This window comes from Blennius ocellaris, assembly GCF_963422515.1.
Source record: "Blennius ocellaris genome assembly, chromosome: 15".
Classification (NCBI taxonomy): Eukaryota; Metazoa; Chordata; class Actinopteri; order Blenniiformes; family Blenniidae; genus Blennius; species Blennius ocellaris.
This window is the reverse complement of record NC_137664.1, coordinates 11,082,693-11,226,871: the sequence shown is the minus strand read 5'-3', so window position 1 is coordinate 11,226,871 and position 144,179 is coordinate 11,082,693. Positions and strand designations below refer to the sequence as shown.

General features: G+C 41.2%; 7 protein-coding genes across 8 annotated transcripts; 3 read left to right on the top strand and 4 right to left on the bottom strand.

The window, feature by feature from the left end:
• Positions 1-24,677: 24,677 nt before the first annotated feature.
• On the bottom strand, positions 24,678-63,338 carry rai14 (retinoic acid induced 14). The gene is made up of 21 exons (XM_080510431.1): positions 62,984-63,338; positions 60,875-60,956; positions 42,099-42,229; positions 40,382-40,470; positions 40,095-40,159; positions 39,550-39,607; positions 39,240-39,310; positions 35,059-35,165; positions 34,792-34,976; positions 34,200-34,225; positions 33,700-33,786; positions 33,253-33,342; positions 32,937-33,071; positions 32,314-32,415; positions 30,480-31,193; positions 28,677-29,143; positions 28,343-28,511; positions 28,074-28,241; positions 27,785-27,943; positions 27,439-27,504; positions 24,678-26,948 (listed from the first exon to the last, which is right to left on the bottom strand). The coding sequence occupies exons 2-21, from the start codon at positions 60,908-60,910 to the stop codon at positions 26,862-26,864; spliced, it is 3,012 nt and encodes a 1,003-aa protein (XP_080366557.1). The 5' UTR covers positions 60,911-60,956; positions 62,984-63,338; the 3' UTR covers positions 24,678-26,861.
• Positions 63,339-66,267: 2,929 nt separating this feature from the next.
• Positions 66,268-75,540, top strand: scarb2c (scavenger receptor class B, member 2c). Of its 2 annotated transcripts, XM_080510687.1 has the most exons (12): positions 66,268-66,461; positions 66,955-67,112; positions 67,903-68,047; positions 68,459-68,650; positions 68,833-68,924; positions 69,092-69,211; positions 69,784-69,962; positions 70,141-70,259; positions 71,288-71,361; positions 72,335-72,386; positions 73,047-73,199; positions 73,523-75,540. In XM_080510687.1, exons 1-12 carry the CDS (start codon positions 66,339-66,341, stop codon positions 73,559-73,561), a joined length of 1,446 nt encoding a protein of 481 aa, XP_080366813.1. In that variant the 5' UTR covers positions 66,268-66,338; the 3' UTR covers positions 73,562-75,540. The 2 variants fall into 2 exon arrangements, with proteins under 2 accessions (XP_080366813.1, XP_080366814.1); XM_080510688.1 differs by lacking the exons at positions 71,288-71,361; positions 72,335-72,386; positions 73,047-73,199; positions 73,523-75,540 and adding an exon at positions 70,440-71,281.
• Positions 75,541-83,696: 8,156 nt separating this feature from the next.
• LOC308140227 (AP-4 complex accessory subunit RUSC2) lies at positions 83,697-92,399 on the top strand (the record flags this gene model as incomplete). Its single annotated transcript, XM_080509912.1, has 9 exons — positions 83,697-84,980; positions 85,568-85,862; positions 86,813-87,811; positions 89,500-89,576; positions 89,714-89,927; positions 90,051-90,156; positions 90,246-90,292; positions 91,512-92,181; positions 92,282-92,399. The coding sequence occupies 9 exons, from the start codon at positions 83,697-83,699 to the stop codon at positions 92,397-92,399; spliced, it is 3,810 nt and encodes a 1,269-aa protein (XP_080366038.1).
• A 1,704-nt stretch (positions 92,400-94,103) lies between these two features.
• cimip2b (ciliary microtubule inner protein 2B) lies at positions 94,104-101,162 on the bottom strand (the record flags this gene model as incomplete). The annotated part of the gene is made up of 4 exons (XM_080509911.1): positions 94,104-94,279; positions 94,478-94,604; positions 100,752-100,785; positions 101,098-101,162. The coding sequence occupies 4 exons, from the start codon at positions 101,160-101,162 to the stop codon at positions 94,104-94,106; spliced, it is 402 nt and encodes a 133-aa protein (XP_080366037.1).
• Positions 101,163-103,811: 2,649 nt separating this feature from the next.
• Positions 103,812-107,820, top strand: LOC308140756 (uncharacterized protein). Its single transcript, XM_080510671.1, has 6 exons — positions 103,812-104,484; positions 106,093-106,245; positions 106,379-106,541; positions 106,689-106,771; positions 106,929-107,026; positions 107,308-107,820. Exons 1-6 carry the CDS (start codon positions 103,864-103,866, stop codon positions 107,393-107,395), a joined length of 1,206 nt encoding a protein of 401 aa, XP_080366797.1. The 5' UTR covers positions 103,812-103,863; the 3' UTR covers positions 107,396-107,820.
• Positions 107,821-109,431: 1,611 nt separating this feature from the next.
• On the bottom strand, positions 109,432-110,208 carry rnf208 (ring finger protein 208; the record flags this gene model as incomplete). Its single annotated transcript, XM_080510463.1, has 1 exon — positions 109,432-110,208. The coding sequence occupies one exon, from the start codon at positions 110,206-110,208 to the stop codon at positions 109,432-109,434; it is 777 nt and encodes a 258-aa protein (XP_080366589.1).
• A 15,062-nt stretch (positions 110,209-125,270) lies between these two features.
• slc5a1 (solute carrier family 5 member 1) lies at positions 125,271-133,670 on the bottom strand (the record flags this gene model as incomplete). Its single annotated transcript, XM_080509729.1, has 15 exons — positions 133,605-133,670; positions 132,799-132,870; positions 132,352-132,456; positions 132,086-132,145; positions 131,033-131,137; positions 130,133-130,238; positions 129,606-129,686; positions 129,309-129,517; positions 128,599-128,734; positions 128,338-128,445; positions 128,084-128,234; positions 127,335-127,503; positions 126,919-127,134; positions 125,569-125,674; positions 125,271-125,485 (listed from the first exon to the last, which is right to left on the bottom strand). The coding sequence occupies exons 2-15, from the start codon at positions 132,865-132,867 to the stop codon at positions 125,271-125,273; spliced, it is 1,836 nt and encodes a 611-aa protein (XP_080365855.1). The 5' UTR covers positions 132,868-132,870; positions 133,605-133,670.
• Between the last annotated feature and the right edge of the window lie 10,509 nt (positions 133,671-144,179).

The following is a 144,179-nucleotide window of genomic DNA, read 5'->3' as shown; positions in this document are numbered from 1 at the left end:
ATCAAGTAAATGGTGATAAAGTGGTCTCAATGCAGGTGTCAAAAAAACAGAAAGAAAAAAATATTAGGAAGTCATGAGCACAGTAACTATTGTGGATCAGGCAGTCAGTGCTCCAAGAAAATCTGCTAACACAATTATCTGACACAAATGTGTTAAACAGCAGTAAAGTACTTTTTTAAAAGATGAAAAAAGACGCAAAAGAGCAGCAGGCCATGTTGATTCAGCTAAGAATGATATTTTGATTTTTTTTTTTTGGTTGGACAAAATCCCTTCATGCAAATGCTGTAAAACCATCTGTCCAACAGGAAAATAATCAGTTTCAGGTGAAATAACACGAACGGACTATGAATCACTGGAAAAATCCCAAAGTAGATTGAAAATCTGTATTGGAAATTTCAGGCAAGTCTTTGGACAGTTCCTATGGAGTTTTCTGCTTGTTTTTATGGATTTCACCATCACGTTTTTCTCTCTGGTGTTACTCTGTCTATTCCCCACCTGTCACCATGTGCCATTTTCTGCAGGGCATGACAGTTCAAACACCTGGAGTTACTTGAGCCCACGTTTTCTACCTCAGTGTACTTTCAATTTATGACGAGCACCAAGTCACAAAGGTTTTCGTATTTATCCACGGGCATAAATCTCACCTTTCGTTGTCAAACTGTAAATTATAAACTGTAGCTATGTGCACTTTCATACTGTCTGCATTGCTTGTGTGGTTTCAAAGTAACTTTAAGCACGAGAGAAACACAAAATGCTGTTTGATTGATTTTTGTCAGACAGGTAATTGTTTTGGGATACATTAGCGTTTTGTTATTAATGAAGGCAGTCATGTGCAGCACTTTTTCTTGTGGACTCTTCTGGAGTGAGTGAGTTGTAATCTGGCCCAGTGCATTTGTGTGTTCTAACAGAGTGAGTTTGAATGAAAACCTGAAGGAATAGGGTGGAATTTTCTTCCTTTGGACACTTTAAACATCTCCTCCACTCAAGCTGTGTTCTCGAATGTGACCTGCTGTTACTTCAGCAGACATTGATATTCCATTCTTCATTGAAGACCGGCTGTGAGATGGATCAAGATTTGGTTGAAAACCTAAGTGTTTTAGTTAGATTGAACTGCTTTATGATTATCAATTTCTGCAACTGCTTGATGAAGCAACTTCCACAACTTCTGTATTGGTTTCATTAACTTTCAGGATACTAACAAATTCAGCATTCGCTTTAGCAAGCCTCGTCACTCTTATTTATTTCACCGTGCCCCGACAAAAACTTCAGAACTCTTCGTTTATATGGATTCAAAACCATGAAGTCAAATCATGAGGTGGGACGTTGGCTAATTACACAGGCTACAATTCTAAAATACACAAAGCCTTCGACTCCCTCTACTCCGCCAATCAAATATAGGCATGGTTTTCATCCTATCAATGGAGTGAGTGCTTCATCGGTTATCCGCCCTGGTTCAATTCACAAATGGTATCCACCCTCCGAAAAACGAATAATCCAGAGAGTTGCACAAGTCGTCACTGCCAATAGAGTGAATTCCCAAAAAACAGGACGTCAATCGGAGTATTTCGAGTTCAAGGTAACAGACAAACCAAAAAAGTAGGTCTGCGAGACTTGTTGTGAAGTTGTTGTGAGGTATTTGGGTGGTCCGATTTGAATTTTTGGTCTGTGTGCAGTGCTTTTTTGGTGTGTACCCAAAACTAAAGTCTGCTTGACGAGGTGGTCTTGAAGTAATTGCAGTCCAAGTCATACAGGCTGAACCTGGTGTGAGAGCAATTGCAGTTGACAGTGGATCAAACGCCCCGGGCTGAGAAGGCTCCCATAGTCCAATGAGCAAAGATTAATGAGAACAGTGATTAGTGTGCTGTGTTCAGTAAACACTTCACAGAGAAGAGCTTCAGTCGCTCAATGATCAAACAATGATCACAACACTCCCCGAGTTGCCATGCTCCGTCCTGTTAGACCCTTCACTGCTCATTTAATGTGCAGAATATTTATTGGTGTCTTTGAGTGTTTTTTTTATTTGTCGGATGTCTAATCAGAGCAACGATAATGTTCAGTTATGTATTCTACATTAAACTATCTTCTTACATCAAACTATCAGTGGGTCAGAGTGTGCAAACTCTTACCACTCAATCCAATTGAGTGGCGTCTTTAGTTACTGTAAGACTTGCAGCACAACGTGCTTTTCATAAATTGGCCTGTAGGAGGCTATCAAAAGTTGTATGCTGTTTTTTTGTTTTGTTTTGTCTTTTTAGATTTAATATTTCTGGTTATTGAATTACTGTTCATGGATTTAAGCACATTTTGCCAGAAAAAGAAGAATACGTGTTTTCTTGACACACGTCAGCTATCTGGAAGTCATTCTGCTTTCATAACAGTTGCCAATAGTTATCAGTTATTATCTCTAAAAAATAACATGGTTAAACCGGCGGCGTCATTATAAATGACCCAGGTCAGGATTCAGCTTGTATCTTAGTTTTGAGTCAGACACTAAATTCAGTCAATATAAAACACAAATAATTTAATTTGTATTTTGAAACAGAATCAAGAAGTAATGACTTTCAACCACCGTTGATGTAACTTGATCATTCTTGAATTGGTTCGCTCCCGCAACTTCACCTGCTTTGGTTCTTTCACTGTAACTTTGAATCTTTACCCATAGAGTCTGAAACAGGTAATGGGTAAGTTTATATAATATAAGTAGAAAATACAGATTTTGGTGGACAAATATGTCGAGTGACAAAAACTCAATTACAGAAGAAAGAGTTGAGCTGTTTCCAAAAATCTAATGAATTCAACACTAAAGCTCAATCTGAAACAGAATATTGGAAAATATGTGCGGAACCACCTGTGCCACATTATCCTTTAACCATATCAGATAAGTCGTTGGCGAATGCAAGATTTTACTTTTCCCCTTGTCCTGTTTGGCAGATAAAGCATACAATATCATACGATTGAAAATAACTCAGCTATCTTTGAGCAACACTTGCCGTATATGAATATAAACATAAAGCAACCAAGACAGATACACAAGTTAATAAGTTCCACATTTTGGTGAATTGTAGCAGAGATGAAAACAAGCAGAAACACATCTTGACATATGGATAAGGGTGCATGTGTGCGTTTTAGGTTTTTTTTCTCATTGTCATTGTTTTTCTGAAGTGATTACTGAGTGACATACTTTGTCTGACATTTAAAATGTAATAAAAAAAAACAAACAAACATGTTTGATATAGTTCCAGGAAAACAAAAACAAAGTTCTTAAGATTAAGAAGGAAATAAGAAAAAGAAGGTTTCCGTTTTACAACTATGACTTAGAATTCCAACTTGTGTTTTCGAAATTGTATTTGAAACTCACATTTCTGATCCCTAAATGTTGCCAGTGTACAAAGATCTTTAATTTTTTTTCCCCTCAGTGCATTTTAGAACGATTCCTATGGGGACAAAAGTACCTTCTCCTCAGTCTTTCCTTTACTATGCGTGCTCCCAACATAAGTTACAGTATCTTATTTTCCTCCTCCTCCTCCGCTTCATCCTCTCTCGCTCCCATGCCCCTCAGCCCTGACACCAGTCTCCCTTTGAAGTCCTCTTTTAAGAGCACAATTAACCCCGTCCTCCAGACACTGCACTCACTTCTCACCTTTTTAATAAGGCATTCATAGACAAGTGTCAGGCCTTTTTTTTTTTTTCTTTCATTCTCTGGCCCGCTCTGACACACACACACACACACACACACACACACACACACACACACACACACACACACACACACACACACACACACACACACACACACATACACACACGCTCAGATCTGCATGCAGGGTCCTTACAACACGCCCGTAAATACTTTGTCACTTGGCTGCAAACTTGAAGACCCCCTTCCTTTGTATATGCTGTGGTACTGTAAGTGTGTGTGTGTGTGTGTGTGTGTGTGTGTGTGTGTGTGTGTGTGTGTGTGTGTGTGTGTGTGTGTGTGTGTGTGTGTGTGTGTGTGTGTGTGTGTGTGTGTGTGTGTGTGTGTGTGTGTGTGTGTGTGTGTGTGTGTGTGTGTGTGTGTGTGTCACAGCAAATGAAAGAGAGACGGGTGGTTTCTGCTGGTTTGACTCAGTGTTAATGTAGCTTCCGGTGCTTTGGTACAAAGTGAATCAGTGGTGACTGGGGGTGAAAGAATCCATTAAACCAGTAGACCACCTAATTGTCGCTCGGTATGGGGGGGTGTTTCTTTTTTTTTCTTTTCTTTTTTGCCTGGTGCACCATATCTGCGCACTTCCGAAATGTGTTTATCAAAATGTATACAGAAAAGTATGTAGGTACCTAAACCTTCCTTCAAATCCATGTTCACTAATGTGCTGCAGTACCAACCTCCGCTCGGCTGCGGCGGCTTTGCACAACCTGAACTTTTCAGCTCGGCATTTTGAGAAGGAACAGGTCGCACACACTCTCCTTGTGATTCGCCCCCATACCGCACCAACCCTTACATGCTCAGCGCTTCCTGCGCGGGCAGGATACATGGCTGGTTAATTCGGTGCAGGTGAATCTGGCCTTTGTGACTCAGCCTGTAGTACAAGCTTGTTTCCTAAGCAATCTGGCATCAGAACACAGATGCGATGCACAGCACATCTTTCCACACCAGCTCAGCCATGTCTAATCTGTAAGGGTTTTTCTGTAATTACTGAACCATTGAAAGCCTTATTTTTCAAAGCAGGAGTGTCAAACATGCTGAAGAGCAGAGTGTTAAAATGGCTGAGTGAAGCTCGTGTTCTTATAATACGGTCAGCAGGCATACAACCAGATGCAGCAAAAGAAAGCCAAGGTGGATGTTTGCTCACATGTTTACCCTGTGTCAGAAATGTGATCATTTTTAATGATAGAAACCCTCTTTTACATGTTTCAGTCTATCATCTGGACTTCTTTCAGAGAATCACCCATTAACCCTCGACTCACACTTGAATTCAGTTTCAAATCATCTGGGTTGTTTTGTTTAACATGGTTACACCTGTGGTCACAGTGTTAGCTGGTTGGTCTCATTTTTACCCCAAAAGTGAAGAGGAGAAGGATTTTGTCAACTTTGTGCGGGTGCATGTCATGCTTGTCGTCTTTTTCTCTTGCTCCTGTTGTGAGGACATGATTTATTTTTTACTAAGTTTTCTTGTTGTTGTTATTGTTTATTTTTCCACGTACGTATGTCAGCCCACGAACATTGGAGGATTGAGGAAATAAGTTGTTGATCCTTTTTCTCATAGTCAGATATTCAGCATTATGGTCTTCACATGATCACTCTAATAAACTGATAACAGAAATCAGATGATAATCACATTAAGAGAGCACATTTAAGTTCATAGATTCCTTCTCGCAAAGGCAAATTTTTGTTTGCAATTTTAAAAAGAAACCAGATATTATTAGTTATTTCTTATAGATGATTCATTATATTTCGATTGGTTTGGGTTGTATGAGATCAAACAGGTCTCTAAAGTAGTCTCATTTTACTTGTGTCAGATGTTGTTGTGCTTCTTCATCTCGTTAGGTTTTTTTTGGGGGGGGGTTTGCACTAAATAAATTCAATATTCTGTCAATGGTTGCTTATTGCAAATGAAACTGGAGACTGTTCACACCATATAGCTGTCACTAAAGCGTGACCTTACCCGGAGCTTTTCTTCAGGTACAGATAAGCCGCTCCCCATTTGGTGAGTCACACACACTTAAGGCCTTTTTAACTGGCACTCCATCAGTCGCACATTCATCCATCTTTAAATCCTCTTAATTCTCTGTCTTCTCCTCTTATTAGCGAGTGCTGTTTGAATGACTTGTCGTAATTGTACTCTGGAGCTAATCCTTTACATATTACCACCTGCGATACTGGGTGGACAATTTAGCATATCTAATTGGAGCAAATGTGTCATATTGGGTTAAAATACAACGATAATGGCGAAACCTTTCAGTCAGAAGACATTTAAAATGAAGCAAATCATGTTTGATTGGATGTCCGACTTTATGTCTCGTCGACAGTTACCAACAAAGATTCTTAAAATATTTATAATCGGGTTTGAGATGAATTCATTAATTAGCTTTGGTCAGCATTTTCATTTATAACAGTGAACTGAACACAGAGGTGGACCCGAACAATTTTCCTCCAGAGCAAAGACCATGGACGAAAAAAAAGGGAGAACATGCAAACCCAACACAGAGAGCCTTTCATCCAGGGATGTTCTGTAAGGCAGAAATACGAACCACCATGCTACCAGCACCGAAGAAGTGACCGAGCAAAGTGAACATAGGCCAATAGTATATTGAAGGAAAGTCCACTGAAAGTTTACACAGCAGAGGCTGCTGCTGTTTGCTTACTTTACCACATCAGCTCGAGGTCCTGCAAATACAGATGACGTCACATGCTGTATTATGATTGGCTGGCTGGACGCTGGAAATTATTTATTATGGTTGGCTGAGATGAAAATCCCAAAACAAATAAAGGTATGTGTTTAGTTTAGATGTGTCATATAAATGTTTTTACACTTACCAATATAAACAGCTAATCACCTGACGTATAATCACTCTGTTTCCATTATGTAACTCCAAACTACGAGAATTTTCTTTGGCTAACGCATCTGAAATATGAAAAGTAATTATTTCTTTGGGAGCAAGGTAATCCAGCTAATGGTTTATTTCTGAAGACAAAGATGAAGAAGATGCAAGTCCAGTTATAATGTGTGATATAAACTGTCATCACTGAAGAGAAAAAAAAACAAGTCAACTTTGGAATGGTCATGTGGGAAGATATGAAGTGACATGACCGACTTTAAAGGGTTGCGCCACCACCAACATTGCAACGCACTCGAGTCCTCGTTCACGACACTCAAGTGTTTCCACCCGTCCAGCGTGTGCAGAGGGGTCCAGAGTTCAGCAGCTTTCAGAGGAGTGACATGAGGCTAATCCTCCCGCGTACTGAGTTAGATGGAGAGGATATTCCATATGCAAACACAGACGTGCTGTTTTCCTTTAATAACTTCCTCAGAAGCAACAGCAGCTCAGTGCTGAGCTATTTAAGACCAGCAATCCTTTGAGGAGGGAGGATTTTCCTTCACCCCCACCCTTCCGCCCCCGTCCTCTCTCTTTCTGTCATTAATAATATGATATTGTCCCATCTGTCGGGGGAGCCAGCGTGGAGCACGTGTTTCCAGTTAGGCTCATCAGAACCTGATGTGGGGAGGCCGGAGCGAACGAAAGGGACCGAGACTGGAAAGCCTGGTCCTGGAGTAGGAACGGCAGCACAGGGCAGGATAATTAAATCACAGGGTCCCCTCATTTTTGGTGCATACACTTCAGTGGAAATTTACCAAGTCTGTTTGAAATATAAAGCACCTGTGGGAAAGATGGTGTGAGCTGAAGAATAGGATTCAACAAAAAGGTTGTTTTTTGTTATGTTTTTTTTTTTTTTTTTTTACCACATTCACATTATTTAATATCAACATATGGTCCAAAATGTTGTTTTTTTTCTTTCACAGTGTCCCTCTCAGATGTTTACTGGGTTATGCACACAATATACAAATTATCACATAACAACATTGTCTTTTATGATTGGTTCAATCTGAATAATCAGGTGCCCTGCAGGGAAAAGTTAATTGACAGCCCCATTAACATATTTGTAAGATGCTTTAATGTAAAACATTAACAGGAAAATAGCCTGATCAAAGGCCTTGTTCTGCCCACTGCTATTACTCCACCTCCAGACTGTATTGGAGCAATCATTCTGTGCTAAATCAGATGCAGAAATAAACATCTCTAGGGTTTGAGTCTGGAGCCAGAACTCCCTCAGATCAGGGATCTCCTCCAACTATCCCACATCTATTACTGAGCAAAACAACATGTTTGATGTATGATCCAGCATATTAACTGTGAGCTGAATGTTACCAACATTTTCATGTCCTACATTCACAAGCTGCTGTTTAAAGAGTTGCGGCGTCTTGAGTCCCACGTAGTTCCTATTGGACATCAGCAAAGACAGACACATTATTACCAATTATAAGTTATATGAACATAACCATGACTTTTATGACCGCTCCCCATCCACCGCCTGCAGTATTTCAGTGGAGGACTTTGCCACTCTCTGTGGTCTGTGGTCTTCCTGAGCCGTGAGTGTAACTGTATCTCAGTGACCTGGGTTACCGCCGCAGCCAGCGCTATGATGTCAGGCAATATCATCAGCGTGCCGAGAGATGGTGTAGTGGTTGTAGTGGAATACCACTCAATTTAAGAATTCACATCTGCTATCATCACAGCATAGCATCGGATCTTTAATGGTAGTTGTTCTTCCAAAATGAGCTGACGTATGTGATGTCATGTTAGGGTTCTGCCTCATGTGACACTCAAAATAAGGCCAAAAGTTGTGAATTTAGGAAAAGAAGAAAAAAAAGTAATAAATGCACATTTTTCCCACAGGAAGGAAGCATGCTGCTTCTCCAACATGTCCAATTGAAGCTCGATGAAGCTGCTCCCTGCTCAGAGATGCTTATGACTGTGAGGGATGCTAGTTAACATTTGCATACTGTATATGGATTCAGCAGTGCCGAGAATTGTATATTTTAATGGTGTAATTCAGAGGAGCTCCCTGTGGTTTTCAGGATATTTCTCATAATAGAGGTCGAATCAGACTCTGCCAGCCCTCTCATGATTTCTCCTTGACGTATGCTTCACGGGCTTTGACCTCAAGCCAATTGGAAATTACTCAAAAGAATCTTTGCATTAATATAATCTGTAATCCATTAAACCTTCATTCAAAGGCCATTGTGGGATGCCTCGAGGAAAGACGGCATGTAGATTTTGAATAAGTTTGATTCCATTTGGTTTGCTTCACAGAGAAGCACTGTTCAATGTCCTCCATCAAAGGACAGCCAGAGGAATAAAAACCTTGTTTTTCACCATTCAAACAACCAAAAAAATGCATTTATGAAAAAAAAAACCAAAACACTAGCCATGTTGTAATTTAGCAACACACTTAGAAAGTTTTGTGTTTTCTTTACTATGTATACCATGTCTATTGTGCGTATTTGTGTGTGTGCGCACAAGTGTGTTTGTGGGCCACAGTAGGCTGCAGGCAAGGTTACATCTTGCAGCAATTAAGCTGCATGCGTCTCTTACGCCCCTCCATTCGTCTGCTGCGGGGTCTTATTTCAAGGACAGCCTGCATTAGACAAGCTGAGAACATTTGATGACTTGGTGGCTGAGGCTCAACAACTAACGCAACATGCTGGTCACATCAGTTAATTACCCAACAGTGAAATGTGGTCGTATTAGATTGGAACGTGAGCGTGTTAACAATGCCGATCAGCCAGAGCGATGTGCAGCGGCAAGGAGGATGACAGAGAGGAGAAAGAAGAACAGAGCATGGAGTGAATGTGAAGACAGCTGCTGAGAAATAAGATCTGGGAACACAAAGATGAATCATTAAACTAAAAGCCTTATGAACGTCCCTTATAGTCTCTGCACCAAAAAGACAGGAATTGTCTGTCTGCCGAGTTTACTGACAACAACAAGACTGGGAAACATGGGACTTGTTATCACCGCAGAGATTACTGACATACCGAAACTTTTAACTGTTGACAGAAGCCTGGGCGCTAAAAGCCAAGTGTCTCCAGTATTGTTGAAGCCCTGAACACAACTAAATGTCTCAACAGATTTACTTTCAACTGAACTCAAGAGGAGGGGGCTGAACGGCAGTGTTTTGGTTGGAAAATGTGCCCTCTTGGATACTTGGGTGAAGTTTGCAAGAGTTCTCTGTCCAAACCCCTAGTCCATACAACATGGACATGATTATTTGGTGTTTTTAATAAGCGTGTATAGCTTTGGTTGGAGTGTGTGTGTGGTGGGGGGTCTACCCTGCCTTCGATCAGTCAGCTGTGATCAGCTCGGGCACTCTGTGCACCCAGTTAGCATTTTATCCTCACTGAAAGTTATCAGTTTTACACTGCTGTCGACTCATTTCACTTATCTTTCTGTGTGGAGTTTGCATATTCTATTTGCAACTGGATTGGGAGTAGAAAGCCAAGCTGCACTAAAAAAAAAAATATATATATATATATAATATAAGGAGGCTCTTTGTGGCTCCTGATTTTACTTCAGGGGCCACATAGAGCCCCAGTAAATCTCAAAATTGTAGTGTGATAGCCTATCAGAAAAACCAACTAATTGATTTTTCTTGATTCGTTGTCTCAATGAAATTAATTTTGAACAAAACAACACTGTAATGAACATGCTGAAATTTCCTTACCAAAAAGAAAAAGAAAAGACTTTCAAATGATATTTGGCACACTGTTTATCTTGCACTTGTTTCTTCTATCCATCTTTCTGAAATGATCACACAGTGGACATATAAGGAATATCAGGTACTTTTGTTGGAAAAGTTCAGGTAATATATTTGTAATTTTTGTACTCTGAATCTGTTAAGCTAGATCCTCCAGTGGGCTGCTTTTGGCCCCTGGGCAGTAAATGATATCCTTCCTCTAAGTTGTATGTAGGTGTTAGTAAATGTGTTTGTGGGGAGTATCCCAGATGTACTGTGCTTTTGGTTTGTGCTGGCTTGGATAGACTGCAGTCCTCCGGGTCCCTATACTGGATAAAGCAGGTATAAAAGATGGATAGATGGACGATGCCAGCAGATAATCAAATCAATCATCTGTTGTTAATAGCGTTGTTTTGCTATTATTTCATCTGCTGAAATTAATCCGTGTTTTGTTTTGTACTTCGATGTGGAGACTAGTTTGTATCCAGCGCAACAATATTGTATAATTTCTACTGTAGATTTATGAGGCCTGCAGGCTGATATTGTTAGTGTTTAATACATTTTCAGGTGGAGAGCCCATTATCTGTCAGTCTTGAGTCTGGTGTTACATTAAATCTCCAGAGGAGTTGTGAAAAGGAAACCGTGTGTTCTGCATCTTTAGCCCAATTGTATAGCATTGAGCTAAAGATGCACATAATGTTTACCTAATAGGACAGTACGTGTTTAATGTCTTCGTTTCAGCAGGTCAGCTGATGTCTGTGGGAAAGAGTTTTAATGTTAGGCAGTGATGGATATCCCTTTGGGCTGTTCTCCCAATTTATCTATCTTTTTTCTTGTTTGGTTAGTGTCATTACTCATGATTGTGGTTGTACAATTTTGCAGTAAACATAAATATACAGGACATATTTAGGCAAAGGAATGAAAGAGGCCTCCTAAAACAGATCACTCTGAGGATGCAACGTGATTAAAAACCAAAGACATGTAAGGGTTCAAACACAATGTGACAGACGTCACATCTGTCCTCTCTGTAAAGCAGTGTGCGCAATAGAAAAATGTATGGCTGTTTTAACTTGTTCTTTTTTTAAGCTGCTCTGGAGTTCTCCCATGGTAACAATCCTGCCACGATAATCCCACTTTTGGGTTTAGTACAAGTACTAAGGCAATAAAAAGCAAAGCTAAGAGGACTTGTTAGTTGCTTCAAATCTAATCTTCATCTTATTGTCTGCAACTGTCATAAACGTTAAGTTTGGTTTTTGTTGTCAACATATTTTATAGCTCAAACTCTTCTCCATTCGACTGATTCCATTGATTTAGTTCTCAAACTCTGTTTCAATATAATTATATTAAACTTTTTCATTGACGTGCTTCAAAAATAAGAATAAAAAAAAAAGATATGCTGAGAAAAAGACATTTCCCTCAACTCCTCCATATTTCCTGGTGCAGCGCCTCTTTCTGACGTTCTCTGGCTCCCCTCACCAAAGATGTCCTTCACTCACTTTGACACCGCTACTCAAAAAAGCTGCGAAATGTTTTGAAGAGAACTTCACCCCTGCTGCCCGATACGCCTGCACTGGAGCCCAGAGTCTCACTTCATCACAGTCAAAATGTTTGTGTTTAAAATCACTTTTCCTGTGGTGTACAAACGGAACTCCCCATGGCAGGTTGTCTTCATAGTTGCAGGTGCGACGACAGTAACCCAATGGAGGCAGTAACAAAACAGAGAAGCCAGACAGGATTTTTACTGCACGTCACACTTGTGGATTACAGTGTGTGATGGAGTTGAGGTGGTTTTTGCAGGCCATTTATTTTTTTTATTATCCACACACAAAAAAAAAATGAAATACGCAAACGACATGCAGTTGTGTCCTCATGCTTTTAACCAGACTGGGGGATTTAGATTAATTGGATCCAACAGTGTAATTTAATCAATGCAAGATTTTTTTTTTCCTTTATGCTTCAAACACGATCCCGCTTTTGAAAGATGAGTGGAACCAAGAAGCTGTGAATTGTTGTCACGTATCTCCTAACGTGGCATCAGGCGATCAATCTTCACTTCGTCCGCCTGTTACTTGTGATGACATGCTTTGCCAAGTTTCCCACAATGGTGAACTCATCTTCCTTCCCACTGGAGGAAAATGTTTCGAGTATAATAAAATTAGAGACACCAAGCACTGCGGCACATGTGCTGCTGTGTGCGCACATCTTTTCATCTACAGATGACAATCTGTGTGTTTCCCATGGTGGGTGGAAAAGAGGAACCACAGCCGAGGGATGTTCAGTTTTTATGATACTACATTTTATTTTGAGACCGTGCTAACCACAGTGTAATCTGTTGCAGTGCTCAGCTGCAGCACAAACATGTTGGAGGTTTGACAGCATGCAAGAAGAAACTCAACATTGAAGCTCTGAGTTGAGCCGGAGACTTACTAGCAGCTCGGTGCCACACCAGAGAAACCCACACAATATTGTTTCATCGACGTTGGTGAAACCTGAACTCGTCCCCGTGCAGCTGTCTGCAGCCCCCGGCCAAACATATTCAGGAATAATTAAATGTGTGCACACGACTGGCTGATAAAGTACCGACACTTGAATAAAACTCAGGGCAGCTGACAACCAGCACACTTCCATGACGCACATCAGCGAAACGGCCCGTCAACAATATTTACCAAGCACACAATATTAGTCACAATCATGCAGAGTCCAAACAAACAGGCACCACACATGCGTAGAAATTCTACTTTTTAGAAGAAGTTCCAAGAGTGCTAACTAACTGCTGCCATTTTTAATCACTGGAGAGCTACTGTTTGTCAAGAAAACTAACTGGAGGACCGAGTTCTTCATTAGCAGCTTCCTCTCTCCCCTCTCGCTTCTGGCAGCTCATTCAAGCTTTTATGCTCCTTCAGTGAAGTGTCTCAGTGGCAGATTAGTCATCCCTCTGATTCAACTTGTACACTTGTCCCTCTCTTTTCATCTGCTGCTCCTGCTTCTGCCGTGTACCCCCCCCCCCCCCCCCCTTCACCACAGCTTCCTTTCATTTCATCTCCAAATGGTTTCCTCAGCTGCAGCCTTTCTCTGCCAGGCTTTTTACCTTCTGTTGCAACCTATGTACCTTGTTCAAACTCTCTTTCGATCACCCAAGGGTTCGGTGGAGACAAAAATAATTAACACGCACTGCTACATTTTTAACCTACAAACATTCTCTGACCTCACTTTGTTCCTCAAAGATCCCCTCACATTTTGCTGTCTTGTGATATTTCATGAGAATAATCATCGACTTCTTAAATAGCATTGTCACTGTTGACTTTTTGCCGCACATGTTTCATTTTAATGCAGTTTTCCAAGGACATAGACAGAAGTGTCAAACTAAAGAAACAGTAAAACCATCCATTCGTATACATTCACCATCGATGTCTGCAAACAGTCACACATGAACTCATATTGATTTGCAATGCCGTTTTGTGGTCACCTCTTCTTCTCACTCTTGAAGTAAGCATGATGCAGTCAAACCTAAACCCAGGGCCACACTGTGAGCAAGTAATGAGGTGTTGACCGTTAAAGCTGAGTAGTCCGACAGTTGTCAAGGGAAGCCTCAGTGCCCGATAAGAGAATCCAGCCAGGCACAGCAAGAACATGAAAACACCACATAGAAGCCCCAACCAGAAAGCAAAACTGCAGCCACCTTGCTTTGAGGCTACGCCACTTAAAAACAGTGAATTAGCCTTTTTCTCGAGACGAAAAACTTGTTATTTCTCACTCAAAAAGTGATACCGTTTTGTTTTCATTGTTATATGTCACTAATGGCGCTTTTCCTCCCGTACCTACTTGGCCCAACTCGACCCTGTTCGCCTCACATCACCTCTACTCGACTCAGTTTCGTTCGTTTTGCATTACAATGTAGTTCCGACGCAGCGTGGGCGGAATCATCAGAGCTTTTCCCTGTTGTGCATAATCAATCACCCCAGATAGAAACTGTAGCTCCCGATGTGGAGCTCAAATATTAATCACAGCTCAAATAATAAATTAAATAGTGTATATATGTATTAATTTCAAGTGGACTGTTGTGGTCGTGTAAAGATGTGCTTCACTGTCTGGTGTTTCTCTCCAGTAGTCTGTGCTCTCTTCTCTTCCTGTTAAATGGCAGTTTTGAATTTCCACCACCATCGATGCTTGCTCATGTGTAATTGTTGGGTTTTTGTCCGTTTAGCTGCCTTAAAATGTAATTGTTTTAGTGTTTAGAAAAAAAAGATCCATCGGGGTGACATCCGTTGAGATTTGAAGAACCGAAACCAACTCCTACTGTACCCACATTTGTGGTCGTGTATCTGAGCTTCCTAAGGAACAGCGCTTATTGTAAACAGTGAACTCACTTTGATCATCGTCAAATACTCAAAGACAAATGCAGAATCACCAAAACAGAAACATGTTTAAAATATTGTCACGAGAGAAGGCTTCAGCTGAATTGAGTTGAGTTCTTCCCGACACTTAACGGACTCCGGCCTGAGACTCCTGACAAATACAGACCTGAACTGGATTAGGATCACACTGCTTCATGTTTCTCCTCTGACCCCCGGAGCTGGAGGGCAGAACGTGTGGGAAAGCAAAATGGACAGGAAGCTGTCGTGTAAAAGCAGAGGTGTGTGTGTGTGTATTTTCTCATGTGCACGTGTGTGTGTGTGTGTGTGTGTGTGTGTTTGCCCAGTGGGCAGTGTATGGGGTTCAGGCAGGAAACGAAGTGGTTGTGCCACCGGTTAAAGGAAACAGAGCAACAGATAAATTACTCGGTCTGGACTGGCAGGACTTCAGACGACTCGGGCTGAGTGGACATCGAGGGAGGACAGAGTGTTGACACGGAGGACGGTGCACCTTACCTAACAAACAACCAATCTGTTTTACATTATTCATCGCTTATTTCCAACACTGAAGTCCACTTCTTTTCTTTCCCCTCATTTTGGATGATAATGAGGGAGGGAAATGTAAAAATGTGCTTAACTCTAAATACAAAAAATTGACAAAAAGAGTGTTTTATAACAGCAGCTCCTCTTGATGAATCTGAATTTGGGTGTCAGGTTCTTGGTTTTGATACAGCATGTTGTTGTTTACAGCATAGCTACAGTAACTTTTATTATAATCAAATGTCCTGTTTTAGGTTTCATTATGCTTTTTTTAGTCTTTTTTTGGAGGGAGTTTGTACAACATGTCAGCGAGGCTCCTTTATAGTGATGTACGGTTAACAGAGACTGCCATCTAGTGGTTTATTGTCGCCTGTCCAATCTGGCTGAGGTACAATTTTTGGTGATTTTGAAAGCTGGGGACATACTCTGTTGAAACAGGAAACCATGAATTAAGTCAGAATTATTTGTTTAACATCTGTGAAGACCTCCCAGAGTCACATGTTGAATGAAAAAAACTGTTGAGAGAGTATAATAGTATTACTTGTGATCATATACCGTTTGGTCTTTTATCCACTAGAGCAGTGTTTTTCAACCTTTTTTGAGCCAAGGCACACTTTTTTCTTTGGAAAAATCTCGAGGCACACCACCACCCGAAAATGTTAAAATTTTAAACTCTGTAGCCTATATTAACAATATAAAGTCATTCTCATGAATGCTTTATCAACAGGAATCAAATAAATACAGAAAAAAAGTATTTCCCAATTTCTTTTTTTTAATTTTTACTCACTCAGTGTGAAACCTGGACCTGATGGATGAACACAGAGCTGAGATCCTGGTTAGATTCTTCCTTTTCAAAAACTTCTCCATCACTGTCACTGACACAGTACTTTGATACAAGATGGGAGCAGCCGCACTGAGCACAGAGCTGACGTCTGTTAAGTTTCGATTTCAACGGCAACGTTCTGTGCTGCCATCTATTGGCGAAGAGTATTAATACATGATTACTCTGCAACACAAATGTTTTTTTTTGAAAAAAAATGTGAAATTGGATAATTTCCCACGGCACACCTGACTATATCTCGCGGAACGCCAGTGTGCTGCGACACAGTGGTTGAAAAACACTGTCCTAGAGAAACACATCAGGGGTGGGGGGATATTGGATGTGTTTAACAGCCATACCACAGCAAGAGTCACATCACATTTGAAACACACACAACACGGCCACCCCCCCGGGTCAAAATGTGTATAAATGTGAATAATGAAGCAGAGGGAAGCTGAAAATATCTCCCAAAGGCATCAAATTACAAATGAGACATTCCCATGTTGTTAAACAAAATTGGGTTTTATTTACATGCTTGAGTAACAGAAAACAAACAACAGGCTCCCAGAAAATGGCATCTCTGGTTCACCATCGTGAAGCTCTTCTCTTCTTCTGTTGTTTTGCTTTCTTCTCTTGTCTTCTGGTCACAAACTTCTTTCCTTGCCCCAAATCTGAAAAACAAAATGTGTTTTGTGTTAAACAATGCTGGTTAAACAGCCTATCAAACAAGGTTAGTGCAGCTCTCCAATTAACTGGATATAAAATAAAGCCCATCCAACCGATCCAGTCACTTTTCAATGATGAATAACAGCTTGTCTTGTCATTGAGGTGCTTACTTGGATTATTGTTGGGCTGGTTCATTTCTGTCGGGTTGGAGGAGCAGTCAGAAGTGGTGACCTTTGTCTCCTCTTTATTAGGCTGTGGTGATCTTTAATAAGCAAGGAGGAAAATTGTTAGTTTCAGTTCAGTTAGTCTTTTTTCTTAAAATACTAAAACTCCTCAGAGCTGTAGAGTTTGGACAAATACCTGTTGACAGAGGCTGAAGGTTGTTGTGAGACATCTTGTGCCGGGGCCTGGTCCTGCTTGTTCAGGTCAGACGGACTATATTTGGACCAATATTTGCATCCGGGCCAGGTGATGCTGGCAAGAAGGGGCTCAATATAGTCATATTCATAAGAACTGCAGCTGTCGCACTCCTCCAGGGGTTTGCTGTAAGATTTCACATTGGGAGATTAACAATCATTACATTGAACAGCTTGCAAAAGTACAATGATGTTGAATATTTGTAACACTTTGCAGCTATTTCATTGGTCTGTTTGTTTAAAAAGACTCAAAATCATCAGAGATAAAGTTTGGACAAAATACCTGTTGAGAGTCTCTGCAATGTCCAACTCCTCCAGGTGCTTTTCGTCGCTTGACGACTTTTCTTCAGTGAAGGTGATGCTGGAGAAAAGAGGCTGAACATAGTCATATTCGTAAGAGCTGCAATTGTTGCACTCCACCACCTGGTTGCTGTTGGACCTGGTGATGCTGGCAAGAAGTGGCTCAATATCTTCATCCTCCTCAGAGCTGCAATCATCAGAAAGATAAACATTACAGGTCATTACACTCAACAGCTTGCAAAAGCACAATGATGTTAAATATGTGTAACACTTAGCATCCAACTCATCATTGGGTCTGTTAAGACCAAATAATCAGAAAAAGGGAGTTGTGACAAATACCTGTTGACAGTCTCTGCAATGTCCAACTCCTCCAGGTGCTTTTCGTCGTTTGAAGTCTTTTCTTCAGTGAAGGTGATGCTGGCAAAAAGAGGCTGAATATATTCCTCTTCCTCAGAGCTGCAATCGTCACACTCCACCACATGGTTGCTGTAAGAGTTCACAGTGGAAGATAAACAATCATTACACTGAACAGCTTGCAAAAGCACAATTTTGTTAAATACGTGCAACATTGAGCAGTTATTTCATTTGGTGGTGTGTTTAAAAAGACTAAAAATCATCAGAGATAAAGTTTGGACAAAATACCTGTTGACAGTCTCTGCATGGTCCAACTCCTCCAGGTGCTTTTCATTGGTTAAAGGCTTTTCTTCACTGAAGGTGATGCTGGAGAAAAGAGGCTGAACATAGTCATATTCGTAAGAGCTGCAATTCTCGTACTCCACCACCTGGTTGCTGTTGGACCTGGTGATGCTGGCAAGAAGTGGTTCAATATCTTCATCCTCCTCAGAGCTGCAATCATCAGATAGATAAACATTACAGGTCATTACACTCAACAGCTTGTAAAAGCACAATGATGTTGAATATTTGTAACACTCAGCAGCTACTGTATTGGTCTGTTTGTTTTAAAAGACCAAATCATCAGAGAAAGGAAGTTTTGACAAGTACCTGTTGACAGACCCTGCAAGGTCCGACTCCTCCAGGTGCTTTTCGTTGGTTGACGACTTTTCTTTAGTGAAGGTGATGCTGGAGAAAAGTGGCTGAATATATTCCTCTTCATCAGAGCTGCAATCATCACACTCCACCACGTGTTTGCTGCAGAGTTCACAGTGGAAGATAAACAATCATTACACTCAACAGCTTGCAAAAGCACAATTATGTTAAATATGTTAAACATTGAGTAGCTATTTCATTGGTTTGCTTGTTTGTTTGTTTGTTTGTTTAAAAGACACAAAATCATCAGAGAGAGAAAGTTGTGACAAATACCTGTTGACAGTCTCTGAATGGTCCAACTCCTCCAGGTGGTTTTCGTCATTTGAAGTCTTTTTGTCACTGAAGATGATGCTGGCGAAAAGCGGTTGAATATATTCATCTTCCTCAGAGCTGCAACCGTCACACTCCACCACGCGTTTGCTGCAAGAGTTCACAATGGACGATAAACAATCATTACACAGCTTGCAAAAGCACAATGATGTTGAACATTTGTAACACTTAGCATCTATTGTATTGGTCTGTTTGTTTAAAAGACTCAAAATCATCAGAGAGATGACATGAGGACAAATACCTGTTGACAGACTCTGCAAGGTCCAACTCCTCCAGGTGGTTTTCTTCAGGTGAAGCCTTCACTTCTGGAAAGAAATCTTCTTGCACCGAGGGAAACTCATGGCTTGTTCTTTCCTTGCCATTTTCCACCTCTTCATGCAGGTCCTTCAGCTCTTTTTCCATAGCATCGATTTTCTCCTGCTCGTCATTCAGATTTTTCAAGAACATCGCTGCAACTTCCATCACCTCTGCCGCGAGGGTCTGTCTGTTAATAGTGGGAGCGCCACTAATGTACTGTAAAACACAAGCAAAGACCATCATTAGACCTGCTCAATTTATTTTTTGCCTCAGTTACCGTAGAAAACGTTATTATGGTCTTCAATCTTCCTCTCATTTCATTTACATCCAAAATTACGTGGTTCTACTAGAATTACTCGTATTTAGCAACAACTTACATTCAAAATCTGGACCACTCCGTGAAGCACATTCCCCTCTCCGGTCTCCATCTCTGGAAGCTGTGGTGGGACCGTCAAGTTGTTCATCGTGTTCTCACGACAATCTGCAGCAAATATTTAGAATAAAATATTGTCAATTTTTCACACAAAATTGGTAAGGTCACCAAATGTACTTTTTTGCATTCAACTCACAGTTTTGACGGAAATAGAGAATGTTGTCTGAAATCAAATCCTTGAGAAGAATCTCGCAGTGGATGAAGTCTTTCAGAGAATCGCTGTCGCGTGTGTCACAATCGCTGGAGGGTGAAGAACTGGAAATCGAACTGGAACCTGGAGAGAAACAAGTGACTGCCAACGCTGAACGAAGCTGATCCGGACTGAAAGGAAAAGGCCAAATGGGTTCTATCTGCTGTCTGTCCTTTGATGTGTCATAAATGGCTCTTTAAAAAATTGGAGAAGATCAAAGTGATAAAAGGTCCTTTGATATCCTCCACGAGGCTCCTCCCCCACGAGGCCCCGCCCCTTGAGGCCCTCAAAGGACACATCAAAGGACAGACAGCAGATAAATAGAACCCATTTGGCCTTTTCCTTTCAGTCCGGATCAGCTTCGTTCAGCGTTGGCAGTCACTTGTTTCTCTCCAGGTTCCAGTTCGATTTCCAGTTCTTCACCCTCCAGCGATTGTGACACACGCGACAGCGATTCTCTGAAAGACTTCATCCACTGCGAGATTCTTCTCAAGGATTTGATTTCAGACAACATTCTCTATTTCCGTCAAAACTGTGAGTTGAATGCAAAAAAGTACATTTGGTGACCTTACCAATTTTGTGTGAAAAATTGACAATATTTTATTCTAAATATTTGCTGCAGATTGTCGTGAGAACACGATGAACAACTTGACGGTCCCACCACAGCTTCCAGAGATGGAGACCGGAGAGGGGAATGTGCTTCACGGAGTGGTCCAGATTTTGAATGTAAGTTGTTGCTAAATACGAGTAATTCTAGTAGAACCACGTAATTTTGGATGTAAATGAAATGAGAGGAAGATTGAAGACCATAATAACGTTTTCTACGGTAACTGAGGCAAAAAATAAATTGAGCAGGTCTAATGATGGTCTTTGCTTGTGTTTTACAGTACATTAGTGGCGCTCCCACTATTAACAGACAGACCCTCGCGGCAGAGGTGATGGAAGTTGCAGCGATGTTCTTGAAAAATCTGAATGACGAGCAGGAGAAAATCGATGCTATGGAAAAAGAGCTGAAGGACCTGCATGAAGAGGTGGAAAATGGCAAGGAAAGAACAAGCCATGAGTTTCCCTCGGTGCAAGAAGATTTCTTTCCAGAAGTGAAGGCTTCACCTGAAGAAAACCACCTGGAGGAGTTGGACCTTGCAGAGTCTGTCAACAGGTATTTGTCCTCACGTCATCTCTCTGATGATTTTGAGTCTTTAAACAAACAGACCAATACAATAGATGCTAAGTGTTACAAATGTTCAACATCATTGTGCTTTTGCAAGCTGTGTAATGATTGTTTATCTTCCATTGTGAACTCTTGCAGCAAATGCGTGGTGGAGTGTGATGGTTGCAGCTCTGAGGAAGATGAATATATTCAACCACTTTTCGCCAGCATCATCTTCAGTGACAAAAAGACTTCAAACGACGAAAACCACCTGGAGGAGTTGGACCATTCAGAGACTGTCAACAGGTATTTGTCACAACTTTCTCTCTCTGATGATTTTGTTTCTTTTAAACAAACAAACAAACAAGCAAACCAATGAAATAGCTACTCAATGTTAAACATATTTAACATAATTGTGCTTTTGCAAGCTGTTGAATGTAATGATTGTTTATCTTCCACTGTGAACTCTGCAGCAAACACGTGGTGGAGTGTGATGATTGCAGCTCTGATGAAGAGGAATATATTCAGCCACTTTTCTCCAGCATCACCTTCACTAAAGAAAAGTCGTCAACCAACGAAAAGCACCTGGAGGAGTCGGACCTTGCAGGGTCTGTCAACAGGTACTTGTCAAAACTTCCTTTCTCTGATAATTTGGTCTTTTAAAACAAACAGACCAATACAGTAGCTGCTGAGTGTTACAAATATTCAACATCATTGTGCTTTTACAAGCTGTTGAGTGTAATGACCTGTAATGTTTATCTATCTGATGATTGCAGCTCTGAGGAGGATGAAGATATTGAGCCACTTCTTGCCAGCATCACCAGGTCCAACAGCAACCAGGTGGTGGAGTACGAGAATTGCAGCTCTTACGAATATGACTATGTTCAGCCTCTTTTCTCCAGCATCACCTTCAGTGAAGAAAAGCCTTTAACCAATGAAAAGCACCTGGAGGAGTTGGACCATGCAGAGACTGTCAACAGGTATTTTGTCCAAACTTTATCTCTGATGATTTTGAGTCTTTTTAAACACACCACCAAATGAAATAACTGCTCAATGTTGCACGTATTTAACAAAATTGTGCTTTTGTAAGCTGTTCAGTGTAATGATTGTTTATCTTCCACTGTGAACTCTGCAGCAAACACGTGGTGGAGTGTGATGATTGCAGCTCTGAGGAAGAGGAATATATTCAGCCTCTTTTTGCCAGCATCACCTTCACTGAAGAAAAGACTTCAAACGACGAAAAGCACCTGGAGGAGTTGGACATTGCAGAGACTGTCAACAGGTATTTGTCACAACTCCCTTTTTCTGATTATTTGGTCTTAACAGACCCAATGATGAGTTGGATGCTAAGTGTTACACATATTTAACATCATTGTGCTTTTGCAAGCTGTTGAGTGTAATGACCTGTAATGTTTATCTTTCTGATGATTGCAGCTCTGAGGAGGATGAAGATATTGAGCCACTTCTTGCCAGCATCACCAGGTCCAACAGCAACCAGGTGGTGGAGTGCAACAATTGCAGCTCTTACGAATATGACTATGTTCAGCCACTTTTCTCCAGCATCACCTTCACTGAAGAAAAGTCGTCAAGCGACGAAAAGCACCTGGAGGAGTTGGACATTGCAGAGACTGTCAACAGGTATTTTGTCCAAACTTTATCTCTGATGATTTTGAGTCTTTTTAAACAAACAGACCAATGAAATAGCTGCAAAGTGTTACAAATATTCAACATCATTGTACTTTTGCAAGCTGTTCAGTGTAATGATTGTTAATCTCCCAATGTGAAATCTTACAGCAAACCCCTGGAGGAGTGCGACAGCTGCAGTTCTTATGAATATGACTATATTGAGCCACTTCTTGCCAGCATCACCTGGCCCGGATGCAAATATTGGTCCAAATATAGTCCGTCTGACCTGAACAAGCAGGACCAGGCCCCGGCACAAGATGTCTCACAACAACCTTCAGCCTCTGTCAACAGGTATTTGTCCAAACTCTACAGCTCTGAGGAGTTTTAGTATTTTAAGAAAAAAGACTAACTGAACTGAAACTAACAATTTTCCTCCTTGCTTATTAAAGATCACCACAACCTAATAAAGAGGAGACAAAGGTCACCACTTCTGACTGCTCCTCCAACCCGACAGAAATGAACCAGCCCAACAATAATCCAAGTAAGCACCTCAATGACAAGACAAGCTGTTATTCATCATTGAAAAGTGACTGGATCGGTTGGATGGGCTTTATTTTATATCCAGTTAATTGGAGAGCTGCACTAACCTTGGTTGATAGGCTGTTTAACCAGCATTGTTTAACACAAAACACATTTTGTTTTTCAGATTTGGGGCAAGGAAAGAAGTTTGTGACCAGAAGACAAGAGAAGAAAGCAAAACAACAGAAGAAGAGAAGAGCTTCACGATGGTGAACCAGAGACGCCATTTTCTGGGAGCCTGTTGTTTGTTTTCTGTTACTCAAGCATGTAAATAAAACCCAATTTTGTTTAACAACATGGAAATGTCTCATTTGTAATTTGATGCCTTTGGGAGATATTTTCAGCTTCCCTCTGCTTCATTATTCACATTTATACATATTTTGACCCGGGGGGGTGGCCGTGTTGTGTGTGTTTCAAATGTGATGTGACTCTTGCTGTGGTATGGCTGTTAAACACATCCAATATCCCCCCACCCCTGATGTGTTTCTCTGGGACAGTATTTTTCAACCACTGTGTCGCAGCACACTGGCGTTCCGCGAGATATAGTCAGGTGTGCCGTTGGAAATTATCCATTTTCACATTTTATTTCTAAAAAAAACATTTGTGTTGCAGAGTAATCATGTATTAATACTCTTCGCCAATAGATGGCAGCACAGAACGTTGCCGTTGAAATCGAAACTGAAAGAGTCAGTCTTGTTTAGAATCTAGAGCAGTGTTTTTCAACATTTTTGAGCCAAGGCACACTTTTTTCTTTGGAAAAATCGGGAGGCACACCACCACCCGAATATGTTCAAATGTGAAACTCTGTGGCCTATATTAACAATATAAAGTCATTCTCATCAAAGTTTTATCAACAGGAATCAATTAATTACAGAAAAAAGTATTTCCCAATTTCTTTTTTTTATTTTTACTCACTCAGTGTGAAACCTGGACCTGATGGATGAAGAGCTGAGATCCTGGTTAACATTCTTCCTTTTCAAAAACTTCTCCATCACTGTCACTGACACAGTACTTTGATACAAGATGGGAGCAGCAGGTGGAGATTAACCAGACTGACGTCTGTTAAGTTTCGATTTTACCGGCAACGTTCTGTGCTGCCATCTAGTGGTGAAGAGTATTTATACATGATTACACACTACTCTCACAGCTGACAGCGGCTGTGAGAGCAAATGATTTTTAGAAAAAAATTTGAAATTGGACAATTTCCCACGGCACACCTGACTATATCTCGCGGAACACCAGTGTGCAGTGGTTGAAAAACACTGCACTAGAGGACCTTTCAAGGTCAACTTCTACCACATCAGATACGAGCATTCGAGATTGTTGACATACATTTTTATGACTTGAAAGAAAAGTGTGATTGAAAGGCAATTAATTGACAAAAAGGTAAAGTAGCACCCAGAAATAGAAATATGAAATCCTTGAAGGTTTCACTGTCTAAATTAAATCTGTGAGAAATGGACATTTCTAATGTATTATTATTTCATTAGATACACTTGTAAGTTCTTTCAAAATAAAGGTGACCGTGCTCCATGAACAGACGTAGGCGCTGCATCTCTTTCTCGATGACAGAGTGGGAAAGAAAACACAATACGGTGCTACAGTATCATGAAAATTTATTAAAGTTGGCAAACAAGCTTCTTTCTTTCCTCCTCACTACAAAACCATAAAGAAACAACAGACAGAAGATCTGTTCCTTTGTTTTCCCTTTCCTGGTACAAAACATTTCAGTCAAGGCCGAGAGAGACAAAAGAAAATCACTGTATGATGTTCAGCCGCCTAAAACATAAAAAGACATGCAAAGGCTTTAACTCGGGGGCAAAGAAAATCTCAATCAGGTGTAAAAAAAAAAAAAAAAAAAAAAAAGAACAGAAAAATAAATCAAAACCTTCCCGACTGAGAAATGAGGGTCAATCGCTCAAATTGATTAAAACCACTCCAGCACAAGTGCTGCGTGTGACTCCAACATCTCTCTGGGCGTACGGCTCTGAGTGCAGCGCTAAGGCAAAGGAGTGTGAACACAGTTAGAAAGACTGGAGAAGAAAGAAGTGCATCTGAAAAGTGTTTCTGTACCTACAAAGGAGAATCATGAACAGACAGAACAACTCGAATCATGTGAATAAATTAATAAGAAGGGAGCCTGGTGAAAATACTGTCTGATACAGGCACGCTGCATGGAGAACTCGTCTCATGAAACTCAAACGTTTGATTTCAGCTGTTACATATGGATTCTCTTCAAGTAGAAACAAAAGCCTGCAGGAGGAAATGTGGAAGGCTTACTATCCTAACGTTGAGCCCCACACTGCCGGACATCTGTAACAGCTGCAGTGTTAAGCTTCATATACTACAGTAAACAATTTTAGTGAACGCCGTATGCATAAAATAAGAATAACAAACAAGAAAATGAACTAAGTCAGGTGTTGCTATAACAAATAGTGTCGTTATCGTTACACTCAGGGGGGGGCTTCTCATTCACACGAAACACACACATGCCATCAGAAATACAGCCATCGAACCTCTTCAATAAAGAACAGCAATTTAAAAAAACAAAACAAAACATGGTGTGATTCAGTAAAATATATATATTTTACAAATTTTTGTGTGAAAGGAAAATAATAATACATGTATTTCTAGTGTTTCTTTAGAGAAGAGTGGGCCAGGAAAAAAAACAAACAAACATTCATGCATCAAAAGGGCAAAACTTCAGATGCATCTCAAAATACTTTGAAACTTTAATTTATTATACATTTTTCAGACATAAACTGAAATATTTCAAGCATTTTTGTTGTTTTAAATATGGTTTTAGTACAGTCAAAACTTTTGAGATGTTCAGGGCCACATACAGTCCAATTTGATTTTGAAAGGGTCGGACCAGTAAAACAGAAGCATAACTGGTCAGTACTTTCAATGTTCCCTTTGTTTTAGTGCAACATTTTTGCATATCAATTGTTAACAACATGAAAATTTCAACAAAGTTCCCTTGTGCAATGTATTGTGAAATATCCAAAAATAACATTGTTGTGTAATTGAAGCATTCTGCATATATAAATTATAAATGGATACTCATGCTAAGTGGCTCGCATTCTGCTAGCTTCCATTGCTGCATCACTGACTCTCTCGCATCTCAGTGACTTCTGCTACACTTCAATAGTAAGATTCATACATTTGATGCGGGAGTTACTGCTATTTAAAATGTGTAAACTTTGTGTGGTTAACCCATGCAGTGGAAAGGACATCGCTTGTTTATAACACCCCCCCTTTTTTTTCTTTAAATGCTGAAAGTAAAAAATACAGTGTGCTTGAAACATTTTAGTTTTAATGTTTCATTGTTGAAATAACAGAAAATAAAATAGGACCTGTTCAGTTATATTTTACTTTTGAGATGCACCTGCAGTTGAAATCTGATTAGAAGGAGCATAAAACACACAGAGAGGAGTTAAAGTAATACTACCACTGTCGTATCATAAAACAGATACTATTAACAGCATCACTGACGATGATTTCATTTCACCTGGCGCACGTTGTAACAGGAACATAGTGTGAGTGTGATCGTTGGGTAGATTCGTCACGGAACAGGTGAACGATCGCACTTTTGCAGCTGCGTGTGATTTAAGGTTAACGTACAAATACTGAGAAACATATCTGGCTGTGCCATTGGCGTTGAATACCTCCGCTCCCGTCTTATCACAAAGGCAATGAGCACGCGACTGTAAACCAGTTTCTCGTTTTTTTTTTTTTTTTTTTTTGACCAATGCTGGAGGCGCGAAGTGTCGGCATTTTCCGCAGTGGGGTTTCCTACAAAGACGACGAGGATTTCAGGAGGCGGTTCCCACCGACTCTCAGCAGGCCTCCTTGGCTTGGCTTGGCACCTTGCACATCATCAGGATCTGCTTCAAGGCTTTCTGGACATCCTCGTCCATCTGACCCTGAGGAGACATGAGCACACGCTGACTGATTTAACCAGATAAAAATAACGTGCATGTGGCTCAACATGCGCACGTAATCAAAACAATATTTCTGTGGGAAAAAAACATCGCAATCGTCAGCTCATAAAAAAATGTTGCTTCAGTTTTTCAAATCATGTCAGTGGTGATAGGATAGGAATAAACGCATTAAGGTTGATATATCTGGGTGTCGACTGTTGGTTTTAAGGAATTGAAACACTTTGTTGGAATCTCAGCTGTGGGAAACTCATTTCAATGTTCGGCAAGGTTCTCTCTCATTTCGCAGGAGAAACAACCACAGTCGAATAGTAATAGGAGCTTAAAATATATATTGTTCCAGACCTGCACTTCAAAATATGGAATGATGGCTCTTTTCCAGTTCTGGTTTCTGTCTTGTTCGATTTTTAAAAGAAAACCAAATGATTGCCCAATTGTGGGTAGAAGACAAGTGGATTCTCAATGATGGATTTACCTGAACGGCGTAGAGGAGATGCATCCTGTAGACTGACACGATCTCTTCATGCTGCTTCTTTGAGTCCTTTAAAGGCAACATGAAACAAATGGTAAATAGGTTTCACTTTCCAGCATATTTTCACTTCTTCAGCAGCACGATCAGGCCAAGACCTTTATCTCTTGCATCACTTCTTAACTACAGTTACCTTCCTTTGATCCACGTAGGAAATACGAGTTTAACGTAATTAATTAAGATGTTATATTTGCAGCGACACAGAAATGGCCACAGCAATCAAGAGTGAGCTCCTGGAGAGGCTGATAATTTGTTTTCTTTTTTTTTGTGAAATAGGCTGAAAAGGTCTTACAGCCAACTGGAACTGCAGTTGTTTGATTTGCTGCTGCATCGTCTCCAGCTGCTGGGTTTGCTGCTGCCTCTTCGAAGGAGAACATGAGGTGTAGGAAAGCTGCGACAGGCTGTTTAAGGCATCTCTTAGTTTCCCCACCTCACGAGACAGGTCATCTATCTGAAAGACAAAACATGAGAGGAAGCTTTAAAATAATAAATAAATAAATAAATATAACACCATTAATGTGAAATTAACTATGTGTCAGACACGCGGCGCAGAAGTGACTCACACCCCGATTAACACTGACCCTTTTGTTCTTCTCTCGCTCTGAGGCGACGTGATTCTCCACCAGCTGTTTAAGCTGAGAAACTGCATCCTGGGACTCGGCCAGTCTGGAGGTCAGCGTCTGGTTCTCCTTCTCCCTCGACATCAGCAGCTCCTGCAGGGCTTCCCGCTCCGCACGGTTATCCCGGGCCTGATTCACAGAGAAGAGGCCGGCGGGTGCAGGACGGTTCAACATTTGAAAGTCTTTGGTTTCGTCTATCTCTGTGGATATCCTGCTGCGTCTTCTCCCACCTTTTGCCAAGCATCAGCAGCTTCCAGAGCCATCTCATCCTGCTTCCTGAGGGCCCCCTGGAGGAGCTGCGTCAGGTGGGTCACCTCGCCCTCCAGCTGCTCCCGCATCGCCTCCTGCTCCTGACGGAAGGCGGAGTCCTCCGTGGTGGCGTCTTTTTCTGCCGTCAGCCTGTGAAAGTGACACGGAGAGCATTGAAGCGGCACTAAGAAACATTTTCAGAGATATTTCTGTGAAGCCAACAAATTAAATGTAAATTCACAGGGCAGCCGTTAAAACTGCCAACTGTTCTCTGTGTGCCACGCTCCCCACTTGCATCCCTGTTTCTCCGCACACCTTTTCTGAAGCGCCTCCACAAGCATGGTCTTCTGGTGCAACTCTGCCCTCAAGGCTTCCGCCTCGCTCTCCAGCTCTTTGATGGCGTTCCCCAGAGACGACATGACCTGTGTGTGGTCGGCTAGGGCCACGGAGCTCTGAGCCTGGGCCTCGGCCTCCTGCCGCAGTCGTGCGATCTCCTCTTGTGTGGCTGCGAACTTCTCCTCGGCGTCTGTGAGCAGCGCCTGCAGCTCCTCCACCTTGCCGCTCAGCAGCTGGATCTGTTGGTCTGCCGACGGCGACGAGGCCGTGCCGCTCTCGGCCAGCTGCTTCTGCGCCGCGCTCAGCTGACTCTTGGTGTCGCTGAAGGAGTGCGAGAGCTCCAGCAGGCGGCGCTGCAGCCCAGAAATCACTTCGTTCAGCTCAGCCTTCATCTCCTCGAAGTCTTTGGCTGCCGCTTCCACGGGCACTGTGCCCCGCAGAGCCTCCTGAACAACCACCAGGATGGAAACACATCGCATGAGTGACAGATGTGGAGGATGAATTCATCTTGACTGTGAAATAGTTCCATTTAAACTTCAGAAGTGTCGTGTAACTACATGCTGTGTACACAGTTACAAATGCATCTTGGTTAAAAGACAACATAATTATAAATTACTCCGCAGTGTTTTACAATACAAAATGCAATACATCTCTAAGTTGTTTTGTTTTTTTAAACAATAGACAATTTTAAAACTGATATGCTACAAACATCACTTCAGTGTTTTATACAGTATCACTGACTTATACTAGTGAATGTTAATTCAAACTTTACTTTAAATAACTTTGGCTGTGGCGGCCAGAGTTTGACACCATAATAGACAACCACACATTAAACCGTGGGAACTCGAGATCACTGCAAAAAGTGTCGGTGTATATGAAATATATTTGAAAATGCGGGAAATACAAAATACATGCAATACTTGAAGGAGCATATGAGTTGATGATAAACCTGTTAAAGCTAGAATACTTCATATGGGATGTGTACAAAACAAAGCATTCCTGCAATAAATATAATTTTACATGTGACTTCCAGCTCGGGAGACCACCAACTAGGAGCATTACTGTAACTCTTGATGCTTGCAATAATAATAATAATAATAATAATTATTATTATTATTATTATTAATAACAATAAAAATAATCACTTTTAAATTAAATAAATGATTTCATCCTCTGGTTCTGATGAGTCCAGCATGGTGTTCATATGTTTCAACTAAGAGACTTTACGTTTTATGTCTGCAAAACAAAGTCACGTGCTGAAATTGACTTAATTTGCTTACATCATACAAGAGCTGCATATATTTCCAAACCTCATCCTTTACAATGAGTCCAATAAATGACCATTTATGCTCACTACCATTGTAAAACAGAATTCAATTCCACATTTTTTACAATTCATAGATTCATAAATCTGTAAATCGGTAAAGGTTTTGCTAAAATATTGTCCCTGCATTATTAAGAAGTTCAATCCAACAATTTATGGTCTTATTTACAAAAAAAACAGGCAACAATTACTATGAGTTTTTCTCAGATGTGTCTGGTGTATATTTGATAAAAAGATACTGTCTGTTACACTAACTGTTCTGTACACAATACAAATGTTTGTGTGATTTCATATATATGAATCTATAAAATTGCCAAATATGCACCTGGGGCCACATCTATATTAATGATCAGTACAACTTGTGAATTCTTAAACGTATCTTATCAATATGTTCACTTGCTTGATAAATACCATCAGTGTTTACTTACTAAACATGAAGATATGGAAAATCAAAGTACCTGGAGAACCCTGACTTCCTCTTGTGCCTCCTTGTACAGCTCTTCAACCTGTGCTATCTGTTGCTCCTTGTCCCGAACAGCCTGCTGCTCCTCGTCCGTCCTCCTCAGCGCCTCCTCCAGCTGTCTGATTCGTTGACCAGCTCTCTCGTGCTCGGATCCCGTCTGTGCGAGCTGCGTCTTCAGCTGCTTCACTTCATGTTCCAGCGACGGACGCCTCTGGACTCCCTGTCTCTCCGTCGGGTCGCCTTCTTCTCCCCTCTGAGCTCTCAGGACCTCGGCCTCCTCCACGGCCTGGTGGTACCTCTCCTGAGTGTCTGTCAGCTTGGCCTGCAGCTCTGCCAGACTTCCCATCAACTCTTCCTCTCTGGCCTTCTCTCTGACGCCCTCGTCGTCCCCCTGTCCTCCGATTCGCTCGGGTTTCAGCTGAGCCTGGAGCGAGCGGTTCTCCTTCCTGGTTTCAAGCAGTTTGACCTGGACGCTCTCGAGCGCCTGTCGCAACAGTCTGATCTCCTCTTTGCTCCCCCCTCGCCCCCCTTCACCCTCCACCTCCTCCACTCTGTCAGTTTGGTGCCCCCACTCCACGTGGGTGGAGGGAGGGACATGTGGAAGTGGATCAAACTCATCCTGGGTGGAGTGGAAGGAGGAGTTGGAGGCCATGCTGTCGGGACGACTGCTGTCCTTCAGGTCCTCATTTCCGTGGAGGGACGGATGTTTCTGTGAGTAGAGTTGAAACAATTGGGCAACGATAAACATTTAAATTACAGTTTGCTTAATAATACTGCACATCATAAAAAAGACCAGCTTATCTTGCTTCAGACAAGATGGAGCTTCAACTTTCATGTCTTTGAGTTCTCTTGGAAGCTCATTTTCATCTCATTAAGAAGCTTCTTACATGCTGGCATCTACCACCAAGCAGCAACAAGTCCTTGTAATTTGACACCAGTCTCATCAGCATTTTACCTGCTGCGCTTTGAGCTGGGAGCCAGGTTCAGAAACAAGTAACTTAATCCAAGATGATAGTTGCATGTAAAACCACATTTTTGAAGAGCTTGCATTTGTTTGATTTGAAAACCTCACATCATAAAGTAATTTATCTGACAGGATACATGAAAACCACCATGAAACGCTTTTATTAATACATACTGTTGTCAGCTACAAAGTATAACGTGGGAAATGTTGAGTGTTTTTAAAGAGGCTTATAATTAAAACTGCCATATTAAAACTGTTCATAAGTATGTGTTTTAAACAAATAAGTCATTACAGTATGACAAACAAAGTGGTTATTGAGTTTACATTGTGTACAGAGGGTGAGAGCCAGTTTATGAAAATATGACAAAGCCGGATCACATGTTTATTGACTTGATATAAATATTGTTCTCTCTTTGTATATTAAATAATACTGTAACAATAAACCTTCAGAAATTAGCATTAACTTATAATTTGATAATATTTTGGATCACGTTTGACTTTCTTTGACTTTATTGTTGATTAAGTGAAATATAAACTTTCATATTTATTTTGAAGGAGCGGTAATTCTAAACAGTGGAAAAGAAGTAGAGCTACTTTTCAACTGTTTCTCTTTCAATTTTCATTCTCAAGTTTCATGGTGTACATAGTATTCAAATTTAATGCCACTACCAGAACCATGTACTCAAAAAGACTTCAGTGTTTGCACAATGTTCGTCTAATCCACGGACATTTCCACTGTAGTTAAAAAATGTTTGCTTCTGACAGGAATGTGACCTAAATACACAGCGTGCAGCAGGTACGTTCAACTCCATTCAGTCATTTGTTCATTGTTCCACCGCAGAGCACAAGTGAAAGGATTACGTACCTTTAGTTTGGTAGCGAGCTGCTGGTTCTCCAGAGTGAGAGCAGTAACCTTGGCTTGTAGTGCAGAAAGCAGAGCTGCAGATGCTGTGAAACTCTGTTCGCTCTGTCAACGCACACAAAGGCACACATAGATTCCCATGCCACAAAGAAGCATGAATGAAACGCCGAAGACCACTCGGGGGGAAAAAAACAACGCGAGTCGTGACATGTCTTAAGCTGAGGTTAGACCTCCTTCAAGAATGCTGATGGTGGAAAAGCAGCCCAGTCGCTTGTTTGAGTGCAGCTCTAACTAAGAACGGGACTTGATGAGGATTTAATGTTTGGCTCTGATACTGAAAAAGAGTTTGAATTTTATCAAACATAAAAAAAAGAAGAAGAACTAGCATCTAGGAGCGTCTATACATCTACTTCGGAAAAGAGGTATTCTCAAAATCCAATCTGTAGTTTATGATTCAATATAATTCATTTATTATATATTCTACTGTATAAATGTTTGTATGCCGCTACACTTTCACTACGATTTCACGATCTTTCTCGTGGAAATTATCTTTGAGCTGCTCAGGACACCTGGTTCAAACTTTTTACCATCAATGAGCCACCGTCGTGCCATTAGTCATTATTCACCTTTGTGTCCAGCTCGGGACCCGTCACCGTCTCCATCGTCTGCTTCAGGTCCTCGATTGTCTCCAGCAGCATGTTTCGCTCCTCGTGGAGTTTCTCCACCTCCTCTCTCAGCACGATTCCCCTGGTCTCATCCTCCTTGGAAATGAAAGGCAGAGAAAGAGGTGAGTGGATGAGTGGAAAAAAAAAAGGGGGGGGGGGGGTACAGCAGGTGGTGGGTGGGTGGTGGGGGGCTCATACGGGATTAAGTCAGATATTAACTTGGGATGTGAAAAGATGATCTTTTAAGTTATTAGGATGTCTGGTGTCTTTGTATTACCTTATAGTTGAATCTTCTGGGAGTGTCACTTTTGTTGGAGACAGGTGTGCCGGTAGATGTAACGACTGAAGGAGATGACGGTCCCGAGCTCTGAGGGGGGGGGGATTAAATTGGGGTTTTGGAATTAAGAGTAGACATGAACTGGAATTATAAATCATTGTTTATATTTTCCTGGCGCACAAAACCACACAGGCTCATAGTGTGTCATTACCAAATTGTACTATTTCAAAACCTGCATGAATAAGGATTGTCTTTTTACAAAGCTGTAATTGCACACAAATGAATAAGCCTGATATCCCATGAGGGGGACAACTATGAAAGAACTCCACAAGTAAATACAGAACCGGCCACAGGCTGTGAAGCTCCTCGTTTTAAAAATACACACATGCATTCATATTAATATAGAGAGTGGCACACCGAAACAAGCCGACAGACGCATGCATTTACCTGCAGTGGGCTAATAGGAGGTGGAGGTGCTTTTCGTTTTTTGGGTGTTGTGATCCGTTCATCACTTAGCTTAGCTACTTGATCATGCTGAGGAGCCAGCAGAGGAGGCAGAGAGAGGAGGCGTAATGACAGGAGAGAAAGAAAAGATGAGATTCAGTGCTGGTTAGTTAAAATAAATAAATAAATAGAAAGGTTCAATCAATGAGTGCTACAGTAAGGGTTGAGGTTTGTTTTCCATAAATGCAAACCAAAGGATATTCCTGAAGCTCAGAAACTGTATTACAACATATAAGGAAACCTATTTGTGGCTGCAATTCATGTTAGTCTGTTAGGTTTTTATTTGTCATCTTTAGCTGTTTTCACGGTTAATTAGAGGAACTAAACTTCATCTATTTTTAGTCAGAATTATAATTGATGATGAATTAGTTGTACAGTTTAAGTTCTATGTAGAATTAGAAATTATGAAATGCAAAAAAAGAAAAGGGGAACGAGCAGCTTACCTGTGGACTTTTAGGGGATCTAGGATCTGGAAAAGAAAGCGCACACAAAAAAGATGTCAGTACTTTGTGCAAGCTTCTTCTCAATTAAATATAACTGCAAAACTTGCAAGACAAATTCAAAGCAAACTCCAAAGCAGATAACAAACATATTGAATATAAATCGCAGTGACGCGAGTGTGACTGCAGGTGGCAGTGTTGACCTTTTATTTTTCCCCCTCCCAAATCAGAGCTTGACAAATCAGTCTCACGTTGGTTGTGATACACAAATTTTTTGTGTGTTTGTGTTTATTTTCTTGTTGAGAACTTGGCCGAAAAATATAAAGATTAAAGACACCCAACTCATATCTGAAGGGGATGTTGAATCTCACAGATTTAGTCATAAACTGTTATGCGTTTACATTTGAGGGTATTACTATGGTTCGGAACACAGTGATTGAGACATAATTTATCTATGGTGCAATGTTCTCTTTAAAAATAACTGCTTTATTAGTACAATTAATGTAGCGAATATAATATTGGAAATATACACACGGATACATGCATAAAGTCCTATCGTTTATTGGAAGTCTATTGTGTGTTTTTTTCCTCTCACCTGTGGCCAGATATTTATTCAGAGTTGTCACGAGGGCTGTTTTGGCCTCAGTGTTGCTTGACAGCTTCGCATAATGTAACACATCATGGCCGTTTGAATCCACAGCTGCCAGGTCGGCCCCCCGCTGAGCCATGATGTCTGCAACAGACACTGCGCTGGACTCTGCTGCGAGCATCAAGGCCGTCCTGCAGAGCACAAAGATCCAGGTAGGTGTGCAGAGAAAGTACATGCCGGCCGCCGAGTCGTGTTCACGAGTGCAACGTTTACCTGCCGCTGTTGTCGGAAGTGTTGATTTCAGCACCACAGTCCAACAAAATGCTGCACACCTCAGCATGGCCGTGTTTGGCTGACAACAGCAGAGATGTGAAACCGTCCTTTGGGAGAAAATGTAATAACACATATTCGATACAAGTTAGATTATAACGCGGTGCTTATGTCCGCACACACCTATGTAACTTATCATGTCTGACTACAGAATGTGGACTTTGACACGGAGAACGGTGGCTATCTGTGTGTGGTGAGAGAAATCTCAGATGCGTGTGAAAAAGCACCGAAAGGCTCTGAAACTCATTTCCCAGCAGTCGAACAACAAGGGCAACATTTTTTTTCCAGTTTCCACAGCGCTAGATGCTTTACAGTGAGAGAAATACCAGCGAGGGAAAAAAAAAATGGGCTCGGTGGAGGTTATTGCACAGTTGGCAGGAAGCCGCAATATTTTACAAACCGCATCACATCAGGAGTGATGGACCCCGACCCAAAGCATGACCCTTCACCTAACCTCTGCCTCCTATTACCTCAATCCATCCCCAACAGCTGATTGGCTGAGACTGTTGAGGGTGGTGGGGAGCCGCCGCCTCGAGCGCTCGGGACAACTCGTGTCCAACGGGCCCAACGAACATCAAAACAACACTGTGACTGACAAGAGTTTCTATTCTCCTCTAGTTTTTGTAGCAGACTTTCTCACATCATGTAAACTGTTACCAGTGAAACAAGAAGTGGAAGAAAAAAACAAAACAAAACATAGTAGCTGTGTCCAACCAAAGAAAAAAAAAAGGGGGGGGTGGGAAAAAAGTGTGTCAGCATAGTTGTGTGTTTTATATTACAAGGCTGCTGCTTCCACACCACAGAGAACAAAACTATGTTCTGCTTCCCTCTGAGCCCCACTGAAGACTTTACCAGCTCTGTGTCTGCTCGGCCTTTCTGTTTCTCTGGAACCTGAAAGACAATATAATTTGGTTGTGGTCTGGCTAATCCATTCAGTGTGTGTGTGGATGTTTGCGGGGGCACAGGTGTATTACTGCTCATTCCTTCGCATGTTACATGACTTGTGTTTCTGATTTGCTCGCCGCTGTTTTTAAAAGCTTGATTGCCCAAATTTGGGCAACAGTGGAAAAGCCTGGGCAGGCCTGAAGTGGAGAAGGAAACTTGACAATTGGAGTGAAAGCAGACAAGCGAACCCCGATTTGAAAGATAAATGTACTCTTTGTGGAGTTCATGTGATGCATATTATTTGAGACGCATCACAAGACAAACCAGTATACAAGGTTGGAAAGTAAAATCACAAACAAGATTTTTTTTTTTTTTTCAAAATGAAGCTCCACTTTGCAGGAACTTGAAACTACAAGCCTGCATTTGTTGAGGCAAAGGTTTTTTGTTGTTTTTTTCCGTATCTCATTGCAACTCCTAACAAGATCCTGACTTCCATGCTGGGAATAATTGCTGCAAACTCCATCATTGTGCCACTAAACAATAAAGCACTGGTGAAACTAATTACAGCGCACACCAAGCTCCTTGCTTGTATATCCCGACTACGGATGCTGAAGTGTACCAGCGCAGGACTGACTCACGTTTTAATTTGTACCATATTGTCATGAATGTAAGCAGTAATTTGACCGTGCAGGACTTTCAGGGGGGTAAGTCATCAGAGGACAACCTTCATGGTCTGCTTTAATGATCCCCTTTCGATAATACTATTCAAAGTTTACTTTAAGCAACCAAACAAGGAGTGTGGGGCTGCTGCAGTACAGCACTCTAGTGGTAGTCATTTCTGCCTCATAGCCAGACAGTACCGGGTCAGACCAAGTTCCTTTTGCACACAGTATAAAATTATGCACTTTAAATTTTATTTAATGCCAAGAGCTGAAAAATTCCCGTTTTCTTTCATTTTGCTTAAAGCGTGTACAATTTTAATATATTTTACAATAATTGAAACTTGGTTTGCACTCTGGTCACCACTCTGCAGGCTGTCAGTTCAAAACGTGTCCCGTAAACTACACGATTATCCCGCAGCCCCTTTTAAAGTATTCAGATCTGTTAGGTAAAAGTATCAACACTACAATGTGATATTATTTCTAAGTACAAATCCAGCATTGAAAATGTTACTTAAGAAGCTTTGGGATCAAGGATCTGTCGTGCATAACCACCTGTTAATATAAAAACCTCTGTAGATTTGAAGGACTCATTTCAAAGTTATGAAACAAAGGGAGCTGGTCCAGGACTGTTTTGCACCTCCACGTTAGAACAGAGCTCAAAAATGGGTTCCAGCAGGGGTTTTTTTTGTTTTTTGTTTTTTTGTTTTTAACAGGTTTTAGGAAGAATGTTTATCAGTTGTTAGTCACATCCAATCTGTATCTATTTTAGATAAAGAAGCTGTAATATGACTCAATATTTGTCCTTAGGGACATACTGCTTCAGTATGAAAGACTGAAATTGCACATTTTTTAGACTGTAAGCATGTAACATCGCTTGTCAAATAAATGTTACAGAATAAAAAAAATTTATTTCTGCCTGAAAAGATACATTTATTCAAGGAAGCGTGTGAATCACAAAGCCAAATTCATGAATTGAGTCAAGGCTGAGCGTTTATATATTGAAAAGGAATTTGCAGTATTTCATTCCAAAATAACAGGCAGTGCTTCAAAGGATATCTTACCGCACTTAGCAAATCTTAAATATCTATTTAACTTTATATACATTCCTTTGGCGGACATATGTGAAACCAGGGAGATGCTCCTCTATTTGATTACATGTCCTGCCATGTATTTATTTTGTGCGTGCCGAACACTAACAAACTGGAATGATCTCCTCTGCATAAAAAGAGCAGAAACAGGAATATGTTCCAGATGACTTTGAGGTTCACAGTCTGTACATCCACTTAGAGGGAAAAAGTAGTGCAAACCACACACATGCACGGACATGGTTACAGATGGAAAAGTGAATGCTGTTCGGTGAAGGCAAAATGAAACTATGTCTCACATTCAACAGGATTACTGTATTAATGTGATTATCACCTATCATAAGCAAAAAAAAAAAAAATATGCAACTGCAAAAAATTCCAGATTAGTTCACGTTTCTGACAGATTCCTGGAAGCACATACTTAGTTCTTTTGATAATTTCCCAGTAGATGCTGAATTCCAAGATGTTTTCAAGTGACTGCGAGAAGATTTCACAGTGTAAAGAATATCACTGTTTTCATTCAGCCCTGGGACACAGGACAACCGTCTCTCTTGTGGACGATGTTATTCCTGACAATCAATCCTGACTGTTGTGCAAATGTTCAACAAGAGCTCACTTTAATATCCTGAACAAACAACCTGTAAACTGTTTAACTCTCATGACCTTATGAGAGGATTTATCGCGATTGGATTGCTGTAGAATTGTTCAAAAATGTGCAGTGAGCGTGAACTTCTGCCCCTTTTTCCAACATCCAGTTTTTCGACGTTTCTGTGTGTTTTTGTTGATTTTCAGGACATCATTTTATAAATGAATGAAATGCTAGATGCTATTCCCGAGGTTTATTGCGACTAGCACTTGGGAGCAAAACTCTATTTCCCTGCTTTTCTGTTGTCGCAATGACCTCAACTCCAAAACCTAAGTGAGGAGAATGGAAGTAGAAGTAACACTTTACACACCCGGGTGACGGAGCATCCTCACCGAGTATGTTTATATTAGTAGTTGGAGAAGAAATTTAATGAGCAGCATCTGAGTTTCTTTTGTCTCACTCACTTTCTGACATGTTAAGTAGGCACACAACTTTATACGTGCACATCCCAGCTGGGTAAAAGAAAAAAGAAAAAGAAAAAACCACAGGCATGATGTGTCACTGCACTGGAGACCGCATGTCTGCGGTTAGAGAGAGAAGTTCCCACAGTGCGCCGGCCTTCTACCACACGCACACAGCGCATTGCATTAATCTATCTCAGAGCGAGGGACAAACAGGAGGACGTATCAATTAACAAGGATCTTTCAGCAGTTGATTTTAAAGACGATCTGAGCGAAACTAATCCTCAAACCAACTCCCCAAAGTTGTGTCAGAAAACATGACAGCAAGTGATACGAATGGGACGCGCTTGAGTTGTTCTTGTGTTTCAGAGCCCCATCACTTCTCGCGCCAGAAAAAATAAGTCTGCAGAGGACAAAGTGGAAGTACAAATGAAAGCATACATACTGCATCTTTCAGATTAATGGGGCTTTTGAGTTCACACAGCAGTTGGACAATCTGGATGTTCCCACTGGCAGCTGAAAGTGAAATAAAGCAAAAGACAGACAATGGAGACAATAATTCTGTTTGATTGGACTGAAATCATTCTTAATCACTCACGCAATACCAAATATGGATTACGGCTTTACCCTAATAAAATTGGAGCTTAACCCTAATCTCGGAAGATATTTTCCCACGCCCCACTCACAGAAGACTAACCTTCAGTCAGAGCATTTTTTTTTTTTGTTGAATTAACTCTGAGGACATTGACACTCACCAGCATGATGCAGAGCAGTCTTTCCTGAGCTGTCGAGGGCATCAATGGGACATTTACCCTGGATGATTAAAAAGAGCAAAAGTCATATTATTTTTGCACAAGACAAAGACTTTATTCATCTGTTGATAAGAGGTAGAATATACATAACAGACGACAACTAATTCTGTGCACAAACAAGGCAGCCTTCGGAGCATGTGTGAGCAGGTAGCCGAGTTGCTGAGCTGCTGCACACTGTCATGGAAGAGTTAAGTCAGCAGATGTGAGCGGAAGAGTGATCGTGTGTGCGTAAGAGTGTGAGAGGGATGCTGGCGCTGCTAAGATCTGCTGATCGCACATACCAGCAGCAGACAGATGAAATGAAGCAGTGAAACTGTCTGGGTTCACAAATATTTATGGAATGAGACACTACAGGCGGTAGGTTATATGTGGTTCATCTTTCATGTAATTGTTTTTTTACACCACATTTTGGTGAAGTACTGTTGGCCTTCATTGGACTATATCTTTCGCATTACATTTAAACATTTAGCAGCATTTTGAGGTCTTACCTGAATGAGTTTTCTGCAGCATTCAAGGTGATTGTTTTTGGCAGCCAGGTGTAAAGGATTGAAACCTGAACATAAAACCAAAACAATAGAAGTTAATGCCATTAACTGGGATCAGTTTAACTTTGTGGTGCAATTCCAGTAGAAATGTGACCAAACATGTTTCATTTGTGCGAAGATGAGACTTTTATAGACGTTTACAGTGTTCATAGATGGAAAACATCAGATTTATACAGAAGCATAAATTAAAAAAACAATAATTAAATTCCCAGTATAACAGCAGTACCTACCTGCACCGTCAGTAACTGAAAGATCAGCTCCATGAGCCAAGATGACAGACAGGCATTCAGTCTGACCTCGAGTCGCCGCTACATGAAGACTGAACACACAAAGCAAAGAGCAAATCAAAAATTCAAATTTGAATCACTTGTAAACAAAGACATGTTGGCTTGAATGATTTACATTCACCTTTCACATGTTGTGAGTCAATGGACGGAAAGAAAGAATGAAAAAAAAATATATATATCAAAACAATACTTCTCTTGAATAGCAAAATATGACAAATAAGCAACTAAATCATTTGTATTTATGAGTTTTAGTTAAACATGAATAGTGTCTGGTTCCTTTTTTTTTTTAAGGACTGATTTGATCAAAACAGAGTTGGGGTGGCACCACTCTGCCTCTGGTCTTTCTCTTAAGCGAAGCTAATGGTTTATAACATGTTATTCACAGTTATGGTTATTGGACTATCCAGGTAATAACAAAATAGCTATGGTCTATTGCTAAATTTCAAAGTGCATTTGCAGTTTTCAAAGCTTAAACCCGTTCACTGAACACTGCCATTAGTGTCACTGCTTAGTGAGCAGAAATGTCATAAGTCAATATCAACCTTAACACTAACAATACTTTCTGTCCAAGTTGTGCATATGTATGCGGTGGGCAATCAATACGGCCTCTTTCCACCTCAGTGAGCAGAATGAAAAGAAAAAAAACCTACACTTCCCCAGCCGTCCCTTTCCCAACCCACAACTTTGCCCACATGCCTTTCAATCAGGTTTTATCACCATAGAGATACTGTAGACTCCTCCTTTGTGATTCCTGAAAAGGTTAGGGCATTGCGATTCCAAACCATCACGATTCATGATCGGGGGGGGGGGGGTATACATATGTGTTTGCATGTTCCTGGCTCCGTGTGAACCGCTTAAAGCATTGAGGCCAGCGGGTGTTGTGTGTCAGAAAAAGAAAAGAAAGAGGTCAAATATTAACACTCAGCCTCTATGTTATCAACAATCTCAAACTGGCGAGGCAGCCAGCTCCGCCGCCACTGCAGAAATGTAGTGGCTCTCCAAACACTGAGTGCCAGGGAGACTGAGTGAAAGGCTGCAAAATGTCAACCTTTCAAGAAACTAAGAAAAAAAAAAAAACAGGCGTATTTTTAGAACGGCCATTCATTTTTAACATTGTGCAGTGGCGTGTGAGAGCCATTCCTTTGGAATGGAATTGGAAGTTTCCAGATAAGACTTAAGAATTTGGGCATATTTTAAGTAAGCTACATTTTTTTACAGTCATCTATCTTGGATTCCACTTTATCCAACTCCGAACCCATCTGACACCCTGAACATGTCTCCAGTACATCTCATGCAAAGTCCATTAAGAACCTTTTCGATATGGGGCAGGAGTGCTAACATGTGTGTGCATAGTCAGCATATATTTTAAGGCCATCCCATCTATAACACACTGCTTGTTTGTTTTTTTAAGTTTCCACTCCCATGATTCCATCATTATATTCAGCTCTTGGCTTTTTCATTCACAGTCTGGTCAGTCTATCCATACAGTCAATGTATTGTCCAAATGGAGAATCTAAGCCTGCGAGTGTGATGGGATTTTCTATGTTGTTCAACCTTTTAATAAATATACAGCTAAAGTGAGTGCCACCAAGCTCTGTACCACATTTGTACTCAAACTAGTTTCCTTTCCATTGTTGTTGACAATGTTCATAATACTTACGCAGATCTGCCCTCACTGTCCAGCTTTACAGCATTGGCGCCTTTCTTTGCGAGAAGGGACGCCACTTTGTCCGCCTCGCCGTGCTCCACCGCAGCAAGCAGCCGCTCGTCATTTTTATTCCACTCATTGGTCTGAAAATGATAAATTCAGGAAGGGGATAAGAGAATGGGGGGAAAGGAGATTAGTACAATTATAAAGACATATAGAGATGCTATCAATGAATTTGAATGAGGGCAGGAAGGCAATGGATTTTAAACCTTTAGATACGCTTATTTATTTATATTACAAACTATACAATATTCAGTGTTCTATACTATATACTATGTAACTATACTATACAATGTTCTTGCTAATCGAATGTCAACATAATTAATGAGTTAAATAAACAAACATATAAGCAAGTCTTGATTGATTAAAGAGACCCTTTTTGCTTTGTTGTGGCCCACTCGATGTTTAAACCATGTGCGTTGTAGAGACACGGTCACACATAAGCAGCATCAAACATGGACAGGTTCACTGACACTTTCATACACGAGCCAAATACCACAACATTTGGATCACTGATATTTTTCAGACAGTGAGAAGTCAGCAGTTGGAAAGCTTTGAGGATGATCTCATCTCGAGACTGTCCAGCTATAAGGCAATCTGACAAAGGAGCAGGTTGTACAAGTTGTGTTAATTTAACACAACCCCCCCCAACAATATTGGCAGCAGCAGTTCATCAGCCGTCCCTCCCTGCACACCGCTGAGCATATTAGGATGCAGTACAGTATTAGATTTGACCTGATAGCCCACTGACCTACACGTGATACCGAGGTGAACCCACTGACTCCATGAATACTTGCGGTGGCAAAATGTACCCTATTTTAAGAGCGCAATCAGCCAGCATAGCGATACGTGGTGTAAATAGCCTCAGTGGCAAACACCCAAATGCAACCACTGCAATACGTTTTGCACAGCTGCTGGAAAAACCCGGGGCTATAAAAATCTTCTGTCACAAGAAAAGCTTGGATGACCTGCAGCGTAATGTGCGGGATCCTTAACATGAACCGGTGGGGACGCGAGAGAGCCGTCACTGTGGTCTTAAAAAATTAAACAAAGTCATGATAAATAACAAAAGAATTATTTTGTCTTTGAGAAAGAGCTTTGGAAATTTCAATCTTGTCTCGTTACAAACCATTGCCCACACATGTGAGAGATATATATAAAAAAAAAATATATATATATATATGTGTGTGTGTATGACTCCTGATCCCGGCTTCAAAGGAGGAGGTGTAAGACGAGAAAGCCCCCTGACAGCCTGGAAGTAACAGATTGGCTATGAAAACATTTGGCTGAACACCGACAGAAACCTGTGAAATAGATATATCAATCCTCCAGGAGCTCTGCCAAGTGTATGAAGGGCATACATCACCTCAAGTCCAAAAACATCTCCTGTCAATACAGATTTTTATATAATCTTTTTTCCAAAGATGTGCAGAGAAAACTTTCTTATAGAACACATGTTTAATGGTAACATTTCAGCAGGTTTCATTTATTCTTGAAAAACTTAAAATTTCCCTCAGATAATTGGGTTCAACTTTCTCCGGGCCACGTCTTAAAAAGCAAAAATAACCTGAAGAGACAAATAGGAGAGAAATCTCTTCACGTGATCACAGTCATTTGAAAGTGCACGTGTCTGTCACTGTGATTGGTGTGCAGTGAAACATGACACAGTGTGAGATAGCTGGAGTTATAAAGGACACATCCCATATGGTGTACTGGTTAGGATTACTTGCTTTCCCAGTGCTGGGCTGGTTTTGCCTCCCGGTCTGCCTGTATGGAAAGTCTCATGGTCTTCATACAGACAAGTCATGTGTTGTTCAATCAGCCTGCAGGGCACTGGGGTAATCAAATACTAAAAATAGTTGCACTCGGTGGAGTCTGAGAATCTTAATGAGGGATAACTAAAGAAAATATGACCATATGCACTTAATTATCAGCTTGAAATAGTTTGTTCACACGATACGGACTTTTAAATGAAACCGAGGCTGCACTTGTTTAACAGTGACCAGCACTCCCCTTATCTTGTTATGTGGATATCAGGAAGGGCAGAGCCTGCTGCTGTAATTGAGTGCCTCTGTGATCCGGAAACATCAGCCAAACAAACCCACGTCTCCAAAGGACAGATTGAAAAATAGAAGCAGTCAGAGCCTTAGATGGTGGAGGAAACGTACCACTTAATACAGGTGATTCCATCCACCTTTTCCAAGTGTCAAAGTGTCCTTGAGTGAGGCGACGCTGAGCGCCAGATTGCTCCCATTAGAGGTCAAACACCTCGCAGGGCAGCTGCTGCCTCTGGTGTGTCAGCTCGTGAATATGACCGATCGTGTAACGCCAGTTGAGACTGCTAAAGTGGCCAAACGTCCTATCGACAGTAACTCCGTCAGACCTGCTAGCAAACCGTAAAGCTAAACAACACATTATATCCAAAAAGCTGCCCAATTTGCAAAACTGCCTTTCATGAACTGGCAGGTTGTGTTTGTAGCTCATTTCATGACCTTGTAAAATGCTTTTACTCACTTTTAGATCATTAGCAGCGTCACAGATGAGATGTAACAGCCACTGTCGGCCAACAGCCAACTATCAAACCTAGTTTGGCAGAATTCTTGATCCTGTTGCGTGATCCATGACCCTGCAGTTCAGGACGAAGCTGAGGCTGTATTGTTCTGCACAAGTAAGGTTTGCATTTCAAAGAAATTCTGTATAAAGCAGGAAGTAACAACTTTTGGCAAACCTCCATCTGGCCCCGTTATTTGTTCCATGCAAGATGTTTGAAAAATTTGACAAGAGACACTCACTGACACACCAAGAATGGTTTTCACAAACTTTGTTCAGTGGAGACTCCTCGCTTTTTGCTAAACTTACATGTGTTCGTTATTCAAGTTCTGACTGAAAAGTCAATGCTTTTTAATCTCTTCTAATTATAGTGCTGGAAAAAAACAAGAAAATCCTCATGAAGGTCCGGTAAATGCATCCTGCAATTACCCGAGTCACCATTTTCAACAACTGTGCAATAAAGGAGAAAACTATGGAAATGCCAAAAAAATAAAGTCTAGTATTACAATGAAAAAAAAAGAACAAAAAATATGTACAGTGGCTTGGTTCACTGCTATAAGCACTAGTAGGGAGAAAAACTAGCAAAACTGGACTACCAGTACTGTATACACTCACTTCAATGGAGATTTGTTCCTGCAGTTAATGGTGTTTATTTGCTTCGTCTCAAGAAATTTCAGTGCAAAAGAAAGCGTCAAGCTGAACTCTTTCACCAGTTTGAATATACAACTCTTCAAATGTCTTTGCCTTTTTTTGACCTTAGTGAACATTAGTTCCTCCAACAAGCAGAAATAGACCATTTGCTGTTTTTATTTATGACTTTGCCTTTCATCATCACCCGTAGGGGTCTTTAGGAAAATGTAACCATTGCGAAAACATCCACCAAGCTTTATGTACAGTTCATATATTGGCCGTGTTTAGTTTCACTGAAGCAGGATTTTCTCTTTGTGCTCTGAAGCACAGTAATGGTCAGAGAAAGAGCTAATTCAACAAACAGACAATAAGTGTTTGACAGTTGAATCTGCAAGCTGTGGAGTATGCAGTTGACATTTGCAGTGAGGACTCTTTGTGGTCTCACTAATAGGAACTGCATGTACACGGCATGTACAGACACTGACCAAAATAAATACCCTCCACTCGCACTAACGGGAAACATGACAGGGGAAAACATTCATGTACTTCGCGGTATGATCGTGCCTAATGGCCTTTGTGATTTTAATAGGCTGAACAAAAAGATGAAGGGTAGTCACGGCAGAGCAGCATGACACCCATAGCTTCAGACTACATTGTACTGGACAGGTTTAAGTGGAGCGGAAGGCACTGCTCCAGTTTCGGCCGCGTACAGAGCGAATGTCATCGCAGGGAGGCTGATGGAAAAAGAAAAAAAAAACCATGTGCTGGCAGAGCAAAATCAGCGCGGGCCTCTGCTGCAACAAAACGTGACTGTGCAGAGTGTGTTTGGAAGTTTTCTCCAACCGAGATGAGGAACAAAGTAGTGAAATACAGAGAGGGTTTAAACCATCCAAACAAAAGAATAGATATATTTATGAAATTAAAGTTGATTATAATGTGTTGCAGTATTCACTTTGAAGAATTAATCTCCATTTTAATTGGCTTGTCCTTGAAAACAATTGTGGTTCAGGGATTTTTTTTTTCTGATGCTACGAGTCCAACTTTTGAAGTAAGATACATCAAAAACATAGAAGCTTCCAAACCAATAATATGCTGGTCTTTTCTTTGATAATGATTCTATCATATGTCCATTATAGACAAAATTCTAACTGGATCCTCCTCAAACCAAATATTATATATTTACAATAAACAGTACAGTGAATTAAAATATGTGTGAGAGCATTTAAATGCTTGGATGTGGAGATCATTTATTTTATGAGTGATATCACATTATCAGTGGGGGAAGTGAGGGGGCACATAATGATCTCAGTCCAGTCTGAGTACTTGTCATGTGAATAAATATTCAGCCTCATTAAAATAATGAGTCACCAGAAGTTGTTTTCAGGCAAAGACAATCAACATTTTATAGCTTCTCAGCTGAAGCCAGTCATTTTCTGTGACTGCACTAAAAGACTTTGGTCTTTGGGCTGTTAAAAAAACCCAAGATAATCTGAAAAACACAAATTGTTTTGCAGCATTCTGATTACTTAAAAGATGTGAGCTACAGTATGTGATGTGAGTTGTTTTTTTAAATCTGCAAACACCAGAGTATCAGTCAAATATTTTTTAGACATAATCTGCTGTTGAGTCCAGATCTGCACCTCGACACGCCAAAGCTTTGTCTCTAACACCAAAATCCTTCGAGCCAAATGGTGTAAGATCACTGTCGTCCTGTGTGTCCCTCCAGGAAGGGAGAAGGGTTTTCTCTTCCTCTGCCGCTTTCAGTCCAGTTTCCTCTGACTCGGTCTGTCCTGCCTCCCCTGCAGCTCCTGCCGCCGTCTTCTGGCGCTTCGGCTGTGGTCACGGTGTTTACAGTGGGATCAGGGTGTGTGTTCCCCTGCTGTCTTTAGCCTGACACTCATTAAGACACACAAAGGGTGTGCTGATAACACTAAGTGTTTCCTGTTTGTGCAGGCCTGAGGCCGATCCACAAGGACAAGGACAAGAGAGCAAACTTGTGAAAAGAATAGAAAGGAAAGTAAAAGGAAATGAACACACACAGAAAGAAAGACACTTAAGCTTGGAGGAGATTTTTTTTTTTTTTTTTACTACTTTTGTCCAAGTTAGATACCCATGTGCTCCTGGTGTCAGGTTCTCGGTTCATGAAGTCTAAAAACGTAATAAACCTCTGCAGTGTTCATTATTAAGTAATTATTCCAGTGTCATGATAAATTGCTAAGAAAACAGAAGTCTGTCTTGTGTGTGACTGTTTGTTAACCCTGTGATCTTGAGATAAGCATCTGTGTTTTCCTCCGTCTCTGAGCCCTCCTCAGTTCTCCGAAGGAAAAACAAACAGTCAGGAAATGGTGATTCCTACATCATGCTCTGTATGTTTGTAGAGTTTAACGGCAAAGAGCAGATGGAGTTTATTAGACAAACATTTACCTTGGGGAACTTTTAGTAGTCTCACCTAAAACATAACATTTTTGTTGATTTACAGATTAAAAAGGCATTTGTTCTCCTTTGATTTTCTGCATACTGCTGTTTACTGAGGTTTCTAAGGTATATAAAGCTCTAAACCAAACAGGAAGCAGGAGACTACTGGATGTTTCCATACAACTGGCTTGAATCCACTCTTACTATGGATATGATAAGCAGCAACAGCAAAACCTTCAGACTCTGATTCAGCAGGCCTGCTTGCTTTGTGGATACAGGTGGAACAGGAAAATAAAACGCATGTTAAGCTGAGTTTTTACCAGGGAGTCATATTTATATCCATAGCAAATTACAGGAAAATCCAAGTATTGCTTTTCCAGATGCCTTGTCGTGGATTATAGAGCTGTGAGGGGGAACTTTGACCGGACAGTGACACTAAAGTCCCTCAAAATAACACCATGCACATGTAAAAAAACATCCGATGCATTTCATGGTGATCTGGCCAGTAATTGTCAGGAAATCACGCTCTGGACAACTGAAGTGTTTGAAAGACAACCAGACCCACTCGGCTGAGCTGCTCGCGGGTCAAGAAAAACAAGAGCAATATGTCGAGAAGAGAAAACATACGGGGAATAACTGGGAGGAAGACCGACTGAATGAGGAAGGATTTGTAAGATATCTTCAAGAGGGACAGAATCGCTTTAAGGAAATACTATGAAAAAGAATAACAGGAGCCAGGTATCTTATTGATAAAAACATTGACGCTTTGCCTAAACATTACAGTAAAAATAACGAGGAAAACAGACCCAGTCTAACCAACATGAAACCAGTGGCCCTCAAAATGAGACGTTCTTGCGTTTTCGGACCGAAGAGATTCGCGTTTACACAGCAACAATTTGAAAATGATGTCTATTTACATGAAAACAGCAACTATCAAGTCCCGGGAGAATATGGACTTGGAGTCATGCCTCTCTGGAGGCCACCATTGTTCTTATTGTCCATCTACACCAGCATGTGCAGGGTTTTCAAAAAGTTGTGTTTTCGGAGACTGCGTGTTTTCGAAAAGTTCCATTTCAAGTAATCCTGGGCACCGACCTCCAAAAAGCAATGGAAGTTTTCCATTTTCACTTGAAAATGTTGTGTAAACAGGGCCTGAAGCCCCCTACACACAAGATTGCAATCGTGGGAGAGTCCTGACGAAATCTTGTCGTAGCTGTAATCGGTGGTCACTGTGAGGAAGCTGTGGTCGTAACATTGCGATGAATATCACAGTGTCAGATATTTGGGGCGATCAAAGCTGCAGCTGTGACCTGCTGCCTGTTTGTTTCATTCACATGGAATGTGTTTTGTTTGAAAATGAAAGACCGCAACAGTAGATGCTATTGTAAAATACTCATAGATGCTAGTAGACGATAACAAGTACTTACTTCAAGCTCACTTTGCAAGACTAGCATCTGAAGTTGGTCTATCTTTCCGAGCAATGGCCAGATCCGTATACTACTGCTCCTTTTTTACGATTTCATTCCAAACACATAAATCCCACAACGGGGAGGGCTCCATTCATCTTTATGTTTAGAACATGTTATTGCTGTATGACCATGCAGGCTTGCACAATCACATAGTCTGGCGCAATCATGTTTACTCATGTCGTCGTACAGTCTGCACACAGCAAACTTCATTTTGTGGCTTAGTTTATGTCGTACAGTGTGGTGGGCTGTGACTTGTAAGATTGTTAAAATCACACAAGTCTGCAGGAGCTCTAAAAGCACTCTGCAGTTTTAACAACTGCTCTCGATTCTATAAAGCATCTTTCTTTGAGATGAAAATCACAGTTTGACAACCTCAGAGCGGGCAAAACCTCTGATCCCCCCCCCAAAAAAAGGCGGTTCCTGAAACTCAAGACAGTGAATGGGATTCTCTATGGGATTACATGCGGAAACAAAGTGAAAATAGGTTGTATGAGACAAAAAGATGCAGCATGAACAAGATTGTCCTCCACAGGGGCAAAACCTCGATACAAGTCAAAAGACTTGTTCTTCGTTTGGGACAGAGGGCAGTGCAGGAAGCGCAGCAAAAGCTGGAAGAGTGAACGCTGCACAGAACAAAAGTACAGGAAACTGTAAAGAGGAGACTGAGACTGACACATCTACAATATCTGTGCCCTTTGATCAGGAGTGGCTGCTCACTTCAAACCGCTTATCTGCAACAAAGCAGATGCTCAAATGTCCGCAAACAATGCATCCTTTCTCTAGGGCCACAGCTGAAACCGCTTACTGTCATGTGGCGTACACACAGACACACACACACACACGTTTACTGGACTCTGAAACTCTGAAACCAGGAATAAAGAGTTAGTATACAGAACTGTTAAACAAAGACCAGATGGCTGCACTCATAATGAAAGATACTGCCACGTATTTCACAATATTGCCCAACGTGAGCTGCATGTTTAGGTAATGCAGCAAATTAACGGAGAACACTTTGCTAGTTTCGCTGCTTTGTTTAGCAATTCACTCCAATTGTGAGTACTTAGCCCCACCTCAGTGAAAATATCTCCCCCTACGACCAGTGAATCTTAATGGAATAGTCACCGCTTTACACATGTCAACGTCAGTTCACATCGGTTTGTGTGGAGAATGGAGTAACTAGTTGCCAAATACCACGCACAGTATCTTAAATGGACCTTTATGTAGGGTGTTTGTCATTCTGTAGGGCTGCGAGTGCAGTAAGCAGATCCTATACTATACATGGCACTCAAAATATTCCACAATGCATTATTGATCCCTAATGCACATACTTACATAGCAGCCGGCATTGCACTGACAGGCAAGTCACAACAATATTGATGTAAATACTAGTGCTCGGATGAAAATGAGCGAATGCAAGAAAGAAAAAAAGAAAAAAGGCTGTTTACAATTTGCCAGTGAGATCATTTTGACCCCATGAAGCAAATATGAAGTGCAAATGTTTTAGAAAACCCTCTGGGTTTCATTGTTCCATCAGTATCTGTTGCCGACATTACCGGCATCTAACGGCTAAAGCGAAGATAAACAAATGGGCCACATGTAGCCAGACCTCTTAGCCTAGCATACAATGCTTGCGGCTAACACAGTGTTATGTCAATATGTGGATGGATAACGACTTTGTAAGCATTATGTTAGTCGTGTGTTGGCTTATAATGGAGATGACAATGTTCTTAATCATTTATTTGCAGATTTGCAAGTGGCTGTTCACTATTGTCCTGTAACCGTCAATGTTTTGGAAATGTGAATTTTCAAACTGGTAACCTTTCAACTTCCATGCTCTATGAACCCACCATACGATAGACCTCAAATAAATTATGCCAAAAAAATATAAAATAAAATGACCTCCTCTGCTGTGAACAGTCCATACTATACTCAAGTGATCTCTTGTAAAATCAAGTCGACCAGCAATATTCCCATGTGTCGGTATTTAGACTTTGTTGTGTGGAAACAGTGGAGGTTCCCTTTATAAAGAGTAGTGAGAGAGCGGTTAAATGGCACTCTTATTAACATCCAGTATCTGCCAAGAGAGCTTTGTCGGCACAACTTCGCCAAGAACAGAGGCTGCCAAGGAGAATTTTTGTGTCTTGGATGCACTGATAACAAATTCTTTTCAAATGCATGTCATGAATATATTGACCGAAAACCGGCAGTATTTTGCATAGTGCTCATTAAAAGTATTTTTAGCTTCCCAGCATGTGTATTATTGATACCAAAATTTATTCCACATTCATTTAACATTTACTATTCCAATAAAAAATGTAACAGATAAGTATCAGTAAGCTCCTCTTGCCAAACACTTGTGGGGGGGAAAAAAACAACTGCTAAATAGATTATTAAGGATAGATCTTGTTATTGTTTCGAGTGTTTCTCTCAGGACTTCCACAAAGGCACGCATACACTCGTCTTCTCTGCAGTTTAAGACTGGAGACACAAGCACAAGTATTTAGTCGATCTCTTCAATTACCTTTTCTTTTACAGCTCTACATTTGCTCCTCGTGCAAATAGCTAGTATATTCACAGCAATAATATGAGGCCACTTTAACTGTCAAATAGAGCTCACTGTCACTACTAACTCATTTAAATAGGCCCCCTGGAGTTTAATGTGTAAAAGTTATAGTGTTTACAGACATAGTGGTACTATACTGTAATATCCCAAGTGTATCAGAGGATGTAGCTTCCTCAAAATACCGAAGAAAGAGCCACAGGTTAGCCTTTCTACTGGAACAATTTTAATACAGGATGATTCAATCATAGCTCTGAAGCTAAAGTAAAGCAGATGTCCGGCACGGGACCTTTATGGGCCCGAGAAGATCTCCAGTAAAAATAGCTCTCATCCAACGCTTCCTCCTGACACAAATAGCCTTTCCTGCCCTATAAATAAACAGAGCTGCACTTGGAAAGAAACCAGCCTCATTATGCTTGTCCGCCGCTCATAAAGTCAGTAGGGTAGGAAAGAAATATGCAGAATCACATACTGAGGTTAACAGAAGACAAGTAGTTCATACATATGCCGTGTAAAAAAAAAGAAGAAAAAAGTCAGCTTGAACCACTTTCTTCAACTCTCACATTGCACGTGCTCGCCTCGAGCCAAGCAGTAATTTTTAGTTGAATGCTGGACTTATTAATGCTTCTCACACATGAAATAATACTGTTGGGATCCAAAGCCAATGAAATAGACTACCGTTGTCATGCTCGTTATATCTTTTTTAATGAGTTTGTCTCATTACCTCAATGATGTCACTTTTCAATATGTGTGCTTCACTTTTTCCTTATACACAATTTCTTATTAAAAATAAAGATTGAAAAAAAAAATATTCTGGGAAAAAGCCATCCCTGACTCTGAGGTTTTTCCTCCAGCGTTGGATCACTTTGTAAATTACTGCCCTGGAGTTAAAATTTGGTTTGAAAAAAGATTTAAAAAAAAACCAACAACCCTCAAATGATCATTTTGCTCCAAGCACAATATTTTGGGTTTCAGACTTTAATCAGGAAACTGTGTTTGTCCTGATGAACTGCTCCGAACGTGCAACCATAAACCTGTCGGTCACTTTCATCATTTAAATCATTAGAAGACACATCTCACAAACATCTGCGAGCGAAAACAGTTCTCGGAAGTGTGCGGCAAATACACCAGCGTGTTGCCAAAAATCATGTTTTTTTGTTTTTTTTCCAGGTGAACTGAGTCTAACCCTTCCTCCATCCATCCATCTCCAAGCATGAATATTGTTCCAGTTTTCAGAGGCGGCCAAACTAAACAACCCGTCTGAACCAAACTGGGGACATTTACGGTCAAATGGAGTTTCTTTCCATTTTCTTTAACGTCGACAGGCTTTCCTCTTCTATACTTGTGTTTCCCTCATCAGCCCGTCTCATTGTGTGTCTTCTCCACCCTCTCCCCTCGACGCTTCACCTTATCTGGCTGGGTTTTGCTGCAGCAGACATTATTATCAGTGATTAGTTGTGTCTCACTGCATTACTTCACCTCCATGTAGTTCAGAGAAACGCCAACCAGTGAGTCATGCTCTACTGGATGTATGTCTTTCTAAACAACTCACACACAAAAAATATATATATATATATCCTGATTTATGTGATTACACAAACTGTCCTCTTGCACTCCAGCTGATGTCTTCACACCCACGTCAGACAACAAACTAGTCCATGCAAAAAACACATGCCCACAAATGAATGAGCATGCAAACACATGCAGAGTCCAGGATGGTGTCCACCTCCCCTCAGCAGACGAAAGAGTTTTGTATGATCGCTGACAGGCAGGTTTCCTGGCGGTGCGTCTGTAGTTCATGTACACAGGCAGATAAGGAATAAAGGGATCCCATGGGCAGCTCCCGCTTTAATTGGATCCACGTTTAAACAGGCCCTAAGCCATTTTCCTCTGACTTTCCTTGGGATTAATTTAACCAAGGTAAAGTCTGTATTTTTTAAGATTCTCGCAGAGCGAAGCTTTAACGAGCACAGTGGCTGCAGCAATTACCGGTGGACTGACACTGATGATTAAAGAAGTAAAATAGGTGGACAGGACATGTGACATGCAAGATACAGCATGAGGTGCGATTGAATGAAGTCACTTCCTGAGCTTGTATTGCCTTTATGTATTTCAATATCTATATCGACAGTTATTGAATAGTCCCTCAGCTCGCGCCACATAATGTAGGAAAATGATGTATAGCCCAAGTGTGTATAGGGTCATAGTTGTCCCTCGGGCTGCTGCACTATCGCCTGCTGACAATTGACAACAGCCTTCCTCCACCTCCTCCCCGGGATTAAACCCTCGCTGTCCCTAAGGTTTTACTGTCACTCCCAGTACTAATACCCTTTCCTTACACCCGGCCAGAACAAACCACTACATGCCAAACCAAGTCAGACCGGGCCAAATAAAACACACCCAAAAGGAGCTCTGGTTCACGCTCCTGAACCTTTAGGCTCCGGTTCACCTAAAAACCAAAGTCCCTGTAACTGAAGAGCTGCTGCATTACAATAATTCATATTTCACTACAACATCAAGCTTAATCGCGGAAAAAGGAGGGCGTAGTATGTTTTTCTAATGGCTATAATTTCCTTGCTGTACAGCACCAAGAATGCTGGGGAGAGATTATGGTTGAACATCTTCTGACCACAAAGCACACGAGGAGTTTTTTTCAGAAATGTTTTCAGATGATCAGCATGTGATTCCCTCCGCAGTGCTGCTCCAGTTAACACAGCAGACACATTTTTATTACCCCCTGATAAGGAGGGCGCCATTCTTTAAACACTAACACAACTGAGTTTAGACACATTTATATCCATTTTGAATGTAGCAAACGGTAACTGTCGAGTTTAGACCCCAGTGTCATGCAGCAGGGAGGAAGTGAAGCTATGAAACAGCTGTGTGGAGTGAGAGGAGACGGCATAATCCACACATCAATTAGACAGGCTGGATGATAAGAGGAGGGTGTGTGTATGTGTCTGCTCACATCCTGCAGTGTGTGTTTGGTGTGGGTGTGTGTGTGTGTGTGTGTGTGTGGGGGGGGGGGGGGGGATTTGTGTAATCCTGCTTAGTCTAGCAGCAGGGGAAACAGGTTTAAACTGTACAACAGTATGACAGGCTGGTTGGTTGAGTGTTTAAAACCAGGACGACTGTCAACAAAAGAATAACTTTATGCCTTTAGTGTGTGCGTGCAGAGTTTGTAAATAGTGATCTCGGGAGTAAGCAATAAGGCATTGCGAGTTAGATAATAGTCAAACAGTCTAATTGATTCGGAGAGGCTCTGCTCAAACAGCGGGGACAGAATTGTTAATTTAGACTTAATGGGTTGACACGTTGCACAAAATGTGTTGGCAGCATCGAGAACTAAAAATGCTCAATAGTGTTGGAAGCTGGAACACGATGTTTGTTCAGATTAGAGGCCTCATCTCAACTCGCTGTCACCGTTTCTGCTGTATTTCAAGCTAAAACTCTTGAAACGATTTTACATACAGATGGCAGCCCTGCATGGTTCACATGGGTTATTTCTCCAGCTTGACATATTGTAGTGACTCGGGCTTTCTGTAATGCTTCCAAATGGCACATATTTTGAATTCAGGGGTGTTGTAGCAGGAAGACATTGGAAGCTTGATGCACTGGGACTTGAGCAACTGTGGTTTAATTTGTTGAGCGCAAAGTTTGCCCCATCGGTGTGTGAATGAATGTGTGTAAATACATGGATGTGACTGTTCATGTCAAGTCCATAGAAATGGCTAAAGTGACAAAAAGGACTTCATAAGTGAGTAAGTCCATTTACCAGTTCGTGTGGCCTTCAAGGATTCGGTTGATCTCAGGTATTCACATATGTAGGCGAAAGTAACTGTAGTCCATCCAATCAATCTGACTGCTGCGTCAAGGCCATTATAAAAGCAGGTAGCAGCAACGCTATTTCGAACAGCTGAGTGTTCAGACACTCTCAGCAAGTGTTGATGCGGCCAGCGGCCAAAGCCAGATTACACTGTCTGCTTGTCTTAAACAGTTTTCTCCCTCCATACACTCCTATGGCCTCATGCCCGTGGTCACATTCTCTCACACATTAACCTCTATTTAAACAGTTCGACTGAACAGGAATAGGCAAACTGATCCTGAAACAAATGGCAATTACATACTGAGGCAGAGACGAGCAAAAACAACTCTGTCCTGCTGGAAGTTTTGCAGATTTGCATAGTCATAAATGGCCCCCGCACTCTTGGACGGATTCCTCTAAATCCCTTTGACCTTGTATAACTACACACTTGCTCAAAGATTATGATAATGAATTGTTGCAGTTACTGCACATTACTCGCTGGTAAGAATGCAATTTTTTAGAAAATTGAATATGATGAAAGTCCATCAAACACGCATCCTCGATGATGTTGAGGCAGGGAAAAAAAAGCTTTAAAAAAAAAAAAAAATCCTGTCATTTTATTTTTTTATCACTGTTGCATAATCTGCGAGAAAACCACACATTCATTCGAGTTTGCCGTTAATTTTTTTTGTGCAGCATTTACACCATTGAATATTAAACTTGGAAATGCCTGAGTGCCTTCAGTGTGGGAAGTGTTTTCACACTGTGCTGCATTTACAGCGCAGCATTCGAGAAAGCTGATCTGCTTAACCCAGTGACACGTTCTGCCGAGTGTCCCTGGCTGTGCAGCGCCGAGATCGTTTGCACGATGCTTCTACAGGCATTTACCAACAATTTAACGGGCTCTTAGTCTAAAGAAAGAATACATTTGGTTGAAGGGAGAGTATTTTCATCTGACCCGACGACTGCAATGGAATTTGTTTCATAGTGATACGCCAATACCATTTTTTTTTTAAACTTTATATTTGGTTGCTTGTCGATACATAGCCGTTACTAAAACATACTAAAACTGCTTGATTAGCTATTCCGCCAAGATGTTGACGTCAGTTGGTATAAAACTTTGGGTCTGGGGTGTGATACATTAGAGCACTTTTATGAGTACAAGCATGTACGTGCAGGATCAGGCCGATGCTCTGGACTGGTGTCTGGGAAGCAGTATAATTATTGTAGTCAAACCATTGTGGAGCCTGATACAGTTCGATTTCATTCAAATAAGCCTGTAATAACAGGTTTTATTTGTATTTCAGTGCAGACTGATGACAGAATTTCACCTTTGCAGACAGTTCCTTGGTAATCTAGAACAACATGGCATCATAACTGACTAACTGATGACACGTCGTCTCTGTCAACACTTAATGGAAATACAACAAACACAACCTCCACTACAATCTTGACCTTGCAGTTTCCACTTGCGTAAAGTTGAAGTTGGTGGAAGCGACTATTACAGGAGGGATAAGGACTCCATTCTTGCCTGCAGTTTTAGGCATTGTTCACATGTGTGGAGCGGTTTCCTGGCCTGGATCAAAGTCTAAAAACAAAAATGAAGAGGTCAACACAAGACTTTGGGTTCACACTTTCATTTTTACACCCCCAAACTAAACGTTGTAAACAAGACAGATGTCGGGCGGCTGCTGTGACGTATATTCTACAACATAACACCCACAGAAATGTTGTGTGCCGAGCGAAACGCAACACAATGCATGCTGGATTGCTGTGGTGGGATTTTTTTTTTTTACAAGCACACCCACAGTCTATAAAATGTATAAAAGAGTTAAAACTAGGGCAGTAAATCCCCCATTATGTACATCAATTACAGTAAGCTGCGAGGAATACGGAGCTTCTGAAGCCTGTCACGTGCTACGGCTGGTGCATTTACAGCTATTTGGGCATGCTGCGTTCATACCATCAAAGTGTATCGAGTACCAAGTGTATAAGCAAACTGACCTACTTTTTTAAGCAGACTCGGGTTTTTGATGCACTCCAGGGTTTGGATGGCAGGATTCACACTTTCACAAATGGCCTGCGCTGGCGCCGCATTCGCACCAGGATTCAGTTTAGCCAGACCAAATGTAACTCATGAGTTGTCTGCATCACAAGGTGAACGCTCCGGCAAGCTAATGGTATAATGAAGTTAAGTTGGATTGGGAGTGTATTTACTATCAGTAATGTACAAAGATTTCTTTTCAAATCAGATGAATAGGCAGCTGTGTATATTGTGTGTTTCAAATCTTCTCTCTGCAGGTTTGCGCCCCCACTTCGACATTATGACGTCAAGTGTGTTTTGGAAACATTTTTGAAATGTCTTGTTGTTATTATACAGATCAAACCAGAAATAACGCAAACATAATGTACTTTTTTTTCAAATGCAGTGCAGTTTTGCTTTAGGCTGTTCGTCATGGCAGTTTACTGTGAGACCTTCACAGAAGATGACAATTAGTGCAGTCATAAGACAAATCAGAGCTTTTTCTCAGATGAATCTTAAGGATTTATTACGTATTGGATATCCTGCACATTATTCTTTTCTCCCCTATAGTTGATCCTCACTGAAAATCACATGTTCAAGGTTTCATTATCGAGGAGCCGTTTCACGCCTTGCATCACATTACAGTAATAACCATCATCGTCTCCTCTCTACCCACTTCTCTTTCTTTTACACTGGCCTTATTTAGGCTTCATGCTGTCGAGGTGTTTTATTAAAGGTTCAGCTAACTGACTCATTCAGTTGACTTGAGCTCAGAGAAACTCCTTAAAGCCAAGACGTCACACTGAACCACTGAAATGTCTTTACTTCATCCAGCAGTTATCTACAAAGTCATTCCATTTCTGTTGTTTTGGGGTTATTTTAAATGAAGAGCTGGTTTAAGTGGGGGACATTCCTGGGTAATCTTTCACTGACATACACACAGAGCTCAAAATAGAACTAAAGAGATATTTTCTTTCTATTGGAACTTTCCGGGTTTCTATAAAAAGCAGTGGAACAACTATTTGCGTGGATAAACATGTTATCCTGTGAAGATTTATTTTGCTGCAGTTGTCTTAACTGTACACATTTGTTGTAATCACCAACTCTGGACTGTTCACTGATTACTGAATGAGCTCATCAAGAACTGACCTTAAATCTCTGCGGGCCCTGAAAGTGAGACAAAATGACCCAAGAGATGCCTAATTATCAAAAAGACCAGCATAAAAACCACAGAAAGGCAAAAAGACCACAAGAGATTGCGAAGGGATTTAAAACTGCAATAAAGGGATAAAAAAAACAAACAATGCCATAAACCCAAAAAACCTTAAGAGATACTTTACACAATGAAGAATGATCACTGAAGATATTTCCACACCGAGCCAGAAACCTGGTAACTTTAACCTCATTTGGTTGGTTAGTGTGAATGTGTTTCATCAGGCCGCAGAGTCAGCCTTCCAGGGGCGGAATATGAAATGCAGGGAGGGGAGATTACAGCAACTGCAACTTCACGTATGTCCCCCTTCCTGGTCCCATACTTTCCGTTTTGAACCCAGCCTGCATATATGTGAAATCTGTCGAACTCCAATCCATCACAGACTCTTCCCCCGTTCAAAGAAACAGAAAATTACTCCAAAAAAAGGCACAAAATCACAACTACATGACTCAGGGTAACTAAGAAGTCACACAAAATGATGATACTAATGCCTTATTACCTCAGAGTGCCAACCAGAGATCGTCTATCAACGCTTGACTGTAATTAATACAGTACAACAGGACAGTAGTTTCCTGTTCCAATCGCCATCAGCGTGCACATATGAAAATGAGGATTTATTACATAAAATGAGACAAAGTGCGACATTGTGGGTGGGAGGTGTGCGAAGGCATGCATGCATGCATGATGGCAAGCGGCATCAGTTGTGTTTCTAAGCAACATTCACATCCACCGCTCTCCCCTTTCTTCTCTCCTGCCGCCTACGACTGGATATTTCAGTGAGGACGAGCTCTCCGGTCCTAAAGCGTCTCAAACCATGTACCAGCTTTTTGCTTACACGGTGCAGGTTCTGACAGGAGAACGCCTGATAAAAGGTGAGGCTGAAACCCTCCAGTTTCACTCACCAAGAAGGAACTATTTGACCTTGCAGGCCAAAGCTGGATTCAACATTTTCCAGAACAATGAACGCTGTTGTAGTGCTTCACATAGCTGACTGAATTTGGAATACTTTGCTAATATTAAGCAGGGAGGGGCCACACGCAAAACTGAACATTGATCAAAATCAAATGCGTGCTTTCTTTCTTCCTGTTCATCTTCTCTCAAACAAAATTCTTCCTGAGTAACTTTGAATACCCATTGTGTTTGGGTTTTTTCCCCTAATTGTCCTACAGGTGGGTCTCCACTCACAGACATTGAGCTCCCTGCCTGGTCATTTCTGCAGTCGGTATAGTTGAACCAAGGCGGAGATCCTCTCCACCTATTTCTTCCTCTCCGGCGCTAGTTCTCAAGTCTCAGCAGTTCGTATTTAAACCAGAGCCCTCTATCCTGCTCTGCCACGCACTCTTAATCTCAGGAAAACTCTATGGAAGCCAAACGTCTCATTAGGAGAATCCTTCAAATATTTTGCCAACTCCTATACTTCGGACACGCCCTCAATCTCCTGACGCTCGCCCCATTCATCCAGCAAACCCTTCCAGACTTTTCCTGTCTGGAGTTTTTTTGGCTCTGTGTCATTACGGTCACCGTGACAGCAGATGAGTCAGACACAGTGGAGACGCCTCACTTCCTGTGAGCGTAGAGCATCTCAGACTGTGACCAAATGAATGACTGAAGTAACGTGAAGAAATGCCTCCCTGAAGACTGATTCATAGTCAGCGGGATCAAATCCTCATCTGGAGCAAATGCAGAGCCGGACTATCTGTGGATATCTGTGGTCTTTGTGGGATTATTCCCCTCCAAAAAAAAAAAAAAGAAGAAGAAAATGCAAGCTTTCCATAGTGATTCAATAAGAAGAGCGTACAGTCACTGCATTGCCTCGCTGAGTAAAACTCTGTCATATACATAACACCGCCCACAATAGATCACCAAACTTAGGTCCTGAAATGTTCATGTGAGAAATTGTACTTTACAGATACCAAAACGTCCAGTGAGCATGAGCCGCAAAGCCCAAACGTCTAGGAATTATCCAAGACTGTACATGTACAGACAGTGACACACACACACACAGACACATCTGTATGTCCGCACATATTTTCATAGTCATAACCATATGTTACGGTACTTACATCGGTTTTTCTAAACTTGGCTTTAAGGCTCTTCATGTTCAGCTCGATCCATGCAGTCACTCTCTCAATCACTCAGTCAAGGCTGCGAAGAGAGAAAAAAAAAATCCCAAAGAACACATGTTTAAACTTGGCGTCAGTGATGTGAACTCCCATTTTAAATGCGCTTTAGTGTTTCTGAGGATCGAACTTGTGGACTTCTGTATTACTCCGATATGGAACACAGTGTATAGCCTCAGTAAATTTAATAAGTCTATTATAGAAAAGAACAAACTGAAATATGAGGTTTATTAAAGCCATATTCCTGTAGAAAAATGTAACAAGAGCCTTGAATGCAAGTTGTAACAGATATTGAATATAGCAACTTTCACTTATAGCAGGTTTTGGGAGTCGATCTCACCACATGCAATTCTAATTTAAACCTGTTGCAGAAAATGGTCTCTGGCTTGTATTGTTTCCTGCAAGGATGTTATAAATCACTGTTAAACCCTTGGGGATGTCTGGTGACTGTATTTTTGCGCCCTGGCGGCCTGGAGCAGTTTCCAGTTTTTCATGCCTGAAATGACCTCGTCGATGATTTTAACCCCAAAATATCCTTCGGAGCATTCCAGCCAAAGTTAGACTGTTTACTTACTGCATTATCACTGTTTCCAGGGGTCATCTATGTCTGCCTGTGTTTCTGCTGAGATCCCCAACTGATTACTGGCAGTCTGGTTTGAAGGAATAACATCTGAAAAATGTGTGCATTCACCACGAGCTCCGCAGCTATGAAGTATAGGTGCGACTACAAATCTGGAAAACAAGCTTCAAACTTACGGTTCAAACTTAAATACATGACGTTCATTTCAGAGTATGTTTGTTTTACTGTCCTAAATATTATATGCTATATATGCTATTTATTATTATTCTCGCTCCATGATTACCCTGTTTAGCTGTATTTTGGATCATTTCCATGTAAAAAAAGAAGAAACAAATGATGTAAATAGGTACAAATGAAACACTGAAGAATGGTCACATTTTATGTTACCTTGTCGGTTGTGATTGATTCCATCATTTTACTTGTTGGTCGTAATATGAGCTATTCTTCATTCAGTTTTAGTTTTTGGTTAACGCACCAACAACAGACAGCTCAGCAAAAACCATACGCCTGCGCAATCTACATGGATAATACTTTGAACCAGCAAAAAAGGGAGGTGTGGGGATGGATCCACTCTCAGTCACATATAATAAGTACAAATATTGGAAAAAGCAGAGGTGTACGGTCCATACTTTGATGAACGGGTTAATGAATGCTGGCATGTCAAGTATTCAAGAAGACATTCCAATATTGCAGTTTCCTTTGGAAGAAGGTTAATCACTGATCCATTATAAGGAAATATTAATTCTCACTGCATATTCAAGGATAGAATAGTCTGTGAGAGCTATCACCGATAAATGCATCTTGACATGGATTCTCAAGGAACAAAGTCTTATTTAGATCAGCATGTGGGAAGACACCCAATACCAGAGGAGATGGGCTGTAGGTGTTTGTTTTTTTGTTGTTGTTTTGTTTTTATTATTATGAACAGTAATACCTTGACTCCACCAACATCCAATCCATTCAGATTAAACTAAATCCCACATTTGTAAATCGAGTGTGAACATGATTACATTCAATATAACCGAGTGACATAATAACCAAACATGAACCAAGAGTGAAAAGATACGTTTCTGTTAACAATTAAGAGTAGCTGCATCTACAATGAAGGAAAGCAAACAAATCTAAACCCCATTGTCAGAATCCTTTCTGTTGCAAAGAATTAAGTAAACAACCAATTCACGATTTAACAAAGTAAAGTTCTATTTGCATCCGTGCACACTGGCTAAATTAACAAGAGGGATTGTTGCATGGATGTTGTGGTTGAAGTTGCAGCTCGTTCGCCGTCGTGCATCAATGTAAAACAAACACTTCGGTTGTCAGATTAAATGCTCTGTTAACTGAACACACAGGAGCTTTCCCCCTTCACAATTCAACCACCAAACACTTCACTTGCGAGGCTTTTTAAAAACGCTGGAAAATACCGAAGCATCACTCCAACTCCCAACACGAAGTTAACGAGCGGACACACTTACCTCTGTTGTGTGTTGGACTGGCAGGAAAGCTGGACACACAAAACAGACAATCGCTTTTTTTTTCTTCTTCTTTTTTTTTTTTTTTAAGACAAAACCAGACGAGCGGCTGAATAAGTGAGGAAGCAGCGAGTCGTGGTGGAAATCAGTCGACCGGGAGGATGCATAAAGGAGAGGGAAAACTGCCCGACTGCACACGGCGGCTCTGCTCGGCTCGGCTCGGCCCGCATACATTAAAAGTTGAGCCGTTCTCGCCTCTCGCTCGGGACTCGGGGAAACTCGGGAGGACTCGGGAGGACTCGGGAAGACTCCGCTCCGCTCAACGGCCGCTTGCCCGGTTTAGGAAAGTGACGTCACTCTGCCAGCCCAGTGCTCTCGAGACCGCGGCGAGCGAGCCCGCTTGTGTTCCCCATTGTGCCCCATTCATGGAGCGAGGGGGCAGGAGCACCCCCCCCCCCCAAACATCACCCCCACACCGCCACAGGAGAGCAGAACTATCACGCTGCTCCGCCAGGAAAGCCAAACAAAGGAATCCATTTACTTGGTGCTACGTTTTCTACAGCTGGAGGTTCAAATGCTATTTTGCTGAGTATTGACCTCTCCCGGGGATATTAAAAGTCTCCCACAACACTTGTTTTTGTGAAGATATCATAGTAAAATGAAATAAGATGAATGCAAAGCTAAGCTGATTTTAATAAAGCATAGATTTGTGGAATTCATAATAGCTACCCCAGCAATGTATATCCAAGTCTTTTAATTTTGATTTAATTGTCTGTGATGTGGTGGGTTTTTTTTTTTTTTTATAACTACTATACTGGTTCTTTGAGTTTTGGTTTAGCTTGTGTGTCTGGGAACATCTACCTGGTTTGGTTGTTTATGCCTGCCCCAACTTGTTGTTTCCTGCTTTTTGATTTTCGTTTAAATGCTTGTCTGTGGCAATAATGCCAGCCATTCAACTAAAAATGACTGCTTGGTATGAGACAATGCATGTGCACTATGGAAGTTGGTCCAGTTGGAGTGCAAGGTGATTCAACCTTTGAGGGGTGGCTGATCCTGCCCCATTTTTTTTTTAATCCCGCAGTTAGATAATATTCCATGTTGATGTACATTGTTTCTGGAAGTTACATAAATATTATTCATGCTGTTTTCTTCTATGTTGTTCACAGTGTCCTGTGCTTGTGGCCTTTACACATTGCAGTAGTGTTGAACTGGATCTTCATACGATGTCTTTGCCCAACCCACAACATATATTACACACCATGTCCATGGTTAGTATTAATGACAGGATCAGTAACACCACAGTCAGACACTTCTGAAAAAAATGTCTGTTAAAGGCTTGCTCCAACTGCTATAAGGAAACAATGATTTGGTGTAGTAATTATGTTTTTTTTTTTCTATTTGTAGAATGCCTCTTTATCACATCGCTTGCTGTTTGTGTACACACGGCATGTCTCACCTCTTGAGTTGTGAAACATTGTCAGTCAAAGATGTCATCTTGACGTTATGGGCCCATGTTGCAACAGTACTGCAATGAAGCTAATTTCATGCAGGTCAGAACCTGTCTGAGCTGTAAAGACTGTCCTGCTGATACAGGGAGGATGAGATGATGTATTAGAGTAGATACCAATACATCTCTCTTTCCAAAACCATGTAAAGCATACCGGTACTTCCAAATTTTAATTGACCAAATCAATTTGAATAAGATGCTGTCTAAATCATCTAATTTCACAATTTATGTTCAATCAGTATAGACATAGGTCCAATTTTAGGCCGAAATTACTTAATGGGTGAGTATAAACATTAGTTAAATATCAAGAATATTATTTAACATGGTTATCTGCACACACATGCAATACAAAATCCAATATTAGACATTGATATCATAGCATGAATACTTGTTTATGAGTTAGTTTGTTTAGCAAAGGTGTGTCTCCTTTTGTATCAAGTGTGACTCACCAAGGACTATAATTTCACTTTATAGGCAACAAAGAATGAAGGAAGTGGCGCCTCATTAGGTGCCAAGACAGTGACACCTAGTGGACAACCTATGAACAGCATGTTGGTGGTCTGTACATGGAATGTTGTTATATTAAATACTGTACACATGTCGTCTTTATAAAGAGCGCTTTTTTTTTTTTTTTTTTTTTTACCGCCATACACAACAAACTATGTTAAGAAACATGTAGACTATCTATATTGCCAGAGCTTTAGTTTGCACCTCTCAGGTAAGATATGAATGACGGACATGGGATTTACAGGTGTAATCTCTCTATCACAATATATTTCTTTCTTGTTTATGCTTTTCGCTTATAAGTCACAAAAATCCAGTTTATAGTTGATCAAAATATTAGAATTTCTCAACGATCACATGTTTCTCTTTGTCACAATGAAGATGCAAATTAAATATTTTTTAAACCTTTTCAGTATCGTTTAAGTATAACATATCTGAAACATCCCGACATTTTTTAAAATAATATTCTGCTATGTTCAGATGCCTCTGTATGAGGAGTGAAAAACTTTGCACAGATCTTCAAAATCAATTGTCCCAGACTATTGACCTACCTTTTCAAGAATGCACCCTCTGTGAAATATTATTTCAGCCATCATCTGACCAGCACAGAAGACTCTTTGCTGAAGACATTTCTGCACATTTTCTGCAGGGTGCAGGTTTTCACCAGCTCCCCTCCTGATCTCCCCTATGAAGTGATATTAATGACGTTTCTTTAGCAAAAAATGTAAATAACTTCCACTGGTGCATCTGATTGCAATCAACTGTTTACTTGTGCATCTTATTACTAACGACAATGCAGTTAATACATGTATTTCTATTTATTTCACTTTGCAAAGTCATCCAGCAGGCCGCACTGGACCGCCTCAGGGGCCAGTTTTGGCCTGCGGGCCGCATGCCTGACCCTCTTCGTAGGGAGTGGTGTAGCGGGAATTCGGACGAAGCCACTGAAATTTCGACCAAAGAGTGTTCGTACACAAGATGAATCCCTCCACTGCAATCTGGCTTCGACAACGTTCTAGTACGGGGAGGGGATTACGTGTGTAATGCTACTAACTAGTAAACTCTTCCAGTCCAATATGGTCCCGAATAACACGTATTTAATAAAAGTGCTTAAAAAAATGAAGCTTTTTGGTGTATCAGTCACGGATGCTTTTTTCTCAGGAAATCCACGACTTTCTACAAGGCGGATGTGGTGGTGACGGTGACGGCGACGGTGACTCATCTCTAACCGGAAGTGTGTCTTTGCTCCACTGAGCAAGCTCCTGGGCCATGAAAACAACAACAGCTCAGTGTCTGTGAGGCGCTGCTGTCAGAGATAGCGCTGCTGTAGTCTATTGCCGTCCCGCCATGCTGCTCAAATCATGCTGCGTTTACAGCATGGGGGTGTTTTCTCTCCTCTTGTTGATCCTCGGGATCTCCTTAGTGTTGTCCACCGTGTTTCCACATTTCATACAGGCTGTGGTCAAAAAGGTAAACGTTGACATTTTGGTGGCTGCTAATGCTATTAGCATGCTCCGTTTATTTTGTATTCGTGAAACGTACTACCTAAAGGCTTTAAGTGTATTCACTTAGTTAAATGTTTTACTGTAGGTGGTTTTAGGAAGCTTGTCTGTTACTAACCTGTTGTGACGTTGACGGCAGGTACATTTTATAAAGAGCTCTGTATTTCCAAGTGTGTTTATCTTTGTTAACTTTAGCCAACACGTAGCTTTTAAATCGACAATTAAATGAGTATCATTTCACCCGTGTTTTTGTTGTAAACGTTTTTTTTAAGCATGATTTCACCTCATTTAACGGATTTTGGGTTTGATTGACGTCACGTGACAGTAGTGCACAGTGGATTTCTGAAGCAAGGTTCATGCAGTGACTCCATTCAGTCATGTGATCTGAAGCAGCTTCTCATCAGCACTTTGTTCTCCTGAATTCACTCATTTTTAACCCACTGCCCTTTGTGCCCCTATAGGAAGTAGTACTGAAAAACGGTACAGATGCCTTTGAGGCGTGGCGGGACCCACCAGCACCTATCTACATGCAGTTTTACTTCTTCAATGTGACAAATCCTCTGGAGGTGCTGGACGGTGAAAGGCCGGCTGTGGTGGAGATCGGGCCCTATACATATAGGTAAGGACAGGAGCGAGGGTACATATTTACACGTCTCATAAACGGCATGTCGCAGTAAAGTGAATAAATAAGTTAAGGTGTGAAGGCAGCTGAATGATGACAAAAGTGAAAAAGCACCAACATGCAGCACTTTCATGTTTTATGTGCTACAAAGACATACAAACTGTCATTAATGTGAAGCAAGGAAGAGGAACTGGAACTGATCCCTGAACTATGGCTTGATATATGATACAAATGCCAGTTCATCAGAGGACAAGCTCGGACAAACAAATAGTCTCACATATACACATTCACATCTATTTAAGAATTATTAATTAACTGCATATACATGGTATTGGACTATTGAAGGAACCTGGAGGAAAATCCACAGACATGCAAAGAAAACATGTAAATTCCCCTCTGATATTGTATTATTCTAGTGTGTCTCACTTTGCTCTGATGAACTTTGGTACTTATAGTGCATAAATACTCGGTCATCGCTAGGAAAAAGTTGAGATTTGGAGTGAAAAGTTAGGGGTTTTCCTTTCTTAGTAATTGCATCAGTCGCAACCAAGTAAAAAGTAACATTTGTTGGTCATGTGAAAGGAGAAAAACATCCTCAGACAAAACTCGCCCTGTAAATCTGACATTATTTGCCATGGTAATTGAATTTTACATCCTAATTTTGTGTGTCGCAAGGTGGTCATGTCACATGTCGGTTTGATCCTGAGTCATTTGTCAACATTGCGCATGCACGTGTAAAAGGGAAGTGGGTGTCATGTGCTGAAACTGTCTGTTTCTATCCACACAGAGAGTACCGGCCCATGGAGGAAGTGAACTTCCAAGATAATGGCACTAAGGTAGCAGCCGTCAACACTAAGACCTACATCTTCCAGCGAAACATGTCCCGAGGTCCAGAGAGTGACCTCATCAGGACCGTTAACGTCCCGGCCATGGTGGGTTAAAGAATTGTTTTACAACACAGGAGCACCGAAAAATGTTTTATCAACATTATGCAGAAAAATATCAGATTAAAATTTTTATTTCCAGCAATGTGCATTGTTTACTTGGCCTTATATTTACAGATGTAATGAAACTGGCTTGATGAATCATTGATACAATGAGGCCTAATCAGCCTGTTTATTGTAGTGTTGTAATAAACAAATGTCTTTGTATTGTTTTTTAATGTTTTAATATGTAAATCCTTTGTTTCCTCTTGACTTTAAGAATGATGTGTTTTCCTATGAAGTAAATTGCCTTACATGTTTCTGTATAAGGACATTATCTTTCTGCTTTGTGTTACAAGTATGCATTTTGCACTGTTGGCTGCTTTTAATTGACACTGATGCTTTTCCTGCTCCTACTAGACGGTGATGAAGAGATTCAAAGACCATCCTATACTGGCCAATCTGATCGCTGCCTACATGAGATCCAGCGGAGAAGGGCTGTTTACCACCCGCACAGTGGGCGAGCTGCTTTGGGGATATGAAGACGCCCTTCTGAAAGCCTTAAAAGTTTTTAGACCCGAGCTGGATGACGTGTTCGGACTCTTTTATAAGGTCTCATTTAAGCATCTAATAATGCATTTGTTTCTTGACAATCATGATGGTCCTTCATAGTTCAAAAATTGCACAGAGGATGTTGTCTCAAGTGAATAAATACCACATAAAATCCACAGATGTAACAGGTGCTTGAAGAAGACATGTTTATCACTGCGATTCTCATCTTTTCCTTCAACCAGAGCAATGCTTCAAATGACGGACAATACGTGTTCTCCACTGGCGCACAGAGCTACAAAGACTTTGCTCGAGTGGAATCGTGGAATGGTGAAAGGTAGAAGATATCATCTCACACAATGAATCCAGTCAGGGCAACATGTAATGTCATATATACACAACAAGAGACGGAACCGGTTTTTAAAAAGGGGGCACGGTTGACTAGGGTTTCGTACGCACACACAAAAACTCTTAATGATATTATTTTTGTTTTTCTGCCTGCAGCTCTTTGAATTGGTGGACATCTGACCAGTGTAATATGATCAATGGAACCAATGGAGCGTCTTTCCATCCCATCATCTCCAAGAATGAATTGCTCTACATGTTCTCCTCTGATATGTGCAGGTGAGTCGGCCCGACCACTGTTGGACAGACGACGGAGGACGAGACCGAGCAACGCTCGGCTCGTGTCCTCATTTGCCAGAGGATTATTCCACATTCCTGGTATTACTCCTCTGGCCTGTGCTTGCTCGTGAAAAGTCCCCCCCCCCCCCCACTTCATTCTTCTAAAACCTTCCCTTGACTTTAAACAGGTCTGCATATTGGATTAATGAATCCGGTTTATCCTGGATGGCTCAAAATAGCCTGTTACCGGAGGTCACTGTTAACTCACAGCCTCAAATGCCGTCTTCCTTGGTCTATTTAAATACACAAGTCATAAAAAGAAGCATGTACAGGCCAACCTCCTGCTGACTGAGGCTGTGAAAAGGTTCGAGAGCCATGTTTTCTGAGGCATTTAAATGGTCGAATAGTCTACAACGCACTTTTTTGTAAAACAAGCAGATTTTCAGTAAATCGACTTACAACAGAGTTCGTGTACGAAATTAAGACAAACCTCGCCTGTTTGTAATTCCGTCAGCCTGATAGAACTGATTCTGCGTCCAACGACTTAGCGGGCATGTGACTCTGTTCCTAAGGTCTTTGTATGCCGAGTACGAGGACGACGTGACGGTGAAGGGGATCCCGGGGTATCGATTCAGTCCCCCCAGCAAGGTGTTCGCCAATCACACCGTGAACCCAGACAACGCAGGCTTTTGTGTGCCGGCCGGAAACTGCCTGGGCTCGGGGGTGCTGAATGTGAGCACATGTAAACAAGGTGGGGACCGCACTGAGCCGCGGCTCTTTTCAAACCAAATAAGAACAAAGATTCATTGTGTCACGCATGAAAATGTTCTTCACAGAGCTGCTTTATGCTTCTAATTCCCAAAAATGAGTCTTTTGTTGGAAACTTCACATAAATTTACTCTCCTTGTATGGAATTGTTTCATGTGTAGGAGCTCCCATCATAATGTCTTCGCCACACTTCTACGAGGGCGACGAGAACTTTGTTCAGGGCGTATTTGGGATGAATCCTAACAAGGAGGAACACCAGACCGTGATCGATGTCCATCCAGTAAGACTCATCCACTCCCACACTTACACCTTCATAATAGATTTTTTTCTTTTTCTTTTTAAGAATAGCTACGTTATTGATAGTGGCGGTGAAGACCTGCGCTAGACTACTTTGGCCACCAGATGGCGGTGTTATGTCAGCAGTGTGACTGGCAGGTCAAAGCTCTTCTCTTGTCAACAGTGGTTAAATATTAAAGCACGGGATCATGGTACGGAGCTCTCCCGAAAGATAAGTCCTCATCATAAATACTCCTGTGATAACTTGATGGGTTGGTGGTAAATCTGATAAACCGACAGGGAAAACACATCTTAAAGAACAACGAGTGTCTCTAAACATCTAGAATTAGTCGACATTTGATCCATTCAATTCATTCGAATGGTGTTTGAATTTTTGTTTGTTGCCTTGTATTTTCCAAATGCTTTTTATATGGATTTGTATCAGTGAGCTTCAGAAATCTACCAACAAACTGGCCATCGGCAGGACGCCGGGACAAAAGGAACAATATTTCCTTGTCATTATCATAAAAAAAAGCTGCACTGCATCGTGTCGTCGACGTACAATTTATTATACAAATATCTCATTATTAAAAAAACTGTTCTACACCATATGTTTATGATTGATGATTAAATAACTAAATTCAGTATAAGCTACAAAGATGAAGCTTTGATTATTTGTTAGTCATTTAATATATATTCTTAACTTTACAAACAACAAAAGTTTCAACTTTATTTCAAAATAGGTGCAAAGAAATGAACACATTTCAAACACTAACTTCTATAAATGCATATTATGCATTTCAAATCTTTAACTGCTTGTAACTGTCGCATACAGCGTCATTTATATTTAGCATTTAGTACACTTGATCCTCAAACACATAATTTGGGGACAGCGTAAAGTTTAAAGGCGCACTGAGAACTCGATGAGTAAACTTCAAAATGACTGACCAAACTCTTAAAAGCAAAGAGATTGTTGGGGCTCAGAGTGAAATAACAAAAATAACGAGGGTGTGTCTTCATTCTGTTTTGCAGCTAACGGGAATCATCCTGCAAGCGGCCAAACGGCTCCAGATTAATGCGTTCGTGGAGAAAATCCCCACTTTCAAGTAATCAAGCCCTTCACTTCCTTCTTGTGTGACTCGGCACTTACATTTTCGGTGAAACTCTCGAGTCACTGCGTCGGCGTCATTTGCAGCTTTGATCTGAGTATGACCGATCATGACTTGGGAAGAATTGCCAGCAAGATATCTGTAAAGCAATTCTGCCACCATCATCATCATGAGTGGACTTTTGGACACTTGTTTGTGCATTTACCCGCCTTCTGAAACAGTCAGACTTCAGACTGTGACTAATGAGGATTTTAAAATTTTTTGTTTTATTATACATTTTTTCAAACATCTGAAAATGTTTTATTTAATTCCTAATGTTTAATTTCTATGGATTTAACAACGGTTAAACGTAATGCCAAACACTAGTAAGAGTGCAGTACTGGGGGAGGGGGGGCAGTTGGGGGTGAACGCGTTATTTGGGGATCACGTCTGCAATGGGATTCAAACCCATGAACATCTCATACCAAGTTTACTTTTCTAAGCAGCCGTGTGAGAAAGGACAGAAGAGTGTGATGTGAAAGGGAACGTGAGTGTGCGCACAATCGGAGTACGGCGATCTTGTCGGTTTGAGCGACACGAGACAATCTGCACGGTCTCCCTGCTCTTAAAATGGCGGCGCTAAAGAGATGGACAAACCGGATACGACAAAGCTGGAGGAGAATTGAAAGAGTGTAGAGTGTAGTTGTGACGGGAAAACGTAAAGCCACCAGAAATGTGGGGGGTGGGGGGCTCCACCAATAGAAAGCTCCGATGTGCGAGCTGTTAAGAGTGACACAGCGTCCTGTGATGAAATCTACCTTTGTCCTGACAGAAGTTGCTTTGAAAAATGTAAATGGGAATCTGTCTTTCATATTGAAACGGGAAATGAAAAAGACTTGACACACTGAATTTGTCTGAGACATTATGAGTCATCTAATATGCAGAAACATAATTGTGTGACGTTTTGTTTGTTTGTTTGTTTTTCTTTCAGTCTAACGGCAAATGTGAAAACGGTGGTCTTCCCTATAGTTTATCTTAATGAGGTACAAGAACACACACACCCACTAAGCACCCATCTGCACACATCGGTAGGTCACACTCAGAAATTGAAAACAATTAAATGCCAGTCTATTGGTGAAGACCTTTCCTGCCCCAGTTCAGTCTCACTATACATCCACCTCACTGTTGAATTCCTTCGTTTAAACAGCAACTCTCGCATTAATTTCTTTGTATCCCTTTAATTTTCTGCTGATTTTTGTTTGCTGTTCCAGTCTGTCTTTTTTTATTTATAATCTGTTTTTTTTTATATATACTATCAAGAAACTGAAAGACTCTGACACCTGAATACATTTATTTTAAAGTTTGGTCAAATATAAAAGAACATTCACAGCATATTTAATCACATAATAAACACATTCTAAGCATGTTTTGCTACTTTTGTTGAAGCTGAACACTAATAACAATATCCTACAGCAGTTCAGTGAAAATATATCCTCTTTCAACACATATTTTAGCTACAAGTTATGAAACACACGCAAATTTGGTCACATGTCTTATGAATTAAAGGTAGGGTTCTAGTTCAAACTGACCCTCACTTCAAAAAAATGTCCTTTCAAGTATCTAGTGAGCGCCGTTTGAACATTGTGACATTCTTCTACATTTGTTTGTGTCTCTGAAACTGTTTTTGCTCTGGGTCCCGCCAGAGTGTTGTCATCGACGACGCCTCGGCCAAGAAGCTGCAATCGGTGGTTGTGATGGCGAACGTTGTGGAGAACGTCCCGTTCATGCTGATCGGTCTGGGCATCATACTGGGGGGAGTTTTCATGTTACTGATGTGCCGGCAAACAGTCCCAGAGGTGAGTGCTCGTGATTAGTTTAAAATCGACCAACAAAGTAGAACACAAGAACTTTGGGTGGGGGGCAAAGAAAACCTACAAATGTATTCTGTTTGAATAACCTTCCAATGTAAACATTTATAACCACAGACAACTGTCAAAATATGAAACGCCGTTGTGAATAGGCTGTTTTAATAGTAATTATTCGTCTTTGGTCAGCATGTGTTGGTTTGATCAGTATGCTGGGAGCACTGAGAAAACGCTTGTTGGATTGTTACAAGTATTTGTAAAAAAAAATTTAAATCCCAATGTTAATACGTGTTTTCTCCATGTTTGTTTTTCAGAGCACTGTTGCTGAGAGACAGCCCCTCCTCACATCGTAGAACCGAAGCACGTGTGAAAGGAAGAGGAAAGCCATGTTTGCAGTAAAATGTCAAGGGTTGGACGGTTTCTGAGGTTTTTACTATGGAGTCCAAGTAACAAGTATTCATCTTTTAATCTTTTTATTAATCGGATGGTTGGTTTTTTTCCTAAAAGCAAAAAGAAGAGGACTGCGTTTGAACCTGGATCTAAAGTTCCAGTCGCTTAGATTTTTGGTTGAAAAGTTTTTCTTCTCATCATTTTATTCTTACTTCTCAATCTGAGAAGTGAGGATGAAAAAGGAGAAATAATAGGTTGTATATAAGGTTGTAAGGCTGAAGATTACAGCCATGTAAGGAGGCTTTACAGAAAGTGTGTACACGAAGAAGGTTAAACCAAAAACAGGACTCCCTCCCCTGTTTTTTTTTTTCATTCATTTTTATTCCATCAAGTGTTTTGAAACTTTATTTTCACCAAAACATGGCAACTGTAGAACAACTGACAAGAAAATGATCTGTGAAAATGTCGAACATGCGACTGTTGACGTCCCACAACTGATTCATACGCTCGCTATGAGCACTTGGCCGCCACAAGCCGGTTTTTCCTGTGGAAACTTTTCCGACACCTCCTCCTCTGACAAGTACAGATTAATTGAAATTGTTAATCATAACCCAAATGGATGGCTCTATAACTTTGAGGACGACTTTATCCTTCTTCAACAAGGTGAGAGGAAGTGAGATACCAGTGACGTGAACTCATTAAGACAAAGGGAAGCAGTCATGGGAGACCACAGTAAATAAATAAACCTTTAACTTTTATCTAATATTCCAGCGTGCCCCATTGGCTTTAACAATGAACACATGTTTGCTGCACTTTATTTGACTTCAATGAGCAGAATGTCATTGAGCATATAGTAGAATTACTCTCGAAGCTTTGTTATGTACTCACACTGATCGAAATATTCCAACCCCGGTCATTAGGATACAGATTTCCACAGCCCTGCTGTTGCAGCGGTCATAAATGCGAGTAATGGGGGGAGTACTGTAGTATACGAGATGCTGCAACTTAAAATGTTAACAATAGGCAGTGTTGAAGGTACGATAAACCGATAGCTGGGACTCCGTATACAGGCTTTTCATTGAGGTTGATTTGGGTGGATTAAGAGGTTGAAGTGGTTCTTGCTGCCCCGTATCAAATAAAACAGAGAAAACCATTGCAACAAATTATTACAGGTGTTACTCCACAGTCTTAACGAGCCATAAATGTGTTTGCAGAGGAAAAGGTTCTGTAGTCACTGATGTTGCAGGAGTCGCTCCACGAGTGGTGGAAGCTGAGCTGACGTAGATCAGTACATGTGCTATAAAATAAGAGCCAACCAGTATTGCTTCTCCGACTGAAGAATAAAGGGAAGGTTTTCTGTAAATGTTTGGTTCACACAATGAATAATTCTATTTCTTGTATATTTGGAGGGTTTTTTTGCCCTGAATTTGTGATTATAAAGTTTGATGTCAGCGTGAGCGTATGCAGAGCTTTGTGCTCACCACACTACTAACAAGTGTTTCGACACACGACAATTGTCCTCTCTCTACTAAACGCACTGGTTTTTACTGGCACTTTGTGCAGTATTTTATGACATTAAATGAAAGTTTTTAGTTTGAAAGTGCTCTTTTTCCCTACTGCTGTGGATACATTTTCCATGATGAATTCTATTTGTAGTGCAGCACACAGTATCACTTTAATGTGCCCGTTGTTGAACGTTGTGTAACCACTATTCTCTGGTCAGATGACGTGTGTCTATTGTCTGATTTTATTTTTTGTAATTTTTTTTTTTATGTGAAAGATAATATTGCTCGTTCTACTATCCCGCAGTAAAAGCAGTAGTCTCAATAGGTCACCTGTATAACAATTTGCACATCGTGTCATTTGCTACATGCCGTCAATAAACGTGCTGCGCCGTTCTCTGAAATGCGTGGTCAATAAATGTCAACACACCTTCACAGTTGTTTGATAAAGCAGCTTGAGTCATTTCATACATTTTCCTACTCCTCCAGTCGTTAAAAAAAAAAAAGACACTCCCAAGTGAACTCATCTTGTTGCTCAATGTGACACTTCATCAGACGATGGGTCAGAATGCGTCACATCCGAACGTGTTCCCCGCTGCCGTCGTTCACTGCAGCTGATAACATTTTTGAAGTGAGTCTCAGGACGTGCAGAGAGAAGAACTATTGATGCTTTTTGCTTTAGCTGGATCACCTCCATGTTCCATGTTTGATATGTGGGGCAAAAAGTTAACTAAATACACCTTAATGAGCTAAAAGAGCTCAAAATGTCAGAAGTTTCTAAAATTCATAAATGTAACGTCAGCTACCGTACAATGTTTTTATAAAGGCTGTATAAAAAGTTTTTAAGATCCATTTTCTTCATCTTAAATCTTATCTTTGTTCTGTGGTAAATATTTGACAAATGATATGTTGTGTTTGATGTTGACTTTTCAGTTTGAGCTTGTTCAAAAACAAGCCCGATGCATTGAAGTGGTTATATTTAGATCCGTGTTATTGGCCTCTTTATGATTGATTGGAAACAGACAAGAGGGCAGACGGAGATAATGCCATTCAAAAGGGCAAATCAGTCCAACTCCAACTGTTTGTTTTTCATTTCAACATTCTCTTGCACTTGTAGCCTTTTATTGAATCTCAGTCTAATCTAATGAGCTGGAGGCCTGATTAAGTGTGCCGGCATAGTAAAAGTCATTTCGGTCCTGGACCTTGAAAATGCTTTATACTCGAATATCTTGAGTTTGCACGATCTCTCAAAGACTCTGGGACGGAGGTATATGTGCAAGTGGCTGTCTGTCTGCGGCTCATGGCACACATTGACGCTTCGGACGTGGAGTTGTCCTCAATTCCCGGGTTGAAGTGTACTTTGCATCTCGGGCGATAAACTTTGGCTGGAGTCGTCACTATAAAACTGATAACTGCCGCAGTGCGAGAGATCTGCCAAACCTCTGCTCGTCATTAATGCGACACATCAGTGAATAAGTCAGAGAGTAACTCCTCCTCCCCAACCCGGGTTATGGCCTCTTGCTAGAAAATGACATGGGAGCAGCAGCCAGCCTGGAGTCACGTCTGACGAGCTCAGCCTTGCAAACAACATCATGAGGACTCTTCAGGAGAACGTGATCATTTTCTCTGTCGTACTATCTCTTATTTGTGCTGTTCAGGTAAATTAATAACCTCTGTTTTTGGGGGGGGGGGGGGGTTGTGTGTGGTTTATCGCAGTCTTTAATGATTTGATGTTTGTAAGAACTCATAAAAGAATCACATATTTGCTGTTTACAGGTCAATACACTGCCTGTACCTGACAACTGGAGTGGTTTGATCCAACGGACCAAACGTTCCCTACTGTGGCGCTGGAACAGCATGAAACCTGTCGGTGCCAGCTGCAGGGATCACTTAGAGTGTGGTACCCAATACTGCAGGTACAACACTGTTTTCAAGTCTTTTAATATTCAGCATTTAGAAAGTCAAACAGTTACACTATTCTGAAGATTATAGATTTTCTTTACCACTTGATAGTTTTTTGTTACAAAAACACCCAAAACGAAACAGGGATAATGTATTGTATCCTGCAATGTAGTAATCCTGTATTGATGCTTGAGGTATGCGTGTTCACGTGCATGCTGCATGATGTGAAGAAAGCCATATTAATGGCACCACAATAAAGTTGTTCCTTATCTTTTCAGGAAAAATGTGTGTATCTTCAGGAGCTGAAAGGGAAATACACACAAAAAGGACTATATCAGCGTGTCAATCTCTACCAACATGTGCTTCATGGAGCAAACCTCCCAGACTGAACCTGACCTGCGATCATCTTGGCCCCAACCAGAGATGTGTTGGAAGTACGTCAGGTTCTGACATAAGGCTGAAGTAATCTGATCTGGCGCCTCTGTAAAATGTGAAATGGCTCCATGTTTACTGATCCTGATTTGTTTGGATCACTGCCTCACCTGTTTTAAAGGCTGTATAGTGTCAAAGTGTTTTTTGGTGAGAAAATATAAATATTGAAGCCAAGTGTGTGAAGCGCTCTGACTTTTGTACATGTTTGTACATACTGTAAAAATGTATACAGACATAAATATATTTATTCAAATAAGGTTATATTTGCCCCCATCGTCTTTGCCTTTAATTTACTCTTAAGACCCGGTCGTACAAGCCCTTCACTGAGCGTGTGTGTGTGTGTGTGTGTGTGTGTGTGTGTGTGTGTGTGTGTGTGTGTGTGTGTGTGTGTGTGTGTGTGTGTGTGTGTGTGTGTGTGTGTGTGTGTGTGTGTGTGTGTGTGTGTGTGTGTGTGTGTGTGTGTGTGTGTGTGTGCGCGCGCACGCACGCTCTCATAGCAAATGTGTCTGGTTCATAAAAGCTGTGTTATTATAGGTTAACGACTTTACAAATGCTCAGCAGTTTATAACAGGATGCAGTCTCTGCTCAGATTGAATACACAAAGGACACCATGATTGGGAACAAACTTTCTGTCTCACCTTTGGCTATTTTTATTTGCTTGTCTTTCTAAAAATATCCTGAACAAGCTGGCAAAGGAAGTGGTTCAGACACTAACCAAATTTAAATGGGCAGGAAGCCCATCAGATCTGTGCGTCGTCCTTAGATGAACTTAAACATAAGTGACCCATGTTCTCAGGCTGAAAAAAAACTTTGAACAAAGTCAATTTAGTTTTATTTATAGTATAGCTATAGTCTCATGGCATTTAATATGAAGAAAAATAATTAAAATGCCAACTCCATTAGATTTGGCTGCTTTCTGCTGTACTCATAGGGATTAGGACATAGAGAGGAAAAAGATTAAGTTGGGAACATAACATGACAAAAAAACACAAAGTGTGTGTTGTGCAGTTAATATCTTACAACAAGAATATTCCTGATTGAATTGGTGACTTTTTATGTGAAGTTTGCATGTTTTCCCTGCGCATTTTTAGTTCGTATCCACACATTCCTGTTGCATTCATATTTTCTGTAACAGCTATAGACTGACGAAAGAAAATTCTCGTTCTTTATCGTCGTTAATGAATTTCATAGATTTGAGTTAAAACAATTGTCAATGATACAAATTCCTACTCTTGCTGTTCATTAATCTGACCACGAGAGGGCGAGCTGAGCCAGTTTATAGAGCAAACACAATGCACCTGAGCCTTTTGCAATAAACTCGTTAACCTTTCTTTGCAAGGCATCATAAGATCATCGCTTCGGTCACAAAGATGACACACACACACACACGGTGTATTATACATCATTTGTTTGTAAACTGCAAATTAAATAAATAAATAAAGACATGATAAAAGATATGAGGGATATCCAGTGTTAATTAACACTTTTAACAGTGTTAATGAACAGTTTTATTGTTCCTCATTGTGAGTCATGATAATTACATATTAGTGTCTAAATCTAGAATATATACGGCATATATATATACATACATACATACACACACACACATATATATATATATATATATATATATATATATATATATATATATATATATATATATATATATATATATATATATATATATATATATATTATATAGTGTGTGTGTGTGTGGTTTTTTTTGTTGTTTTTTTATTTTATTTTTATTAAAAATCTAGAATATAAATTGCACGGCTGCATGTGTTGTTGTTGTTGTTTTTAATCGCAATTGTGTTTGCAAGCTTGAACTCTTCTTGGAGTCCTTGCAGGACTTCTCTCTCTTTCTCTCTCGCTCTCTCTCTCTTTCTCTCTCTCTCTCCCCCCCTCTCCCTCTCCCTCCTCTTCTGATTGGCTGAAGCCGTCGTGACGCAACACCCAAACGGTGCTCGAGCGGCGGTGTGCGGACCACCACACGCGCCTGTCTCCGGACGTCCACACCGGACCGCTCCAGACCCTCCCCCTTGTCCTCGCCATCATTTTTGTTCCTTCAAATATTTCAGCCGCAAACCCGCTGCACTCATGCGCATCTCGCGTCAAGTGTGCGTCGAGCAGCGCGTGTTGTATTTTCATTTGTTTATTTATTTATCCGTCGCCTTCTCAGATGCTTGTTTTGCAACCCGCCGCGTGCGCGAAGACGGATCAAAGTCTCGCGCAAGAGGAGGATGGAGACCTACTTTGACCGACCACTGCTTTGAAGTAAGTGTGCAGGGGTGTCGTATTTTCCTTGCACTCCCTTGTTATTAAGATGTTTATTCTTATTCCTGCTGATTTATTTATAACATTTGTTCTGGTGAATCTAGACGCTGATATATATATATATATATCTTTTAAATTTCTGTCATAGATGAGTTGCTTTTATGGGCGTAAATGTGTGAGCAGCATGTCTGGTTGTTTGTCACTGCCCCCCTGCCTTTAATAGATTTCTGTCATCTCTTAAAATCTGCCCAGCAGTCTCAAGGAGGAATACCCTGATTCATCATGCACGTGTCAGAACAAGGTCACACAGCTTGTCAAGACGGCAAATGAATCACAGGACTGCTAAAATACAAAATACACCACTACCATGAGACAAGCATCCAAATCTCACCCGTTTTATTGTCACACATAGTTTTAGTTTCTATCACACATTGGGCTCAGTCCTCCAAATTTCTGTTTCAAAGAGTATGAATAGTTTTTTTTTCTTTTCTCTCAATCCTTCAATTAAAAGGAAACAGGCATTCTGGGAAAGGGCATCCCTCTGACCCACATATTTGTTTGTAAGGTTGACCATTAGAAATCCACAGTTTGTGGGTATTTAAAGCCAAATAACAACACAGGCTTCGCAATATATTGCAAATGTCTCTCAACATCAACAGGCACAACATTTTGCAATACATCGTGTGATTAATTCATTTTTAAATTTAATCGACATTTCTAATTATTTCATACATGACGGCCACCGGGCAGAAATCCAGAGAAAAATGACCATAAACCACAAAGTTGACAAAGTGGCACTGGTGCAGTCACACTTGGTGTGAATTGGGAACAAGAGAAATATCACTGTTATTTAGAAGAAGAAAGCTCAAGACATATCTACAAACAGACAATTCTAATTGTGATGATGGTATTTATCTCATAGTTGAATCGGGACCTAATATCATGCAAATTGGACTTCCTTCTTCTTTTGTTGTCAGTTTGAATTACCTGATTGAACCTGTGGCTGGTTTTTTTTCTCTTTTAAATTCTTTGGAGACTGACTTAAGAGTGACACAATATTGTCATGAAAGCTCTTTCAGCTTGTGTGTCGCACACCACTCTGCAGATAGAATTGTGGAAAACTACAGTAAGAAACGAAGACAAGATGGAAGCTCAAACATCACCTCCGATCGTGTCTTCATTTCTCACTGACACGTTTCCTCCACGTCCATCAAACATCAACACATCAGCCGCTGCTATTGACGTTTACCTCATTATAGTCTCTAAGTGATACATAACAAGCGGCATCATGGCCACCGTGGGATCAGACTCCCTGCGTTCACGTCACCTCCGGGCCCGTCTCTTCTGGTTTGATGGCTGACTCGACCTGACAGACATTTCCAGAATGATAGTTGAGAGGGGGAATACAGCACAAACGTCTGTGTGCTCTGAAGAGAGACTGAGAGAGACGGAGAGAGAGAGAGAGAAGCTCTTTGGAAAAGATTTCTGTGTCGCAAACTAAGAAGACTTCCAGCAGAGATGACACGCACGAGCTGTATCCTCTTTGCGGAGAAATGATTAGACTTTGCAGACAAGTCGTGTGTCAGACTGGCCTATTTTCCAGCGGTACTGAACTATCAGATTTATTCAAGATATTATGCAGCCCTCTTGTTACACTGGCAGAGACGATGATGAAAGAAAGCTGCTGACTTAAAAATCCAATTAGCAACTGTTTAAAGAGAGTGGGAAAGCAGAAGGGGGGGAGGAAATGTGTGTGTGGTTGTTTCTTATTAAACGGTTTCTTTAAAATTTAACAGGGGGATTGTTTGGCCATAAATTTTGACATCTCCCCTACAAAGGGAGCAAGAACGAGTACCTGAGGAAGACTCTCCTTCCATAATTAAATGCCTGACTGCTGTTTATTTCCCAGCTGCAGCCATAAAGCCATAAAAATACATCTTGGTTGTTTTCTTGTGCAAATAAACATCCGCTAGTTGTCTTTAAAAAAAAAAAAAATCAGAAACGCTAAATGCAAAAGTGAATAAACATTGATACCTGCCTCCAAAATGTTAACTATGGTAACTTAATCTTGAAATACAAGACTAGAATTGGACTATAGTTGCTGTATATTCCATAGAGAACATTTAGCCTGAAGAAGTATCTGCAGACGAAGTATGATTTATTAATACCGGATTGCCTGTTAAAGATTTATTGCTTCACTCTATAAAAAAATCCCTAAAATTGGTTGAATTGGCTCAGAAATGGGTTTTTTTTTAGTCTGCACCTGTTAAGGCAACAAAATGATAGAAATGCAAAAAGTCGAATAGATAGATAGATAGATAGATAGCTAGATAGATAGATGGATAGAGACAATCCAAGGGTTGTCTAAAAAAAAAATCCTGTATAAACTTTAAATCCATAACACCAAAACATTGTTGTTGTTGGGTTTTTTTTTTCCTGACTGAATGTTTAAATATTTAATGTGCACATTGCACATGCAATTTAATAATTTTTTTTAATGACGGTTTCCCCTGAGTTTTATTTCCTGACTGGAAAACGGTTGCCGTCGCTCCACCTGTGTGTACTTTAAAATTCAGTGTGAATGCACGTCCGCATTCTAATGCGGTGTAGCACGTTGAATTAAATAAGCTGATGTGAAAGTGTATTTACCCCTCGCGGTGCCAGCGGAGCATCTCTGCAGTGCAGCTGCCCTAGTTACAGAGCAGCCGGGAGACTGCGAGAGGGAGACGGTGGTTGGCCCAGGCGGAGAGAGGAGGAGTTTGCTACGGTCGACTGAATTATGGAGTGTAGGCTGGAAGCAGACAAGCAGACAGGACTTTTAGACCAGAGGACCAGAGGGGAGTTGTGTGGGAGCAAAAACCTGCGCCGCTTTATCACTTCCTCTTCCTCTGCAGGGATGTTTTGGCTCAATGTGTGTCGCTTTTTGTTTGTTTCATTAATCACAAGCATGTGTAATTAAGTCGTTGGCGGAGGGATTCCGGTGGCTTTGGCTCAACGCCTACAGACAGGATGGGTCTAAATAAAGACCTCAAATGAAGCTGTCGAGAGAAAAAAAGATGTATAAATATTTCATTCAAATGCAGCGTTCCGGTACGTCTCCATGATGTTCTTGATGTTTTTTTCTTTCTTTTTTTAAAGTCGTGTAGTTTAACCTTTTTATTCAACTTTTGTTAAACTGCGAAGGTTGATAATTCTGTAGATTCACTGAATGTTTTATGTGTCTGCTTTAGTTGTTAGCAGTGCATGATGCAGAAAATGAGAATGAAACTGACAATTTAATCACCGAGTGAAAACTAATTTAATTGTAGAAAAAAAAATTGTAAATAAGTAACATTTTTGATGGAATTAGGATCCAACTATTAAAAAAATCTGTGTGTATATAAAATCCAGTGGTGGTTTGGTGTCCTGTTGTTCCATGTTGGCTGCACCTTCTATTGGTCTGACGTTTTGGAAACACTGACGTATTGTTAATGGAAGAAAATGTGATTCATTTTTTTATTTAAGTTCCTATTAAAGGGAGAAATTCAACGCTAACAACTCCATTAAAATCAGAGCGGCATCTGATTGGGATCCACGTGTTTGATTTGACACAAGATATCCAGATGGTTATATTCCAAGGAAGAAAAAAAGCGTATTAAAATAATAATAGTCGAATAACTATAGACCCAACTTTTTTTATGAGCATTTTCTGAAACACACAACTTCATGTTTTAGTAGGAAAACAAAGTGTAATATGAAGCAGATTCTGTAACAAGCGCCACACAAATGTCCCTTGTTGTTTGTGGCTCAACAGCGAGATCTTTTATTTTGAATCTATAGGGAATCTGTAATTCACTCAAACTTTACAACTTGATGTGAGACAATCTGGGCGGTAGTTTGAGTTTAGAGTTAATCACTCAGTATGCGTGAAGTAACGTTTCCATATTTTTCTTTTCAATTGCAGTAACATGGAGACGGCTTCTTCGGTCGGGCCTCATCCAGCAGCATGATTGGAGCGTCCAGTCTGTCAGGTGACACTCTGATCGCCTGCCACTTCCCCGTGGTGCAGCTTCCCACTTGGCAGCTTCCCGTCCAGGCCCTGTGCGGCTCGGCCAAACGGACCAGCCGGCTGTGCCCGGTGGGCCTGACCCGGGCCGTTTCCCTCCCGGAGCGGGACTCGCTCAGCCGGGAGCACGCCTTCGCCGTCTGCCGCCGGCACTTCTCCAGCAGCTACGGCAGCCTGAATGAGGAGCGCACGGAGGAAGAGGGCGCCAGCGACAGCAGCGGGAGGTACGACTCAAACTCGTCGCCAGAAGAGACCAGTTCTCATGTGAAGAACGGAGGCGCTGCGGCGAGAGCAAATCTGCGGTCGCACAACTCATTCCTACCCAATGCCGACCTGGATGAGGACGAGGAAGATGAGGACGTGGATGGAGATAACCTGCACAGGTATCACGAGGACTCTTCCTTCGTGTTGCATGGGAACTCCAACTGGCCGTCAAGTAACGGTGACCCGAGTTATGCAATGTCCCCCAGGGATGTGGACAGTGAGTGGGGCAACGAGGGGACGATGCTGGGTACTGGGAGTGGCCGTCAGTGGCTCGCTAACCAGCCGGACTCTCAGCCCCCCGACTGTTTTCGCCGGGGCAGGTTCGGCATGGCGGCGATGGCGTGTTCAGACGAGGACTCGAACCGGCTGAAGGATAACGTGACCTGTCGCATCCTCAAACTCTCCCCGGATCGGCTGTCAAACGACCACACGGAGTTTGTCAGCGACTCCTCCTGCAACAGCTCCGACGGCGTCCTGGTTAATTTCTGCACTATTTATAACAGGAGCAACAATCCCGCCACTCCCCATGACCTCAGCAGCCCCGCCCTCCAACCCTCCCAGTCCTCCGAGGGGTCGGTCTTCCTCAACCTCCAGCCGGTTTCCCAAGGTCTCGCCGGTGATGTCGGCAGCGCCAAAGAAGGCAACGTGGTGCCGTCTGCCTCCGCCTGGTCCCCTCAGGGCCTCGACTCCAACTGCAATCTTTACTCGCTGGAGCCGCTACCCCCGGGCCTGTCCTCTCTGGAGGTATCGGACCTGACCGCCTGTCTGCAAAGCCAGGCCGCTCTGGCTGTGGGAACCAACCAGAAATACTACAAGCTGGTGACGTGTGACCTCTCCTCCCAGTCGCCCAGCCCAGCGTGGTCCAGCCTCACCGGCGGGCCCGAGGGTCCGGGCAGAAGCAGCCCCTTCCTTCTCTCGCTCGATCACAAGACGGAGCGACAACACGGTGAAGTCAAGAAGGTCATTTTCCATTAAAACGAATCCTTATATCAATTTTGAACGAGACAAATATCCTGGATGTAGCAAATTCTAAATACATTTGTAACAGTCTTTCAATTATATTGTTTTTGGTTTTCTAATGCTTTACTTCACTTATGTCAGTTAGATAAGATTAGTCGTTATTGATAATAAAAGCCAGTATATAAGTATAAAATAGAATGCAATACACATTAACGTCATGTATATTTAATTTAATGAAATGTTTACAGTTTCAAAGACGTGGGGAAATGTTTTCAAGACATGTATCAATACTTTTATCAAGATTTTATTTTTTAATCCTGCTAACTATATCGTTATCAAAGCAAATCACTAGTGTCGTAACACGGAAAATCTGCATTGTCATGTTGACGGTCACAACTACACACTTTCTACATACAGAGAAAACCTTGAGTTATTATCAATTAACAAAAACGGATCAAATACAGAACTTTCAGCTCATTTTAGAATCTCTACATAAACAAGCCTCTTAGTGTTTCGCCGGTACGAATGCATGTTTGATTCGATTGAGTGGATCTCAACCGCTCTGCCCTGTTTCTGTGCCCCACCAGGAGAAAGAGGATCAGCAGAAGGAAACGAGGTTCTCCTCAGCACCGTCTGCCTCCGGGTCCGACTGTTCTCTGCTTCAAACGCACGATTACCAGGTTGCAACCACCTCCACTGCAAAAGCCCTCTGCAGGAGGAAGCATGCAGATGGCATCCAGAGCCTCTCCCACTCGCCTTGTTCACTGTGGCCCAGCCAGAGTGGCCCACATAGCAGCAAATGCCAAGACACAGGAGCCGCGTCCACACAGCCATCTGTGAGCGAGGACCGGGAGCGCGATCATGCTGATGCTACAGAGACGGGTATTTGCTTTTCTTTGTTTTGGGGATAATTACTGGGGAACAGCGTTTAGGCGCAAACGTGAGCCGATGCAAAATACTGATGTAAAGAAAAAAAAAGAGTATGGATACGAGCGGACCCTTCTTGTGCTGGTGATGGTATTTACAAGTAGTGATTCAAATGGGCAAACCGCTGTGTCGACCAGACGCCCTAACTGACCCGATTATGAGTGACCGCGTAAATCACAGCCACTGTCAGTCAGACAATATAATTTGAAATGCACATTTTTTTGTTGTTTTTTTATTGGGCTCATGTTCCTCATGTCCCTGAATGTGGCAAGTGTGGATGTTAATAATCTATATGTCAACAGGACATGCTCAAGATAAAGGTGTCGATTAAAAAATATATAATAGCATTAAAAGAAAGTCAATTCTTTTGAGCCTGTGGGAAAAGTCACAGTTCTCGGTCATATTTTATACAGCCCTGCTTTCTGAATCAAAATGCCAAAACAAACAGAAGTATAATTTTAATCACACAAATTAAACAATTAATATTGGTGGCATAATTTGTAATATATGGCAGTGTTGATTGTTAAATTCATTAGACTGTTTTAGAAAATAATACATTTTCCCAATCTTTGATGTTAATGTGTGGATACTTGAAGGTCTATCGTCATACATTATGAGACAATTTTCTATGGTTGAAAATAATATAGTACTGTTGAGCCCTTTCACTTTTATCAAATCTGGCCGTCGGGTTAAAAAAAAGTTTGGACAACCCTGAAATTTCAATTGTTTGAACACAATTATGCAGAATGTTGGGTTTTTATGTGTGTATTTTGGCTTATTATTGAAGGAGTGGTCACATCTTTATTCTTTGCACTGTAGAAATTATAAAGGAAGGACAGGAAGAAGAAGTTTTACCACAAAAAACCGACTGCTATTATTTTGTTAACGTATTTCTTTCTCCTCAGGAGTGGGTTCAGCGGAAAACATGATTCGATACAGCAAAGCCCAGAGACCGACCTCGCTGCCCATCCAACCGTTTGTCCTCGTTCCCTCAGGAAAGCCACAGTCCCAAGCTCAGCACCTGGGCTGCCTTCTGGAGCAATACATAAATAGAAAAAACAGCAGCTCACAGCCCGGCTTGAAGTTTAAAGGAAAAAGCAGCCAATGTCTTTCTAATCTCCAGCTGTCGCCGGTGGAAAGCCACTTCCCGGTGGTCCTGGAGGCTCCGACCAGCTCCGACACCTGCTCAACCTGCACGCCCACCCCCGACTGCTTCACCTACAAACGCATGTGGGGCCACCCCAACAGAAACCAAGGCTGTCCGAGTCCGTGCGCGTCAAAAACTAGTCAGACCAGCCAAAGGGCCACAGTGGTTGAGGCGCGGGACAAAGCCAGCCCATGCTCAGGCAGAACTCAGACTAACACTTTTTTAAGGCCAACCTCAGGCCTGAATCAGCCCGGCCTGGTTAAAATCCCCACCTACCAGGACCTCATCAACCTCACGCCGAAGCAGGGCTACACTAGTCACAAGCCCAAGACGTCCAATCAGTGTAAGACGTCGTACCACCCAGCCTTCTCCCACACACCCCCGACTTTACCTCTTACCACAGACGCCCTGCATCCCAACAGGCAGGTGTCCCAGACTCCTCCCACGACCACGCTGCCGCAGCAGAAGTGCCCTCAGTATCGAGCCGCACCTGCGGCTGATTCTGGCTTTTTTCACAGCAGCTTCACAGCAGCCCTCTCCTCCGTGGCCCCGCTGTCCTCGCTGAGTTCCCTCTTCTCTTTGGCTGCTTCTGGGCTGCATCCCCAACAAATCCGGGACTCTGTGGGACTCGGTTTGAAGCCAGGCCAGAGCCGTCAGAGCGAATCTCTCATCCTGAGCGACAGGCCGCCGGCAGAGTTCTGCCTCTCGCCTGATACGTCTTATGAATCTATGTCCATCAGCCATCTTCAGAGGAGAGGTGAGGGTCACCTGATGAACTGGTTGGCCATGATATTCTCTGTAAATGGTGTTAAATACATGTAGTGATTTACAACGCGAGTGTAGCAAAGTTGACCCAGGAGCTGTAATGACTGGGTTCCTTCCTGTTTGGATAGTCTAGCCAGTGATGAGCCGTTGGAAGCGGCAGTAAAAACTCACTGCAGCAGTGCCTTCAATACCCTGAAGGGGCTTCCACTCAAACATGACCTATTTTTAACTCTCCCTGCACAGGATTGGCTCAGGCTTCTGCTCTGTAGCCTATGTGTGAGCGTCGGAGAGGATGAGAGGGAGAACGATGCAGCAGAGCTAATGATTTACACCAAATCAGTCTATGTGTGTGTATGCGTGTGCGTGTGCACGCCACCATATGGGCCACTCATTATAAACGTTATTACACAAATGTGAAGCTCTTTTTGCAGTGGGTAATCACTGATGGAGGCAATTGCAGCAGCAGCAGCAAAGAGTCAGTGTTGCGCAGCACTGCAGGCGGCATCAGCACGCATAAAGAATTCACCATGACATTTGCAGAGGCCAGTCAGTACGAGATGAAGAAAGAGAGGAAAAGCAAGTCAATGAGGCTCACTGCTGGAGCGGGAAAGCAACCCTTTCATCTTGATATGGCATTCCCATTTGCATTCTCGCAATATGAAAATGAAACCTGAACTCCTCCTCTCATGCTTCTATGCGTTGACTCAGTTCTTGAGGTGAAAATCTTTTCCCCCATTTTTGGCTCAGACCTCCTTAAAACCAGCGGCACTCTTAGTGTGTTCGAATTGTGAGTGTAATTCCTACATTTATGAAGTTGACTTGCATCCAAAATTTTCAAAACGGCAGCTTTGTCATTACAGATAATCTGGTGAGATGTTGTGAAGTATAAAAACACATTTACAGATTCAGTGCTAGCTTGTATTTAGAGTGGCGATGTGTCAAACGCAAGAACCGTGGACGGAAATCAGTCAACCAGAGGCTCCGAAAAAAAACAACCAACTACCACTTAGTGCAGGTTTTTCACCCCAAAATTGCCATTGATTCACTGGAGAGTGCAGTAAAGAGACAAGACAAAACAATATGCCTGATGCTTGTCCTGATAGATCAATGTTGCTGCAGTTATAGTCTTATTGATGATGTAGCATTGGCATCAACCACACCAAACATGGATGCTGAAGCTGCAAAATAATACAAATTTAGGACATTTGAGAATTGTTTCCTTTAAACTTTTAAGTTGTTTACATGTTTAATTAAAATAAAAAATAAAAAAACATTGTTGTACCTCTTGGTACTGCAACAAAAGAAAAACATGGAGTTGTGCAAAATACTATTAAGCTCTCATTTTACTGGACTGATCCACTAGAGGCAAAATTGGGCTAAATGAGTTTGACATGACTCTCTTAAATGAATTACAATGTTCTATATGTATCATTGTGTGGATAGAATAACAGAAAATATGAACTCTTTGTATATCGATCTGTAAACTAAATGCACAACTAACAGAAAAAAGGTAGAAAATTATATAAGGTGTGCCTTTTGTATTATTATTTTCTCTATCCGTTCCATTATTAAGAAAAAATTATATTATATCGATTACAATTCAAAGTATTTGCTTGTCATTTTACTTATTTGCGCATGCCTTCAACTGTTAAATTCCATTGTCTATGTTGACTCCTGCAGGTTTGTTGAGATCTGTGAGCAGAGCGGTGGATTTGATCATGGCTCATTTTGGCAGCAGCAGGGACCCTGAAGAAAAGGTATGCAATTTGCAGAGCTGAGCACTGAATCAGGGAAAATTGCCAAATTGATATCACTTACATCCATTGGAAAAGATTCAAATAACTTGTGTCAGCAGAAAATGCACAGGGTCAGGTTTCCTTCTCTTCCGCTACAGATGCGTCTGGGAAACAGCTCCTGCAGTCCCACCATTGCCGGCCTGGTCCTGGAACACTTGTGTCCAGCTATTCAGAATATTTTAGAAGACGGCCTTCGCGATCACAAACTGGACGTCATAATCGGACAGCGACGGAACCACTCCTGGAGTTTGGTGGAAATATCCACTAGGATCGGTATATATAATCACAATACGTCGCAAAATACAGAAACTTGTACGCGTGTCGTTCGGTAGCAGTTCTGACATTATTAGACATGGCTGGCTTTTGTAGTTCACTCTTTGTTCTGGTCTTTCTCGTTTTTCTGGGGTCTTTTTTTATGTTTTCCGTCAACTACAGGTCCGTCCACCAGGGTCCTGCAAAGCCTGGTCTCCAAAATCAGACAGTGTCCACAGCTCACGAGCCACTGCATGAGACTGAGAGCCTTCATCATGGGCCTGCTCAAGTAAAACCAAAGTTTCCTCTAATATTACTAACAATAGTGACTCTGATGAATCTGCAGCACATTAAGTCTCTGATGATTTTCTCTGACAGCTTGAGAGCTTTGGAATTCTGGCTAAGTCACCTCCAGAGTCAAAAAGGTGAGTGCACGGTCCATTTACTCTACTATTTATATATTTATATAAAACTCCAGGGAGCCATGGCTCAGCCTATCCACCACTTTGGCTCACGTTCAGAGAGCTTTACAACTAAATGGACTGTAATGAGTGCTGGAATAACATTATCCCCTGACTCTGCTCTGCGTCTTGTTTGGCACTCTGAAAATGTTATTTTGCCTGATGGTGCCACTCCAGCGTTCCACCTGGGCTCCTTGGAATGATTTATACTTTGTACGAACTGGTCAAGGTTAGCAGACTAACAAACTTTGCTGTAATTATGATCGTGACGAGCAATAATCTACTACACTTTGGCTCTTAAGTTCAAACTCTATTAAAAAGGCAGATGGATTTTACTTATCTTGTGCTTTACATTACCTTTGTGCTATCAGTGACATTCACCCATTCACAAACACACAAGTTTTTATTTTTATAAATTTGGACAAGACAGTACATATTAATATAACATACATGCGGTAAATAAGCCGGATTCCGCACAAGGCTAATTTCTATCCATTGTCTCAAACAGGAAAGAAAAACTTACGGGTTACAAATGTGTAAAAAACAATATAAGGTTCAGTGTCTTGCACCGAAGGGATTGAATTGTCAACCTTGGGAATGAAGGACGACCTGCTCTGCCGGCTGAGACGCCTCATTATTGAAAAAGACTGAAAACTAAATTCATGGTCCTTTCGTGGACTGAAAAAAAGAGGGAAAAAGAACTTGAGCAGAGGAACAAAAATAACAAAATGCTTGCGACACCAATATAAACACAGCTTTCATCAGGCTGGAAAAAATCGTTTTGAGAGATTTTTCTCTCCATATTCGGAGATTTAGTGAATCACAATGGGTCTTAATACACTGTTCGATGCCTTTAGTGAAGAGTGACCGCAAAGTAATAGAATGACATACAATAACTTTCTAAAGTGTAAATATAAAATAAATATGACCCCAGCGATAAATTTTCAAAAACGTTACTCTTCATAATTTGTCCACCAGGTGTCGCTCTGTGTTAATAAGCGCAGTGCTCAAAACGCAACCCTGAGATGTACAACTGAATAGAAGTCTGCAAAAAAAACCAATCAAAGCCCGAAGATCATTTCACAAACATATGGTTTCAGACTCTTGTCTCGACTGCCGGATTGTCAACACCTTGCATACGTTTGAATCTTTGTGCCTCTCACACTCTTTGCTGTCTCCACAGATGTGGTGGCAACTTATTACCACTCTTGGGGATTCCTGTCCATGTCGCTGGGCCGCTGTCAGCCTTTGTTTCAGGAGCTGCTGCTTCTGTTGCAGCCTCTCTCCGTGTTGCCCTTCGACCTCAACTTGCTCCTGGAGCCGCGACTGCTGCGCCACCGGCGGCTGTGTTCGGAGGATCAGGGGGTTTCTCCTCAGCCGTGTTCAGCGCTGTTAGCCACCAGCTGGCCGAGACTACAAATGGACAGGAAGGTGGACCGCATCTACAGCAGTCAGCAAGCCAGGGCCTCACCCCAGCGGGAGTCTTTCACACCTCAGAATCGAAGCTTCGACAGGCAGCAGCAGCAGCAAGGAGGCATTCAGGCCAACAGGAGTCCAATGTTGGCAGCCATTCCAGAGTGGCGGCCAAAGGAGCGTGACCCGCTGGACGGTGTGCTGCAAGGGGAGGACGGTCGCCAAAATAATGCAGAGACTTGGTTTCACATCAGTATGGACAGCAGGCAAGAAGAGAGGAGCGAAGATAGAGACTTTGGGATCTCAAATTCATCGACTGTGTCCCAGGAGGAGAGTCCTTGTCAGGGCGGTCTACGTTGGGCCAAACTGTTCGGAGCGGCCGATTGGCCCCTCAGAGCAGAGACGACCGCTCAGAGTCACATGGAAGCACAGAACAGAAGGTAAGACCCGGCGAGGAATGAATGAAGTGTCTGTGATAAATGTTCCAAGTGATGTGTGCGTTTTCCCGTCACGCTGTAGATTTATCTTTTTATCGTTTAGGAAATCTCGACCGTCCCAGTGGCTGCATCTGGACCGATCACAGCTTGGACTGTTGGCCCAATCCATTCGGTCACTGAAGCTCGGACCAACGACCGATGCTAAAAGAAGAGCCCTGTGAGGGGAGAAGTCCGACAGGGGACACTCTACTGTCACAACACCATGTAACTGCATGGAAATACATAAACGGTCCTCACTTCCACCACTTTACTAATAGAAAAGCACAAAAGAGAGAGAGACAGCAGCTTTTCAAAGGCTCATCTTCATCATGTTTGGTGTTGCAGTAGCTGTTTGTAAATCAGTGGCTGAGTCAGGTTGTTTCAGTAAATCATGTCTGTAATAAGAAAACAGTGACAGCATTTTTCATGACAAATTGTTCTGTGCCAAGTAGGTGTCACTTTGAAAAAGAAAAAAAAAATGGGTCTCAACTTTCAGCTTTAGCAAGGCAAACTTATATCTAACATGTCTCACGTGCCTCAATGTTATTCATACAGTTGTTTGTTGCTTATCTTTTAATCAGGCTCCGACTCTTTTTCTCATTTGAGTTGATCAGTATACAACACCATGTTGTTATATTTTAAAAATGTATTTAAAAATATCTCCAAAACATACAATGACCTAACTGGATTCACGACATTTCAGATACAGTATCAGTTCGGTCAACTCTAGATTTGCATACTATGCAACGATTGGCCTACAATTCACAGTGTGTACATATTTATTGTGGGAAATCTGCATGTAAGAGCTGGATTGTCTGATTTCACGTTAGTTTGGGTTAAATGTAACTTTCGCTCAAACTTTCAAACAGCTGCTGCAACCAGATCCTGCTCTTAGGTTGTCCATTGGTTGTTGTTTTTGGTTGGTTTTTTTACAGTATAATTTTTTAACGTGTGCTCATGTTAAATGTGAATTACGATTTAAGAACAAAAGATCACAGTTACTTTTCCCGTGACATAGCTGGATGAGTATGGGCCATTGGCCTCTTTCTGCCTTTGTACTGTGGATAAACATGATTAGGTGCTTATGATTCTCTCCGTGTTAATTGTGGGTGAACATCGGTCACAACATGAACACTGATGTGGACTGTTGGATGATTTAAAAAGAATAGCAATACCCTCCTACTAGTGCCAAATATGCCACAGACACACCAGCCTCCTGTCGTACATTACCAGTGCTGTAACTTTTCTAAACATAGTCCCTGCATGGATTGACTGTCGGTGCATGAGTTAACAAACATACAGTGTGTGTCCCTCTTTTACTTAAGATCTGAAAATCCTGATGTTTTTATAGCGACTGGGGCTGTTTCTTTTGGCACGGAATTTCAAATATGTGGCTCTGCTTGGTTTTTACAGTAGTATGTCTTCCAGTGCAGTTTGTTCAGTTGCACAACTCGAAGCCATCTTGTGGCTGTTTCAGGTATTTTAACTGTGTGTCAGGTACATTTTGATACACAGGTGAGCAGACAAGGTCGGGGAAAGTGAAGGTAATGTCTTCCGTGAGCTTGCGAAAGAGAGCTATTTTTTATGTATTTCAGTGATGTGAAGTCTGTGAAATGGTTCCACCCTATCTTTTATTTTCTCTCCTCTGAATGCTTCCTTTAATGCCCGGTGACAATCGACTTCTTTCAATAAAGTCTCAACATGTTTACCCATCTGCTGTCTTCCCACTCCGGAGGCCCTGCTTTCATGTAAATGTGAAGACTTCCTGATGATTTAGAGGATTTGACTCATCATGCTGCCAACAGTTCTCCTAATGGGACTTTATAGGTTTGCAATTTGTGTAAAGTAGCTGACGGTGAGGATCCTCTGTGTACAATGTGTTTTGTTTATCCAGTCCTGTGAAGGAACGCAGCGCGCTCTTGTTGGACGGGGAGATGGAGGGCATGGTCGATGTTGGCCTGTTTTTTCTGCTGCTTGCGAAACTGGATCAGTGCCTCGTTGGTGGTGACGGGGTAACTTTTGCCAATTAGGAAGCGAGGTTTTGGCACGTGCTCGGTGAATCCTGCAACAAAAACAAAAAACATCGCTCTCTGAGTCAATGCCTCACTTTTACTACAACTACTCTCTTTCCACGTAAACGAGCAATCTAAGCAGGTCAAACGTATCATAAAGTTCTATCTTTGTTTTTTTTGCTTAGCTTGCTTAATTGGATTTAATTCACCTGAAATATTTCCGATAGTGAGAGTTTACAATGTTGTACCTGAGATGAAGTACTTATGAGGGTTTTCATCCTCCATCGCGTGAGGTTTTCCAAGAGGGGTGAAAGACTTTAGGGATTTGTAGGTGAACACGTCATCTGAGATCAAGGTCAGAGGAGGTTTTGGTCTCTGGGATGAAAGACGAGACAGAACCATTAAAACAAAACAAAAAAGACAGAATAAGCCTTGAAATAAAGTTAACAATGCTTATACAGTCAATGTAAGCATGTTAAAGCAAATGTTTAAGAAACAGAATGGCATTTAATATTTATTTTTGTAATTTTGATTGTTGAAAATAACCAAAAGAAGAAATTCACTCGCGATTTAAGAGATTAGTGAAAAGAGGCACATTAGCTTTGCCTGCTACAGTGTAATATACATACTTCTGTTGCTTTTTCCACTCAATAATATTACATGTAATTAAAAAAAAAAAGGGTTCAATAACTGGGTTTTAAGTACATTTTACTTATTCAAATGTACCTTTGTGTGCTTACTTTTTCACATGAGTGGAAATCAACAAATGCATGTTAGAAATAGAATCTTCATCTGATTCAATTTAACCTACAAGAATACCGTTGAAACAGTTTTCACAACTGATGAATCTCTTGAGATGTAAATCTATAATTGCCATTTGTGGAAAGTTCACCTCTTTATTACTGACGTAAAATCGCAAGTCAATTTGACAGTTAACTGAAGCGACCCAGAAGCGTCATGTCAATGTGTGAGTGGATGTGCGAAGGTGGGTTACTTCAATTTGTTGAGTGTTGTAGCCGCCAACAACTGGCAGGCTGGATGCCCGCCGCTGGAATCTCTCTTGCTGTTCCTGGTTTGAGTCGCACAGCGCTTTGCGATATGTTTCATAGTAGTTGCATCCAAAGAAGTTCCTGCTTTTTGGTATGAAACCTAAAAGGCCAACAAGCTAGATTAAATAACCATATCTGGTGAAAGGAAACTGTGTGATTATCTTGCATGTTCATAAGAATGAAGACGGTTTACACTAAATATTCTACTTAAGTCTTCCTCTTTGACTTGTTAACTACAGGGCATTCTCCAAACTTATTTAAACTTGCAGGTTTGTTCATGACAACCTGTATTCTACAAACAGAGAATCAGAAATGGAAAAGACGATTAATTGAAGTCACCCTGAACGAATGCTGTCCCCTTCATTTGGACCAGTATCTGTGAGTAAACACCTTAATAAATTCATAAAACCAAGAATGAAGGCAGTTCTATAGGCAGAAGGAAGTTCAGCCCTGTACTGGCAAAGTGTGCTGCATCCTGTGTGTGCAAATTCTAACACATATTTTATAAAATGTAAGGTCTGTTTCTCCCATCCCAAGACGTTCTCGTCATGACGTGACAGTGCTAACTTCTGCGTCGGTGTACGGCCCCTTGTTAGAATTACTGAAATGTCAACCCGTATTTTCCAGAATGAGCTAGATTTTTTTTTTTTTTTTAAGTCATGACAACATGTCAAAGACTGTGTTTCCAGTGTTCTTACCAAAGTCATCATTATCATACCTTGAAAATCCATTTTTATTTATCCAAATAACAAAACCTTCATCCTTCAAATCAGCTAAAAACAGAACCAATCAGAGAAATATGAACTTTCTTCAACAGGTCATGCTCCAGCACAAAGAACTACACAAACCGGCTGCGCTGGTATAAATAAAGCTCAGGGCGTGCAGGAAGGCAGTGAAATCTACGAGGCAGACGCACTCTAGGAAAAGTTACTTACTCGTTACTCATTACTTTTAACGGCATACAAGATCCCGCCCTCTCCAATAATCTCAATCACTTTTATAATTGTTTTTTATTAATGATGGTTTTAGTGAAAAATTGTCTGTTGAATGAATGTCCTATCAGAAGTGTGGAACTCAGGAAAGGTCCTGGTGGTTTAACAGGCCGAATCTGAAAAACAGCTGGTTGATATGTTGCATTTTATTCTTCATATGTTTCCTCTCCTCAACTGTTTCACATCTCAACCATGGTGTCTGTGCCAAAGCAAAGCTCTCCTGTCTCTTAATGACAGCCGACCTGTGACACAAACCGTTTTCATGAAGGTGTTGGAGGAAACAGTGAAGGAAGCGTCTTTGTTGGGAGTCCAAGAGACACAAGATTGTCTCTGGACGATGCTGTGTGAGCTCTGCTTCATCTCATCCACCCTCTTCTGGAAGCTACAAAGTCTTTTCGTGGACTTTTCCTTTGCTTTTTTTACAGTATCCAGCCACACATTGTAGCAGTGAATAAGAGCGGACATCAATTTATCAACTGTTTTTTGCCCTCTTTTTTTACCTCTTTTTATATTACTATGTTTTACGATGGCACGGTTATCATGTCTCTTTTGAATAAAAGAACATTGATCATGGCCCTGCATTATAGAAGATTCAGGTCAGCAGTGCACCGAGTTCTTCCTCATCATCAACATGCCAAACACAAGAGGTGTGGATTGATTTAAGGAAGAAGCCTTCTGCTCTACTCTGCAATTACAAACAATCAGGTCACAGAGGTTGTAACTCTGCATCACCATCAACAGTGTATTGTCCTTTCAGCACCATGTTGATGCCCTGTCTAAAAAAAAAAAAAAAGCTGATGAAATCTTATGTTGATCACATTTTTATGAGAAGTTTCACTTGCTACCATTCTGGTTGTTGGTCCAGTCTTCCAACATGTAAATCAGACACACACAGAAAGTCACAACAATAGGTTGATATATGTACATACTGTACGGATGTCGCCTTTGCTATGCATGCTTTACCACTGTCTGTGCCACAGATTGCTCCTCGGGGGAATACATTTCACCTTGACCTTGCACGTGTATGCCACAAAATGGTGTGTTGCATCGCTCAAAGCGGAGACAGGAGTTCTATTACACTCAACAAATGCTGAGCTGAAGTTTTATACAACCAAGGGCTAGAGTCTACAAGGCGAGCGGATATACACCAGTTACCTGTTTTGACATGACCTGCACTACTGCAACAACCAACCCAAAAGAAAAGGAAAAAAACCCTGAATTAACAAAGGACAGCCTGTTTGCCAAGTGTCTCAAAAATTGTCACGCGGCGTACAGCAAAGACATGACGAGCCCGTGTAAAGTCCTTCCAACTGTTTGTGGTTGTGTTTTTGTTTCACTGGCAACCCATATTTAATGAAACACGTGAAGGCAGATTATTTGCGTTGTTGTTGCCGATGGCAAGTTGCCAAACATCATTTGAGGCAACTACATACGGCTCAGCTTATTTAAAAAAAAGAAAACAACTATTTAAATTGCCTGTCACACTTGACTTGGGTTGGGTTACTCGGCTGACCTTTCTGTGTGTGTGTGTGTGTGTGTGTGTGTGTGTGTGTGTGTGTGTGTGTGTGTGTGTGTGTGTGTGTGTGTGTGTGTGTGTGTGTGTGTGTGTGTGTGTGTGTGTGTGTGTGTGTGTGTGTGTGTGTGTGTGGGTCATAGTGTGTGTCTTCATGAGTGTGTGTGTCCGTTAGTGTGTGGGTCATAGTGTGTGTCTTCATGTGTGTGTGTGTGTGTGTGTCATAGTGTGTGTCTTTGTGTGTGTGTGTGTGTCTCTTAGTGTGTGGGTCATAGTGTGTGTCTTCATGAGTGTGTGTGTCCGTTAGTGTGTGGGTCATAGTGTGTGTCTTCATGTGTGTGTGTGTGTGTTTCATAGTGTGTGTCTTTGTGTGTGTGTGTGTCTCTTAGTGTGTGGGTCATAGTGTGTGTCTTCATGAGTGCGTGTGTCCCTTAGTGTGTGGGTCATAGTGTGTGTGTGTGTGTGTGTGTGTGTGTGTGTGTGTGTGTGTGTGTGTCATAGTGTGTGTCTTTTTGTGTGTGTGTGTGTCTCTTAGTGTGTGTGTGTGTGTGTGTGTGTGTGTGTGTGTGTGTGTGTGTGTGTGTGTGTGTGTGTGTGTGTGTGTCATAGTGTGTGTCTTTTTGTGTGTGTGTGTGTCTCTTAGTGTGTGGGTCATAGTGTGTGTATGTGTGTGTCTCTTAGTGCAGTGTTTTTCAACCACTGTGCCGCGGCACACAGGTGTTCCGCGAGATATAGTCAGGTGTGCCTTGGGAAATGATACAATTTCAATTTTTTTTCTAAAAAACATATACAGTGTGTTGCAGAGTAATCATGTATAAATACTCTTCGCCAATAGATGGCATCACACATTTGTCTTGAAGCAACAAAACAGACGTCAGTCTCGTGAATCACCACCACCTGCAGCTGCTACCATCTTGTATCAAAGTACTGTGTCAGTGACAGTGATTGAGAAGTTTTTGAAAAGGAAGAATACTAACTCCAAACTGGACCCTGGACAAAATTAGCCCAGGCCTTCAACTGAGTCAGATGAAGGCCCCACTATGAGTGGAGGTAAAAATCAGTTGGAAAGGACATGACTTTACAGGAGCAGGAGGAACTAACTGAACTGAGACAAAATCGTGGTTTAAAGCTAAGCTTTGCTGATCTGCCTTTGGACAGTTTTTGGTTGGCTACTGCCAAAGAGTACCCCATTCTGGCAAACAAAGCAATTTTGACATTGCTCCCATTTTCCAGGACATATCTGTGCGAGGTTAGCTTTTCAAGCCCGACTGCTATAAAAACTAAAACCAGAGAGAGACTGAGAGCTGTTGAGGAAGTGCTTCGTGTTTGTCTGTCTTCTATTTCCTGCCAGGATCTCAGCTCTGTGTTCATCCAAACAGGCCCAGGTTTCACACTGAGTGAGTAAAAATAAAAAAGAAATTGGGAAATACTTTTTTTCTGTATTTATTTGATTCATGTTGATAAAACTTTGATGAGAATGACTTTATATTGTTAATATAGGCTACAGAGTTTCAAATGTTAACATTTTCGGGTGGTGGTGTGCCTCGAGATTCATGTTCGACGCCCCCGCGGGTCGAGGCGCTGCAGAAAAACGACAGAAAAGTGTGAATATAGTGATGAAATCAGACATTATAATGACGAGACGCTGCTGCCATCTTGGTCCGGTTGCGCTCTGCTGCTGAGTGTGTTTGACGTCAGAGAAGTTAATCAACACCAGATGGCGCATGACACAGATATTTGAACAAGTTGTAAAATAATATGAATGCATTATAAACCCATAAGATACAAAACAATAGGCAAGTTATCAATCAGAACAATATATAACTACACTTTCCCTCCTCACGAGAGGTCCTAATACTCTCCTGTACACTTATGTAGAGGAGAGTTCATTATATTATGACTTGAGGAATAAAAACAGGCATTTACTTCTAAGTTGTTTTATTTTCCTTTTTTGTTTGTGCATACATTGAGTGTGTATTCTGTCTTCCTGTTGGCTCCACAGGGGGTGACTTCTGTCGCCCGTCCGCCGAGGAGGATTCTGATCGACATGTCCGGTCGGGACATTCAACTCCAGAAAGCGTCCAACGCTTGGAAGCCCGGGGTTCGAAGGCCGGTCCCTGCGCTGGAGCCAGAAGCTCAGGCCACCGAGGTATTGACACAAGTTCACAAGAGAAACACACTAATATTCCTCAATACAATATGACTGGATGTGCATGTGAGCAAGCGAATTGATTGATGATGAGCAAAGACAGAGAGAGATAGAGCATAGAGAGAGAGAGCAGAGACAGAGAGCGATAGAGCATAGAGAGAGAGAGCAGAGGGAGAGCAGAGGGAGAAGGCAGCTAGAGAGAGAGCTGAGAGAGCGAGGCCGGCTGTTCAAAGAATGGAGCGAGAGAGAGGAGCACGAGCCAGAGCAATGATCCAGCAAGTTCTGAGAGGCAACAGAGAGCGAGAGGAGAGAGACCGGCAAGAGAGAGAAGAAAGAAGACAGAGTTTCAAAAAACTGTGCTGAGTAGCTAAAATAAAAGTTTTACTTCTCAAAAATTCATGATTTCTTCTCATGATCATTGGAAATGTGGTTTAAAGGTACATTTTGTGTTTGATAAAGTGAGCTGGTGTTTCTGACTGGGACCTTCTTGTCCAGCGTCCAGGTTCAGTTTTATTATCGTCCCCACCAGTAGCACTGGTCAATAGAGGGCGCTGAGTCACTGATTATTAACTCTGTCACCTCCAATTCACCATCTGAAAGGAGACATTTGGTTTTATCTCAGCATACTGTATTGATGTGTTGTTTGAAAATAGACCTGTGTGTGTGTGTGTGTGTGTGTGTGTGTGTGTGTGTGTGTGTGTGTGTGTGTGTGTCTTAGTGTGTGGGTCATAGTGTGGGTCTTGTGTGTGTGTGTGTGTGTGTGTGTGTGTGTGTGTGTGTGTGTGTGTGTGTGTGTGTGTGTGTGTGTGTGTGTGTCTTAGTGTACTTCAGCTGGGAGCAATAACCTGTATATCTAGATAAATGAAGGCCAAAAACTATTTGCTGTTTGTTTCAGCAACTAATATTAGTTTTTATAATTTTTTTCTTCATGTATAACTTTAACAGGCAGATTTTTTTTTAATTTTTTGATAAATAAAGAAGATATGAAGAGCTATTTGGTTGTCAAACAGCATAATTAGTGACGTTTGTATATTTTATGACCAGGACTAACTATCTAAGTCAGTTCATAGAAATGAATAAGAACAGCTTTGAGTCGCATCACAACTCTGCACAACCAAATTCCAAACACACACGATACATGTCTCGTGCCAGGAGGCGCACTTACCCTGGGATGTAATGAGGATCTGGCGTCAGCAGGACTTTGCTGAATTTCGGTGCGTATTTGTCCATGCGTGCTCCCGTGCAGCGGCTCGCCCTGCAGACCGCCTGCGGTGTTTACCGGTTGCTACAGAGGATCCAGCTCAAACAAAAGAGATGCATTTGACTGACGCGCGCTCCAAAAGCTTTCCCTTGCAAGGCTGCATTGTTTTCCAAAACACCCCGAGTGAACGCTTGAGGGCGCAGCGGCATGTATCGACACAAATGTAACTCTCCTGCACTGCTTTTTAACTTTTGCTTATTTACAACCTCTGTGGGACTGCAATGTTATGACTCAAGTTACATTTTCCTTCCTAAAGCCACATCAGAGTTTTAGTTACGAACTATCTGCTCTCTAACAATTTTAAATGCTTAAATGCCCTAAATTAGCTCAATCAACGCACCAAAAACTAATACAGTACCTGAAACTTGAACACTGTGGAAGAATTTCTTAAAAAAGTGATAATACTAAACGACGCCCCCTGGTGAGTTCCCGCTGGAGCCGTTAACCTGAAATCAATCATTTGAAAGACAAAAACTTAAATATTTGTCTATTGATTTACGTTCTCATATTTTTTTTCTTAAAAGATTCAAAGTGGGGGGAAAATCAAGCTGGGAAAAAGCATCCCCTGACCCATAGGCAAGCTTTCTGATGCCCCTGAGAGTCCTGCTCCACAATGCGAAAAACCACAGCTCAAAATACACTGTTAAGACATTGCAGATATATTTTACATGCATTGTTGGAAGTGATGTTGTGAAATCAGGCAGTAACAGGCTGGGTTACACTGAGGCATAGTGCACTCTTTTTTTTGATCTGCCATGGCTTATGGGACCAGACAGTAACAAAAACGTTAAGCAAAAGTATACACTTGTTGTACATACTTTACAGAAAACTATTAATCCACCCAAAATCAATGGTTCCAAGAAAGCTCTTTGAAGTAAAACCCGGTAAAGGTAATCACACTCTCAAAGTATTAAAAGTGGTCTTTTTATTAATTGTCGAAAGGTGTTCAAGGGATTAAGAAAAAAAAAGTTTTGTTTAAACATGAAAAACTGAGAATCAGCTTGTACTTATCAAACAGATAAACTGAGTTTTACCCACGCTTGTCCCATTTAGTTTATTTGTATTTTTAAACACCCAGCACAGACCTGTATGAATTCCTTTGTTGTCAATGTTGGTTTAAACTGGTGATCCAACGTGAGGAAACCGATTCACACAACATAGACTGGTTGAACCAGCTGGTTTTACCCGTTTATATTCGCTGGGATCCGTTTCATCATGCTGTTTATGCTGATGACCAGTTACGTTTGCTTCTGGTCGTAAACAGTTGAGCAAATCTATTGACAGAGATGAGAATATGAATTAAAAGTGGTCAATGAGTTGAATATTTTTACCTTTATTCATTGCGAATAATATAGTTTAATCAAAGCACTTCATGACACATCCGATAACATTAATTACTAAATGACAGTTCACATACAATGACACAACAATGGGTGTCCAGTTTTACATTATTGACAAAAGTGCTGTGCATTTTTGTCTTTGGTATTTAAAGCATTATGAAGGACCCGGGTCATTGGATGAGGTGACCCACTGTTCACCTGGGGAATGTAGAGCATGCCAGCAGACAGGAGTGTCCTTCCTACACATTCCTGCAGTCGCAGATAAATCTGGGTTTTGTGGAAGTGACGAATTTCACCATTTTCTCACACTTCTACTTTACCCACACACAAATACAAGGCAGACCATAACAATGTATACCCACCAGGGAAAAGCATTCTATTGAGACTATGTTTGATTATACACAAAGACATGCTGGCAATGGGAATGTTTCTTTATTGTAGACCTATGGGAGGAATGTAAAAGACAAACCGAGAACTTTTCCTCAATACAAACATTTGTTTAGAAATACCATAGGTTTGGAAAAGTTCTCTGTGGTTTTCTTAAGTTTATTTCACTCATTTTTGGGCACACAGAGGTAAGCTATGACACAATTAGTAGTACAATAAATCCATAAAATTATCATTTGCTCCAAGGGTTGACCAACATTATGAATGTAACACCAACTTTTTTTCTTTAAATATTTCCTCTACACACTATTGAGCGCTACTACAAATTTATTTACTAAAAGTAGGGTACTGTTATTATGACTTTTTTTTTTCCTTCAACAGGATACTGTGCATAAACCTAATGCATATGTTTAAGTGTTAAAAAATTCCAGAGGTCTTACACAAGGAACCTCTACCTGAACGTTCAGCACAATTAATTTCTGTATTCTATAACTGTCATCATGTTTCCATCATTACTTAGGAAAAAAGGTGGAAATTACCAAATGTGTTGACTGGCTGATGGAGGGTTAAATCTTTCACCGACTTCTGTGAATACAGAAAGTTCTCATGTCAAATATATGCAACCATGTCGCAGCTTGCTCTTATTATGTTTGGGATTTTTTTTTTTTTTCACAGGTGTGTGTGGACAAATTGGCTGAGTCACCTTTCCCCCCCAAGTATTTAGGTACAGGAAGGCGCGTGTGTCGACATGCAGCTGAATGCTGTGATGGGGAGAGGCGTGGTGAAGGAGGAGAGGCGGATCACAGGGCATGCTTTGAGTTCGACATCACCAGCTCACCTCGGCTATTGACTGCGTGGGTTGTCTAAACTGGTCTCTTGTTCTATTTTCCGTCGGCAGCTCAGCAGCAGAGGCGCGACGAACAGAGGTTTGCGCTTGTTCAAGATGAATTTGTACAGGAGTTTTGGGAACCTCATGGAGACGTGGGTCACTGAAGATGACCCATGTCAAGACTCACTGTGGCTCGGACATAACGCCAAAGACTCTCCTACAGCTTCTTCTTACATGGAACCCAGCCTGCGCTCAGAGTCGGTGGACTCTGGGGTGGAGACGGCCAGCTGTGACACCGTCCTGTCCACATCCGGCTCTGTTTCTACCGACCACACAGAAATGGATTTGTTCATGCCCCAACGAGGACTCTCGCCAGCATCAATATCAACGTCTCCTGTCCTCTCTTCTCCTGCGCCGTCCTCCTCCTCCTGCTCTTCGTCCCCACAGTTCTGTCCGGTCAGAGAGGAGGAAGGTTCTACCGGCTTGCACCCGAAAGAGGAAGAATCCCTGCAAAGGACTGACTCTGTTACCCTCAGAGAGAAGCCAAAGAGCCTCACGGTGGAGGACGTGCTCGGTCGCAAGCCTCGAGCATCTTTGCTTCCAAAACGGCACACATCATATTTTGGACATAGGACAGAGAATTCCGGGAGAATAACTCCATCCCTTCCCGTCAGGCAGATGTCCGATTTGTGCCGACGGCCAGTTTCTGTGGGTCTTGACAAACAGAGACCAGAGGTGAGAGGCTGTTTTTGACATTTAAACTTAAAACCACGTCAACCCTGGGTAGAATTTCCTGTTGGCAGCTTGTCAGGGACCATTTTCAGGGTTGCATATGTAAATCTGGCTACATGCATGAGCTTGCACAGGCATGAAAGCGCAGCCTCTGAGTGCCAGACGTGCAACAAGGCCCTCTACTTTTACTTTAGTTACAAGGTGGCAAGTGCAACTCACAAAGCTGCTCTTTTATAGGCTTGTCATTAGTCATGTTGGCTTCCTTTTATGCTCGCAACCTGTCATGTGTCTGTCTTTGGAGGGAAGGATAATAAACCAGTCTGGCCAGGTGACAAACATGAGAGGAATGAATGGAGACTTGCGGGAAGTTGAGCTGTCTCTGCTTTTTTTTTTTTTTTTCATAAGTAGGACAGACATGCTGTGAGCCAGACAGCAGAAGGAACTTGTCCTGTTAATAATTTCATTTCTACTATTGGGCTGTGAAAGAAAATTGGTTAAAAAAGCATGTTCTTCTACGTATGGGTGTGAATACCTGCTGATGATGACAGGCATTGAAAACACATGGATTAAGCGTTCCATTCAAGTTTAATTAACTGTGACTGTGTTTATTTTAATCTGAGGGTGTGAGTGAATATTTATTTCCTTGTTTGCTTTTGACCGCATTTGAATGGTTTGTTGCAATGAACTGTCGATGAGCCTGCCAAGTATGTTAGCCACAATTACACCGTTAAAAACCTTTCGTTATTATGTTTTTCTGTATTCAAAAGGTTTTCTTTTGTATTACAAAAAGACTTACCAATCGATGTAGACTTGTCCTTAAAATTGAAATGTATCACTTCTCTGTTTTAACGTGTCCATTGTTCATCAGAAGGTTCAGAATAGAGAGCGGATTACTTTCATGAACTTACAAGTGAGTGATCAATGTAATGATTTCATCTAATCGGTGCTATTGGAGACTGAAGTGAAAGCTGCTTCTGATAGAGAGCAGCCATCTTTATTTACTTATTTATGTATGTGCAGATCAATACTGTAATATCAATACTTATATTACCATATATATCAGTTTTGATCCTCATGTTAAATGATCAATATTCACATTACAGTGATTATTTCTTAGATAAACATGTTTACCTTTTTTTTTTAACGTCAAAGTTCAAACAAAAGAGATTAGTCTTTTGTCTAAAATATATTAGTATTGGCGATACCTGCTATAGTTTTACTTGGTATTGGATCAGAAAGGAGGTCAGTCGTTTTGTCACAGAAACATCTTGAGAGAAGGTCTTTAAATTAGAATATTTGTATACTAATAATGAACTGGAAAAATTATATTGAAACATCTCAAATCAATTTGATCTTACCAAAGATGTAATCCATCCACAACTTCAGAATGTGTGAATTAATTTACTTCTGTCAAACTTACACTTGATCATTTGTATTGCATCCTGCCACAGCATTTCCTATTGATACGCCATGAGACTTAATCAACATTATTGTCACCCACAACTTGCGATTAGCAGTACAACAGTACAACATTTTGTTACACTGTTTGTGCACACGAGCCTTGTGTGAGTCGGATTCTTTGTCATTTGTCTTTGTGGTTGATCTGTGCAGGGCCATGCTGTCACGGACAACAGAGAGTTGAGTCCTGGCCTCAACTATCTTGAACAGGTGTGCCAAATGTTGGAAGGATTTGCTCGAGAACAGATGCACAATCGAGGACTACATCCGGGGCTGGAAGCCCTCTTGGAAGACGAAGACGCTCAGGTGAGTCAGGCGTTGACGTTCATGTGCGGCACCTTTTGGAAGGATGAGCCATTCGGCACAGATCAGCGATAAAATCCAAATCCAAATCAAACCCTGACAACATTGCACTTCTTCTCTCTTCATTTTCTTTCAGGCTCCTGACGCTTGTGAGGGCGACTCTGCAGATGAGGAGGATCTCCCTTCACGTCAAATCCTTGACAACACAAAGGACGCTATGAGTAAACCACAGCACAGGAAGTACGGACATTTTCGGCAGAGATCCGCCTCAGACACAGCTCTTTCAACAATCCATTTAAGTGAGTCATTTTCTACCTGTTTCTGTACTTATTCCCTTCTGTGGCAATGACTTTGTAAAAAAATTTTCCCTCACACATAGAAAAACATTGCTCAAATAAATGACTTTTCTCTGTGTCCATGAACTAAGTTGTGGGTTTCTGATGCAGGAAAGTTGAACACACACGACAGAGGACAGCTAATGAGTACAACTGATCTGCTGGAGAGGCCAGAGGAGGAGGAAGAAAACCAGGTGAATCACAATCTCATACAATACTCAATTAAAATGATTTTACTGTGGTGATAAGAGCAAAAATAAGTGTCTCCTACATTATTTAATATGCTTTATGTTTGTTTTGTTTTTTAAATTTTTGTAGTGATTTAGTCTAATTTATTATTTTGGATTTCAGGAGGCAACAAAAACGGAGAAGACTAAAACTCACAAGCCCTGGAGGCTAAAATTTGGGTCATTTGGAAAAGGGGAATCGACAGTTTTTAATACAAAGGGGTGAGTTAAAGCATTTATAATCTCATCATATCACACATGATGGCTGATTCTGGTGTGTGCTGCTCCAGCGTGGTGGCCGGCCACACTCATGCAGTGGTCCACAGATAATGCACATTAGAAGGGGGGGAAGTCTTTGGTGAGAGTTCATTTTAAGCCCGTGCATCTGCATCCTCCTCGAAACATTTTGTCCTTTCTCTCATGAAACTGAGCTTCACATGCCACCCGCAGTTTTGCGCAAAGGCTTGTTTCATCCCTGCCTGATGAATTTTTCATCCATACAGCCAACAGATGCAGTCATCTGAGAAAACCTCGACCCGACGACGGCTGAGCAAGCTGTTCAGGAGGAGGAGGAAAACTCTGCCCATGTGATTGGACGGCTGCCTGGTGTCTGCCTTAAATGTTTGGCATTTTGGTGTCTGAAGAGGAGCGGGCTTTGCTGTATAATCTCATCAGTGACTTGACTTTCAATATTTCTCCTTATTCAGGTAGCAGTCGGTCAAGTTTATTTATTACCTGTCATTTACTGGCCGTTAAAGAAAAATAACATTTGATAGAGATGCTGTCTCTAAAATTGTGACTGGGAACTCTTCTCTCTGTGTTGATGGACAATTCTTTGGTTTGAAAAGCTCAATCACAAAATATTTTTTACTGTCAAGGTTGCAGACACTTCAAGACTTTCTGATATATCGCACAAGATATTCTATAGTGTTAATAAAGGTGAAACCTTTTCATTCTATTTTTTGAACAATAATACACTACACTATTGAAAAGATATCAGTGGTTGTATAGCACTGCGGCACAAAATAAACTTATTTTGATACAACAAGTGGTTCTTGTGTGTTTTTCACATTTGAAAGGCATGGCTGCAAATACAATTTAATGTATCATTCACAGTTATGGAAAACCAAGTTCCTGCTTATCTGGGATTTAAAACCCAGGTACATTCATGTCAAGGTAAAACCAAAAGATTTAAGACTCATTCAAAGCTGATTGTAGATTTATGGCTATTTTATAGTATTCGGTGGGAATTTACTGTACATGATATCTGTAATTATGAGAACATATTATATTACTGTTTTGGTTCTCATTTAATTTTGTAGCATTCTTATATATGTGTATACGTGATGGAAATCTACATTTTCACAAAACCCAGAAAATTACTACTAAAAATCACTACAATCTCAACATGAAGCCCATTTCAGTGTTTCATTGGGATGCAAAATACAGTGTCCCAAAAAACTTCTCCTATAGCCTTTGCATTATGCATATTTTTACAAACTCACCCTGAGAGCTTGGCTTTGTGGCTATAGTTTGATAAAGCAATGTTTTCTTTGAACTTTTTACAATTTGCTTGGTTTTCTGGCGGGCCAGATTTGAGACTCTCTCGAACTGGTTTTGGCCCACGGGCCTTATGTTTGACATCCCTGGAGTTCAATAAAAACAATTTTTACTTTTAGCTTTTTCTTTTGAACCAGACTAAATAAAAACCTGGCTGGATTGCGTGAATTAAATTTTATTCAACATCGGAGCTTTACTCTTTCTTTTCTCTCTTTTAAATCACGTGAAGTTGGACCAGCACTGACGTCATCATTTTGACAACAACATCCGGTCACCTTGCTCCGCAGACAGGTAACTATCTTCTGTTTAACAGCGCCCCAGTTACTACAACAACAGCAGTTGTGCCTTTTATTCTGCTCAGATAGAAAATATGCAAAGCTCTGACTTCCACCACGTTTCTGTTGTAAATCGAACAAACACGTGTAATGCACACCTGAAAGCAATTAAAATACTCGTTAACTAAATAACCCAACTTTTCACCATCAGTCTTTTAAATTTCTATCTGGATTGTTATACATATGACTTGAAAAAGTGAGATTTTTTCTGTGTTTTTTGTTGTTGCAAAAACAATGAACTTTTCTCCCCCCAGACTGCAGAAAAACAAAGACACCTCGCAATTATTTATTTTTGTTGTTTACTAATCAAAATAAGAATCTGAAAGCCATTTATCATCAACGGATGACAAGACTGTGCCACACAGATGTACTTTTTTCATTTTAATCTTTATTCACCTAGGTTGGGGGGGACAGACCTCCCCTGGCATTCCCATGTAAAGAGATGTCAATGACAAACACGTCCAACCAAACAAGAGAGGGTGAATAGGATTCCAGTCCATACATAAAATACATTTATTTACTATTTATTGAACCACCAGCATCCATTAGTCCCACACAGCGTCCGCCTGTGCTATTAAATATATAGAGATAACATCTATGGAGGGATTTATTTACTGTATGTGTGAGAGACGCGGGGCTTGGCAGAAGGGGGTCGAGCTTATAGACAGAAAGAGTGGTGGTGGCGTTGGTGGGGGGCCGCGTCGAGTCATGCCTGCAGTGACCCCCCCTTGTCTACATGATGCCGCAGGAGGACAAGGGGTTGGCGATCTGGCAGGTGCAGGCTGACTGGCAGTATTGACGCACAGTCTGGTAGCAGCTGCGGTCGGCGTCCCCGCCCCACTGCACGGGCCCGTTGGGGTCGGAGGGCAAGCGGCTCAAGATGCTGGTGTTGATGGCCAGAGCAGCCAGCCCATAGTCAGTGAACAGCACTGTCTCGCGCCGGCATGTGGGGCAGGAGATGAACTTGTATTTAGGACAGGACTCGTAGAGGATCTGCAGGCACTCCTCACACACCGAGTGCAGACAGGAGAGGATGCGCGGACGCTTCCCGGCGAAGTTGTAGGTGTGGCCGCAGGTGGGGCAGTCCAGGGGCTCGCAGGGCATAACCGGCCCCGAGGAGGAGGACGAGGAGGTGGACGAGGAGGTGGAGGAGGAGCGTAGCACGTACTGGTTGACGATGACGTCTTCCATCTTGTAGTGGAACTGGTGGTAACAGATTTCGTTGGCACTGGTTTTGCGCTGCGCCAGGAAGCTCTGCTCCCTGCGCAGGATGGGGGCCGGGGGCGCCGCCATTGGCCTCGGGGACCCCGACATGTCTAAAGTCAGGTCACTGCAGGCCTGGTTGACGATGATTTCGCCCTCGCCTCCGCCATCCCAAGCCACCCTCGGGGGCGGAGCATAGCGTGGCTGGGTGACGGGCACGGGGCACTCTCTGGGGAACTTCTCCGACTGGATGATCTTGACGGTGTCCATGGGGATGGTGACTTGCTGGCGCCGGAGGCAGGACATTCGCACAGTTTTCGAAGTGGGAAAGCGAGAGAGGGGCTGCGGCTCTTATCAGCGCTGGACACCCCTTGCCTGGTGTTGAGCTGAGGGGAGGGGGGGGGGAGGAAAAGTTAAACTCCTGAAAAGTCAGCCATTAGAGGGGACATGGGGACGGATGGTTGCTCCCATGTTTCTGTCAGATATTCCCCTTGGTAGGAGCTGCACTGTCAGCCTGAGTCTTTATGAGGGGGACACAGGCAGAAGAACTCAGCCAGAGCACCACAATCTGCAGCTTTTATCCCGTCACAGCAAATATACAGAGATGATTTTACAGTCCAGCTTATAGTAAATGACCAGTGTTGACAACTTAAAGGTTCTTTTTTAATGCTGATGTTTCTGTGCTGTCTCAGATTAATATTTGCAGGGGAGTAGAACCCCACACAAGGACTCTCAGCACTTCAGCACAAAGAAAAGCTCTCACTCAGTGAAAACGCTAATAAATAATCTCATATACACACGCAGATACACATACAGTACAGGTTTGGTGGATGTCAGCATTCACAGAGTACAGGGTTTAAATTACAGGCAGTTCCGAAAAGGTCCAAGGAGGTATTGTCTGAAACTATATCCTGTGCCCTGCTTGAGGGAAACTCTTCCCTTTCTCAAACGAGGCTGTTACTTAGCTTCCTGTTTTTGGAGGCCCCTGTGTTACACATTGACTAGAGTGTGTGAGAAAGAGAGAATAAACTTCAGTTTTTCTCCCTGCTTGTGATCCAGTTTGAGGAGGTGACTTCTTGTGACTCTTATGGTGGCTTGTTTATGTAGGGAGGAGGTCTTTTTTTTTTCTTCTTTGCTTGGAAGGTCTCCTGCTGTCGTGCCCCACAAAGCTGTGGAGTGACTCCTTCAGACTCCAAAGGCTGCTAATATCCTCCGAGGTGGGAGTGACGTTTTTTTTTTTTTTTTTTTTTCTATTTTCTTTTGAATGCTTGGACACTCCTCCCAAGCTGAAAGACTTTAAGAAGATGTCTCTGTGCTTGTCTCTCTTTTTAATAGTCTCATGTTTTGGAAATCCTTTGGTCCATCAGCCTGTAAAAACAGAAAAGACAAACATAGAATAGTTATACAATAATTATATTAAAAAAAAGAGGTATACAATCTTTTTTTTCATCACATCTCTTGGATATGAGAGGATAGTTTCATATTGCTTCTTCACAAACATATTTACATTTTCTCTCAAAGTGCTGTATCTTTAGGTATGAGTGATTAGAAATCAGGCAGTATGAAGAGCAGATTCTTTGTTTTTATGTGATGGATGGGTGCCAGGACCGAGACAAAGAATGTTGACCTATTTTTTTTTTTATTTTTTTTTTTACATCGTGGCCTCAGCTCAGGTGTGTCTCTACATAGTCTGAGATAATTATTGTCTTGTCACTGGCTGCAGCACGGCGAAGCACACCTTCCTTTTGAGACAACACACATCTGAAGATTATGTTGATATGCAGTGTGCTTCAGCATAATAAGGACAAAACGCAGACGGCAACAATCTGGACAGCAGCGTTCTGATTCATAATATTTAACTAGTTGTTGCAGTATTGAGAACAATTGACTGATTTCAGTGTTGTCATATGTATAAATGTCAGTTTACAGCATTAATGAGAGCAGTAGAACTGAAGGTGGGTTCTTTGAACCTTAGGAAATAATTGGTTTGCTTCTAGTAATCAGTTATCATGTTGAAAAACATAGTCACGTTTCTGTTTTGTAGCTATTTATAGGTGTCTGCTACACCTTCCGCGTACAGTGAAATTCCTTTGACTGTAAGTCAAATTTCACTTTTGTGCTTTTCGTCTTCAGGTTTTATGTGTCTGCCATGGTGACTTTAATCGGCTGAATCAGCAATGACGCAACAGAGACATATTTAAATGTATTCCTCATTCTTGTAATTACACGAAGGGCAGAAGCATACAGACACCTGTTGGTGTAAACATGTGCGCTCAGTTAGAAGACAACAAGGCATATTTTGTTAACAATCTGCGATGTTAAATCAAAACATTTGAAACATCGCAGGTATTTTTTGCAGCATGAGTAGAGACAGACTTAAACAGTTGATTGTTTACGTCGAAAAGCCCTCAGAAAAAATTGGATTTATCAACGCAATGCAGAACAAAAACTGTGGGGGAAAAAGACTTAGTGACTTAAATTACATTATATCAGTACGGGTAGTGGTATCAGACACTAAATATTAAAAACAAAATAATACAGTAAGACACAGTTTTACTGGTCTGTGTTTACATTGGAGATCCACACATCGGTTTAAACTAAATTACATAAAAATGTCTGTTTTATACGAGTCTATCAGCCGTGATATGTATGCGTGTATTTTCATGAGCTCTGTACTCTCACTCCCACATGAAACATTTAAAGCCCTCTGTAAATCTTTAAATGTCATATTGTTGCTATAAGCTAACCAGACTGCCTTACAAAACGGTAAATGTCAGTGACCAGGTAAATAGAAAGCCATGGTTTGGCCTCATTGTGTCATCGGAGCAGGTGATTGAGACACATTTGGTGGCCATCTCTTCGCCGTTCTTCCGACTTCCCGTCAGCCCGTAGTGCTGCGTTGGTTCAGCTGCGATAACGCGCGTGGGAACAGGTTACAATCTGCACTGAGCAGTTTGTGTCATACTGCGTGTGGGTTTGTGAAAGAAGAACAAGTGTATGGCTGAAAATGTTTAGCTTCAACGGAACAATAGCCGCCGAATAGCAGAAGAGGGAGTATGACACACCGTTCATTCTCTGCAAGGCTGTCAACAGCGATGATTCATTAGAGGGGAAAAAAGAACTAACTGAGCAGAGGAGGTGACCTACATGAGCGAGAGAAAGAGAGAGAGAGAGAGAGAGAGAGAGAGAGAGAGCGAGTAGCATAGCATAGGTCTTGGTTTCTATTTTTGGTCAGTTTATCTGCGCACTTCTCCATGGTTTCCTGCCCCCAACTGCTGCTGAAGAATCACGCCGAACGAGAAAGATGTACATAACAGGCGGAAGTGCTTTAGCCCATTGCTTTCACGTGATGCACTGAGCCATATATGAGCTGAGCATGCAGACAATCACCTCTCCCGTTCACCCTTTCTCCATTAACACACTTGTACACCTAGATACAGAGATATTTGTCAGCGCGACTCAAAATCTCACAATCTTGATCGCAGTCTCACCAAATGTTTCCATCTTGCACCGCAGTGCTGCAACACTTCTCCTAAAATAGCCCCAGCTTCTCTGTCATTCGTTCTGAACGCACATTTCATACACATCTCACAAGGCTGGGTGTTGGCTAGGAAAAATAGGATATTCTGTACTATTCACCTTCATTCATGAATATGTTTTGGAGGCAGATGCGTAGTGGAAACAGTAATGGCTTTAAGTTAATGTTGTCCGTTCCTGGTTCTGAAGGGTCACTGCTTTGCATGTTTTGGACGTCTCCCTGCGCCAACACACCTAAAAATAATGAAGGTGACATCATCAGGCTGTTCACAAAGCCTCAAACACTGAACCTCCCAACACAGTTACATGTGTTGGTGCAGGTAGTCTTCCTATCTTTCAGATTCATCTTTTGTCATTTGTTGAAAGTGTGCTCAGGACACTATTTTCTCTCTGTGTGTTGCACTTGTCTGAGCTGTGTTTTGGATTTGGTGATTATTTAGCACTTTGTGACTATGTCTATGAGGAGTGCTGGAGCAAAATGAATCACATCAAATACAAGCGGGACCGAGGATGGGGCGATACTAGTTTCTAAATGTATTGAAAGAAAGTTTAAATATTAATATATGGCTATATGCAAAGCAAGGTAATATCTGAATATTTTGATGCTTTTGTTGTCGTAACCCATTACCAATAGCAATTAGTGGGGAATGAATGAAAGGTATGTCCATCCCATGTTGATTCAGGGAACCTTTTACTAGTTATGTACATCACTGTAGGCGTGATCGGCATAACACTCCAGAAACAGTATTAGTAAATATTTAGTTACAGGCCACTAATGTTTTGTGATTAAATGAAAACCAAACATGACATAAAAGCAATGTGTTTTAAACATAACTTCTTAATAAAAAATTCACAAAAAACTCTTTCGGGGAGTTGCTTATGTGGAAAAGAGCTCCTAATGTATCAGAATGATTATGGAAGTCAAAGAAACCTTGAACCAAAATCACAAATGACCACAGCTATGGGCTGCATGTTGATGCACACACATATGCACATGTGGACATCTGTTGGAACGCGTGTGCATTCACACTGTGTGTGTGATTGTCTGTCCCTGTGGGTTTGCCCTGTGATGGACTGTATATCCTGTCCAGGGTGTACCCTGCCTTTTTCCATAGCCAGCTGGGATCGGCTCCAACACACTGTGACCCTGAGTTGGATAAGAGTGGAATAGAAGTCGGATGGATAGTACTGATAAAGATTTGTACTTCAAAATAAGGAGTAATCCCATTAATAACCAGGGACGTGTTCAAGATAATATAGAAATGTTTTCCAGTGGTAATTTTAGAGCTTCTTAAACAACAAAAGTCAAATGTTTATTATGGCTTAATATATAGTGTTAATGTCTTTAAACAGTGCCTCATTGACATGCTTCACCACGTCTTTGTCATGCAGAATTAGTTGAGCTCAAATAATTATCTCCCAGATCTCACATGTCTAGACTCTTTCAGTGAAAACAAACAGCCTAAATCTGTCTGCTAATGGCAAATGTCATTTTGATAAAGCAGTGAAGCTGCATGAGGAGCCTTTGAGCCAGGAGGAGGATGCAGCAGCTAAAATTACCCTCTAATTTGGTGACAGTGCTATGAAAAGAGCTGATAACTGATGCGGCCTGCCTGCTGATGGGTCATCTTTGGCGCAGCCTCCTCCTAATCGACGGAGCCCTCTCCGGTTATGTAAGGAGCTCATCTTCCACCCAGCCACCATATTAACACAGTGTAAACTGCTGCAGCTCTCCACAGCCCCTCACATTGTGTTTGTGTGTGTGTGTGTGTCTGTACAGCTCTGGATGCTCTTCCTGAAGAAGAATTATTACTCTAATGAAATCATGGCAGGCATTTGACCTCATCATCACAAGCATGGGAGGAAGAGCAGAGCTGACCACAGAGATGTCAGAGGAGTCTGCCTCAGCAGCAAATTCCTCGTACCGTTCAACACACACTGAGCTGCTTTCACATTTTAGGAACACACACACACACACACAAGTCCAAGAACATTCTCACCCTCAGACAACTCCCCATTACGTACAGGGCACCACCCTAAACATTCCTTCAACCACACAAACATACTGATAACAGACTGATAGGTGCAAATCGTTATAAAAAAATAATATTTTCAAATGCGTTTGTGTGACGAGAGATTAATTTATGACCGATCGCACATGCTTGAAAAATATAAAAACAAACACATTCCTGTCACATGACACTGTGTTTTCCTCATGTATTTCTCACACACAGTTCCACTCTGGGCTTCACGATCAACACCAGATAGGTTCCACCTGTGCAGATTGGCCGTGGAAGCGAAGGGCACCATGTTCTGCGTGAGTCATACAGGCATCAGTCGCTCTCCCGGTGTGACTGCTTGTGTGTGAGAGTGTTTGCCTGATTTTCCCACTGAATATCTGTCTCCATCTCTCCATCCATTTCTGTCCATCTTCACGTTGGCCGGACAATGCACAGAGGCCCCGGCTGTATGTGTCTCCGTGCCACATGCCAGCAGCATGTTAGGCACGTCAGCTATGTTGAGATTTCTATCTACATTCATAGCTCAGCTGTCAAAAAGAAAGAAAAAAACAAACTGAATTGCTGCATCATTATTTGGACCTGTGCAGAGTGTTGTGCTTTATTTGGATTACATAACGTGCTATGACCTTAGTGTGATCTGAGGGCAAATCCCCAGATTTGCTGTACGTTTGCTTGCTGTGGCTCTTTCCCTGTGGACTCCATTTGAAGGGATTCAGTGAAATGATGTAAATTCGAGAAGATTTATTTCTGTCATGTGTTTCATAGCAAATCCAAGCTTTTCAAAAGCACATGATGAATGGAAATAAGCTCAGTATGTCCGGGTCCCACTCGTATTTTGTTTTCGTAGTGCTTCTTTCAAACGGTAAAGTCATTGCGTTGATGACTTTGAGTTATTTTGTGTATGTATTACAGTTGGTCGATTTCAAGGTAATGCTGTTGAAATGCCCGAATTCAAATGTATTGTCATGTTTCCCACCTCACGTTTAGATCCACATCGAATTTTTGTGTCTGTATCCGTCTGTCGTATTTTCTTTAAATGGCTCAAGTGGCTTTTTGATGTTTTTGTTTCTCCTTGGGCGCAAAGTGCTTAGTTTGTTTATATCAAGGTGTTGCTTTTATTAATTCAGCCCGCTGTCATTCATGGGAGACATCGGCCATTTTGCCTCGCAATTCATTACAGTCCAAGTGCTCTTTGTTCTCGTCTATGTTGCTCCCACAGCAACATGGCAGAGCAGGCAGGCAGAAAAATACAAGCAATAGTAACAAGCAGTGCTTTTTTCCTGGCACAGAACTCACGGGAGATTTATGAGAGAAAAGCACAGCAAGTGCTCCATCTCGTCGATAATAGTTGCTTGATTGATTAAGGCAACTGATTCTGTTGCTTCTAAAGACGCTGTAACAGCACAGGTTTGAGGTGGACGTTCTTGTTGATTGATGTTGATGTTAGACTCGCGTGCGTGTGTGTGTGTGTGTGTGTGTGTGTGTGTGTGTGTGTGTGTGTGTGTGTGTGTGTGTGTGTGTGTGTGTGTGTGTGTGTGTGTGTGGGGCAGGAGTGAGGTGGGCCAAAATATTTGGACTGTGTTGAGATGAGGCGGCTTTAGCGTCGCTGCCTTGCGATGTGGGAGGGGTGCGTTTGGGAGCTGGAGTTATGCAATCGCAGCATGGTGTGGCGAGCGCTCTCTCACTGCAGCGCCGATGTATGGCCAATATGGAGACGCCTCAGTGTTGCTGACAACGACAGAACAGGCCGTTCTTGTCCTGTCCTGTCCTGTCCTTATTACACTCTCCCCCACCCACCCACCCTTCCTCTTTCCACATCCCCCACCTCACCCCACACACCCCCCACCCCCCAACCCGTCCATGCAGAGGTTTGTCAAATGTCACAACCGCCGAAGACAGGAAACCCGCGAGATACCATCTACACCCAAACTCTCACACCATCTGAAACACTGCATTCACAGTCTCCCACTCGCCGCGTATGGTCTGCGCAGATAAGCAGGTGTGCAGGTGTAGGTCTCTGTGGGAGCACATGTGGCGTCGCCATTCACACAAACATCCATGTGGGCGTCTCTGTGTGTGTGTGTGTGTGTGTGTGTGTGTGTGTGTGTTTGCAAAATGGATGTCATGATGCAACAACCGTGCAAATCCCCAGCATAACAAAGCAAAAGAGCACCCCTTGTTTCTGTCTCACGCGCACGAAGACAGACTGAAAAGAGCAGGCGGAGAGCAACATAGATGACGAGCCACACCTCTCAGATGTGAACCGTATAATGATACGATGATGATTTTAAAAATGAACTCGCAGAAGACGCCAAATCTCATCACCCTCACCTGCCTTCCCGCACTCTTGTCTTGTCCCGTCCTCCTGTTCCGATTCTTTGTGTTTTGCGCTTGTATATCTTTGCTCAGACCTTCCACTCCTGCTTTATTCTAGACGGGTGGAGCAGCGCTGCACGGAGGAAAAAGATGGAGGAGATGTAAGATGGAGGAAGCTGTTGCAAGGTGGATACATCATGTGTCAGGCTGCGTTCGTCGTCCTCCGCATCCTCCGCTCCTCTCCGCCTCTCCTCTCCGGTACCTTTTGTCCTTTACTCCCCCAACCTCACTCCGTCCCCTCTGAGCTGTGGCCGAGCGTCTCCCTCGGGTGTCTCTCTCTCCATCCCACTTTTTTCTTCTCTTGAATTTGGATCTTCCTCAACACCGCAAGCCTGTCGTCTTCTTGTATGTTCCCCTGGTTCCTTCTCTCCTTCTTTCCTTTTCTTGCCTCTCTGCCCGCCTCTCTCTTCTGGTCTTCAGGTAAACCTCTTTCCTCCTTCTTTTCCCCCCTCTCCTCTTCTGTTATCTCTCTTGACTCAGCTGCCGTTCATTACTGCTCTTTCTCCTCCTCCGTCTGCTCCAGTCGGTGCACCTCGCAGTCACACATGCGCAGTCTTTTCATGCACACACGCACATGCACACACACACACACTCTCTCTCTGTGCTTCTGGCTCTCTCCTTATGCATGAGGCTTATTTGGCCTGCACACCCCTCCTCTCTCTTGCTCTCTCTCTCTTTCTCTCCCTTTCTCTCTCTCTCTCTCTCTCTCTCTCTCTCTCTCTCTCTGTCGTTCACTCTCTCCCGCTGCAGCACACACTGCAGTGCCTCTGCAGGCAGGATCACGTTTTCCCGTTGCCAGAGAAAATATCCCAGCCAATGAGGAGCGTTACCAATCCTGCCCCCTCCATCCTCTTCCCTACATCCAAACACACACACCTACAGACCAGACATGCACATATACACACAGGCAACAGTCCTCTGAGTTATGACAGCACCAAAAGCTATGAATCATCCTTTATTTGCACAGACTCGCACACAAGGCTGGGTACATGGGAAACACAGCAGTCTTTGTGTACTCCTCATATATTTCACGTCTCATTTTATATTACTATCTTGAGAAACAAAATAACAAGTACTGCCTAAATATTAATTGTTGTACATTGCTGACTGTGGGTTTTGGAGTAGCACGTGCAGCCAGACTTGTATTTTATTATTGTTTATATATATATATATATATATATATATATATACATACACACTCCTGCCTTGAGTTGGACTCTTGTAAAAAAAAAAAATATATATATATATTTTTTTTTTAAATGCTTAATTTGAATTGCTATACGTTCACCAACAGATAATCTTACAGGCAGCATTCTCAGTTCCCTCAGATCTGCACATGCTGCGATGTTGCATAACAATATTAATAAGTTCTGTATCTGCCTTCGTGTATAAGCCTTCGTGCTGACCAATAAATAATCCTCAGATCAAAGGGGAGAGTAAACATGATGTGAATTTTCAATCAATGTAAGAGGGATATGCTTACATAAATGAGGGCATCAAATGAGGGAAAGCAGTGCAGTGAAGGACAGTGACTCTGAACACCCAGTGGATCCTGTTAGAAGGACTTTCTGCAGTAAGCTTGCTCTGGTCAAAGTATGAGGAAGAGCTGCAATGTTAACTTAACAAACCATTGTTGTTGCTCTTATAAGAGAGCTTCCTCAAAAAAGTTTTTTTTTTTAACTCTCAAGTTGTTTAATCTGGCAGGATTTCAGGTGACTGAATGATCTTATCCCATTCAAAACCATGTTCTTAACCCTTTTTTGGTCATGTGACCATGTTTGGTAATTAAATTGACAGAATGCATATTTATAAAGCCATACTAAACTCTGACATAGAAGCGGTTGTTATGTTTATTTCTGTGGCTCTTCCTCCCAGTGAGAGCAGTTGAATGATGCTTTTAATTTGTAATTATGGAGAGAAAATTATTTATTATGAAAACTGAGCCGTGCAGGGTGTGCATATAATTTGGTTTAGGACTGACATTAACATATTTAAACTACATTTGTCCGCATATTATACACTATAGTACAAAAATGGTGGTAAATAATGTGTGTCAGTTTGTAAGTGGTGCATAATAAACACATATACTGAAATGTCCACTGTCTTAATGATTAATGCTCAATTATTCAGTATCTTAACCCCCCTACCCCCTCCAGTTTTTATGTCGGCACTGTAAACACTGTAATTATCCAAAATGTTTCCCCATAGCAGAAGTTGTAATTGTTGACCCATGACCTCTTGGTGATTATAATTAGTCCTTGTTTGAGACAATGAAATCCTAGTATGTTATAAAGCACTATATAAACCATAAACCATAATATAAACCATCCATAAATGTTTTCTGAGTGAGTTGTAGGTTATGAAAGCAAACTGAAGTTTGGTGAGTATTGGCGATATTAAAGATATAGGCCTATGGTACCTCTGGTTAATTTGTCATCTCTCGGACTTTGCTTGACCCTCTGCAGGAAATAGAGGAATGATTATAGAATAGTCATGTCCGTCCAGTAATGTTGTAGTTACCTTCAGCTCCGGCAGAACCTTGTTTCCATTTTCAAGATTATCACACAGACACTGACTATTTAAGTGGAACCCCCCCCCCCAAAAAAAAAAACAATTATTTGACTTGTTGAAAAATAATTGCTTTAGTTACAGCAACTTGCTGTTACAGCTTCACTGGATGAAACACGAGGCAATTTTGATTTCATTTGTTTACTTAAAGGACAACGTAACGTGGTCAGGTGCTGTCGATGCGGTATTTCTTGAAAAGGGGTAATAATGTGTCAGAGACTGTGTGAAGTGGAGGCCGTGGAAATGAATGGCCTTGTTTTTCCCGCAGAGTTCCAGGCGATTTGAAATCTTTCTGGAGAGAATCTGCTGGTCACCCAACTGCAGCTAAAGTTTCTACTGATGAATGAAATCTCTACTTTAAGGTAGGCTGGCATTTTTATTTTTATTTTTTAATCTAAAAAGGTCATTCCTCAACAGACATTTTAAAAATGTAAAATATGTGATCATTGACAGAAATGATGATGACACACTAGGAAAACAACAACAGCAACAACAACAACAGTGATTAACAATTTAAATGTAAAGTCTAAACTCAACTGGGTTTATTTTTAAGGAATTACATATGTGTGGTTGCTGAGACTTGGTATCTTTCCAATTTTATATGATATAATGACTACCCAGCTGCAATCTGTGATTGGTTTAAAGTCATTTTATGACGGGTGACTTTTTCACCATATTGACTGAACAATAAAAAAAAGGTTATCATTAGTTTGAGATATAAAACCTTATCAGCAAAGGCAGTAACAAAATAATAAATTTTATAGCGGCTACTAAAGAATATGGCATTTTGGTATTCATGTGCATCCACTTATGTATTTTCTATTAATTTTCTGGTTATGTCTTATGGTACCTATTGTCGATTAATTTAGAATTACAGTTTGCACCTCTATTGTTGTATATCCAATCCCAACATTAAGACTGATTTTATTCAACACAGTCAGTGAAATGATACAACAATGGTCCTTTTGTATTGCCATTGGTGAATTCAGTGTCAATTAAATACAACAAGGTGTCATTAGATGGATTGTAAAAGACTTCAGCCACGAGTAAAGGCATGTTTAAAAAGTCTAGAATCTGGAGGACAAGTTGCCAAGTGTGTGTGGTTTGTGTGTGTGTGTGTGTGTGTGTGTGTGTGTGTGTGTGTGTGTGTGTGTGTGTGTGTGTGTGTGTGTGTGTGTGTGTGTGTGTGTGTGCGTGCGTGCGTGCGTGCGTGTGTGTGTATTGTGATACAATGTGAAATATCAGTAAAAAAACAAACTGCAGTTTTAATTCTAATATGAAGGATAAACAGCAGAAAAAAGTTACATTAATACAAGTTACTCATTTAAAACACAAATACAGCAATTTAAAAATTAAAGGTTTGTTAACTTAGGAATGCCCACACGTGTACAAATCTTTGTAAAGTGGAAAAGTTACTTTATTTATTTAGTTAGTTAGTTAGTCAAAGTCAAACTGCCTCATGCAGTAATGCCTTTATGCCAGCTTGAGGCGCTGGTGCTTCAGCTGTGTGTCTCTCTCTCTTTCCCTTGTGTGTCTTTTACCTGATTTGACTATGGTTGAAGTTTGCTTTGTTATTTATCACTACATTCATATGGAGCAAAAGTAATGCTGAAGTAATAATAAGATCAAGTACTATTAAATGATCTGACTTGTGAAAAATCAGATTCTATGAACATTTGGTGCAATTTATTTCCTAAATCTCCATGACTTATAAGCTGTAGCTCAAGAATGAAACAAAAGAGCTTGAAATATCTCAGTTTATGTGTAATGGATCTATAATAAGTGGAAGTCTCACTGTATGAATAAAATAATGGGAAAACCTTTCTATAGTTTGTTTTTTTTATGATAGTATTTCCTATAATGTGATTTTGATGTAATTCTGGTTATGGTTCAAGTGCTGATTTGATGGCCCATCCCCATACCTGGGTACATATCACAATCAGCTCCTTCAATAGTTTTAAAGGATTCAGAGTTCAATCCTGTCATGACTCAGCTCAGTTTGTTGAAGTGGCCAACAGATGGCGTTTGTTCATTAAATGTTGAAATAATACCAAAATATCTCTTGGCAATTAGCAAGACAAGCCTCATTATTGACCTTTGATTGGTCTGTTGCTCTGACGCGCCACGTGGAGGATCAGAAACATTACTCTACAGATTATTGAAAGAGTTACAAAGCAATTTGCAGCTGTTGGAGATCGAGGGATGGATAAAAGGGATCAAACTTCAGGAACAAAGCATGCAGCTGCACTGCTGGTATTATAAATCGTTCAACAAGGCCACACGGCTTCATTATTTAATCGTTGCAGATTCACCTCCAGAGTTATTATAAAAGCATGATAGAGCCTCTACTCATGGGAATTTCTCTTAATTCTTATGGTAAAAAGTGTATATATATGTATATATATATATATAAACGCTTAATGATCGGTTTTACGTACACATGTTCAACTACCTGTTAATGAGCTTGTGAAGTTCAAACTGAGCAAGAGAATGGAGAATAAAGAAGAAGCCATCAAGAGTTTACAGAGAAAAAATACGTAATGAGCAGTATTTCTCTCTGTTAAAAACGTTTTTGATGCCAGCAGACAATGACCAGGTCGGTTACAGATGGCAGAATGACACCGAAACAACCATTTGTGACCACCAAAGTATCTTAAATACTCTGTTGACCTCATGGTATGTGGGACCCTGACGTTCATGGTCGACAGGAGCCAAAGAACACATGTACAACAGGACGCTGAGCCTACAGCTGGGACAAGCTCACAAAAATTGGGATATTTCCTGGACCACTCGGTATCAGTTGAGCATTGGTACTATTGCTGCTGACCGTGTCCATCCCATCATGGTCACACTGTGATCGATTGTTTTCCTACAGAGATTTAGTTGATGACGGAGTCTAGTTGCATCTCTCTCCAAACTATGGCAGTCCTTCATACATATCACAATCAGCACCTTCAATAGTTTTAAAAGATTCAGAGTTCAATCCTGTCACGGCTCGGCACAGTTTGTTAAAGTGGCCAACGGCTGCCGTTTGGTCACTACTAATAATACAAAATATCTCTTGGTGGGAGCGAGACAAGCCTCATTATTGACCTTTGATTGGCCTGTTGCTCTGACGCACCACGCAGATGATCAGAAACATTACTTGGCTAATTGTTCAAACACATACAAAGGCCATTTTCAGCTGTTGGAGGTCTAGGGAAGAATTTACAATGCTACAATGCTTATTTTACAAGAAGACTAGTTTTTATGGCAGTTTATGCAAGTGTTCAGTTCACATGACTTTGTTTGACCTGTGTAGATACTTACTATGTAACTTCTAGGTCATACACATAATTCTCACATGACCACCACTCACTGTAGTTAAAGCGTTAAAAGTCAAATTGGTAAATATTAATCTAAAACCTCCTTTTCTAATCTGTAGTCACCCTCAACAGAGTTTTTCTTTTGTCCTATTATTTTCCTGGAGTTGGATTGTTAAAATATAAATCATGAACTCCGGGGGAAACTAAAGTAATCAGAGACAACCCTTGTGTGCACAGGAAGAACACGTAAACTCCATACAGAAGGAATCCCAGGTCTCAGCTGGACTCTGAGGACTTTCTCACTATGACATAAGCGTTTGAACAGATTTATCACTGCTCACATCCCTGTATAGATCTGATAATAGCTATTGGACTGTAGTCTAATAATCTAATAATAGTCACAACACTACATGGGACAGTGTACAGAGAAATAATGTTGGCAACACCGAATCATGAGCGGAAATTAAGAGTCTTTCTTTCTCACAATGCTTTTTCAGTCTGATTTGTTTATTCATTAATATTCAAAAACACACATAGTAAGGTGCATAGATTAAAGAAGAGACGGTGACTTTGAGCAAAAATAATGACAAAGTACACCTTTAGTGGAATGAGGTAGCACGAAGTGGAATCTCAAGAGATAGTGATCTACTGCAAGTTACGGTTTAGTGGCTTGCATTTCGCGTTCCATTTTCCCAACTTTCTAGTGCAGCCTCCTGGCATGAAGTATTAAATCAGCATGAATTACATTGCATAAATTACTGCCACATAAACAGGAAAGACCACAAGCCCTTAATTCGGTGTAAGGTGAGAGGAAAAGCTGCAGTTGGGTAGAGTTGCATTCATTACTAAGACCAAAAATAAGTGCATTTGGTTTTAACTCTTTAAAATCCCTATAAACTACTTTGCAGGGAGAGTAAAATCTCCCCTTTACTCATAGCAATTTACAGCAGACTGAAAAAAGCACATCTCATGAATCTAATAAAGCTTAACTTTGAGAGTGCAAACTCACAATCAACTGTAAACGTTTTACCTGTTTTGTAGTTAATTTCAGTTGAAGTCTCCAGATTCAAAAATCTTCTCAATAGCTGTGAAACTCCATTATAAATACGTTATAAATATGATTTTGTACTATGCACTGTTTCATTATCCATATATACTTGTATTGACTTCTGAAATGTGTTAGAGAGAATAAATACTGTGTGTATTTATTCATACACTTCTACTTTTTATAGTGAAATCCATAACTATTTGAGTTTGCCCTATTCACTTTCACTTTCGCTCCTCAAAAGCACACAATTGACCCTTGAACACGCACATACTGTATATGATGATTGTACTCCGAACACCAGGGAGCTCGAAAGGCACATGTGCTATGGTTGAGTTCACTGGGTGTGCAAACAGAACTTGAATACATACAAGAGTAATGATGCAGAATAAAAATGATGTTATCGAGGAAATTGCAGAGTTGCTGCATTTTAACTTTGTCATAATTTATACTAACAAAATCCTGTCATTCAAATATAAGTTAAATTACATTGTTGAAACTGCCGGAGTTCTTTTCCTAAGCAAAGTAGCCATGACAGAAGAAACACACACACAGTAGGATCAATGCGTTCAGATTGGAAACTTTCCTCCACAGAGGTTTCTCTGTCGTGTCGGTGAGCTTCTTCTGCAGCTCCGCCTCCTCTTCTGGAGTCAACTTGATGGCTTTTTTCGTCTCCAGGCCACAGAAACACATCACCGCCTTCTTGCAGCAGCCAGGTTCCTCCTCGGGTTCTAGGACAAGGAAAAAAAAAACAAGGAAGTGTTTGTGTCATGTCTTCGCTGTGTGTGTGTTCTCCTTTATAGTAGCTCATTACCTTCTATTTCCATGTCCCTGGAGTTACTGTTGTCGACCCAGTCGTCCTGTTCAAGGTCCACTCGCTCCTCTGTAGAGTTTCTCAGGCTCCAGCACAGTCGATACAACTAATTACAAAAACGGTTTGAAAGTAGGGAAATTCACATGATTGATTGCCTTGACAATTAGTCCAAAGCTAATAAATTCACTCTTCAGAGTCATGTTCAATAACTGTCAGCCCATATTAGTAAAAGAAATATTATCCAGTTGTATAAATACTGTAATAACAAAATTAATGCAATGACCGTAAAGGAGCCACATGGAGGAGCCATTGTGTAGCAATAAGAAAGAATGTCACTTGAGGAACTCAACAAATGAAATGGCACCAGACGAATTTTCAAAAAAGGTTTTGAGAACACATAAAGTTCAGACTCTGCACTTTGGTCACAATCATCGAAATCCTGGATACAAATTATACGTACCAGCCTGTGATTGTATGCCTTTAGGTAGTAAACCTGCACCCTAAATTTAAGATCATCACTATAAATGAAGTGGGAATGGCATGGTGGTTATTTGTTAAGAAATAATAGCGGAAGTTGCTGGGCTTTCCAGCATGCTTTCTTTGTGTAAAGATTAAATTCAGAGTTAAAGCTTTTATTTTACCAGAACAAACATACTTAACTGCTTATGTTGTTGATATAATGTCGATAAATTAAAATGGTGGAAATGTGCTATGTTGCAAAAAGTGTTGCGGGCTGTATCAAAACCTGTATTTTGCAAATACGGACAGTGAAGTAGTGCTTGACTATTAATTTTTGTCAAGACCTTTTACTTTATTCGCTATATTTGAAGACTGTATTAACTTTTCCTCCCATTCTTCATTTTATCATTCATGATGACTCAGAGTTCAAAGTGAAACTATCAAAGTCGTTGACGGCAACAGTTATAAACACTGGTGGGAAAAACCTGAGTGATCAAGTTACACCCAAGATGTATTGTGTCTATCAGTAGTTAAAAATTGATTTTTACTTTGTAGAGTTTGCACTCAAGAACATTATCAAGTACATTATACTTATCTGGACTTCTCTTTGTATTTCTGTCAGTTTCCAATTTGTGCATGTCAGAAAATATTTCCCAACCGCCTTTTTTTTTTGCCCGCAGTGCAACTCATTAGAAAGTCCAGCATTAAACCAAAGGAAAAAAAAAAAAGGTCCTGTGTGATGTGAGAGTGTGACTTTAGATTTGAATGAGTGAAATTGGGCTCATAAGTTGGGCGCTATGCTTTCCTTAAATTTAAAACTGCCTTCTGAAAACAACTTTTTGGAAATACTGTTGCCGATTTCTCCAGGTTTATCCCTCAGCAGTCACTTACATGTATGTCGGCGATGGGTTTCGTGATGAGGGAGATTCCCAGAATGAGAAGGCAGGTAGAAACAAAGAGGATGATGGAGAAGTAGAGATAGTGGACGCCACAGATGATTGTTGGGCAGTTGCTGGGGTTGACGCAGCTGCCTGTCCCGTAGATAAACTCGGTAATCATCCTGGACAGGCCGATACCCAGCCCAATCATCAGGCCATAAAATGCACCCTGAGGACAGAAGGAAATAGAACACAACACGAGTTCAGATGTGTCTGCTGAAAAGACATTTGTAGCCAGGTTGGAATAGCCAAAATTATTGAAATTCTAAGTAGTTCTTTGCCGTACCAGAGTGTCTTTTTAACATTAGTTTATCCTGAACAGAATAGGAGCTACTGACCGTAAGCTCTTGAATTACAGAAGGAACTCACAGCTTCATTGACACGTTTGCAAAAGATGGCAAGAACGAAGACGGCCGTGACGGGTGGGGCGAGGTAACTGGTGATGGACTGGATATAGTCGAAGAGCTGACCGCTCTGAGCTGATTGCACGATGGGGATCCACGCAATGCTCACACCAATCAGGAACACGATGAAAACTCTATACAGGCACACAAGGAAACACACAAAGAAAAACAATATAAGGTCACAGGTTTCTGATGGCTTTTAGAGTATATTGGGCAGGGTCAAGAAGGTCCATAAAAAAAAAAAAATGTATATATTATTGTCATTTTTGGAGTATTTGTGTGACTTTTACTCGGGCGTCATAATGCTTTCCCTTTACAAACTGAAGTCTTGATTCTCTTTTAAACAAGAAACCTGATCCACTGATGAGAACAGAATTTTAATTAAACTTTAATGTCCATTTAGACTATTTGAGTTTTGCTGCTGTTTTATTGCTATTATTGTACAAACTTAAAATTGAAGCCCATAAAGCTACACGATCACACCGTCACACTGATAACGCCAATAGACCAGCGACTCCTCCCTTGTTTCGTCACGTCAACTCAGTGGTGAGTATTGTTGTTGCCTGGTGACGTCGAAGAGAACCCTGTCACCACTTGAGCTGTCTGTTGTTGAGTATTGAAATATTCCTATATAAGAGACCCCCTACAACCTTGCATCAAATAATCACACGTCAGTGAGAAATTCCAAACAGAAACCACAAGCGCATATTTTACCTGCCAGCAATCATGAGCTCCTTCTCACTGGCAGAACGCCGCATCTTGGTGTAGATGTCCATAGTGAAGAGAGTACTGGCACTGTTGAAGATGGAGGTGAGGGAGCTCATCAGAGAGGCAAGCATCACAGACAGCATCAGACCTCGCAGACCTGAAAGGGATAAACAAGATAAAGAGAGGGAACAGAAGAAGTTAAAGTAGGAAACTACATTTTGAAGTTAGAGCTCCTGAGACAACGGTCGTTAGATGCCTACCGTTGGGCATAAGATCCACCACCATTTTGGGATAAGCGATGTTACTGCAACCCACAGTTGCGCCACAGTATTTCAGACATTCGTCTGGGTCCACGCAAGCCACCTCCTCTAGAAGTTGCAGAGATAAGTTTACGTGTTATACATTACATTTTTTTTCACCAGACATCTTTATTCTTAGTTATGGACACATGAGAATATCTACAACATGAGTTGGCATTTGCTCGAGGAGAATGGGAAGTGAAAGAAAAGCAATCTGCTTACTAGTATAGAGGATCCTACTGATCATGCCGGGGAAAACCATGAGGAACATGGGCAGCAGCTTCAGGTAGCCACACAAGATACAACCCCCTTTAACATGAGACAGGTTCTTGGCAGAGAGGCAGCGCTGGACGATCACCTAGTTGGGAAGAATAAAAAAAGTCAAGAGTGCCATGAAACATTTGTTAAAATGAAAACACACGTGCTTTGATAACATGGTTTCAGCAATGAGATTTCTCTTTCTTCTCCTTGCATATTGACATATGTGAATTGCGGCGGTTGGTCTTTCTGTCCAGGGTGTTCCCTGCTTTTTTGCTCTGGTGTTAACTGGTCGGAACATGACCTCAACTCCCAAATTGTTTAGAAGTCCTCATTTCTGCGCACAATACTAATAACTTCACAGTTTGAAACAAATGGTCGCGTTATGTTGAGAAGTGTCGTCTGAACAGGGATAAAGTCTCCATAAGTGAACAGTTAAATGAACTGTTTGCTAAAACTCAGTGTTTCATCTCAGTACCTGCACACATTACGGTCTAACCCCGAGAGTGAATTTTCAGATTGAACTGACAAGATCAAAAGTGTATCAATCAATGGAATACGTTTGTCCGTGACTTTGTTTGATGCTGGTTGCTGGTCAACAGCAGTCATCACAAGTAAATTCCCTTCACAGTAAGATCTGCCACAAAGATGTTCTGCTCCTGTGTTTTACTGACCTGATCGGTGCACCAGTACCAGATGGCCTGAATGGTCAGACCGAACACCAGGCCAGGCCATGGCAGGTCCCCTGTTATCGCGTCTCTGAAAAGATGGAAGGAGTCTGCCCGAGGTTCGTAGCACTTTTTGTCAATGTTCCCCGTGATTTCAGGGACGGCCATCATGTATTGCTCCTGGAAGTTTTCGTAGCCCCCAACTTTATTGAAAGCTGAGGAGGTGCGAGAGTTTTTTTTTTATCGATGTTGTAATACAAACGAGACGTATACTTTCAAATAGAACAAATGTAATACACTTACCAAATCCCATAAGAATGAATGATCCTATAATCATGATGGCGGTTTGTAAGGTGTCGGTATAGATCACTGCAGCCAGTCCACCTGCGATACAATATGTGATATTATTCACCTGAAAACATTTCATTCATATTACGCAAACTGCAGGACCATTAACACGCTTCACTGAAGGAGAAAGAAAACATATGCTTATGGCGTTATGCAAGTGCTCTTGGTAATGTTCATCTTGTAAAATGTTTTTCAGGTGTGGATGCAGTATTACAGAACAGCAACAGAAGGCCGGTGCATCCCTATCTCAGTCCACGGGTGATTAACCACAATAACACACCACAGATAAACTCACCCCAGGGACAGAGTGTTTGTATGTGTGTGTGTGTGTGTGTATGTGTGTGTCTACATCTCTACATAGCCTTGAGAAGGGCTTTACAACCGCAATCATGGTACCATTCATGCAGATAAGACTTTCTGAGGAAAATATCAATCTGTTCGAGATTCTATTTAGAGGAAGCAAATGGTTCCTATGCACACACCTGTGACTGTGTACAGTGCGGTGATCAGTAGTAGCATAATGACAGCAACATAGATGTTCAACCCGAGGGCTTGGTTGATGAAAATGGCACCCGAGAACATGTCAGCCTGAGTACAGGAAAGGAAAAAAACAAAACAAAGAAGAAGAACTTAATAACATCCAGTTTGGATACAGTTGAAATTGTACTTGACTGATGTGGCAAGAGGACAAAGTGCAAAGTCGGCCTTTAAAGCAAATTTCATGAAAGCCAGCCAGCGTTTCTTTTAAATAGGGTAATGTGTTGCCGCGCTGTTGTTAGTGGCATCTGGATGATTTACTGCCATGTGGTTACTGATTTAACCCGTCACAGAGATCACATTCAGTTTGACCTTTTCTCAGTAGTAAAGTCTCTTTCTCTTGTTTGCTCAGCTCTGTTCTGTCCTTTGAATTCTGTTTGTCTTTTTAAATTCACTGTGCATGAAGTGCACTGATCTAGAAGTGTTTGGAAGGCATGCAGTGATTTAAAATAACGTAGTTCATCTTAAATGCAAAATAATGCAATTCGATTAATTTAAGAGTAAAAATGGAATAAAAAAACACCAACAGTATAAACACTCTAATCGAGTCCAGTTGAACCTTTGTGACGGCAGACCGAGCAGAGCAGAGCAGTTAAAATTGTAAAAATGTAAATAATGCTGTGTCCTGCAAATGGTGAAATGAATGAATATTCTGAAGAAACAGATTATCTTTCCAACAACTTCAAACATGCAATGCACTTAAATGGCACAATATAAAGTAACAGGTAAATAGTACAGATATTTGTGTTAGTAAAATCAGTTAAGTTTCTTAAAACCAACAAAACAAAACAATGGAGCAGAACAAGTTTGTACTTTGTTGCTTCTTTTTTCCGTCACTGACTTACTGATATCTTGGTGAGGACATAGAGGACCAGGGAGAGCAAAGAGAGATAGATGCGGATTCGCTGTCCTCCGAACCTTTTTTTCAGGTACTCGGGCATAGTGACCACCTGCAGTGAAGACATACAGATCTAATTAGATATTTGTTTACTTTGATTAGTTTTGCACAAGCTGTAAAGACTGGCAATGATGAATACTGTGCATTATTAAATGGATATACACTTCATGACCACCTCCCTTATATTGTGTAGTTTGACTTGTTGGTACAAAATCAGCCCATACCAGTTGAGTCACCAGACGTCTGAAGGTGTGCCATGGTATCTGGCACCAAGATGTCAGCAGCATGTCTTTGACATTCTCGTAGTTACACAATGTGGCCTTAATCAAATAGAATGGCTTGAACAGGAAATTCCACGTATGTGCAGTTTAGTTGGGATCTGGTGCATTTAGACACCGAATTATCGCCTCAACATGTTTGCTGTGTTCCTCATTCTATTAACTTGCACCACGCGACCCCCACTGGCTCGCCAGGTCCCGTCTTTCATGCCATTTGTTCCCAAGCGACGCACAGAGTCACGACATCCATGTCAGGTAAGCGGTCCAGCAGACTATTACTCATCATCTCTCCCTCTCTTTTCAAGTCCATTATTCAATGGATCATTATTGGTGCATTCATGGGTCAGCATGGGCACCCCAACTATCCAGTCCAGTAAAATCCTTGATGCACTTGAACTTTTCAGCAGCTCATCTTTTGGCTCAGACCACACAAGCCCGCCTTCACGTCATACTTGCATTAATGGGCCTTGACTGTTCATGACCATGTTCCACTTCACGTTCCAATTATTCTGCTTCTAACCTATTCATTTGGAGGACAAAATATAAAATTTTTCATGTAATATATCCCACTAATTAATAGGTGTCACCAGTAAAGGACAATCTGATTTATTCACTTCACCCTTTGGTGTTCATAATGTTATTGCTGATCAGTGTAGTGCACTATGTAAAAATGTATATATAAGTTGGCGCCTGCGGCTATTTGTGGCCAGTGTTGTGCTTACCCCAGCTTTGATGTAGATGGGCACAAAGAGCCATCCTAGGATCACGACGCATAGCAACGCCTGAAACACACGATCAAAAGTCAACAACACATTTGATAAAATGAACCATTTCCTTCCTCCCTGTGTGAAGGTGTTCACAGCATTGTGATTATCTTTAGGCCATCAGTCCTCCTGACGGAGGCAAGTGATGATACGGAATGTGTGTCACAGGTTATATATATGTTTGTGTAAGAAGTGATAATGGTGTAACACACAAGATTACTCACATTCCATTCAAATCCTCCAATGGCTATTCCTCCAGCTGCGCCCGTTCCAGCAACCCCTACAAAGTGGCCGCTGCCAATGTTGCTGGCAAAGAGCGAAGCTCCGATCTGTGGAGAGTTTAATCTGTCAGTAATGTGTTTATTTTTCTTTGTTACATTTTCAAATGAGTTTGGAAATAATTCACACCTGATTTATGAATCATGTCATGTCGGCATCATAGGTACGGGAAGATTTGCACAGCTAGTGGCTATAATAAAGCCTGATATTACAGGAACACATCCGTTATGACTTTGAGCCCCACATTTAATGCACCGCATTAGTGCGAAACAATAAAACTTATCAGTCAGTGCATCCCTCCTAAAGTGATAATGCCTCTTATTACAGGAACATTACTGAGAAAGTAAAACAGCACAATCTCAGTTAGTATATATTCCTAGTATAATACCCACCGGCCACCACACCATGCTCCTTCCCGCCAGAAAGAATCCACCCACAGTGGATCGATTGGTGCGTACCATCGCCTGCAAGGACGGGTTGGAGAAAAGTCACATAAATCTGTACAAAACATAACCCCCCCCCATATGATTTTAACTGCAAACTTTTTTTGAAGTCTGTATCTGTGTTGAGATTCATGTTTGTTTTCTTTAACATTTCCATTACATTGTTGATGCAATACAATTACCGTCGTAAGTTACATTTTAAAGTTGCTTTCAGTTTACTTTCGATGTGCCTGACACATACATTGATAGGGAAGGGATCGTACTGCATCTCACGTGTAATGTGAGTATACAATCGATAACAGAATCATTACATTTATAGCTCACAATAATAAATAAGCACAATAACAGTTCTGCTAATGAATTAGCTTTATTAGTGCTCTGTGTATTTTTTGAATACACAGAGCACTAGTGCTTTTGGATAATTAACAATCAAGCTGCTGAATAGAATGATGTGTTTGCACAACGTCAGTCCAGTGCTTTTATATCTCATTTCCGCCAAATGCCTGCTGTAAAGGTAAAAATAAACCACTCCTGACATAACATCTGAGGTCATATTCTGCCTCTGCCTACTTATAAACCTGCACATTTAGTTTCTGGCTCAAGAAACACTCAAACAGGTTTTTTTTTCCCCCCTTCAAATTCAAAGTAATATTGTCAAAGTGAAATAACTTAAATTCAGAATTAAACTCTGAAGCTGAATAATTACATCAAAAAATATTAAATAAAGCAAATAAGTACAATGTTGGTCAACTTACCCATACTCCCACAGCCAGGACAACCACAAAGTAAATCACAATAACAGAGATATCTGCCGGATTGTTGATGTACACTGTGGGCTTGGTTGATTCATTTGCATTCCTCAAATACTCAAATCCAAAATAGGATCGTTCTCCAGCCATTTTGCTGAGCGGCCGAGTCAGAAGCAGGAGTGTCACAGGAGTCGCTCTCCTTCAGACTGGTGCCACGATCCACACACCATTACCTTTATACCTCTGCTGCGTGTGTGTGTGTGTGTGTATGTGTGTGTGTGTGTGCGCGCGTGTGTGCACGTGTGTGTGTGTCCAGGTATTACTAACGTTCTTGGGACCTGAATGTCTGCCTGAAATCACATCATGAGGTCAAAAGCAGGGGTCTGTAAGGCTGTGGCTTGGGAAAGTGGTTGCTATGGTCACGTTAATGATATGTTCACAGGAGCCACTTATGAATGACCGTGTGTGGAGTCTGGAATGTATTTAATGCGGTTGTGTTGATCTGAATCTGTTTTATACACACATGAAAATGAAAACACGTTCATGTTGAAGTGGTTGAATAACTATTGAAGCGGAACTCTTTGTTGAAACTGCATGCCTTTATTTCACCGTGCAGATGCTTGAAAACGGTTTCAAAATGTGTTCAAATGTGTTACCTTTTAGCAAATGAAGTTGTTAATCATCAACTCACACGGAAATACCATGAGTAGATGTACTGGTGTTCCTTCAAAACAAAGGAGTGACAGATGAACTCTGTGTTACATTAACAATGATTCCTATGAGTCAAAGTAAACTGTTTAAATATGAGATATCAAACTATAGCGCCCGAACAAAAGTGAATCGAAGGGAAAAGGACTTATGAAAGCTCTGTCATATATTGCTCTCTTGCCTTTTCACTGACCTCTTCGTCTGATTTTGTCATCTCTGTCAATAAGTAAAAGTAGGATAACTACCGGTAAGTACAGTAGTTGATAATGTGACATTCATATTTTGATTGGGGTATCAAGTGACTCTCCGTAAAACAGTTGTTTACATAATGTTTAATATTAACAGGGTTATCAATAGAAAAGAAAATTTCACGCGATATTTTTTAATTTTCTGAAAAAAAAAACTGCAATGATTTAGAAATCAAAGACGGTTATTTTCAACTTCAGTACACAAAATTCATTTATATTTATGTTCATTATTAGCTTGAAGTTCATATTAATTGCAAGTTACCTTTTACATAAAATCAACGACTCAATGACTTTGTCGAGATTGACCAGGTGATGTTGTCGACATGTGCAGGTAAGGTAGAAGGTGATTTCCACAATAACACCCAAACATTTGCCCTTAGCAGAGGGTTGGACAATTGGACCTATCATTGTGTCGTTAAAAATCAGTCCGATTTGGAAAGAGTAGATATGTGACCAGTAGGATGAGATTCAGCTTTATTTTCAAGGAGTTATGAGAGAACCAAGTTTTAATATCTCTGCAATACTGAAGGATGTGTGAAGGTGGGCTTAAAGCAAAGGTAGAGCTCGGTGGTATCCACGTAGCAATAAAAATGGAGTCAATGATTAGTGGAAATGGGGCCATTTGAGAACAGATAAATATTCAAGAGGAGGGGAACCAGGACCAATCTCTGGGCCACACCATTGGTTTTATATTCTAGACAATATGTACGCATCTGAGTAGGTGCTGAAACCGGGAAAAACCATAAATCAAATAACAATATTTCTATACATAAGATGATTATCAAGTCTGATTCAAGTCGACAGGATAAGCAATCTCTTTTAGGCTTTGAATATTAACGACAAGATAACACTCATAATTTACAGCTTTGTAACAAAAATGGTGCTATGACATCTGCAGATTGTTCTTTCAATTCAGTGCCAAGCGTTGGCACTCAGTTATATCAGTTGTCTAATAAGTCAGTGAAATGTGTCGGTTTGGTCAAGTTCCGAGCTGAGAGCCTCTTATAGCATGCATCTTTAGCAAGCACACCAATCTGACCCTTGGTGGGTTGTGTATTTCACACATCACCCCAACCTTTTTGGAACTAGAGTTGTTGAAATGCACCTTGCAGTCATAGAAAGCCAATTTATGTGAATGAAGGAAGCAATGGATTGTACTTTGAACATTTATGTTGTCACATTGTCAATATGCAGAGAGAGAGAGAGAGAGAAAGAGAGAGAGAGAACTGCATTTGGGGAAATAAGTGCCAATAGGTGTCTCTCCAGAGCAGTCAAAGTTGAATTTGAGTCTGTTTCTTCAAACACCACTGAAGTACATATTTTTTTGACTAAATTGGTATTTTCGCCTGAGTGACATCTTGTCACTATTGATAGCATTTCATTTGGTGACATTTAATTCCTCATAGTGACTGTCTGTTTGGCCTTTGATGGACTGGCTGCCTGTTCAGGCCATACCTCGCCTTCACCTCCAGTCAGCTGAGAATGAAGATGAATGAATGGATGGATGAAAACTGGTGGTTGAAAAGCATGTGGAAGATAGATGTGTGGACACATTTCCCATTACAAACAGCATCATTACATGTTTTTGGCCATTTGATAATGAACTAAGCAGAAACAGCCTGAGGTTGCTACATTTCTGCATTTACTATGTATATATATGGGCAAGTACATCTTCTTGAAATGTGTTAATTATAGCTGTCTCTGCAAACAGAAAAAGGATTTTACTGCAGTAACTCTTACTTAACTCTTAATTAAGTAGATTCAACCTATCATCACTTAAACAAAATAGGCATCCAATTTGCACCTGATAATAGTGATTCATTTTCTAAACACTGTTTTATTGAACCGTATTCTGTGCAAATTACCCAGCACATCTGTGTTTCCTGGATACCAATTGGCTTCACTGTCGGGAGATCTATATGTGAAAGTAATGGCTCAAAATTCAAGCTGCTCCAGATTGCGTAACATCCACGATTCATCATTTCTCATCAGTGTGTCTGGACCGCTCTGACCCAGCCAGTTTCTGCCTTCAGCTTTATCATGATAATGGTGACACCCATGCCCAAGGTTAAAGTGCTCTGCTACACCCGACACTGTGCGGCAGAGCAGAGGAAGAGCCTTTGGAAAAAGAGGACAAAGTGAAAAGTGGTTTCTTTTCGATGATCATCTGGCTTTGGGCAATTATATTGGACAATATTTATGCATGACTGTCCTGTTTATAGCACAGAGTTGTTTTCATTGATTTCCATTATGATATTTGTACATCTAGGAATGTGACTATACTGCCCTTCAGAGGCAAAGTGCAGGAATTACATGTTATATCAAAACTCGGTTACAAGTGCTGATGTTTACTACAATTCAATAAAACAGGCGAATGAAAATCAAAGATAAATTTTGTATGCGCATCCGTTAGATTCAAAATGGGGTGTCCCACGTTTACTCTGTGTGTGGGTAAAGTTTGAAAATAGAGAAGTACTCACATAGTATTACAGCCTGTTGGACTGTAAGAACCTGCACAGTGTGGAGGCACAAAGGAGTGGGGGGGTTATCAGACTGGTACTATTACAAATGACTGCTTGATATCTCTAAATGGGCACAATCAATATTCACTTGAATGAAAATCAATCACTGGAATGAGGCCATGCTCTGTGGGGATTAAGGCTCGGTCGCTCTCGCTGAATTCCCTCCCCGTTTTAGACCAAAGAACAGACTTTGGCTCTTTGACGGCTTCATCCGTGGCAGGATTGTCTCAGGTGGTTTTTTTTTGTGTGACTGAGTTTGTTTCTCTTTCCAGCAAGACTGAAATCTGAGCTGAAACCTGGCAGGAGTCACTCTGATGTTTCAAACACAAACACACCACAGTGCAGTAAGACCAGAAACAAACATGACTGATTACAGCGAGAAATCGATCTCAGGCAGAAGTACATTCCCCATAGTGTCTGTGGACTGTGGGAAAAATACTGTTGCTGTCTTTGGTAAGCAGAGCGATGGAGCACCCTGTGGTCAACACAGACAAACTCGTGTGTAAGAGCTTTTCTCTCGTTTTTTGTTTTTTTTACGTGTATTTTTGAGGAAACTTTGCAGAATTCCCTTGACGAAACAAGTTGTTGTCCTCAAAAGACACTCTGATGGGAAGTACTCATGACGTCAGTATCAATGTCAACAATTTCACACCATTAGCTTTTACGAGCCATCCAAGTTCTGACGTCGATTTGATTTTCTCTTCTTTATTTATTTTTATCGTGGTGGAAATGGCAACAACAAACAATACTGTTGTTGATAGAGGAGAAGAAGGAGAGTCGTACTTTATTAATCCATTTTCTTCACCGAATTGACCCATCGGTAGGCAGCCACACAGAGCAGCGCTCAGGGGGGAGATGGTGGGGGCCGTATACAACATATACAACAGCAAAGTCAGCCATAACAACCTAGTTCTCTGTCGTAGTTGAATTGTTTCCCGCAGGTTATGAGTGCTCATAGATTCAGTTTTTTTTTGTTTTTTCACATGCCGTTCAGGTAGAGGAACAAGAAACGACAAAAGGAACGTTAATCAATAATCATGTTAATATATAGACTGCTTCTGTGTTCTGTAAGGCATTGACCAGCTCCGAGTCAAATTAAACATGACCTGAAAGTACAAACAGTATAGAATACAGCATAGAAACAACTATAACAGCAGCAATGATTTCTTTCTTAAATGACTACACAGCAAAATGGCCATGGCTTAAATTATTGAAGGAAAAACTGGATGCGTGTGGAACATTTGCAAGTAATTACCACCTGGATAAAAAGAAGAAATATAAATAGAAAAAAAGGCCAAACAATGTTTTAAAATTAGTTTGTATGTGTTTCTTGCCATGTTTTCATTGATAAAAAAAAAAAATAGTTCCTATGTGTGTTAGTGTGAACATCCCTTAGCAGTCGAGCTGAACAGCGATGCAGTGGTTTGCACTCTCGCCTCACAGTGAGAAAACACTCAGGTCGAATCCATGCCCGGGGGCCTTTCTGTGCAGAGTTTGTGTTTGAGGTTAATTAGTCTCGAAATTGCCCCTAGATGTGACTGGGAGTGTGTGTGGTTGTCTGTCTCTCTGTGTTAGCCCTGTGATGGACTGGTGGTGTGTACACGGTGTCCCCTGCCTTCACTCATAGTCAGCCGTTTCGCTGTTTAGCTGCTAATCCATCCACCTTTTTAAGAGTGTTGGGGATATGGAGCCTTTCACAGTCTACAAGAGTTAAAAGGTGGAGTCTGTCCTGGACAGGCTGCTATCTCAACACTGAATCAAGACAGTGAGAGAGAAGTAGTTACCCACAGACACCATCTCAACTTCACCCATAAAGCTTCAAACCAGGAGCATTTCTGCTGTGTGGAGACAGTAATAACCAACGCAACTCTGCACCTTTACAGCTGTCATTACATTATTAAATGATAATAATAATCAATTTTAAATGTGCAAAGTTTTTACGGGAATTGTCAACGCTGAAATACGTTCCAGATACATTACCATTGAGTGAAAAGAATATTAACACCATCTTTAGGAGATTACATCAAGTGTCTTTTTTTCCATTGCTAAATGTCTCTTCACAGTCAGACGCTGTTGTAAAACACATCAGTCCCATTAATATATACTTTATCCACCGTCCATATAACTTGAAAACATGCTTCATCTGAGTTGGAGAGCCTGGGGGATGGCAGGCCGGTACACCCCGAACCGGTCACCAGCCCATCACAGGGCAAACAGACGTACAATCATACGTGCAGATCTATAGAATCACCAATTAACCATACACTCATGTCTCAAAGAGCTCAGACAGAACCCAGGCACATTCAACATGGAGAAGTCCTGAGCCCATTAATCTGGTATATTCCAATTGTGAGGGATGATTGATAACCACAATACAACCATGCCGACCTTTAGTACCCACATTTACATACATTTTGTTCAATGTGAGTGTATCTTTTTATACATTTTCAACAAAAATGTTCAAAATATTCTGGCCGAACTGTCTTAAATATTATAAAACAACAAGCATGATTTTTTTTTTTTCAGCAATGCACCGTGTTGGTGACAGTTGAATCATGTGGTGTTTTAAGAATTACAGAATAGAGTTGGACTGCGCATTAATGTTCAACTTCAAATGAACAAAAACAAAGCTTGTTTTCCAGTAAACATATCCAGTGACTGACGACATTATATCCGATATAGTGCAGTCCCCCAGCAGTCAAGAATAATGTGGTGCAGTTCACTGAGGAGAACGCAAGATTCATGATCAGTGGTAATCGGAACATCTCTGGGCGTCCTTCCACATCCTGCTACAGAGGTTCATTGTAACTACAAGTTACGACAAAGGGCAAAAGTTTTCTTGACTCTGGGAGCTGCTGATGTCACGCAGTGCCGCCGGGAGGTTATACAGGAGGTGTTTCGCGGACAAAGTTATTGGATATGTGGGTTCCCTTGCTGTGTGCCAGAATCACAAACCTCCCCACCCTCTGTTGGATCCCGTGGACTGTGGTTTATTCAACGCAGCAGTCCCTCTGCTGTCTCATGCTGCACAGTGTTCAAACTGGTAGACCATAACTGGAATTGATCTCCCCAGATTCATTGAAAACAACATTAGAAAACATCATATCCACGATGCAAAGATTGCTCTACTGATGTTGTGGCAGGAGAGTTTATAGATGATATTGTGAGTTTGTTTGCACACACAAAACAGAGGAGCACATGAAGGAAATATGAGATTAATATATAGATGTGGTTGCTTTAATGAAATTCAGCTCTTGCCATTTCTCTCTGCAGTATTGAGCGGAAACGACCACCAAACAAAAATGATGCATATGCTATAAAGCTGTAATGAATGTATGTTATACCAGTGGTATGAATGGTGCAGGAATGGAGATTTAACTAAAAACAAACTAATTATATATGAAATATGATATAAGGGACAACCACAGATACTCACATTCACACCTACACAAAACTCAGATTCACCCTTGAATCTAAAACATGTTTTTTGACTGTGAGAGGAAACCGGAGTATCCACAGAAAACTATTTTACAAAACTTCCAATGACTTTAATGCAAAGTTCACTTCTGAGTCCACCATGTTATGTTATGTTATGTTATGTTATGTTATGTTATATTATATTATATTATATTATATTATATTATATTATATTATATCCACAAGGTGGCACAGTAGTACAGTCCTGGAAAATCATCATTGGATCATTCTGATATAATAAAGAAATACCCAATAAGAGAAACATTTTTTTAAGTAACTTTATTAGGAGTCTTTTCTTTAAAACATTGATTTTGACAAAAAGAGACCCTGACATTTCAACAAAAATACAAAAGTAGAATCACATAATGAAATGAAAGACTATAAATGTGCAATGATTCTAATGTGAGAAAATGTAATGACGAGGTAAAATAACCCATAAATGGGAGAAAAGAAGATGAAAGTGCATAAGTTATAAACTTAACAATAAAATGAAATAAAATTTAATAGAACGATGAAATCACACTGTGGTCCATAAAAGTGGGATTTAAGGCAATATTTAAAAGTGGGCACTCACTATGCCAGCCGGTCATTTTAAAGCAGGGTCTGATATCAGTCTCATATTTGGAGCATCTAGAATGTACCCTCATGAAGCTGTGAAGCTGTGAACAGGCAAAAACCACGTCTATATTTCATTTAATGCACGATGGCGGTGAACACAGACAAGCTTTTACGTGATCCATAAAATGTTCAAATTAACTCTCAAACAAACCGGGGCAGTGGAAGAAGGCCGAGATGAGAGTCGGGGGATATGGTCTGGACCCGAGTGAGAGCAGGAGCTGCTGCATACGACGTTACTTAGACGTTATGTGTAGCTGTCAATAGTGATCAGAATAGGATTTCCTTAAAAGGAATATAAATGTAATAAGATGATCTTACTCTGAGCTAATTGTACAGACTATATATTTATTTTTGTTGAAAAGATACAATGGACACCCACAGCTGATGATCTCAGCAAACGTTTAAGATCTATGGGTTGTATAAACTTTCATTTTAAAAGCCCTGCTGGATTCATCCACAATAAGAACAGGGTGTTCTTCTGATGTCTGGGGCAACTTTACCACATTTTTCAGCCAGCTGTGATATAAATGTGTTTTTTGGCCCCAAACAGGACAATATATTCTTCTTTTTTTACGCAAACGGCTCAGAAAAAGTAAAAACAAAAACAAAAAAGTTCTCTCAGATTTGTATAGCAAACCATTTTCTCACTTCTGCACAGTTCATCATCTCACAACCTGAAATATTTATCAGGTGATTCTTCAGATAGGCCAGTAGATTGTTTTTACTTCTTTATTTTTGTTAATAGGCAATAGTCCGCCTTCTCAATCCGACTATTTAAAATTCTAACGTTGCTCCATGCTCACCACCTGCCACACTAGAACATACTGTGTATGAAAATACTAATGCATTTGCAGAGTTCTTTCAATGTCAATTTTAAATTGTATTTTTCTGAAGGTTACTTTGGTCTAATTTACATGAAGACCTGAGAACCTTCTTCTGTAATGCGCCATGTTACTGTTGAATGTCACTCAATTATAACCATTTTAAAAACGGTTTTATTGCTCTGAATGTGACACACTCTGATGTGAAACATGTGTCAGGTTATAATCGATGACTGAGGAGCAATAGTTACACAATTCAGGAGGATTCGAAGCTTTGACATTGCTTGCTGTCTCGCTGGAGCTTGTCTGCTAATTAGCTTTTCGTTTTCCATCTGGCTCCTCTTTTGTTGCTCAGAGGGAAATCAATTTTTTTGTGAGCATGAGAGTGTAAAACATCTTCCACGGTACCCGAGAATTACCAGTCAGTTGTCTGGTTGAGGGGTGTGCCTTCGCCCTTCTCATGTCACTGAATGCTAATGTTAACATTGAGAGAAATGTTTTCTGTCTCCCAAAACTAAACCCGCCATCACGTTTTGGCTAAAGGAGGCAGGATTTCAGCCAGAATTACTGACTGCTACGATGTGAGAAGAAAGCTCCAGATTCAACAAGAAAGAAAATAGTCATAACACACAGTTTGTCATTTCTAACATGAGCAAAGTTAACTCTGTTATTATTTGAAGAAATGCGACTTGACTATTAAACAATGTCTTTACTTAGAAAATGTAGGATTTTATGTTGTGTTCATGCAGCTGGGAACTGGGATAGTTACCACGAGGGCCACTGGAGTGTGGAAAAGAGATGAACAACCTTGTCATTGTATAGCTACATCAAACAAGAAGTGGATGACGCGGACCATGTTTAGCCGCGGTTGCCGTAGGCTGGTCACTTTACTTTCTGCTGGTGACATGTTTTTGGACTGAGAATTCAGTTTTATAATCAGAAGTTTTCCACCTCCCAGTTATAAGTGCTGCACTGGTCCAAATATAAGACACACATGGGCTGTTTGATATTCAGTTTGTGTGTTTTGCCGAATTCTGCAAAACAACAGAATAGGGCCTCATGAAAAAGACGTGCATGGGGAAGACGGACCAGCTACATGTGCTTAACTAAAAGTGAGGACTTTATATGTCGCATCTCGAATGCTTTGGGAGGCAGTGGGGGTGGCGCACTGCGGAAGGAGCAGGAGGAACCGGAGCATGAGAGTAACCATAGTTGGAGTGAAACCAGCGAGGCAGGAGATCAGTGTGAGGAATTAGTCTGAGGAGACTGTAGAAGAAAACTCTGTGTACGTGTGCACCTGTTGCGCTACCTGTATTTAAAAATGCTCATAATTCCATGTATGTCATCATAAAAGTAAGATTTGATCTGCAATGCCATTTTCCAAATGAGTTTAAGTGACTGTTTTTAAAAGATGAGCTCCCTTTCTTTATGCTTTTCAATAAGTGACCCTACAAAACCACTGAAAACCAGTCCAGAAGGTAACCAGATAAAAAAAATACAAATATCACGATCGAAATGATCTGTCACTGTTGGTAAAGTGTCATATTCACTGACTGGTCCTCAACAAATTGGAAGTAATTTCCTCATTCTCACGCTCAGCCTGTCATGCTGCTGTCTCCTGGATGCCAAAGTTTTATGATGGGTGGTCATGGGATCGCAAAAGTATGCAATGGGAGAGCGTACGACAGGCAGTCATCTGACCAGGATTCAGAAAATCGAGAATATCTTGGTTTAAAAGCATCATTGTTTGATTTACTGTAAGATTATTATTACATTTAGTGAATGACTGTGTTATGTTTCATATGAACATAAGCAAGAGCCTTCATTGGAAAGTTGTTATGCGATATACTTCAACTGGCTGCCCTTACAAAATGAATCTTCCCTCACAGTGACTACCACCAGGTACTAACAGGTAAAATCCTGGAGAGTCATTTTCAGTCAGTCTGCCTACTAACTGGAATCAATCAGACTTGTGTTTTCTTAACACTGTGAACCTTTCTTTGTATCTTGATTTCAGATCCTCATTGTCTTCAGTTCCTCTCTCGTTTCTGTTTCTTCCACCTTGAAGAGTATTTTTATACCAATGTTTTAAATGAAAGCGCTGGCTTGTTTTGGATTTACTTTTGGCCGTCAAATACATGGTTTTTGTACTAAAGCTGGATTAACTCTGCTTTTTAATTTTGTTTT

Excerpts from the sequence above, each read along its gene's own strand:
- rai14 (XM_080510431.1), bottom strand. The coding sequence starts at position 60,910 with ATGAAGAGCCTTAAAGCCAAGTTTAGAAAAACCGAT. Across the intron at positions 40,471-42,098 it reads GACAGTGAGGGCAGATCTGC|TCTTCATGTAGCGGCGACTC; the intron begins GTAAGTATTATG and ends TTGTGTGTTCAG. Across the intron at positions 29,144-30,479 it reads AGGAAGTCAGGGTTCTCCAG|GAGGCTCTGCGGGGCACAGT; the intron begins GTACTTTGATTT and ends GTGGTTGTTCAG.
- scarb2c (XM_080510687.1), top strand. The coding sequence starts at position 66,339 with ATGCTGCTCAAATCATGCTGCGTTTACAGCATGGGGGTGTTTTCTCTC. Across the intron at positions 69,212-69,783 it reads TTCTCCTCTGATATGTGCAG|GTCTTTGTATGCCGAGTACG; the intron begins GTGAGTCGGCCC and ends TCTGTTCCTAAG. Across the intron at positions 70,260-71,287 it reads CCGTGATCGATGTCCATCCA|CTAACGGGAATCATCCTGCA; the intron begins GTAAGACTCATC and ends TCTGTTTTGCAG.
- LOC308140756 (XM_080510671.1), top strand. The coding sequence starts at position 103,864 with ATGAATTTGTACAGGAGTTTTGGGAACCTCATGGAGACGTGGGTCACT. Across the intron at positions 104,485-106,092 it reads TTGACAAACAGAGACCAGAG|GGCCATGCTGTCACGGACAA; the intron begins GTGAGAGGCTGT and ends TGATCTGTGCAG. Across the intron at positions 106,772-106,928 it reads AGGAGGAGGAAGAAAACCAG|GAGGCAACAAAAACGGAGAA; the intron begins GTGAATCACAAT and ends TTTGGATTTCAG.